This window comes from Chiloscyllium punctatum, chromosome 38, assembly GCF_047496795.1.
Source record: "Chiloscyllium punctatum isolate Juve2018m chromosome 38, sChiPun1.3, whole genome shotgun sequence".
In the NCBI taxonomy this organism is placed as follows: Eukaryota; Metazoa; Chordata; class Chondrichthyes; order Orectolobiformes; family Hemiscylliidae; genus Chiloscyllium; species Chiloscyllium punctatum.
Window position 1 is genome coordinate 7,214,339 of NC_092776.1, and position 144,179 is coordinate 7,358,517.

The following is a 144,179-nucleotide window of genomic DNA, read 5'->3' on the forward strand; positions in this document are numbered from 1 at the left end:
AGCACCACTCTAATCTGGACTCTGAACTCCAGCATCTGCAGCATCTATAGACAGGATAGATCAAGTGAATCCTTAGAAGAGTATAAAGGTTTGCAGCAGAGAGCAGCGGGAGCTGGGCGGAAGTGAAGGCAGAGCGCAAAGCTGGTCGGGAAGGTAAGTGATTGTTATTTGAGTTGGTGTGTTTTAGACCCCAGGTCCTACAAAGTAGGGACTCCTCTAACCTAAATTAAAAAGTCCACAGACTTGCCCCAAAAAGAGGGTCCAAGGAAGTTCCTGTGGACTGAAGAGTAAGGCTTTAGCTCAGGAGTCTTTGACAAGGAGGGGATAAACTGTATGTTTATGAAGGGAAAGTTAGAACAAGGGAATTCAAGAAAGACAACTGTATCAATGAGGCAGAAAACTCAAAAAAGGGATCATGCTGTAAGGTTGAGCGAAATAGGAGTTGATGGGAAGGGTGAGGGCAGTAACAAATTAAAAATACTATACATGAATGCACGAAGCATTAGAAATAAGATGGATGAGCTTGATGCTCTTTTGGAAATTGGCAGGTACAATATTGTGGGGATAACAGACGTGGCTTCAAGTGGACAGGGCCTGGGAAATGAATATTCAAGGCTACACGTGCTGTCGTAAGGACAGACTGACGGGCAGAGAGGATGGGTGACCATGTTGGTAAGGGATGATATTCAGTCCCTTGCACGGGGGGGGGGGGGAAAGCCTGGAATCAGGGGGTGTAGAGTTAGTATGGATAGAGCTGAGAAATTCTAAGGGTAAAAAGACCCTCTTGGGAGTTATCTACAGGCCCCCAAACCATAGTCTGGATGTTGGATGTAAGTTGAATAAGGAGCTGAAATTGGCCTGTCGCAAAGATGTTACTACAGTTGTTATGGGGGATTGCAACATGCAGGTAGACTGGGAGAATCAGGATGGTATTGGACCTCAAGAAAGAGACTTCGTGGAGGGCCTCCGAGATGGATTCTTAGAACAGCTGGTGCTGGATCCTACCAGGGAGAAGGCAATTCTGGATCTGGTATTGTGCAACGAACCAGAATTGATCAGGAACATCGAAGTGAAGGAGCCATTGGGAAGTAGTGACCATAATACAATAAGCTTCAATCTGCAATTTGAGAGGGAGAGTGTACAATCGGAAGTGACAATATTTCTGTTGAATAAAAGGGAACTATGGAGCTATGAGGGAGGAGCTGGCCAAAGTTCAATGGTGTAATACCTTAGCAGGGATGACAGTGGAGGAATAATGGTGGATATTTCCGTGTATAATGCAGAAGATACAGGATCAGTTCATTCCAAAAAGGAAGAAAGATTCTAGGAGGAGGCATGGGTGGCCGTGGCTGACGAGGGAAGTTAAGAAAAATATAAAGTTAAGTTAAGAGAAAAAGTATAACATAGCAAAGATAAGTGGGAAAACGGAGGGCTGGGAAGCTTTTAAAGAACAGAGGATTACTAAGAAGGAAATACGCAGAGAAAAAATGAGGTACGAAGGTAAACTGGCCAAAAATATAAAAGGAGGATAGTAAAAGCTTTTTAGGTATGTGAAAGGCAAAAAAAAGGTTAAGACTAAAATTGGGCCCTTGAAGACAGAAACAGGGGAATATATTACAGGGAACAAAGAAATGGCAGAAGAATTGAATTGTTACTTCAGATGTTGTTCACTGGGGAAGACACAAGCAATCTCCCTGAGGTAACAGTGGCTGAAGGACCTGAACTGAAGGGAATTTATATTTGTCAGGAATTGGTATTGGAGAGACTGTTAGGTCTGAAGGTTGATAAGACCCCGGGGCCTGATGGTCTACGTCCCAGGGTACTGAAGGTGGCTCGAGAAATCATGGATGCGTTGGTGATTATTTTCCAAGAGTTCGATTGATTTGGGATCAGTTCCTATGGATTGGAGAGTGGCTAATGTTAACCACATTTTAAAAAAAAAAGGTGGGAGAGAGAAAGCAGGAAATTATAGACCAGTTAGTCTGACCTCAGTGGTAGGAAAGATGCTGGAGTCTATTATAAAGGATGAAATTACGACACATCTGGATAGTAGTAACAGGATAGGTCAGAGTCAGCATGGATTTATGAAGGGGAAATCATGCTTGACTAATCTTCTGGAATTTTTTGAGAATGTACCTCTGAAGATGGACAAGGGAGATCCAGTAGATGTAGTGTACCTGGACTATCAGAAAGCTTTTGATAAAGTCCCACATAGGAGGTTAATGAGCAAAATTAGGGTGCATGGTATTGGGGCAAAGTACTAACTTGGATTGAAAATTGGTTGGCTGATAGGAAACAAAGTAGTGATAAATGGCTCCATTTCGGAATGGCAGGCAGTGACCAGTGGGGTACCGCAGGGATCAGTACTGGGACTGCTGCTTTTTACAATATAATGTTAATGATATAGAAGATGGTATTAGTAACAACATTAGCAAATTTGCTGATGATACTAAGCTGGTTGGCAAGGTGAAATGTGAGGAGGATGTTAAGAGATTACAGGGTGACCTGGACAGGTTAGGGGAGTGGTCAGATGCAGTTTAATGTGGATAAATGTATGGTTATCCACTTTGGTGGCAAGAACAGGAAGGCAGATTACTACCTAAATGGAATCAATTTAGGTAAAAGGGGCAGTACAGAGAGATCTGGGTGTTCTTGTACACCAGTCAATGAAGATAAGCATGTAGGTACAGCAGGTAGTGAAGGCAGCTAATAGCATGCTGGCCTTCATAACAAGAGGGATTGAGTATAGAAGCAAAGAGGTTCTTCTGTAGCTGTACAGGGCCCCGGTGAGACCACACCTGGAGTACTGTGTGCAGTTCTGGTCTCCAAATTTGAGGAAAGACATTCTGACTATTGAGGGAGTGCAGCGTAGGTTCACGAGGTCAATTCCTGGAATGGCGGTACTACCTTACGCTGAAAGACTGGAGTGACTGGGCTTGTATACCCTTGAGTTTTGAAGGCTGAGAGGGGATCTGATTGAGACATTAAGATTACTAAAGGATTAGACACTCTGGAGGCAGGAAACAGGTTTCCGCTGATGGGTGAGTGCCAAACCAGAGGACACAGCTTAAAACTACATTTAGGAGAGAGATTAGGATAAACTTCTTCACCCAGAGAATGGTGACTGTGGAATGCTCTGTGCCAGAGGGCAGTGGAGGCCCAGTCTCTGGATTCATTTAAGAAAAGAGTTGGATAGAGCTCTCAAGGATAGTGGAATCAAGGGTTATGGAGAGACGGCAGGAACAGGATACTGATTAAGGATGATCAGCCATGATCATATTGAATGGTGGTGCAGGCTCGAAGGGCAGAATGGCCTACTCCTGCACCTATTGTCTATACTTAAGAGGGAACTCAGGAGGGCAAAATTGGGGATATGAGATAGCTTTGGCAAATAGAGTTAACGAGAATCCAAAGGTATTTTACAAATACATTAAGAACAAAAGGGCAATTAGGGAAATAATAGGGCCCCTCAAAAGATCAGCAAAGTATTCTTTGTGTGGAGCCACAGGAGTTGGGGTGAGATACTAAATGAGTATTTTGCATTAGTGTTTACTGTGGGGAAGGACATGGAAGATAGAGTGTAAGGAAATAGATGGTGACATCTTGAAACATGCCCAGATTACAGAGGAGGATGTGCTGGAGGTCTTGAGATGCATAAACATGGATAAATCCCCAGACCTGATCAGGTGTACCCTAGAACTCTGTGGGAAGCGATTGCTGGGCCCCTTGCTGAGATATTGGTGTCATCCATAGTCATGGGAGAGGTGTCAGAAGACTGGAAGTTGGCTAACGTGGTGCCACTATTTATCAAAGGTGGTAAGGACAAGCCAGGAAACTACAGACCGGTGAGCCGGACATCGGTGGTGGGCAAGTTGTGGGAGGGATCCTATCCTGTAGGATAGGATGTACATATATTTGGAAAGGCAAGGATTGATTAGGGATAGTCAACATGGCTTTGTGCACGGGAGATCATGTCTCACAAACCTGATTGAGTTTTTTTGAAGAAGTAACAAAGAGGTTTCATGAGGGCAGAGCAGTAGATGTAATCTATATGGACTTCATCAAGGTGTTCAACATGGATCCCCATGGGAGACTGGTTAGCGAGGTTAGATCTCACGGAATACAGGGAGACCTCGCCATTTGGATACAGAACTGGCTCGAACGTAGAAGACAGAGGGTGGTGGAGGGTTGTTTTTCAGACTGGAGGCCTGTGACCAGTGGAGTGCCACAAGGATTGGTGCTGGGTCCACTACTTTTCATCATGTATATAAATGATTTGGATGTGAGCATGAGATAGTTAGCAAGTTTGCAGATGATACCAAATGATAGCGGGTGTAGTGGACAGCAAAGAAGATTACCTCAGATTACAATGGGATCTCGTTCAGATGGGCCAATGGGCTGAGGAGTGGCAGATGGAGTTTAATTTAGATAAATGTGAGGTGCTGCATTTTGGGAAAACAAATCTTAGCAGGACTCATACACTTAATGGTAAGGTCCGAGGGAGTGTTGCTGAACAAAGAGACCTTGGAGTGCAGGTTCAGAGCTCCTTGAAAGTAGTCATAGATAGATAGGATAGTGAAGAAGGTGTTTGGTATTCTTTCTTTTATTGGTCAGATTATTGAGTAGCGAAGTTAGGATTTCCTGTTGTTGCTGCACAGGACATGGTTAAGCACTTTTGGAATATTGCGTGCAATTCTGGTCTCCTTCTGAAAGGGTTCAGAAAACATTTACAAGGATGTTGCCAGGGTTGGAGGATTTGAGCTATAGGGAGAGGCTGAGCAGGCTGGGGCTGTTTTCGTGGACTGTTGGAGGCTGAGGGGTGACCTTATAGAGGTTTATAAAATCATGAAGGGCAATGGATAGGATAAATAAACAAAGTCTTTTCCCTGGGTGGGGGACTTCAGAACTAGACGGCATAGGGTGAGAGGGGAAAGATATAATAGAGACCCTTTGTGGGTGGCACAGTGGTTAGTACTGCTGCCTCACAGCGCTAGAGACCCGGGTTCAATTCCCACCTCAGGTGACTGACAGTGTGGAGTTTGCACATTCTCCCCGTGTCTGCGTGGGTTTCCTCCCACAGTCCAAAAGTGTGCAAGTTAAGTGAATTGGGCACGCTAAATTGCCCGTAGTGTTAGATGCAGGGGTAAATGTAGGGGAATGGGTATGGGTGGGTGCGCTTTGGTGGGTCGGTGTGGACTTGTTGGGCCGACGGGGCTGTTTCCACACTAAGTAATCTAATCTAATCAGACCCAAGGGGCAACTTTTTCATGCAGAGGGTGTATGTATATGGAATGAGCTGCCACAGGAAGTGGTGGAAGCCAGTACAATTGTAACATTTAAAAGGCATCTGGATGGGTATATAAATAGAAAGGGTTTGGAGGGATATGGAGCGGGTGCTGGCAGGTGGGATTAGATTAGGTTGGGATAATGGTCAGCATGGATGAGTTGGACCAAAGGGTCTGTTTCCATGCTGTACATCTGTATCTCTAACTAAAAGGTTTACACCCCTTATCCTCAAACTACAACCCCTAGTTCTAGCTCCCCCACCATTGGGATCCTTCCTACATCTAACCAGCCTTGTCCGGTGAGAATTTTATAGGTTTCTATGAGATTTCCCCCTCATTCCTCTAAACTCAGTTCTAACTGGCTTAAGCTAAGGAGTTTAACACCTAGCATGGCCAGTGATTGAGTGATTAAAATTAGGAATTCACAAAAGGTAAAGAAATGCGGATTAAAAAAAAATCATTTACTGGATGTGGACATTTCTGGCTAGGCCAACATTTATAGAATCCAAGGAGCAGGAGAATTGACGTTTCGGGCATAAGCCCTTCTTCTGGAATGAGAAAGTTGTGCCAAGCAGGCTAAGATAAAAGGTAGGAAGGAGGGACTTGGGGGAGGGGCGTTGGAAATGCGATAGGTAGGAGGTGGTTAAGGTGAGGGTGATAAGCCAGAGAGGTCGGGAAGAAGATTGCAGGTCAAGAAGGTGGTGCTGAGTCAGAGAGTTGGGACGAAGATAAGGTGGGGGAGGGGAAATGAGGAAGCTGGAGAAATCTGCATTCATCCCTTGTGGTTGGAGGGTTCGTAGGCGGAAGAGGAAGCCCTCTTCCTCCAGGCGTCGTGTTGCCATGGTCTGGCAATGGAGGAGGCCCAGGATCTGCATGTCCTTGGCAGAGTGGGAGGGGGAATTAGTGTTCCACCACAGGGCGGTTGGGTTGGTTGGTGCGGATGTCCCAAAGGTGTTCTCCAAAAAAAAAAATTCCACAAGTAGGTGGCCTGTCTCCCCAATGTAGAGGAGGCCACATCAGGTGCAGCAGATGCAGTAATATGATGTGTGTGGAGGTGCAGGTGAATTTGTGACGGATATGGAAGGATCCTTTGGCGCCTTGGAGGGAGGTAGGGGGGGTGAGGGCGCAAGTTTTGCATTTCTTGCAAAATATATTTCCCTCCCCTATCAGTATTCCGGAAAGACCACTCCCTCCGCGACTCCCTTGTCAGATCCACACCCCTCACCAACCCAACCTCCACTCCTGGCACCTTCCCCTGCAACCGCAAGAAATGCCAAACTTGCACCCACACCTCCCCCCCCTCACTTCCCTCCAAGGCGCCAAAGGATCCTTCGATATCCATCACAAATTCACCTGCACCTCCACACACATCATTTACTGCATCCGCTGCACCCGATGTGGCCTCCTCTACATTGGGGAGACAGGCTGCCTACTTGTGGAATGTTTCAGAGAACACCTCTGGGACACCTGCACCAACCAACCCAACTGCCCTGTGGTGGAACACTAACTCCCCCTCCCACTCCGCCAAGGATATGCAGGTCCTTGGCCTCCTCCATTGCCAGACCATGGCAACACGACGCCTGGAGTAAGAGGGCCTCCAACCACAAGGGATGAATGCAGATTTCTCCAGCTTCCTCATTTCCTCTCCCCCACCTTATCTCAGTCCCAACCCTCGGATTCAGCACCGCCTTCTTGACCTGCAATCTTCTTCCCGACCTCTCCGCCCCCACCCCCTCTCCGGCCTATCACCCTCACCTTAACCTCCTTCCACCTATCGCATTCCCAATGCCCCTCCCCCAAGTCCCTCCTCCCTACCTTTTATCTTAGCCTGCTTGGTACACCTTCCTCACTCCTGAAGGGCTTATGCCCGAAAGGTCGATTCTCCTGCTCCTTGGATGCTGTGCTTTTCCAGCAAAACATTTTTCAGCTCTGATCTCCAGCATCTGCAGTCCTCACTTTCTCCAACATTTATAGAATCCCTAATTGCCTTTGTGAAGGTGGTGGCAAGAGGTCTTCTTGACCCACTGCAGTCTACGTGATATTTGAACACAAAATGCTGTTAGGAAGCTCTTAGATTTTCATTCAGTGACAATGATAGAGTGGCAACTTGGATCCAAATCAGAACATGTGGTTTGAAGGAGAACATGCAGGTGGTAGTGTTCCCAGGAAGCTTTGTCCTTTACGTAGTAATGATCATGGGATTGGAAGATACTTTCAAAGGGCCATGGCGAATTTCTGTAGTGCATACTGTAGGTGACGCACACTGCTGCAACTGTGGGAGAGAACAAATGTTAAAAGGTATTAGATGGGATGCCAAATAAAAGAGTCACTTTGTCAAGCTCGAGTTTTGTTTGCGATGTATTGATTGAGGCAAGGACTCCTTACTTATATGTGGTCGATGCTGGACAAGCTTTGATGAATCAGAAGGCGATTTACTTGCTGCAAAAAGTCTCAGCCTCTGAACTGTTCTTGTAGCCAAAATATTTACTTGGCTGGTTCTGGTCAAAGGTAACTCCCAAAACATTGAGAGTAGGAGATTCAGAAATTGCAATGCCATTGAATGTCAAAAAGAACAATGGTTAGATTCTCTCTTGTTGCCAAGCACTAATGTAGTATGCATGTTACTTGATATATTGCAGTTCAAGTCAGAATGTTTTGCTGTATTTGGGCGTGGACTGCTACAGTATCTGAGGAGAGACAAGTGGGACTGAATGTTGTGCAATCATTGACAAAAATCCCATTTCTGTCCTTCAGATGGAGTGATGTTCGTTGATGAAGCAGCTGAAGATGGTTGGACCTTGGTCACTACCCTTAGGAATACTTGCAACGATTCCTATTAGCTGAGAGGTTGACAACTTCAATCTTTTCCCTTTGTGCTAGGGATGACCCCAACCAGTGCACACTTTTCCTCCTGATTCCTATCCAATTTTGCAGCATTGGGTCAAATATTGCTTTGAAGTCTCAGGTAGTCAATCTCATTTCCCCTTCTTTTGTCAACATTTGGCCCAAGGTTGTAATGAGGTCAGGAGCTGAGTGGCCTGGCAGTACATGAACAGAGTGTCAGTAAACAAGTTATTATTGAATAAGTGCTGCTTGATAAAACTGTTGATCACTGTTTCCATCACTTTGCTAACAGTAGAGAGTTGACTTATGGGAATTAACAAAGTTGTCCTGCTTTTAGGAGGACAATTAGGAGAAAGTGAGGACTGCAGATGCTGGAGATCAGAGCTAAAAAAATGTGTTGCTGGAAAAGCGCAGCAGGTCAGGCAGCATCCAAGGAGCAGGAGAATCGACGTTTCGGGCAAAGCCCTTCTTCAGGAATGAGGAGGGTGTGCCAAGCAGGCTAAGATAAAAGGTAGGAGGGGGGACTTGGGAGAGGGGCGTTGGGAATGCAATAGGTGGGAGGAGGTTAAGGTGAGGGCGATAGGCCGGAGAGGGATGGGGGCGGGGAGGTTGGGAAGAAGATTGCAGGTCAAGAAGGCGGTGCTGAGTCCAAGGGTTGGGATTGAGATAAGGTGGGCGGAGAGGAAATGAGAAAGCTGGAGAAATCTGCATTCATCCCTTGTGGTTGGAGGGTTCCTAGGCGGAAGAGGAGGTGCTCTTCCTCCAGGCATTGTGTTGCCATGGTCTGGCGATGGAGGAGGCCAAGGACCTGCATGTCCTTGGCAGAGTGGGAGGGGGAGTTAAAGTGTTCCACCACGGGGCGGTTGGGTTGGTTGGTGTGGGTGTCCCAGAGGTGTTCTCTGAAATGTTCCGCAAGTTGGCGGCCTGTCTCTCCAATGTAGAGGAGGCCACATCAGGTGGTGGGGTCCGTTTGGAGGTGGCAGAAATCTTCTGCAGCTACACTGGCATCACCCCCCCACTTTTCCTCCGCTACATCGATGACTGTATTGGCACTGCCTCGTGCTCCCTCGAGGAGGTTGAACAGTTCATCCACTTTACTAACACCTTCCACCCGGACCTCAAACTTTACTTGGACTGTCTCAGTCTCCTCCCTCCCCTTCCTAGACATCTCCATTTCTATCTCGGGCGACCGAATCAACACGGACATTTACTATAAACCGACCGACTCCCACAGCTACCTAGACTACACCTCCACTCACCCTGCCCCCTGTAAAAACGCCGTCCCATATTCCCAATTCCTTCGTCTCCGCCGCATCTGCTCCCAGGAGGACCAGTTCCAATACCGTACAACCCAGATGGCCTCCTTCTTCAAAGACTGCAATTTCCCCTCAGACGTGGTCAACGATGCTCTCCACCGCATCTCCTCCACTTCCCGCTCCTCCAACTGCCACCAGAACAGAACCCCACTGGTCCTCACCTACCACCCCACCAACCTCCATATACATCATATCATCCGCCGTTATTTCCGCCACCTCCAAACGGACCCCACCACCAGGGATATATTTCCCTCCCCTCCCCTATCAGCGTTCTGAAAAGACCACTTCCTCCGTGACTCCCTTGTCAGGTCCACACCCCTCACCAACCCAACCTCCACGCCCGGCACCTTCCCCTGCATCTGCAAGAAATGCAAAACTTGTGCCCACACCTCCCCCCTTACTTCCCTCCAAGGCCCCAAGGGATACTTCCATATCTGCCACAAATTCACCTGCACCTCCACACACATCATTTACTGCATCTGCTGCACCCAGTGTGGCCTCCTCTATATTGGGGAGGCAGGCCGCCTACTTGCAGAACATTTCAGAGAACACCTCTGGGACACCCGGAACAACCAACCCAACCGCCCAGTGGCTCAACACTTCAACTCCCTCTCCACCAAGGACATGTAGGTCCTTGGACTCTTCCGTCGCCAGTCCATAGCAATATGACGGCTGGAGGATGAGCGCCTCATCTTCCGCCTAGGAACCCTCCAACCACAAGGGATGAACTCAGATTTCTCCAGTTTCCTCATTTCCCCTTCCCCCCCACCCCCCCCCCAACCTTGTCTCAGTCAAATCCCTCGAACTCAGCACCGCCTTCCTAACCTGCAATCTTCTTCCTGACCTCTCCACCACCATCCCACTCCAGCCTATCACCCTCACCTTGACCTCCTTCCACCAATCGCATTTCCAATGCCCCTCTTCCCCCCCCCCCCCCACCTTGTCTCAGTCCCAACCCTCGAACTCAGCACCACCTTCCTAACCTGCAATCTTCTTCCTGACCTCTCCGCCCCCACCCTGGTCTATCAACCTCACCTTAACCTCCTTCCACCTATCGCATTTCCAACACCCCTCCCCCAAGACACTTCTCCCTACCTTTTATCTTAGCCTGCTTGGCACACACTCCTCATTCCTGAAGGGGTCATGCCCGAAACGTTGATTCTCCTGCTCCTTGGATGCTGCCTGACCTGCTGCGCTTTTCCAGCTACACATTTTCAGCCATGTTTTGTACCTTCAACAGGCTGATACATTATCTCATTTTTCCTAGGTTTTCTGCTTATCCTGGAATACCCTCATGCACCATTAATTGATTCCACGGCAAGGTGGTAATAGAGTAATGGGAGAATATGCCAGGCTGTGAGGTTACAGATTATGTTAGAACACAATGCTACTGTTGTTGATGGTCCACTTTACCTCATGGATCTCCAGTGTTGAGATGCTAGATCTGCTCAAAATCAATCCTATTCAGCATATTAACAGTGCCACATAACACAATGAAAAGTATTCTAATACAAAGGCAGCACTTTGTCTCCACAAGGATTATGTGATTATCAAGCTTACTGATACTGTCATAGACAGATGCATCTGCTGCAGTTAAATTGGTGAGATAAAGTTAGTCTTTTTCCTTCTCAAATGATTCCTTTACTGCCTGAGAATGTCCTATCTCGCAGCAATGTACTTTAGACTTCAACCAGATCTGTCTGTAGTGGTGCTGCCCAACTATTCTTGAAATACAATGAAATTGTAAAGTCTTCCATGTGGGTTTCAAATGATGTGATTAAAAAAGGGCAGAGTTGGTAGTTATCAGCAGGTTTCCTTGCCTAATGTTTGACTTGGTGCCATGACATTTCATGGTACCCTGAGTCAATGCCAAGGACTCCTAGGGAAACTCCCTGTATACCATTGCCTTCATCTCTGATGGACATACCAAAGGTTGGGGAATGTGATGTCTGGGACATTGTTTGGTATGTCAGGCTGTTACTTGATTCCTCTGTAGAGCAGCAACCCAATTTGACTTAGTTGTTACCAAAAGAGAAAATCTCAGCAGGTCTGGTAGCATCTGTAAGGAGAGCAAAGAGCTGATATTTCGAGTCTAACTGACCCTTTGTCAAAGCTCTTTTGGTTTCAGATTCCAGCATCTGCAGTAATTTGCTTTTATCCTTGACTTAGATGTTAGTGGGTGGATGAATTGTGTGGCATTTTTATTTCTGGTGCTTTGGTTAAGGCTGGGTGGTCCATCTATTTTAATGCCTTTCCATCAGACTTGTAGTGGGTTCCAACTCTTTAGGCCTTTTCAAAGAGGATTTAAGAGCTAAGATGTGAATGCATCACACATAAGCAAGATCAGGTGAGGATGACAAAGTTTCCTTCTTTAAAAAGGGCATTATTGAATCAGATTGTCAATTGTCAAACAGCCTATGCCAGCACTATTTGCAACTTTTTGGTTCCAGATTTATGAATTTGATTCAAAATTTTCAACATCTCCATTCTGGGTTCCCAGATGTTTAGAGTTGGTGTCCAGATTACTCATCCGGTGACATCCATGTTCTATGTCAATACCGCCATCTCCTCCAGATAAGCTATGGGTCTTGTGGAGGTTACAGAGATTGGAGGAGTTGTGTGTGTGTGTGTGTGGGGGGGGGGGGGGGCGGTAGGGGAAAGGAGGGGTGAGGTGGTGGTTAGGGGATGGAAAGTCTATGGAGGGATTTGAAAATATTGATATAAGTTTTTAAAAATTAAAAGGTCACTTCAACAGGAGCCTATGTTGGTGAGTGAGCATTGGGATGATAATGGGATGGGATTGTTACAAGTTAAGACATAGGCTGTAGCTTTGTAAAAACAATGACTGCAGATGCTGGAAACCAGATTCTGGATTAGTGGTGCTGGAAAAGCACAGCAGTTCAGGCAGCATCAGAGGAGCAGTAAAAAATAAAAATCGACGTTTTGGGCAAAAGCCCTTCATCAGGAATACAGACAGAGTGCCTGAAGGTGGAGAGATAAATGAGAGGAGGGTGGGGTGGGGGTGGGGAGAACATAGCATAGAGTACAATAGGTGAGTGGGGGAGGGGATGAAGGTGATAGGTCAGGGACGAGGGGAGAAGTGGATAGGTGGAAAAAGATGATAGGCAGGTAGGACAAGTAATGGGGACAGTTCTGAGCTGGAAGTTTGGAACTAGGGTGAGGCGAGGGAAGGGGAAATGAGGAAACGGTTGAAGTCCACATTGATGCCCTGGGGTTGAAGCTTTCCGAGGCAGAAGATGAGGCGTTCTTCCTCCAGGCGTCTGGTGGTGAGGGAGCGGCAGTGAAGGAGGCCCAGGACCTCCATGTCCTCAGCAGAGCGGGAGGGGGGAGTTGAAATATTGGGCCACAGGGCGGTGTGGTTGATTGGTGCGGTTGTCCAAGAGATGTACCCCAAATAACTTTGCTAGGAGGCGTCCAGTCTCCCCAATGTAGTGGAGACTGCATTGGGAGCAACAGATACAATAAATGATATTGGTGGATGTGCAGGTAAAACTTTGATGGATGTGGAAGGCTCCTTTAGGGCATTGGATGGAGTAAGGGCACAGGTTTTGCAATTCCTGCAGTGGCAGGTGAAGGTGCTAGGACGGGAGGGTGGGTTGTGGGGGGGGTGGGGCGGCGGCATGGACCTGACCAGGTAGTCATGGAGGGAACGGTCTTTGTGGAAGGTGGAAAGGGGTGGGGAGGGAAATATATCCCTGGTGGTGGGGTCAGTTTGGAGGTGGCAGAAATGTCGGCGGATGATTTGGTTTATGCGAAGGTTGGTAGGGTGGAAGGTGAGCACCAGGGACATTCTGTCCCTGTTACGGTTGGAGGGATGGGGTCTGAGGGCGGAGGTGCGGGATGTGGACAAGATGCGTTGGAGAGCATCTTTAACTACGTGGGACGGGAAATTGCGGTCTCTAAAAGGTGGAGGCCATCTGGTGTGTTCTGTGGTGGAACTGGTCCTCCTGGGAGCAGATATGGCTGAGGCAGAGGAATTGGGAATACGGGATGGCATTTTTGCAGGAGGTAGGGTGGGAAGAGGTGTAATTCAGGTAGCTGTGGGAGTCGGTGGGTTTGTAAAAAAATGTCGGTGTCAAGTCGGACCAGGAGATGGAGATTAATGGAGATGGAGTGGTCCAGGAAGGGGAGGGAGGTGTCAGAGATGGTCCAGGTAAATTTAAAAGGTCAGGGTGGAATGTGTTGGTGAAGTTGATGAATTGCTCAACCACCTCGCGGGAGCACGAGGTGGCGCCAATGCAGTCATCAATGTAGTGGAAGAAGAGATGGGGAGTGGTGCCAGTGCAACTACGGAAGAAGATCTGTTCTACGAAGCCAAAGAGACAGGCAGCTGTCCACCCTCCCTTCACATACATCCTGTGCTTCCGCCCTCAGACCCCACCACTCCAACTGAATCAAGGACAGAATACCCCTGATGCTCACCTTCCACCCTCCCAACCTTCGCATATTCCACCCTGACCTTGCTTTGGATGGTCTCAGGTTTAGTTTAGATTAGATTAGATTAGATTAGATTAGATTAGATTAGATTACTTACAGGCCCTTCGGCCCAACAAGTCCACACCGCCCCGCCGAAGCGCAACCCACCCATACCCTTACCTACACTACAGGCAATTTTAGCATGGTCAATTCACCTGACCTGCACATCTTTGGACTGAGAGGGGAAACCGGAGCACCCGGAGGAAACCCACGCAGACACGGGGAGAATGTGCAAACTCCACACAGTCAGTCGCCTGAGGCGGGAATTGAACCCAGGTCTCTGGCGCTGTGAGGCAGCAGTGCTAACCACTGTGCCACCGTGCCACCCACTAGGGAGAGAACAACATGTGAGACTAGCTGGGAATGATCAAAACTATTTTTCTAATCAACGTGTTCAGAGATTTTATTACACACCTCTGGGAGCAGGTGAGACTTGATCACAGGCCTCCCAGGCAGAAACATTACCACAAAGGACCCTCATGGATGAGTAAGTGACCCAAAATTATTAATAGCACCTGTTTTTGGAAAATAAAAAGAGCAGTGCTGATGCTCTGAAATGCTTGAACTCTAGCTGAAGTGTGGATAGCTGTAAAGTGTCTGACTGAAAGAGTGAGGCATTTTTCAGCAAGCTATATAGAAATTGTGTAGGATACCAAGGAGAAAGCATTACATTTATATTGTACCTTGCACAGTTTCAGATTATCTCAAAGCACTTTACAACAGTGACTACACTTATAAGCTGTGGCATAAAAGCTACAGCCACCAATTTGTGCACAAACACTCAAACAGCAATGCAGTATTGACCAGATCATCTGTTTCTAGTGACTGAGTTATTAAATATTGGTCAGGACACCAGGTTATAGTTTCCCTTTTCTTTGGAAGGAAGACATTAACAGAGAACAGACAGGGCCAGCCAGAGGTTTGGCATCTTTAACAGTGCAGCACTCCCCTCATTTTGGCCTGGGATATCAACCCAAATTTTTGTACTTAGGTTTGAATGGAACTTGAATCCACAATTTTCTGATTCAAAGATAAATGACTAGCTTTCAGAGTGCTGCTCCTTCAGCAGGTGGTTGTGGAGTATAAGATTGTAAGACACAGAATTTATAGCAAAAGTTTACCATGTGATGTAACTGGAGTTATACTGTATATTTAAAAAGACCTGGATTGTTTGTTAAGTCTCTCATCTGTTAGAATGACCATGTTGGTTTTACTTCTTTCATATGTAAATCACAAAACTTTTATTTGGGTTACATTCTCAAGTGAATTTTAACAATTGGTGTCTGTCAGTCCAGATAATGTATTGAAGGTGTGAGTTCCCCTGTGTGATACACAGTCTGTGCCACAATGTTTAGACGGATTCTAATCTAAAAAAATGAATTTAGAAAATCTTACATTGATTCATGCAGTTTGAGTGAAATGTAAATCTGCAAGTACAATTCACCCACAAACTTATAGATGTGTGCGCACATGTGGGACTATAACCTGGTGTTGTGTGATTTTTAACTTTGTACATCCCAGTCTAACACTGGCATCTCTAAAATCAAAGATAAAGGATCCTACCAATTAAGCCATTGTGGACAGATAGGGAGTGGAACAGCGAACTAAAATGACAAGCAACCAAAAGCTCAATCTGCTTTCGAGACTGAGCAAAAGTCACCAATGATCAATTGGTTTATTAAAATTTAGAAGAGACTGCATCATGAGCAGCGACTATACTAAATACTAATATGAATCATTGATTCATTTGGACAGAGTTTGGAACCTTGGATGTTGAGAAGGGAGGAAGAAGAAAAAAAACAGGTTTTTCTCTCATCCATTCACAAGATCTGGCTATTGTTGGCATTTATTGCCCATCTCCAACCATCCTCAGAAAAGATAGCAGTCAGTTGCTTTCTCAAACTGCTGCAATCCACATTTAGACACACCCACCATGCTGGTGAAGGAGCGAGTTTCAGGATTTTGAACTAGAGAAAGTGAAGAAACAGTAACTCTCAGAATTAACAGGATAGAAGAGTACAAGCACAGGAACACGCCCTTTAGCCCACCACATCTATGATAACTCATACCATTCTAAACTAATCCCATTTGCCTGCACATGATTTGTTCTCTCTATTCCCTGCCTGTTCATGTGTCTAAATACCTCTTAAATATCATGTCTGTTTCTCCCTCCCCTGGCAACACATTCCAGACAACTACCAACTTGAGTGTAAAATCAGCCTCACATTTCTATATTAAAAAAAACTTTCCCTTCTCGCCTTAAACCTTTGACCCCAAGTCTTTTTCTTTCTCAGTTTAAACCTATGCCCCTACCATTTGACATTTGCACACTGGGAATGTTACAAAGTACTTTACAATGCATTGACTATTGCAATACAGGCAGCCATTGGGCTCAGTAAGTTCTCTCAAAGCAATGTGGGAAGAAACAAAAAAAAGTGTTTGTCATGCCAGTTTAGGTGTAAATATTGACCAAGACACCATGACATCTTCCTTATTCATTGAAGATCTGATGGCACTATTACATACACCAAACAAGGGAAAGGTAGGACCTCGGCTTCATTTTTGAAAGACATTATCCAACAATAGAACACTTTCTGTACTGTACTAAAATGTCAGCTTTGATTGAGTGTTTAAATTCTGGAATCAGACTTGAACCCACAATTTTTTGATAAAGCCTCAGATTACCACAACAGCCTCACCAATTAATCTTGCACTTGTGGGAGAACCCCTGGTCTGTTTTTGCACTCCCATTAAATATCAACACTAAAACAGAACATTAAAATGCTTCACCCTTTTTACTGTGCATTTGGTGTATACCTACAAGTACAATTGGAGGTGAAATGAGTAACCAAAGTGTACCACCTTAGGAAATCAAAAAGCACCCTGATACATTTGTATGTTTTATTCCAATTAAACTTCTGAAATTAGAGGGAAGCCACCTTATGCCAACTAGAATATTGCACACAGATAAAACCAGTGCAGACCTGATTGTAAATATATGTGTATAACTCTTTGTTGCATAACACCCTATTCCACTCTAAACCATGGTGACCCAGGAAAAACCCTACAGAAACACAACTGGTAGAAATCAGATGATACTTTTGGGCACTCCCCCCCCCCCCCCCCCAAACACACCACTTACCAGCTGTGCTGAGAAGCTTCCCCTCAAAAGATCCCAAAACCCCATTCAAACCTCTGTGCTCCTCCTAAAATTCCAACTAAAACTCTTCCACTACTGGTCTAAAATCGATACAATTGTATAAAAACAAGTAACTGCACAGACCTGAAACAAAAAGATAATAAATTGCTGAAGAAAATATGTAGATTCAATGGAGCATCTTAAGGGAGAAAAGCAAAAGAGAGAGAGAAGTATAAGAAAAACATCTTAAGACCCAAACCATTGGGGGCATAACAGCAAACTGACAATGGGGGGTGGGCAAGACGTCAGAATTCGAGGCACAAATATCGACAAAGACTGGCGTGTAAGAAGGAAGATATAGAAAGAAAGAGAGGAGTAAAGCCATGGAGTGATTTTAAAATAAGAATTTTGAAAATCACATTACTTGACTAGAAATCAGGAATTAACTCTGGGGATGTGCCTGATGAATTCAAAAAGCCGAGTTGTGAAGACAGTGGGAACCCAAGACGGAGAATTTAAAAAACGACAATGCAGGGAAGTGATGTCGATTTATAGGAAAAAGGTGACCAAATGTTTCCGATAAGAAATGAGAGCAGCGGTGTGTCACTGACTATTTTAACAGCATAGTCCGCCTGGAATTGCACAGTAGGCTGGATGAAATTTTGCAACAAACTTCAGTGAGCTTTGGGTTCGATAGAGTTAGATTTTTTAAAAAAAGTTCACTTATTCTGACAAATCTTTTAAAAATTGCCAAGGAGAGGAAAAAACAGATGAGAACTTCATGATCCTCCCAATAAAACTTGTCAGGCGAAAACTGGCGTTTCTGAACAGGAAATGAGTCAATCCTTTTCTCTGTGTGTGCGTTTGCTAATATCCGCCTCGTCATTTTCACGAGCGATTGGAAGCAGCCGGTCCCCTCAGCCCGAAATAGAGAAATGATCAATTCTGTATATAGCAAGGAGAGATTGCCTTATTTCTCACTGACTTAAAAGTATTTTCTTTTACAGTTACGTACTCTGCAATTTGATCGCACGGCTGTTTCTGAAGGGTCAGTGAATTGCGTCCATTATTTCGTATCAGTCTTAATGTAGCTGCTACAAATGTTAAGTGGAGGGCTTTTAGTGGACGAACACTGAGCCTTATGTCCATCTCAATAACCACGACCTAGATAAAACAAGAGCTTAAACTGCCATACATAAGGACATGTCAGTTACCAATTTAATGTCGGGGGATGGGTCAAATAAATCAGCGAACAGCGGAGAATGATTTTTTTTTAAAAGGGGAAAACGAGATTGGGATTTTGAATCATAGGGGCAGTAATAGGGAATGGCGAGATGTCCATCATACTGGCTGTGATGGGTCCCTTAAATATCAGTCTTTGCGGTAGACTCGTTAAATACATTTACACTTTTAGGATTATAGCTCCATTTTATTTTGAAAAGATCTTTATTCTTTAAATGGTTAGCAACTAGTAGTGAATATTTTTAAATTAGATTTTAACATTTCCTGGGTTTCCTAGAGCCAAATTTATGACAAAATTTAAGCAGCATGTAAATTTTAAAGTTCTCATTCTCGTGGGGACCACTAAAACGTGCAAAAATAAATGCACACTAGTTGTAGGAAGGTGGAAGGAATAGTTTGATTTTTGGGAATAAATAATTTTAAAACGTAATTTATACATTTCATTAGACATCAAAATTATCTAATAACATTCAATTTAATTTATAATTGACTGACTTCAAATTTGGTTTGAGAAATGTAATTTTAAAAACAACTTTTGGCAGGCATTTCCTATTTAATTATATATGGCTCTTCCTACTATATATAAAAAAAGTGAATTATCACATGATGAACAGAACAGGGGGGAGCTAAACGCGATTTGGGCAGTACGTTGTATATTTATTCTAATGATAAGGCCAGACCATTTTTTCCATATCCTCCTCCTTTTTAAGCTCCCCCTCCCTACACCTTTGCCTGCGTATGTTTGAGGAAGCTTGTGGTACATTACTGAAGGATCAATGCCTTATTTCTGATTGTGCATGTTTTTAAAAAGAATTAGATATGTATATATAAGGAAACCTTTAACATAAATGCACACTTTTCAAAATACGAAGGTGGAGAGGGAAAAAAAGACGAAGAAAGCAAGATGGCTGCAAACTGATTTGTGTGTGTTAGATTTGGATTTAATGGTGATGAAAGCGAGCAGCAGATTGGATTTTCGCCTCTTCTAAGCCTTTTTAGATTTATCTAAAGATTTGGGGAGGAGTGTCGAATCGTTTGGAGTTGACAGAAGAGGGTGGTGTTCGGCTGCGGGAAAAAAAAGCTGAAGAGGAAGAAGGTGGGGGAAGAGAAGAAAAAAATGTGCCATAAATATAAATGATTTAAAATTCTTGGAGGAGGAGGAGGGGAGAAGGGGAAAAATAAAACAAGCACCTAGTTTAAACGAGACTCACTGAAGATGGCTGTAAATGAGCGGCTTTGAAACCCAAAGAACATTTTTTTATTGAAGTTCTGCTTCTTCGCAACCAACCCCTAAAAGCATTTTGCAATCAAAGGATGCCAAGACAACTGGAATTTCCCTTTTAAATCTCTTTTGGAAGAGAGCGAGAGAGAAAGAAGCGAGAGGCTTTTTTTGAGCTGGATGGCAGTGAGGAAGTCAGACAGTTGAGGCTGTGAAGAAGAAAGGGACAGAGAGGGGAAGGGTCGATTGGTTAAAGCTTTTTTTTTGGAGGATTTAGTCTTTCAAATGGGGCAAATCTTACCTGATATTTGTTGAAAAGGGTGGAAGAAGCTGGGAGTTTGGCCGTTGGCGGCGGCGGTCGGGGTCTCGTTTTTTTTGAATTTTTGAAAATAACGACTTTTTTCCAATCCAAGATGGCTGAAAACTGGAAGAGCTGCTTCGAGGAGGAACTTCTGTGCCCCATCTGCCTGCAGGTCTTCGTGGAGCCGGTGCAGCTGCCGTGCAAGCACAACTTCTGCCGGGCTTGCATCGGCGAGGCCTGGGGCAAGGAGTCGGTGAGCCGTTGCCCCGAGTGCAACAACGTCTACCCGCAGAAACCGGCGCTGGAGAAGAACCTCAAGCTCAGCAACATCGTGGAAAAATTCAACTCCTTCACGGCCGATGCCGCCGCCGTGGCCGCTGCCGCTTCGTCCTCCGGCGGCGGCGGCGGCAGCAGCAACAACACCAACGCCGCCGCCGCCACCAACCCAGCGGCCTCGTCCGCCGCCTACAGCCCGCTCTGCTGCCGCTATTGCCGCAACTCGCCCGCTCAGAAGGTCTGCCTCCGCTGCGACACCGGCTGCTGCCAGGCCCATGTCGGCGCGCACCTGCAGGCCGCCTCGGTCAGCGGCAGCCACTTGCTAATCGAGGCCGGGGATGCGCGGGCCTGGAGCTGCGCTCAGCACGACGCCTACCGGCTGCTCCACTGCGAGACGGACCAGGTGGCCGTGTGCCGCTACTGTTACTACATGGGCAGCCACCATGGCCACAGCATCTGCGACCTGGAGGTCAGGAGGAATGAAATTCGGGTAAGACCCCCGTCGCGATAGGACGTGTTCATCTTTATTTGCTTATGTCTTTTAATGTTAGCCCGCCCCCCTCATTTCCCCCACTTTTCCCCCACTAGACCCTCACTATCCCCCGCAACCGCCCCCAACACCCTCCCGTTACTTCAAACACCTTCCCCACAACCATCACCCCCAATTCCCCCACCTCTGATACCAATTTGCCATTTCCTATCCCAATCTCCCCCTCACACCCCACCACGCCCTTTTTCTTCCCTTACCACGACTCCTCACTACATCACCATTTCATACCCATCGCTAACTACCTTTCTCTCCTCTCCCATCCTCTCCTTCCTCACAGCACCTTGCCCTCTCACTTACCCTCCATTCCCCCACCCCCTCTTCTCCAACCTACACCCCTTCTCTGCATTCCCCACATCCTTCTCCTACCCACGCCCCTTCCTCTCCCCTCCCCACAGCCCCTCTCCTCAGCTTCCTCTCACAACCTGCATAACACCCCTTTCTCGTCAACCCCCTTCTTCCTGCACCCATTAACTCCCAACATAAACTTCATTTGTTCTGAAGAATACACATTCCTTCAAATTTCACAATTTTCCTTTTCCCAGAAAAGGGTATAGAAGCTAAGATATGTACACTTTTATGTCCAATATTTCTAATTGGATTTGATGTACAGATCACCTATTGATTCTAATTGAACATTCCCCATCATTCCATGTTTCTGTCTTAAATGCTAGTTGATTTGTATAGTTTCAGAATTTTCTTCCCTCTTGATAGCTTTAAATTATAATTTTCTCCATATTTGTATTTGCCCATCTAATTTATTTAATGATTTTCTATTTTTTTAACTCAAAAAACATAGTTTTTCAGGATATAAAGTTGATTTATACACAAGATATGCTATTTGTAAAATGAACTTCAGTACCTTTGCAGGAAAGTGAGTTTGGGGTCTTAATACTAGATTCTTGGCTTCTTTATTGGTTCTTTCCTCTGTTATAAAATTGAGGTCTAAAGCTAAGATGGGCTATAGTGTGAGGGAATAGGTGATGCATTTGGCTATAAAGCTGAAAAATATTGAGTTGTCATCAGCATATGTATTCTTCAGACTTTGCCTCAACTCTAGTTCATGGATTAGGATTTAGGGGCTACATCTCCCATAAGAACAGCTGACCTTTCCCTTGCAAATACGGTATCTTTGGTTGGACAAAGGGAATGGTAATATAAGCTTTTGTTACAGCAGAATTAAATTTGGGCATGTCTGAGGATGTCTGGCATTAATTGAGGATTCCCACATCTGGAATGAGCCAGGTTCGTGTTTTTCTGTAGGGTGGGAGCATTAGTGAAGGAGGTTGCTGGTTATCCACATGGGTACACCATTTGTGTGTTTTCTCTACAGTATCTTCATTCCTGACACTTTTTTCTTACAAAATAGGACATTAAGAACACTTTACAGTGGACATTTTTTTTCTATAGATGAATTATATATCCATTTTATTAGTGGTCAGATTGTAAGTAAAATATTAGCATGATTGTGAAAACTATCTTTCGGCAGCTGTATGTCTGACTGACCAACACCCAAATATACAGAGACTTTTTTATTTCAGGCACTGGAATGTTTTAAAGGCAGATTCAGTATGAACAAGATATGTTTCTTGTGGTATGTATATGCTTTGACAGAAAAGCCCTGGTTAGCTGAACTTTTTTGTAACTAAGGTTTTTTTTCCATATGACTTTGAATTGCTGGATTAAGTATAATTACAAACCGCTTAAGTGGGATTCTTACTTTTTATTTTAGTTTTGTCACTAAATTAACATTTTCATTATTTTTGTAAATATTCATTCTTCCTGCCTACAATAAATATTCTCAAAAGTTTGACAATTGATTCTGGAGAAGTGAGTTTCAAATCCAGAAGCTTAAAATGAGTATTGTTTTTCCTGTGGCTTCATCTGCCATGCCTGTCTGTTGTAATCTCAGCAACTGTTTGAGAGCCAGCTTTTTCTGCAAGCATTAAAGTGAAGTCAGGAATGACATTTAAGGTTTTGGGGCCTGTACTTATGTTCATCAGTGTTAATTTGTTAGACAGCTTAGTTTGGAGGTCACAAAATGTGCTACAATAGCAAATGTTTCCAATTTTCAAAATGAGCTACTTACCATTGCCTGAATTTTGGACAGATAGAGTGCAGGTGTAGAAGGGAGGAGAGGTCGTGTTAAGTTCACATGCAGAATTACTGCTGCAGATTTCATGAATTTAAGCCAGCAACACATCAAAAGCTTACTGGTGGAAATCATGAGAATAGTTTGAGAAGTGACTTTATTCTCATTCAACTTGTGCTTTGTGGGATTACATAACTAGTTAAATACTTTTAATGGGACAGGGTCCTTTGAACTTGATTGCGAGTTCCTTTTTTTAAAATTTGCAATTGGAAATGCTTTTATATTTAAACAATATAGTTACTTTGCAATAATCATGAATTTATTTTCAATCCCTTTAAAGGGCCCACCCTTGAGATCTGTAGGTGGTGAGGGTTTGGGAGGTATATGTCATCTGCTGTTTGTACTTATGCAGTGGAGGCTCTTTGCAGGCTTTTCACAATTGTGATGGATTGAATTTCCATGATTTCTCTAACTGTAAATAAGGTCAGGTGGCCATTTTGAAGACAAACTGAGTTTGTTGCTCCAAGGAGCCACAAAGAGTGCAATGATCAAATTAAGAAGCCTACATGCAAACAAGCTTAAGTTACTGAACGAAGACTTTATTCTGTAGCCAGCTTCAATAGAAGCAAATGTAAGATGGCCATAGCTACATTGTTGATCTCATGATTTCCTATGTTTCCTCAAATTGTTCTGTCAGGAACCAGTGTAACTTGTTTATTTTTAGGCCCATCAATTATGTGTGTCCCTGGACCAAACAATTTAAGGAAACTAGGCTGAATTACCTACCAGAAGAAGAAAATATTGAATGTCTAAGGCTGTTTACCAGATCTCTCAAACCATGTGGCAAAGTGAATCAAGTCCAGCTAGATCCTAAAAGTTTGTTGCCCTAAATTTCCATCGTCTTGGATAGGGAGGCCAAGAGAGAAAGTGATAGGAAATTTATTCACCAAATAGCAATTTTTTTGGTACTTTTCATAAGTGGCTTTAAGCATTCCTAGCTTTACACAAGCTGGGTTAGTCATTGCCTTAAATTCTTTTAATCACTTGTCAAATTTGATACAATTGATTAATCTTAGACCTCGTCACTGTGGCTATGATTCTCTCGGCATGGTTTGATGTGATCATTCAGCTCCTGTGCTGCAGAGTAGCAGAGCCTTTGTTGCTATAATGAATATCATTCTTGTTGAGCAAGATGGGCTGCCAGAATTCAATCTGTCTAGAGCTGCAGCTTGGCTTTGCAAGATGTGTTGTTAACCAGGTAACTGCTACCAAGGCCTGTGCAGACATGCTTCTGTAAATGGCTCTAGTTTTTATCTGTCTTTTGTCTAGAATTGACACTGGAATCCACCTGTATCTCTTGGCCAAGTGAGATTTGGTGAAGTGCATAAAATAGAAATAAGAGGCAACTTGTTCACTTGTGGAAACTTCTAACAAAGTAAATCTTTCGTTTTGGGTTTCTTTCATTCACCTCCAGTCTGACAGCCTGCGGTTCTTGCCACACCCACGTGATTAAAGGAATGCCTCACTGTGAAGGTTATTCTTTGGACTGTATCAACTTTGTTATCTCAACAAATAAAACATGGATCAGGCCTGCAGAGTCAATATTTCAGAAATAAATTCAGAGCTGTGCATCCAGTTTTTAGGGAAGAGGTCCATGTTTCATTTTATTGGTGCTGACAGCTCTAAACAACTAGCACAATCTATTCACAGTGAATAGGGGTTCATGACCAAGGCCAAGTTAATCTTCTCTTCGCAATCGTACTTTTCACTGAAGCTTACAGGATATCGAAGGGAACAGGTATTTTGACTTCTTTCCTCGTATCGCAGCTGAGGTTGCTTGGTGATTCCCAATATCCCTCTGTATAGGCCAAGATTTTAAATCAAGATTTTGTGGGACTTTGCTGGCTAAGCCAGTATTTATAACCCATCTTTAATCGAGAAGATGATGGTAGTGAGTTGCTTTCTTGAACTGCTGGAACCTTTTTTGTTTATGTACATGAACTGCAGTGAACATTCCAGGGTTTTGACCCAATTACAATGAAAGAAATATATTGGCGTTTCAGTGCCTTGGATAGGTACTTGCAGTTGGTGGTGTTTCCATGTTTCTACAGCTCATGTGTTCCTTCACTGCATTTCTGCTACAGTCCATTCTGTTAAGCTCTAATTTCTCTGTTTTGGAGAGAGAAGGGCTAGGGTAGGAGAAATGGAACTCAGAACTTGTTTTCTAAAGTATTATTTTTCTATTTTATGGTATCTCCAAGTGAGTTTCCGGGAAGGACTTGTTTAATTATCTCTGCTCTGCCGCATGTAGTTATGACTGATCTCTCCTGGATTAGACAGCATCCCACTGAAACATCAGTCCCGGGTGCCTTGGCTGCTTTGAACTGCTTTCATTTGAATAAATATAAAGGCTATCGGAAGTGGTATAGCAGCTGATGTTTAGAGTGCTTTGCTATCTGAATTCGACTGCAGTGCCAACAAAAATGCATCAAAAATGAAGGATGACTACTTGCACCCATCTGACTAATGGATTAAGGTTGCTTGGCTAGAAGATCAAGAGAAGTGTAAGCCAACCAGCAATGTTGTCCATATTTTGTTTAATTGGTTAGTGGAAAGGAGCCAGCCTGAAGCTGCTTGCAGTGCCAAAGTCAATACTTCCCAATCCAATTAGTTACCAATGGGAGGGTCTCGAAGTTTGCCATCTGTGACCACGGCAGTGATTTTCAGCTGTGCTCATGCATCTCTGTTATTCATTATGACTGTGATATATTGCTTAACCAGGTAAAAGAAAGTCAGAGCTTGTAGTGCTGTTTTCTCTTGAAGGTATAGGGTTTATCCATGATTACATGGTAAGTTGGATATTTGGGAGAGAAATTGTATCTTTTAGTCCCGCAATCCTGTTTTTATTTTTCTTTCCAGTTCCTTTTAATTTTGTCCACAGGAGGTGGGCAGCACTGGCAAGGCCAACATTCATTACCATTCCTAATTACCCTTTGGGTATGCGGTGGTAGCTGCTGATTTGAAGATACATGTACAATGCTGTTGGTTTTGGAGTTTTAGGATATTGTATCAGAGATAAAGAAAGAGCAATTTATGTTTGAAAATGAAGATAGTGTGTCATTTCCAGTTGAATGTTTTGCCATACTTGTTCTTCCAGAGGTGGTAGAGTTTGTAGGTTTGAAAGGTTGCTGCTGTGCATTTTGCTCCCATTGTCCCTTTTGTATTGCATGGATTGAATGATAAGATGGTGGATGGGGTGCTGATGAAATGGCTAGTTTTGTCCTGGATGATGTCAGACGTTGACTCTTGTCAAAGCTGCAATTGTTTAGGTAAGTGGAGCATGACCTTGCACTATTGATGTATCTTGTGGATGGCAGATCAGTTTTGGGGAGTCTGGAGGTCACTTGCTACAGAGTACCAAATCTCTGACCTGCTCAGTGGTTAGCACTGCTGCCTCACAGGACCAGGGAACAGTGTTCGATTCCACCCTCGGGTGACTATCTGTGTGGAGTTTGCATATTCTCCCTGTGTCTCAGTGGGTTTCCTCCAGGTGCTTTGGTTTCCTTCCACAGTCCAAACATGTGCAGTTATGTGGATTGGGCTATGCTAAATTGCCCCATAGTGCAGAGATGTATAGGTGGATCAGCCATGGCAAATGCAGAGTTACAGGGATAGTGTGGTGGAGGAAGTGTCTGGGTTTGGGTGGGATCCTTGTCAGAGAGTGGGTGTGGACTTGATGGGCTGAATGGCCTGCTTTCACACTTTGGGATTCTTTGTAAAGCTGCTCCAGTTAATAAATAAAGCAAAAAACTGAATGTTGGAGATGTGAAACAGCAGAAATTACTGAGAAACTCAGCAGGTCTGGCGGCATCTGAGAAGAAAGCAGAATTAATGTTTTGAGTCTGGCAACTCATCAGGTCCAGTTAGTTGCTCGTCTGTGAAGTCCCTAAGCCACTGGTAGAAGATTCAATGATAGTAATACCATTATTTGAACAGCAAGGTAGTAAGATTCTCTTAGTGGTGATCGTGGATTTGAGCTTTTCCTGTAGAACCTAGCTTGTACAGCAATTTACCATTTTCTCACTTACCTTTTCTCATTTGCATTCATTGAGAGTTTCCATCTCAAGATGGGGTAAGATGGATTGCAACAGTATTTATAAACATTTCTGGTGCACTTAAACATTGAGTACATTATTTTCTGCACTCTTAGCAATATCTCACTATTTGTCTGTTTGTGGGCTCCCAGGAATAAAAGGCTAATGTTCCCTCCTGTCTCGATGGTTTGTTTATGATTTATTCTAACTATTAATCTATATTTGTTGATGAAAGAAATAGCAAGCTAACATGTTAAAATGTTAAAACACATGGCTATGTTGAATTAAGAGTTTGTTTTATATTTATCTGGTAATATTGGAAGGAAACAAATTCATTTTATCATTCTGTTCTGTATGTTCCTCTGGGACAAATTCTAGGTGTTCCCATTCACCTTGTTTGGGACTAAAACAGACAATGTCACTGAATCTGTTTTGAAGAAGGAGAATGGCCTTGTTGCTATTTTGCTTTGCTGTGTAAATACTAGTTTCTCATTGCTTGGTTATCTCTTCTTTTTTTATCTGAGTTTACACCTAAGAGAAAACTGGTTTAAAATCAGGAATTTCCAGCTTTGATTACAAGCCTTTGTCTAGGTTGCACATTTCCCTCCCTGCATTCTTTATCATTAGGTAAAGGTTGAGGAAGGGAGAAAAGTTTGTTTTTTTAAAATAAAAACTGGATTAGTGCTAGGCCATGTTGTGGGTTTTGTGATAGTGCTGTGGGCAGCCCTCAACTTTACAGGTTATGTGCGTGCCTTGTACTTGTGCAAACACCCTACCCAGTTGATTGTTTCCATTGTGTAAATTTTACTTTCAGCATTGCTGTTGCTTGAATGATGTATTAGGAATCATTGCTTTTAATTCCTTCCCACTGCCTCCTGATTCTGAATATTTGATTAGTTTATTAACAGACAAGACATTTTAACTGATCAATTACAATGTAAAGAAAGACCTGCATTTACATAGTGCATTTGGTAATTGCTAAATATCATTTTGGGAAGCTTTTTAGCCTTTTGTTTTACTTTGAGTATTTCATTGTAGGCAACCAATTTTCACACAAGTTCCCTTAAATAACCATATGACAATGACCAAAAGAATCTGTTTTATGATGTTGATTGGGAGGCCGATATTGGCCCGGACAATGGGATAATTCTGGTCAAATTGGAGCACCATGGGATCTTTTTCTTACATTTTGAGAAGGCAGGCCGGACCTTGCTTTAATTTTTCAGTCAGAAGACCGCACCTCCAATATTGCAGTGCTCTGTTCCACACTGGAGTGCCTTTTATGCTCCAGTCTTTGGCATGACTTGGAGTGATCTTGGACACCTCACTGAGCCATGTGATGGTTGTCATTCAACTTTTGTTTTCAAAAATAATTTGAGTGAGTTGATTTTAAAGTTCTGATTTTTGTTGATGGGTTGTAGAAGGTAAAAGTGATTGGAAAGAAATTTGTATATTTTTGTGAAATCTACTCTATCCCTCATTTTCTCTGAGTTTGACAGCTTAATTTCTATTTCCCACATGATAGCAGTTTTCCTGTTTTTTGATCAATGACATTAACAAAAACTGCATCTTCCTTATGCTTGCTCTCTTTCTTTGTCATGATTTGGAGGTGTCGGTGATGGACTGGTGTGGACAAAATTAAAGATCACACAACACCAGGTTATAGTTCAACAGGTTTATTTGGAAGCACTAGCTTTCGGAGTGCTGTTCCTTCATCAGCTTGTGAACCAAAAGCACTCCAAAAGCTAGTGTTTCCAAATAAACCTGTTGGACTATAACCTGGTGTTGTGTGATTTTATTTTTTTTTAAAACTCTTTGTTTGTCATTCCTATATCGAGAATACATTGTCTCGGATGAAATGAATCATCTGTTCAAGATACTGAAGTACAAAATAAACTGTCTCCTTAAAAATGTTGACAGATTCAAATTTGTAAACTTGGAGATTAATTAAATTTTTGTACCAAAAATACTAAAGAAAATCTGAAAATCGAACCCATCCATGTTTCCCCCCCAGCAGAGGATGGTAGTTTATAGCAAAATAGTGATAGAAATAGCTAGGGGCCATACTGACCTGTATAGCTGGGAACAGTATCCAGTTATAATTCTGAACAGCAATGGCCTAATCAAATCACATACCACAAGAGTGAAAAGCTAAAGCTGCTTATCTGGACATTGGATGTCCAAAATTGAATTGTAGCCTTATAATTCTCTCCTGGCACATATAGTTTCCTCAATATTTGCAACAAGTTTAAATTAAAATGAAGTACTCTCTGATCTTTTGTGGCAGGTTTCTTCTGGCTAGTTTTATCAGTGGTGTCAAAGGTCATAGTGCCTAGTGACATGAGTGCAAGGATTCCACAAAATGTAGGGGTATTTTCCCTCTGGGATAATCCTGATCACGTGGAAGGTGATGCAGTCTAAATCACTTTTTTTGCAGCAGCAGCAGTTTACTGCTTTATTTCTCTGCACTATGTATTGAACAATAATGTTTAAGACTGGTGATTGTTGCACCACTAGTAAATGAATGGCTATTTACTTGTGATCAGGTATTGATGATTGATATCTAATAGTTTGTCACAAAAATATAATTATGGTGCGATTTTGAAGTTCTTAACGAGAGGAATAAGGTGATTAAAGATTGGGTGTTGGAACCTCACTCAACTTACCCCCTTCCAAAACTATTTCAAAAAGTAGGGCTTTGGCATCCAATATTCCTAACTTCCATGTCAATCCAGTCAAATAATTTTCTACCATTCTTGCTTGTGGGAAGTGATTGCTGGGCCCCTTGCTGAGATTCTTTATTGTATCATCAATAGTCACAGGTGAGGTGCCGAAAGACTGGAGGTTGGCTTATGTGGTGCCACTATTTAAGAAAGGTGGTAAGGACAAGCCAGGAATTATAGACCGGTGAGCCTGATGTTGGCGGTGGGCAAGCTGTTGGAGGGAATCCTGAGGGACAGGATGTACATGTATATGGAAAGGCAAGATTGATTAGTTATAGTCAACATGGCTTTGTGCGTGGGAAATCATGTCTCACAAACTTGATTGAGTATTTCGAAGTAACAAGAAGGATTGATGAGGGCAGAGCGGTAGACTTGATCTATATGGACTTCAGTAAGGCATGTGACAAGGTTTCCCCACAGGAGATTGGTTAGCAAGGTTAGAGTTCATGGAATACAGGGAGTACGAGCCATTTGGATACAGAACTGGCTCAAAGATGGGAGACAGAGGGTGGTGGTGGGGGGTTGTTTTTCAGACTGGAGCCCTGTGACCAGTGGAGTGCCACAAGGATCGGTGCTGGGTCCACTGCTTTTCCTCATTTATATAAATGATTTGGATGTGAGCATTATAGGTAGACTTAGTAAGTTTGCAGATGACACCAAAATTGGAGGTGTAGTGGACAGTGAAGAAAGTTACCTCAGATTACAACGGGATCTTGTTCAGATGGGCCAATGGGCTGAGAAGTGGCAGATGGAGATAACGTAGATAATGTGGGGTGCTGAATTTTGGGAAAGCAAATCTTAGCAGGACTTATACACTTAATGGTAAGGCCCTAGGGAGTGCTGCTGAACAAAGAGACCTTGGAGTGCAGGTTCATAGCTCCTTTGAAAGTAGAGTCACAGGTAGATAGGATAGTGAAGAAGGCATTTGGTATGCTTTCCTTTATTGGTCAGAGTATTGAGATTCGGAGTTGGGAGGTCATGTTGCGGCTGTACAAGACATTGGTTAGGCCACTTTTGGAATATTGCATGCAATTCTAGTCTCCTTATCAGAAGGATGTTGTGAAACTTAAAGGGGCTCAAACTATTTACAAATATATTGCCAGGGTTGGAGGATTTGAGCTATAGGGAGAGGTTGAATAGGCTAGGGTTTTTTCCCTGGAGTGTCGGAGGCTAAGGGGTGACTTTATAGAGGTTTATAAAATCATGAGGGGCACGGATAGGATAAATAGACCAAGTATTTTAGTTGTGCGGGGAAAAGTCTAGAACTAGAGGGCATAGGTTTAGGGTGAGAGGGGGAAAATATAAGAGACCTAAGGAGCAACTTATTCATGCAGAGAGTGGTACATGTATGGAATGAGCTGCCAGAGAAAATGGTGGAGGCTGGTACAGTTACAACATTTAAAAGGCATCTGGATGAGTATATGAATCGGAAGGGTTTGGAGGGATATGGGACTAGATTAGGTTAGGATATCTGGTCAGCATGGACGAGTTTGACCGAAGGGTCTGTTTCCATGCTGTACATCTCTCTGACTCTTAAGGACCTTGGGTACATAAGGCAAAATTAAAAACAGGAAATACTGGGAAGCCTTCAGTGAGTCTGAACAGTCTTCAATCTGAAACATTAACACTGTTTCCCTCTCCTCAGATGCAGTGTGACCTGCTAAATATTTCCATTATTTTCTTCTTTACCACAGACCAAAACATTGGTGTATAGATTTTTTCTTTCTTCGTGCATTCTCACCACTGTACAGAGGATTATATTCTAATAATTATTCCAGGAATAATTAGGCCTGTGGTCCATAATGGCTATCAAATTTAATTTTTATTTTGTAGAATAAGTTCTGAGTTGAATTTAGAAATGACCAATTTTCAATCTTTTTTTGAGAGAAACACCATTCACTGGCTTTGACTAAAGTGTGATGCTTTGATTTTTTTAAAATGCAAATTGAGTTCTGCTTTGCATCTTATTTGCACATTGAAAACTACAATGCAGATAGTCGGATAGTCTTATAAATATACCAGAATGTTCATTCAATTAAAACTGTCAAGCTCTTGAGTGGAAGGGAACAGCAAACACTGGGAATACACAACTGATTGGCTAGTATCAGTAAAGAGAAAAATCTAGCTTTTAGGCTGAAGGTATGAATTTAAAAAAAGATAGCGAGAACCAGTGAATGCAGCAATTATAATGATTAGATCAGATTAGATTCCCTACAGTGTGGAAACAGGCCCTTCAGCCCAACAAGTCCACAGTGACCCTCCTGGACAATGGAATTTATCCATTGCAATTTATTCTTTCCCTCTGTAGTGATTTGGAGTAAGGACCCGATGGACCTCATGAAGTATGATGCAGTTGCTGTTTGAAATAACTTTCAAACTTCTTAAAGAGAGGAAAACAGACTTCTAAGAAAAAATGAAAAATTTCAGATGTTTAGAGAATAGGTGAATAGTGGTGGGGAAGGACAATATGCAATATAAATATAAAGAAAGAAACCAGAAAGTAGAAATGCTGGTAATGCAGTAATGAAAGTAAAACAGAAAACACAATAGAGCTGCGGTGAACCTGCCAGCCATAAGAACAGTACAAGATTCACCCCAATGAAAGGAACATATCACAACCTCTTTAACTCTCTTTAACTGATGCTGACCAATCAGGTATAGGCAGATCTCAACCAGATCTGAATCTTCACCAAGGATTCTTGGCCCAAAAATGATGCAGTTTTCCCTTCCCTGGGCATCAAATTAACCTTCTCCACATCCTCACACTCTGTTGCTATAAAGCATGTTATGAATTCCAGTGGCTCTGACTAACCATTTATGTGATCAGCTAAGGCTAATCTTTGCAAGGAGAAAGTGAGGACTGCCGATGCTGAGTTCAGAGTTGAGTATGGTGCTGGCAAAGCACAGCAGGTCAGGCAGGCAGCATCCAAGGAGCAGGAGAATCAACGTTGAGCATAAGCTCTTCATCGGGAATTCCAGCACCTCACTCCTGATGCTTATCTTTGAAAGTCAGCTATTCCTGATAAGGTGTGTATTTAATGCTCTTAAATCAGCTAGAGTTGTTTGTTTTAGTGCAAAAACACTCCTCAAACAATCATGTTGCTGGTTTCATGAAAATAGTGATTTTTGTGTATAAAGTAAATTAGTTCATTTACTAAAAGATTTAATCAAAGTTTTTTTTAGCTTTTTCAATAAGTCAGAAATGCAGCTGCAGAGAACTTTGTGCTTTTTAACCTGCCCACCCATCTCTTAGAAAGAAGCCAGTTGTGATGTAGCATTGTGGGAATTACTGGCACTCAAATGCTGCTTGTTTTATTTTCATCTTAAATCTTTTTTAAACAAGTAAAATGATGAGCACTGTACTTTCCGAGTGTCAAATGAAGCTTTGGTCCTTATGATACAATGGTTAAATTAATCCTTGGTTCTAAAGTGCTTTGGACCTTCACTTTGCATCCTGTCTCCAACATGATTGTTTCATGCTTTCCAGTACATGAAATAAATGCTGCTGTGGTCCTTATTATTTCATCTGTAGGTTCTGTGGTTCATCTCTCGAACATTGAACAACTAGTCATAGGTTTTACTCCAGTAATTATTCGATTCTCTTTCATGGATTATTGGTAACCCTGGAAGAAGATTGTAGATTGGAGATATAATAGTTTTGAAATTGTTTCCCAGCAATGAATAGAGATTAGTTGATATTGTACATTCATAATCAAAACTGAAATATCATATGCTTGCCATTTTATAAACACTCAATGTCTCATCACAATTTGTTCCATTTGGGACAATCAAGAATATAAAAGTGCTACAAGTGTGCATGCCATGATCATCAGTTAGGATTACAGTAATCAGTTACTTCATCTATAAGTTCAAGGGCTTTTTAATTCTTCAATTTCAATCTTGCAACATGCATGTTACACACAGTATTTTGAAGTTGTACTTGGCACCATGGATTTCCTAGCTAAGATTCCTAAATAGAAAATAATGTACTAGTTGGCTCAATGTGTTCCATGACTAATGCAGTGTGTTGCAGAAGAGAGAAAATCTAATTGAGGATGAAACTAAACTAGACTATTCATGAACACTACGTCCCAACAAATATTTGGAGATTAGCAAGGACTTGTGAGTGGGTTGTCTGTTTTTATCATAAGGGTGGAAAAAGAGTTAACATATTTGGAGAATAAGGTCACTTCTTAATCTTAAAATCTGCATAGTGTGGAAAGCGGCCATTTGGCCCATCAAGTCTGCACTGACCCTCCAAAGACCATCCCAAACTGACCCAGCCCTTCACCCTAAGCCTGTAACCCTGCATTTACCATGCCTAACCCATTTAGCCTGCACCTCACTTAACACTGCGGGGCAATTTAGTATGGCCTATCCCCCTAACCTGAGCATCTTTGGTCGGAGGGGGGAAACTAGATCACTCGGCAGAAATGGGAAGAACACGCAAACTCCATTCAGACAGTTACTCAAGGCTGGAATGGAACCTGGGTCCCTGGCACTATGAGGCAGCAGTGCTGACCACTGAGCCACCGTACTGCCCTCAGTAGCTGGAGACATTGTAGCCCATTATTTTCCTTGCAGTGTTAATGTAGCCACAAAATATATGTAAGTATTGCAATCTCCTTTTATTTTAAGTAGAACTAATATTTTGTATTACTAGGTGCTGGCCTGGCTTTATCACAATCCACCTAAGGAATTGGAGTTGCAACACCTGATTAGAGGAACCGTTTTCCATCCAGCTGTGGATTTATTGCAGTTTATGTGGGTGGCACGGTGGTTCAGTGGTTAGCATTGCTGCCTCACAGCACCAGGGTCCCAGGTTCAATTCCAGCCTTGGGTGACTGTGTGGAGTTTGCATATTCTCCCCGTGTCTGTGTGGGTTTCCTCCCACAGACCAAAGATGTGCAGGGCAGGTGAATTGGCCATGTTAAATTGCCCAAGGTGTTAGGTGCATTAGTCAGAGAGGGGTGGGTTGGTGTGAACTTGATGGGCTGAAGGTCCTCTTTCCACACTGTAGGGAATCTAATCTTGAATTGTTGGAACGGTAGAATTTTTATAAACTGTTACGTTGTTATAGACTTCAAGTGTACTCGAAGTGAATACTGGAATTTACTTTCAATATGTGGTTAATTTTGTGGAATTCATGCTAACACAACTTAAAAGTACTGAAACTTGAAGCATTGTCTCTTAATTTGAAACAGGCTAATTATTTCAGGCTACAAGTTTTTCAGATGTATGGTCAAACTTAAACCCCAAAACTTGCCTCACATTGAAGTCTGTAGTGACCTGTGTTAGAGTAGCCAGCGTAAGCTTCTGTTGGAAGATCTAGTTAAGGAAAAAGCACTCTGATAGACGTCCTAGCAGTAAATTCCTTCAGTGTAGGCTGCTATTTTTTTTAAAATGGCTTTTGTTTTCCTAGACTGTATAGACTAGAATAAGTATCAACCTCATGTCTTATGCACTGTATTTCTTTCTGCTACTTTAGAACCAGCTGCTATGCTGAGCATTTTGTGATTCAGTTTTTGTTTTTGTTTGTTTGTTCTTGATGTTCCTTCAGGAGAGAACCTGACCCCTGCTCTGTGCCCTTAGAAGTGCACAGCTGAAGTTGGAAAACAGACTACTTGAGTAACTGTGGCCTCAAACTTTTTGCTTGGCACAGTGCAAAATTCAAATGAGTAGCGCTCTGAAGGGTTTGTTTAAACATTTAGTCATGTTAGGTACATGTTTGTACATTTCTATCTTTTAGGAAAGAGTAGAAGATAAGATAAGTCAAAGTTGTCACAGGATGATGCCAATCTTTAGTATTAAAAGACTCCAGAGATTGTAAGGAAGAGTGAAATCTGTGGGAGATAAGGAGCTGTGCTCTGTTCTGATATCGTGGGAAAGGACAAGAAACAGAGGAGGCCATCAATCAGGCTTGATTTCAGCATTGGAAATGTAGGGAGGAGAATGGATATGTTGGACAGTGTATTTATGTATGGTTGGAAGAAGATAGGAAAATAAGGTGTCTAGCACTGGCTTTAAAAGGAAGAGTTACAGAAAGAGGTTTTGAGAGAGAACTTGCTTTCTGGAAGTGTGTCACTAATTGAGCATCCAGTAGCATTTATGTGTAATCAGATTTTGGCCAGAACAGCACTGAAGTCATGGCTGTTTATTGTGTATTAATTTATATTTAAATTGATGCAGGTGGAGGGCTTTAATTGGATTTTCACTTGAGCACATTTAAAGACAATGGTATGATTGAGTTAGGTAGTGTAGATTTATAATGCTTCAATCTAAATAAATATAATGCTGGCTTTGGTTTCATCTTTTACCCGCTGGCTTTCTGGATTAGAAGAATGGACAGAATTTTTTAGATTTGAGAGGAGAACAGGGTACATTGGTCATGAGAAAGGAAATTGAACACTTCTTTTGAGGCAGTTTATCTGGCAGGAATTATGCATTGGCCAGAAGGAGATGGAGGCCATGGAATCTTTTTCAGTTTAAAAATGGCAAGAGGTGGATGTAATGGAAGTCAGAGGTGGTAATTTTGATTAAAACTAACTTCAAAATACAGGAGCAAACTTCAGATTTCAGATTTGGAAAAGAGCTGGATAGGTACTTGAGGAATTTATGGGGTTATGGATTTTTTTAAAAATGGAGAGTACAGGCAAAGCATTTTGAAAGAGTACGCTCTTTTAAAAGGTAATTGCAGAAACAAATGGCTACCGATGTTGTACACACAAAGCTCGCACCCAGGTACAGCAGATAATCAGGAAGGCAAATGGAATGTTGGTCTTTATTTCAAAGGAGTTGGATCGTAAGAGTAAGGAAGTCCTACTGCAACTGATCAAGGTGCTGGTGAGACCACGTGGAGTACTATGAGCAGTTCTGGTCCCTTAGTTAATGAAAGATATGGTTAACTCTTTAACTTTGTTTCTGTCTGTTACTAATTTGTATCTAAGTACCTTTGCACTTCAGATGGTGCTGTGTGTGGTGACATTGTATGCTTTTCACTGTACTTCTGTATTCCTGTACTTGAATACACGGGATAGTAAAACCTGAAGCTAAAATTCATTGGAGACAGTTCAGAGAAGGTTCAGTAAGATGATCCCTGGTTCAGAAGAATTATCTTAAGAGTAAAGTTTAAACAGGTTGGGACTCACTGGAGTTTAGAGGAATGAGAGGTGATCTCATTGAGTCATATAGGATTCTTCAGGGGCTTAACAGGATAAATATTGAGAGGATATTTCCCCTCATTGAATGACAGGGTACAGTCTCAGAATGTAAGTCTGATCATTTCTTCTCTGAAGGTTGAGAGTCTTTGGAACTCCTTGTCACGGAAAGCTGTGAGAGCAGAATCCTTGTCTATTTAAGGCGAAGACTGACTTTCAATCAGTAGGAGAATCAGAGGTTCTGAGGAAAGGGCAGGAAAGTGAATGTGAGGAATGTTCGATCAGCCATGGTCCAATTGAATGGTGAAATAGGCTCGAGGGGCTGAAGGGCCTACTCATGTTCTTTTTTTTATGGTAATGGAAAGTATACTTCAATTGCATTGTATTTAGCCAGAAGATCAGTGTGGTATAGAATCGAAAAAGCAGCAAAACAATGAATGTAGAGTTATGATGGGTGAAGGTTTTAAATGTGAAACAGAAACCAACACTATGGAGGTGGTTGGGGGGGGGGAGCAGGGTTGGAGGGGTAGGGTGTTTGGTTAATAGACAAGTACAGGTCAGAGTATGAATTATTTAAATAAAGGGCAGCACTTTGAGAAATCAGGTATATTTAATCAGAGCTTTGTTGTAGGTACTTTAACAAATACCAGATTTTGTCTAAGGACTTGGATATCTAGGGAAGTGAGACCAAATGATTGTAAATTTATTGCTTCCAAGTGCATGGTACCAGATTCTGTCAAAGGCATTGATTATCTCTCAAGATAAAACTTGATTAACAGTGGTAAGTGGTTTGTCTATATTATAGTCAGCAAGACTTCAAACTGAGCCAAAGTGTCAGGTGTGAAGGTAAAAATATTTAAAAGCTGGTAGAATGTAACCATCATTGAACTGAGCTGTAGTGCCAGATCTGACACTGACAGCTGATTTAACATGACCTGTGCCACTGAAGTAATCAAACAGTACAAAAGAATGAAATCAATAGTTGAACCCAATAATAAAATCCAGATTTTGATTGCTTCATTTTGCTGACTTCAAACCAAGCAAGGCAAAGCAAGTTCTCACAATTACTAGAGGCTGCTATGAGGTGATTTTTGTTAAAACAAAAAGGAGACAGGTACAGGATTCAGTTGCTGCAAAATAATACTATATTCAGGCAGTCAAGCCTTTTAATTGTTTTCTGTTTATCCCCTACCTGACTGCAGTCCTTCATTTTCAAGCAGACCGTTATGAGAATAATCCCAAGACAATTCTTAGTGAGCAGTCTGGGAATGTACAGATGTTTATTCTAGCAGTGGCATGATATATTGAACCCAAACAGAAATGTTTCTGTAATATCACAGAACCTCCCTTACTTTCCTCCTTTACTTTACCTCCGTTCCTTCATCTCCACCTACTTTTTATTGATTTCCACTCTCTTCCTTCTCCTTTGCTTCCTGCCTGTCCAACTCCTCCTCTTCCCTCTCTTCCATTCCCTCTGAAAGAGTGTTGCACTGTTTTGTAAGATACAACCTTAAATTGCGCCCTTGTTTACACAGGATAGTGAAGAAGGCATTTGGTATGCTTAAAGGAGAAAGTGAGGACTGCAAATGCTGGAGATCCGAGCTGAAAATGTGTTGCTGGAAAAGCGCAGCAGGTCAGGCAGCATCCAAGAAATAGGAGAATCGACGTTTCAGGCATAAGTCCTGAAGAAGGGCTTATGCCCGAAACGTCAATTCTCTTGTTCCTTGGATGCTGCCTGACCTGCTGCGCTTTTCCAGCAACACATTTTCAGATTTGGTATGCTTACCTTTGTTGTTCAGTGTGTTGAGTGCAGGAATTGGGATGTCATGTTGTGGCTGTACAGGACATTGAGGATAGGCCACTTTTGAAATACTGATTTCAGTTCTGGTTTCCCTGCTTTAGGATAGATCTTGTTAAACTTTTCTGGACCCTTTCAAGGATGTTGGAGGGTTTGAGCTGTAGGGGGAGTCATAGAAAGGTACAACATGGAAACACACCCTTTGGTCCAACTTGTCCATGTCAACCAGATATCCCAAATTAATCTAGCCCCATTTGTCAGCATTTGATCCATATCCCTCTAAACCCTTCCTATTCATTTACCCATCCAAATGCCTTTTAAATGTTGTAATTGTATCAGCCTCCACCACTTCCTCTGGCAGCTCACTCCATACACATACCACCCTCTGCGTGAAAAAGTTGCCCCTTAGGTTCCTTTTAAATCTTTCCCCTCTCATCTTAAATCTATGCCCTCTAGTTCTGTACTCCTCCAGCTCAGGGAAAATACCTTGTCTGTTTACCCTATCCAGCCCCTCATGAGTTTATAAACCTCTATAAGGTCACCCCTCAGCTTACAATTCTCGAGGGAAAACAACCCCAGCATATTCAGCCTCTCCCTATAGCTCAAATCGTCCAACCCTGGCAACATCCTTGTAAATTTTTTCTGAATTCTTTAAAGTTTTACAACATCCTCCCTATAGGAGGGAGACCAGAATTGCACACAGTATTCCAAAAGTGGCCTAATCAATATCCTATACAGCCACAACATGACCTCCAACTCTTATATTCAGTGCTCTGACCAAGAAAGGAAAGCGTACTAAACATTTTCTGAATAAGCTTGGGCTATTTTCCTTGGAATGTTGGAGGCTGAGGGGTGACCTTCTAGAAGCTCATAAAATCATGAGGAGCATGGATAAAGTGAATAGCCACTGTCTTTTCCCGAGAGTATAGGAGCCCAAAACAGGAGGGGAAAGATTAAAGAGACCTGAGGGGCAACCTTTTCACGCAGAAGATGGTGCATGTACGGAAGAAACTGACAGAGCAAATGGTGAAAGCTGGTACAGTTACAACATTTAAAAGGCATCTGGATGGCTCCATGAATGGGAAGGGTTTAGAAGGATATGGGCCAAGTGCTGGCAAATGTGACTAGATTAATTCAGAATAGCTGGTCGACATGGACGTGTTGGACTAAAGGGCCTGTTTCATTGCTGTACAACTCCTGTGACTCTATAAAATCATACCATTTAGCTTCATATTAGCTCCATTTAGCTCCTCCCCAACATTCCCTAAATATAACAGAATGGCATCAAATATATTTAGATAGTTTCTTAGAACAGAATGCTCTGAAACTAACCAGTGAGTGGGTGATACTAGACCTCGTGTTGTGCAATACGATGAGATAAATTACTGATCTCCTAATGAAGGTGCTCCTGGGTAGCAGCAACAATAATATGATGAAATTTTACTTTTGAGGAATAGGGAAGTAGACCTGAAATTATTCATAAAGTATTAAACAAGGACTGTTGTGAGGACATGAAAATAACTGGCCAAAGTGAATTGGCAAATTAGATTGAAGGATAGGTCAATCGAGATGTAGAAGGAGACATTTTAAATTATTCCAGAAAATGTAGAAGATATATTTTAATGAGTGGGAAAAAAAAGTTGCAAGGGATACTACCTGGTCAACCAGAAATGTGAGATATCAGATTTAGGAAAAGCATTTGATTGTGTAAAGACAGCTGGTAGGTCAGAGATTGGGCGGAACATAGAACATACCTACACAGTAAATGTCCTTTTCGTGCTTGATGTTGTGCTGACCTTTTATCCTACCCCAAGATCAAACTAACCTACATACCCTTCATTTTACTACATGTATAAAAAAAATCAAAGTATGATGAAAAATTTAATGATAGAAAAATTAAGGCAAAAGAGATGGCTCGCCAAAAATAATTTCTTTCTATAAATATTTTAAAACTAAAATAGTGTTAATGTGAGAATTAGTCCTATGGAAAGTAAATTTGCGGAATGAATTTCCATACAAAAAATGGCAGGTGACTTGAACAGGTATTTATTATGGAGGATACAAGTACCCTCCCAAAAAGAGCAATAAATTGGGAAATGAAAGGAAGGGAGAAAGGAACTCTGGAGAAATTGGAAACACCAGAGAAGTGGTGTTGAGAAAAATGTTGGAACAATGGGCTGCCAAGTCCCCAGATAATGGATTTCACCATAAGGTCTTAAAAAGCATACTAATGAGATTGTTGATTCATTGGTTTTAATTTACCAAAGCTGCCTAGAATTGGGGATAGTTTGGTTAAATTGGAAGGTAGCGAATTTAACTCCTTTATTCAAATGGAAAGGAGATTGGAATATCAGACACTACAGGCCAGCTAGCCCAACATCTGTCATAGGAAATATTTGGAAACTATTCTTCAAGTAATGGGGCCACATATCTAAGTTCACTGTAATCAGGCAACATCACGATTTGGTGAAAGGGAAATCCTGTTTAACCAATCTGTCGGAGTTTTTAAGGAAATAATATGGGCTATGGGTAAAGGGGACTATACTGTACTTTTATCTCCAGAAAGCATTCAATAAAGGTGAAACATCAATGATTGTTGAGGAAAATAAGGACTTATTGGGCTGGCTAGAAGATTGGCTGGCTAAAAGGAAGTAGAGACATATGTATATCTTTTTCAGATTAGCAAGAAGTAATGAGGGATGAGCCATAGGGACGAGTGCTGGGACCTCAACTGTTTCGTATTATAGAGATGACATGGATGTAGGGAATGGAAGATTTGATTGCCAAATTTGGCAATGAGTAGGAAAGTAAGTTGTGAAGATAACCTAAGGAACTTGCAAAAATATTTAGACAATTTAAGTGAATGTATGAATATCTGGCTAATGGATTATAATGTGAGAAGTTGGTAATTTTAGTATGAAGAATAAGAAAGGAGCACTGTATAAAGCAATGAGAAATTCGAAATCTGAGATGTAGAGGCTTATGGGTTCCCTAAGCAAGACTAACCGGTACATTATTGATTAGGACAGCCAGTAGAATGTTAACACTCATTAAAACTTGTAATACACTCATGTTTTACTTCAAATCATAGAGATGTATAACACAGAAACCGACTCTTTGGTCCATCTCGTCCATGCCAATCCTAAAGTAATCCAGTCCCATTTGCCAGCACTTGGCCCATATCCCTCTAAACCCTTCCTATTCATATACCTATCCAGATGCCTGTTAAATGTTGCAATTGTACCAGCCTCCACCACTTCCTCTGGCAGCTCATTCCAAACAAGCATCACTCCCTTCGTGAAAAAGTTACCCCTTAAGTCCCTTTTAAATTTTTTCCCTCTCGCCCTAAACCTATGCCCTCTAGTTCTGGGCTTCCCCACCCCAGGGAATAGACTTTGTCTATTTATCCTATCCATGCTCCTCATGATTTTATAAACCTCTATAAGGTCACCCCTCAGCCTCGGACGCCCAAGGAAAACAGCCCCAGCCTATTCAGCCTGTCTCTTTAGTTCCAACCCTAGCAACATCCCTGAAAATCAGTAAGACCACATCTGGAGTGCAATGTGTAGTATTGGTCATCTTATCTTAGGGGTGATGTAAATGCATTGGATCCCAATATGGAGCAGTCTTACCGGCCTAATAAAGTAGGTTCTGCTGAAACATGGTAGGTTCGTTCTTGTGAAACCTTTGTTATAAGAAAATCGCATAAACAAACACCGTTCAAACTAATGGGCCGAAATCGCATTATAACAAATACATACTTTAAAAGTTTGTGCTTTTAAAAACTGGTCCCCCATTCATCAGTCATGCTATAGCAAATTCACATTAACGAAACGCGTGTTATAGCAGAACGTCTTGCCCCTGTAATGGGCAGGTTGCTTCTAAGGAAAGGTGGGATAGGCTAGGCCTTTATCTGTTGGAGCTTAGAAGAGGAAGGGGCAACTTGATTGAAACAAAAGTCCTCAGTAGAGAGGATGGTTCCACTTGTGGAAGATTCAAGAACCTTTGTTTCTAAAAAAAAATCCGAGTCACCTGTTTAGAATAGAGATGAGGCAAAAATCTTTGAGGGTCATGAGACTTTGGAGCCCTGCTTTCTTTTCAGAAAGAGGGTGTAGAGCAGACGTGGATTAGCAAAGGGCTGAAAACTCATCAGAGAAGCAGAAAGGAATAAATATTTGAGGTAACAGTCAGATCAGCTAGAGTCTTATTGAATGACAGAGTAAGTTCGGGAGGATGAATGGCCTATTCCTGTTTTATGTCCTTTTGTAGATTTTTCTTTGATTTTGTAATAGTTTGTATTTTTTACTCTGTGTTGTGATTAAAGTACTCTGATTTAGCTCAAGCATTCTTATTAAAATGTGTATAAGCAGTGCATGTGGAATTTGAAATGATCTAGCTAAAAGTATGCACGATAAGCCTGAAGAATGGGATCTTTGTAAACCGGTAAGAATTTTTATAGATCTTTGTGATCTTAACCTTAGCTGTTTCAAATTGTTGACATTTAAAGGGTAATTATGTCAATCAAATTTGGCATTTGATTTGAAATTCTCCCTGGCTTTTTCTTAAATTCTTGTTATTTTACAAAATGTATAGTTCTGTTTAAATGAGGTTTGGTGGTGAGAGGCTCATCAGAAGCATAAACTCCATCAGTTGGGCCAAAAGGCCAGTTTCTACACTGTAATCTTTTTTAAAACTTCTTTAAAGTAGAGGTGAAATTCTGCTTGGAGAATCAAATGCACTGCCTTGTATTTTCACATTATATTTGAAAAACTGATCAGATTTGGTGGGATTGGAAGGTAGATGAAGAGATGCTTCACTGGTTCAGTGATTTAAAAGTCAAAGACATTTAATGTTGCTTAAAATCCATTTCTGCTTTTACCCCATAGTATTTGTGCTTTGGTTATTTTTCCGGTTCTTTTGTTTGGTGCTTGTCTTTCAGCTCTTTCTCTATTTTGCCATTTCTTTTTAATCTGTAGTTTGCTTTGGAAATTTTCCTCATTACAGTTGATGGTTATAAATTAGGCTTGAATAATTCTTAACTTAATTAACAATCCTGATGTGCATTTACTTGAAAAGAAACCAGTTTCAAAAATAACTTTTCTGTAAAGTTTTTAACTCTTCAACCAGGTGTTGAAGAATAGAAGGTGCAGATTCAAAGGGAAACCTCTCCGCTTGTAAATTAATAGGATACCCGTATTCTGTTCAATAGCAGACTAAAGTTACTGAAATAATTTTCTAAAATGCTAATTCTTTAATATTATTATAGATAAGATATTGTCTCCCATCTCAAAATCAGAGCTGACCTGATGTAATGAAGTCTTGATGTAGATATTGCTTCCTGAAATGTATCAGGATTTTTCATTGGAGTGATTGATAAAGTGAGATTTTCTGCTTGTCAAAATGCAGTTTGGAGTATGTTTGTATGTACACGATTCAGTTGCATCAACTACCTTTTTAAAGATGTTAGAACTGATCCTAAGAAAGTAATCATGTGCTCTGAAGAAATCTCATCAGGAAAGCAGTTAAAGGGAGAACAAAGTACTTAAAATGTTAAATGGAAGACCCAAATTCAACCCAGATTTGGTAAGATGCATTTAATAAGGTTCTGCACAAAAGGTTAATACACAAGGTAAGATCACATGGGGTGAAGAGTAATTTTATTAGCTTGGTTAGTGGATTAGCTAACCAGCAGAAGCAGAGAGGCGGGATAAATTGATATTTTTCTTATGGGCAAGCTGTAACTCATGGAGGCTGATGGGTGACCATATGAGAGGTTTATAAAATCATGAGAGGCATGGCTAGAATAAATAGACAATGTCTTTTCCTGGGTTGGGAGAGTCCAGAACTAGAGGGCACAGGTTTAGGGTGAGAGGGGAAAGATTTAAAAGGAAAATACTGGGCAATGTTTTCATGCAAAAGGTAGTGCATGTATGGAATGAGCTACCAGAGGAAATGGTGGAGACTGGTACAACTACAACATTTAAAAGGCATCTGGATGGGTACATGAATAGGAAGGGTTTAGAGGAAAATGGGCCAAACGCTGGCAAATGGGACTAGATTACTTTAGGATATCTCGTTGACATGGATAAGTTGGCCCAAAGAGTCTGTTTCCATGCTCTACATCACTATGACTCTGACTTGGGGCCCAAACTATTGCAATCTATATTAATGACTTTGCAGGGATGGAAAGTACTATAATCCAGTGTGCAGGTAGCACCATGATAGGTGGGAAAGTAAGTTCAAATAAAGCAATTTGCAAATGGATAACTGAAGAGAATAGGCTGAAATTTGGCAGATGGAGTTTAATGTGGGTAAGTGTGAGATTATCTGTTTTGGTCAGAAGAATAAAAAGACAACTTTTTATCGAAATGGAGAAAAAATTCAAAGTGCTTCAATGCAGAGGGATCGAGGTGTCCTCATGCATTAGTTGTAGCAAGCTGGTATGCAGGTGCAGCAGGTAATAGGAGGCAAATTGAATTTTGGCACTTATTGCAAAAGAAATGGAGTATAAAAGCAGAAAAGTGTTTGTTGCATTTATACAAGACAGTGGTGAAACTGCACTGGAGTACTGCTTACAGTTCTCGTCCTCTTGAAGGATGTTGTGCATTGGAGGCAGTTTAGAGAAGATTCATTGGGTTATTTCCAGAAATGAGAGGCTTAAGAGGAGAGTTTGAGCAGTTTAGGCTTACACTCACTAGGTTTTAGAAGGATGATAAGAGATCAAAATACTAAAAGGGATTGATGAAGCAGCTATAGAGCAGATGTTTCCTTTGTAAGGCAACCTAGAATTAGAAGTCACATTTTTAGGGCAAGGGGGGCAGATTTCAAATCAAGAGAAGGAGGAATCACTGTGCTGGTGAATTTATGGAGTCCACTCCCACATTGTTGTTGATACTGGGAGACTGCATTTTAAGGAGATGGACAGACTTATAGGTTACTGAGATTGACGTTTAGGTTTTCCACTTAATATTTTGTGTACTTTGTTTTTCCTTTAATTGCCTTCCTCATTAGACTGCTAAGCTACATTATTTTTTCTTATGTTCTACATAGCATATGATTACTTTCTTAGGATTTGTTTCATTCATTTTTTGTACTTTTTAAACATATGTTAAAATGTAGTCAGTGAATGCTAATGCTAGTGACCAGAAATGAGTTTCCAATAGTTTTTTAGTCTCCTGGAAGAACTGAGTGTAAAAACGTCATTGTACCATGCATCATGTTCCAATGAGACATACCAACACCCAGTTGAATTGCTTTCATTCTGTGCTGCTGACTGCCAAGAGAAATTTTCAGATGTGCAAGACAGCCCAAGTGGGAGATTCAGTAAAATGTAGTGAGAGATAAATGTAAAATCCAGCCTTTGTTTTATTGTGACATTCATATCCTTGCATTAATAAATTCTTGCATTCATATTGCTGACTTTTATTTACAGCCATATTTTATATTGCTATAGTGTCACTGGCTCCAGTCATGCCAGTAATCCCAACATAAGCATGTTGGATTTTGCTGCAGCCAGAAAGACCCAGTTTTATTTAAAAATAACACATGCAAAAACTGCATGTCAGTAGATTAAATGTCAAAGCAGCTTCTGGAGATGGCTTAGTTTTGTTCATGATAAAGCAAAGATCCCTGGCTGGCATACAGGAGATTATTTTGTGTGGCCCACATAACTGCCATAAAGAAGGCAAAGTGACTTTCACTTAAAGCTGAAATGACTTCATTTGCAGTGTTTTGTTTTTCCACTGCAGTGTTTTTGACAATAAAATCTTGGTGAGATCTCCCACTCCCGCCTACCAATATTTGATCTATAGCTAAGATACCAAGCACTGTGACGATAGATGACCTATTCCCAGGCCTTTGACGATGTCTTTCTTGCACCAGATGCTAGGAGGTGAGTGAGAGCATTCTGGGTGACTTGCTAGCTTTTGTCCTTCTATCATGACAGCATGGGAACTAGTGACTGAGACTCCATCTCCATGGCCAAGAGCCACCCACCAACCTTTTTGTTTTGTTGTTTTAAAGTCAGCAGTCCATTCAAAACTGGAATGACCTTAAAACTATCTGTAGCCCACCTTTCAAACATTTCCTTTCAACTGTGCAGTTGAGCATGGGGAGAATGCAAGAATGACAGTAGATCTATTTCTGATTAAATGTTCACATTTGTGCATGGTTTAGTCCTTTTTTATGTGCTCCTGTTTAGAGTTCCAAATCTACATTGCAAGAATTACTTATCACTTCTGGTTTTTGCTTTAAGCTGCTCCAATTACCCTTGAGTGGAGGGGGAGGGGTGGAGCAACCGGCCACAGATGTCTGTGACCACCATCAGTGTTGCTTTGTGATATGCCTGCAAAGCTGGAATGAGATACAGCAATACCAAGCCGAGAGCACACTCACTTTCTTTCTCTTGATATCTAAAAAGAAATACATTTTTACAGCTAACCTCCCTAACTTTGGGAATATGTGAATAACTAATAATTTTGTCAAAACTGGGCGAATAAAATTGCAAGTGTATTTTTTAATTTTACACGGTTATAGTCTGGCACCTCCAAAGCATTTTTTTATTTTAGGTATGACATATATTGGGTTAATTAGAAATCAGTCACCTCATAACGATGTTGATTAGACTTCTATCAAATCATGACGGGCACATTTTCAGTAACCATGCTACTGTGCCTTGCTTACTGTTGTAGGCCTATTAAATGAAGCCAAGTTATCGCCTTCTTGGAGTTCATCATGATCCCTACAAATGGTTCTGCCAGTTAATACAGGAAATTGAAGAATTTTTTTGTCTTGACCTGTCACACCTGCCCATCTTTATTCCTATCTGCTCTACCTTCCCCACCTACTTATCACAATTAATGCCCACCTGCATCCACCTATTGCCTTCCCAGCTACCTTCCCCCCCGCCCCCAGTTCTCTCTCACCCCCTTCCCACTCTTGATGAAAGGCTTATGTCTGAAACGTCGACTCTCCTGCTCGGATGCTGCCTGACCTGCTGTGCTTTTTCCAGCGCCATCCTTTTCAACTTCTTTTTCATTGTAGTTAGCCTCAGCCTGTATTTCTGGGTAGTTGCTTGCACAATGGTGTTGTAAAGCTCTTGTACTTCAGCCTGCAGTAATGCTGTTCCACAATATTTAAGCTCCTGACATGTGGAACGCTGAGAATTTGGTTATGTATAATTCCATTTGATTAATTGATTAGATTCTCTACAGTGTGGAAACAGGCCCTTTGGCCCAACAAGTCCACACTGACCCTCAGAAGAAAGAGTAACCCAACCAGACCCATTTCCCTCTGACTAATGACAATTTAGCATGGCCAATTCGCTTGACCTGCACATGTTTGGACTGTGGAAGGAAACCGGAGGAAACCCATGCAGACACGGAGAAAATGTGTAAACTCCACACAGTCGCCCGAGGCTGGAATCGAACCTGGAACCCTGGTACTGAGGCGGCAGTGCTAACCACTGAGCCACCATGCCGCTCTATTAACTTGGGGAATGTGATTATGATACTCAGTGTTGCATATTTAACACCCTATGCTTCTGTGGATAATATGGAAATACAGAAAGTAGAGTGGGCAACTGTTTTTTACATTTGAATGCCTTGCTTCCATGGTTACTGAAATGTGGTGGATGTTGAATAACTACACACACTTGCCATACATTTAGCTACATTATATTAAGTACAGCCATTTGCTACTAAAAGTCTCAGTACACTGTTCCCATAGACATATGCTGACTAGTCAGCATTATCTCTTTATGGCATAATGCTAAGCCTGTCTATATGCCAGTTATGGAGTTGATACTGGCAACAAAAGGTATCAACTTATAGGTAACATTTGCTGATTCTGATTCTGAACCTGTTGTTGGCCTATAAAACATTGAAGATGAAACACTGTTCATTCATGTCTCTGTTCTTTCTGTCTTATTGTTTTTAAACAATTCTCTTATGTAGGTACTACTTATTGATCCAATGCTTTTGCTTTACATTTTTAATCTATTTAATTTAAATCTGAACCCTCTGACTCCAAATTAAATCTAGTTTGAATTGAATATCTGCAATTACATCATTCTCCCCTCAGTTTAGGTAATACTGTTTTAGGTACTAATATGATAGATGGCAGATTGGTCAAATATGATCTGTGTGGTGAAGCATTTTATTTTGCAGTTTACTTGCAAAATATTGCCTTAAGACTACAAGTTGAGGCTTGTGGTTCTACTTTGCAGCTGAAGAGCCATTTAGTTTGGAAACTGGCCAGCAACCTTAATGACTTCACTGGCAAATCTGATGTTGAATATTTTTAAACGTGGAAGTACTATATTTGGTCCTGAGTTTGTGTTGAGTTACCAGATTTTTCACTAGGGTGGTGAGCATGTAGAATCCAAATTTGCTCCAGTTGTGATGCACCTGATGGAGGAACTAGTGTCTCTGTCTTGAGGAACAAATGTTCATCTTGGTATCAAGACCATCATGATGATTGATTAAACTCTAGCTGTGACCTTTACTGGAACATGGTTTGTTTTCTCAGCTTACTTTAGATGACTGTTTGCCATTAAACATTTTCAGCCTGCCTTTCTTTCATTTTTTCTGACATGAAGTCAAACCTGCACCCTGATTAGTTGTTTCCCAGTGATTTCTTGATAATGGGTTAACTGCCAAAAAAAACTAATCAATGAGCTATTACTACTAAGAATGTTTTTGCAATGTGGCAGCTTGATGCTTTGCGAACATTGGCTCATGTATAGAGAGACAAGCCAGTTCAAAAATGATGATTGTAATGGTCAGGCTGAATTTTAGGACAGAATCTGTTGAATTGTGGATGTTGGCATGATTTGAAAGGTGCATTACAATTGCTGCAGTATAATCTTTATCCATAACACCTTTTTCAAAAAGTAACTCTCCTGTATGAAATGATAGGAAAATGAAAAGGTTATATAGTTTGCAAACTCCATATAACTGATACAGTGAAACAGGCTTTGCCCGATGTTCACTTTATTGAGTAATGGAGGAAAAAAAAAACTAACTATTGGATGACAGGGACTTCTACTTCTTTTTGGCAGCAAAGTTCTTCTCAGAAGCCGGTCATTATTTATCTCTCAAACAACATAATTAAAACATTATCTGGTCATTATCACATTGTGGGACCATGTACTGTGCAAGTTTGCTACTCTTTTTCCTATGCTGCAAAATACTGTATTTGCTGTAAAGCGCCTCAGGACTTCCTCATTTCATGAAATACGGAAGAGAGATGCAAGCCTGCCATATGCCTCGATGGCCAGTCAGCAATTAACCAGAGTGATTTTTTTTTTCATTGTGTTCACCCTCCTTTTTGACCTTTTCTTTTTATCCTGCTTCTCCCCACTTACCCCCTTCACCCCCACCCAAGTCAAAAAGATGCACAACTGACCCCTTAAAGGTGTTTAGTGTTTGAATTACATTTCTATCGATCTTAATTTTTTAGAATTTTATGTCAATCCACAAATAATGAGAGTACTTCTCAATGTTTTTAAGAAAATTCTATAAAGAGTTTGGAACATCGTATCAATCATTAGTTTTGCTCAATATTTCATGCTCATAGGTTTATGCACAAGAAAAGTTATAACGTGCGCATTTGCGACAAAAGCAAAATGGAGCATTTGTTTTGAGTGCTGCGCAGTGTTTGCTGGGAGAGGTAACATAAATTAAAAGATATTTCAAAGAATGCCATAATAGCAGAAAACACAGGGTTTTATTTGGATTATTTTGCTTTGTATAATTGCAGGACTCTTGCAATGTACATTTAAATGTTGAATAATCTCTCAATTGCATATTTATACTGTCATTTCCCTTAAAAGTACACGTGCAAGCTTTAGTGAACTACTTTAATCTTGTATTTTAAATGGTTTACATTTTAAAATATTTTCATTCTTTGCATTTCTTTATTCAAATAATGTATGAGAGTGTCAAGGTGGATTGAGGGAAAAGCAAAGGTTTAACTCTTAACTCCTGTGGAGTACTGTGTCCAGTTCTGGCCTCCCGTTATGGGAAGGACATTGTTAAACTTTGTAGAAGAGATTTATCAGGATGTTGCTGGAAATGGAGAGTTTGAATTATAAGGGCAAGCTGGATAGGTTGGGACTTTTTTTCAATAGAACATCAGAGGTTGAAGATGCCCTTGTAGAGGTTTGTAAAATCATGAGGGATATAGATAAAGTGAATGGCAGATGTCTTTTTCCCCAGGGTGGGGGATTTTAAGGCTAGGAAGCATATTTATGAGGTGAGAGGAGAAAGATTTAAAAAAGACATGAGAATCAATTTCTTATTACACAGTGATTCATGTGTGGAACTTCCAGAGGAGGTGGTGGATATGTTTACAGTGACAACGTTTAAAAGATGTTTAGGTAAGTGCAGGAATAAGAAATGTTTGAAGGGATATGGGTCAAGCTCGGGCAGATGGAACTAGTTTAATGTGGGATTGTGGTCAGTATAAACTGTTGGACTGAAGGGTCTGTTTCTGTGCTGTATGACTCCGACAACATTACATTTTTATAGTAGCTATTTTTAAATACCTAGATGATAACACATATTTTCTTTTAAAGGCATAGTTTTTGTAATTTTTGCAGGACTCCCATTTACAGTTTTTCTTCTCCAATTGTACTTGGGCCACTAAAAGGCCATTTGATCTGGATCAATGTAACTTGACCTCTATCTGTGGCACTTGCTGAAGGAGGCATACGGTTTCACCCTGGATAGTTGATTGTAAGGAGAAGTGACTTAATGCTACTATTATGCCTGAAAAGTTAAACAGGTTCTATAATAATATGGAGAGTTGTAGGTGGAGTATTTTGTATTACATAATTTTCCACACACCCCCCCCCCCCCCCCCCCCCCCAAACCTCACTACACCATCTTCACTTACACCTTGTATTTACTTTGTGATTGTTTTGCCTTGTTTAATTGCAGGATCTTTGAAATGTGTGTATGAATGTTGAATAATCTCATCTTATTTGCATACTTATATTGGCAGTTCCCTTAAAGGTACACAGGCAAGCTTTCTTCTCACTTATTTTGCTGCCTTGGCAGTTTCCCCTTGACAAATCTCCTTATTAGCTCTGTAACAGCAGTCTTTCCTCTGAGTCACTTTGCTGTGTAATTGGGAAGGTGTTGGCCTAATGTTATTATCACTAAACTATTCACCTAGAGATCCAGGTAATGTTCTTGGGGCTAGTTTTGCATCCTATCATTGCAGGTGATGGAATTCCAGAAAAAAAATGATGACCATGAAACAGATTGAACTAGATGATGGGCTTTTCCAACACATGTCCTTTAGGGATGGAAACTGCTGTCTTTACCTGGTCTGGTTTAGGTGTAACTCTCAACCCACAGCAATGTGGTTAACTGCCTTCTGGGAAATTAGAGATAGGTAATTGCCACCCAATTCTTGAGTGAATAAATAAAAAAAGTGATTTTCTTTTACCTTTTTTTGTTTTTGAAAAATAATGCCCTGCATTTCAGAAATTAATTTTCGTTTTACATTTTCTATTTTAAACTGGAGTTCTTGCCATTCAATGCTCCAAGTATTTTTAAAACATATATATTCTTTTCAAATTTGATCTATTGCAATCCAGTTCAGAGGTTTGTTTTGATGGCACAGTGGTTTCAGGGTCAGGTTCTGGGGCTACTCAACAAGTTCACCTGTTCCACCTAAGGTTTGCCAACTTTTAATGGGACTCACTATATGGAAATTGTGCCAAGGCGAAAGGAGAATGACTGACTGCATATGCAGTAGACTGAAGAACCAAGTGATAAAAGCCACATGATGATTGAAGCTGCTTCACTTTCCCCTGAAGCTGGGTGTATGGACAGAGACAGGAGAAAATTTGCATGACAGGGAAGTTTTTGAATGTAAATTTTAAAACACAAAGGCTTTTTTTTCAGTAAAACCACAGTATATTGGGAAGTGCAAGCCCTCTTGTGGAAAGCCCAGCATGGAGCATCTGCAGACCCCTGACTAAAGAAGGACTGTAATGCTGAACTTTTAACTTATTTATTTTTCTACTTTGTACCTAGCTTTTGTACCTAAACTAGCCTCTGTACCTGAGATGGCACTGTGGATGCTGACTTTGTACATTTTTCACTGTAATCCTGGTTTCCTGTGTTTGAGTATACATGTTGATAAAACCTTATTCTAATTTGTATAAACCAGCTTTTTTTTGTACTCAGTAACCAGGGAAATTATACTTGAGGGTTAGTATTTAGAAAGAGGCATTTAAAATGTAAAGTTGAGCATGCACAATTCTTAGATCTTCACTTTTTCAAATTTAAATGGAAAATAAAGCGGTTTTCTTTATTTTAGAAAAGGTACCAAATGGACTCTCACCCAGTATACTGCCAGTTGATGAATTGGAAATCCAGCCATTTTTATTCACTGATTAATATACTTAGATGTATTATCTCTCTCTTATCCACAGAACTATAATAGGTGATTTTTTTTCACCAGGCCGCTTCTAGTTAGACATTACAATATTTGTGTCTGATTTGTATCCAAACTTGTTGCTTCAATAACTTAATGATTTGTAGAACTTTTCATCAGACTTAATAAACGATTCTCTTACCAGACTTTGGTTCTTCTGAAATTGGTGAATGAGGAAAGGGGGTGCTTGGGAAGTATCCATCTGTGAACATGAGCTGGAAGTCTCATTATATTGCACAGTAGCTAAATGATTTCCTTTGATCAAGCCCTGGGATTCCTAAAGAAATGCTGGTCCTTCTCTGTTTTTCTTAGTAACATTAGGAATTTCCAAAATAGTGCCATACATCTCTTAAATCATATGACAACTTTTATTTCATGTCTTTGTCATGTTTCTCATGTTTTTGTCCATTGCACTCTTTTCGGTCCACGTGTTTTTTATTTCCTCAGTCTCCTGACTAAAGCAAACCTTGTCACCCAAGGGCTTTGCTTTCTTAAGGGGTTGGTGCTTTGGGCAGTTACACACTGCTTCCCCTTTGTGACCCAGGCAACTTAGTGCCATCTCTTTGTCTTGTTATGGGAAGCCTCTCGGGCAAGCTCAGTCCTGCAATATATATCTGCATAAACACAGTTTTTTTCAAAATAGAATTTGCTTGACATTGATCAGAAACACAAATTCAGCCAGCCGACAGTCCCTTAATCTAGAGCACAGCTAACAAAAGCATTCAGGCTGAGTTCAGAATTTTCTGCTTGGTTCTCCATTTTTTAAATGGCTCAGCTCAGCTACACTTATTTGGTTTTGCACTTTTATAGAATGTGAGGGTCGATAATAGTTTTACAATATGTACTGTTTTAAGGTAAAAGTACCTTGCTATCTGCCACTTTGATTCTAGCACTAGCTTAAAATCCTAAAACATGTATCTGCATGTCCATGAATCCAACTGGTGTGCCAGTGATATTTAACTAGAGGTTTAATTCCTAAGTAGACAAGCAGGATGCTGGAAGAACACAGCAAGCCAGGCAGCATTAGGAGGTTTAGAAGTTATGTTTCAGATTTAACCCTTCTTCAGGACTGTAGGTGGGTGTAGGGGAAGCTGCAGATAAAGGGGGTATCAAGGACAGGGTGGTGAAGTGGGGACAGATGAAGACCGGTAGAGGATACAACCTGGTTGGTCAATGGGAGGAATGAATCTAGTTGATGGGAAGGAGTAGTGGAAGGGAGGGGCTGGGAGGGGTGTCAGTGGATGGAAGGGAAGGTTATTTGAAATTAGAGAACTCATTGTTGAATCCTACGGGCTGTAGGCTGCCTAGGTGGAAGATGAGGTGTTATTCCTCCAATTTGCAGTTTGGTTCGTTGTAGCAATGGAGGAGGCCAAGCATGGTCATGCTGGAAAGGGAGTGGGAAGTGGAACTAAAATGATTGGACTGGGAGGTCCGGTTGGCCACTCCAGGCCCGGCTGAGATGCTCGGTGAACTGTTTCCATTTGGTCTCCCTGATGTAGAGAAGACGACATCAGGAGCATCTGATGCAGTAAACTACGTTGGAAGAGAGGCAAGTGAACGTTTCTGTCTCACCTGGAAGGACTGTTTGGTGCCCTTGTGGTGCAGTGGCAGACTCTCTACCTTTGAACCATAAGACCTGGGTTCAGGTCTCAGCATCTCCAGAGGTGTCTAATAACATCTCTGAGCAGGTTGATTTAAGAGAGAGAATTCCTAAAACAGCCAACAGGAAAGGTGTGTGTTTTTGTTTTTAAACAACATTTATAGGTCAGGATGTAAGCTGCATCTGCTCTTGCTCCAAAAAGCAACAAGCTTGCTTACACCACCACCACATTTTCAGGTTACAAAATTGCAATTTCAGCTGTTGTTATTGGAATAAAATCACCAATTTTCAGGAATGTGTTCAAGGTTCTAAATGCTCATGGTGTTGACCTCATTAGAACTCTGCTGCTGGGACCTTGTAACACAATGGTTCTTGCATCTCTGTGATATACACTTCCTGCTTTTGAGTGTTTTCCAACACCACATCAGTTGGCCTTTTTTAATTTTTCCACTTGTCTTCTGTATTGGATAATGTTATACAATCAGCAAAATCCACTACTTCTAATAACTTCACAAAAAATCGAATCACAAAAGCTCGTGGAACATTTTGCATTTTAAATACTGTGTAGAATAAAATTTTTTGTTTACAAGTATATTGTAGAATTCAGTGGGCACGGTGGCTCAGTGGCGAGTATTGTTGCCTCACAGCACCAGGGATCCAGATTTGATTCCTGCCTCGGCGACTGTGTGTGGAGTTTGCACATTCTCCCAGTGTCTGCGTGGGTTTCCTGCAGGTGCTCCGGTTTCCTCCCACAGTCCAAAGATGTGCTGGTCAGGTGAATTGGCCATGCTAAATTTCCCATAGCATTAGGTGCATTAGTCAGGGGTAAATATAGGGTAGAGGAATGGGCCTGGGTGGGTAGAGGAATGGGCCTCTTCTGAGGGTCGGTGTGGACTTGTTGGGTTGAAGGGTCTGTTTCTGTACTGTAGGGAATCTAATCTAAAAAAATTGTATAAAGCGAGTATTATTTTCGAAACTGATGCGGTCACTACAATTTTAAACTTGGTTCTTCTTCCCTTGCACACTGAAAGTTGCCTGTGGACTTTCTTTCTTGACTGCACAAATGCTTTTTAGTGGGCTGTTGGGAGGCTTTGGTGGATTTGTAGTTGGGACTTCAAACCTTGCTCAAACCCTTGCCTGTGCCTCTTGAGAAGTTTGTCTGTATAAGAAAATGCAGTAGCTGGGTGATGCATATTTGTGGGATGTGAACAGTGCTTATGCTTGCTCTTGATAGTACTGGATGAGCCACACTTTGGACTGTGTAGCAGAGTTTCTTCCTATGAAAGACAATAATGGGCTGGATGGGTTTTTTCCAACAGCCTGGTAGTTTTGTGGTAGCAATGACTGATATTAGCACATTTTTGAAATTCCATTTTTATATAAATGAATTTAAATTCCACAGACTATCGTGATGTGATTTGAACTCCATTCTCTGGATTTTTGGTCCAGACCTCTGGATTGATAGACCAGGACCGTAGCTAACCACTACACTATTGTACCTCAAAATGGTGCTTTCACAAAGCAATGACATCATGTAAATTACATAAATGTGAAATCTTCTAGAGAGTAAAAAGTTAGCTTAGTCTTCAAAGAGTGAACATATCCTTGGTGTTCCTGTTTCTGAAATGAGCTTTGCTGGCTACATGAATGCAGGAAGCTAAAGAAAACATTTCTAAATTTTGTTATTACAATCCTGACTCAGACATTGCATGTGTTCCTAGGTTACCTTCCAAGTTTGCTCCGTTTGAGCACCAAATGCATCCCCAATTCAGATTGTTAATGGGTGCTGGATAAGATAAGAAGCAAAGTTGGAGTGTTCAATGTACTTTAAAACACTGAAACTTGCCCTGTGAGAGGGTTACCACTTGAATAATCTTGCACTAGGCAGCCTGAAATCTATCTTAAAAGCATGTAGATTGGATTTTTGAGATGGTTTTAAAATAGATTCTGGCACCTACTTCATTGGCCTACAGAATGTATACCTTTAAAGTTTTTCTTAGCTATAAAGATTCGGTTTTTTTTGCCAATCTGACCACTGGAAATATGAAACTGTACTGCTTTGCATTAGGATGTGATTTATTTGACGTTTGGAATCAAGTATAAAGGCCCATCACCTTTTATTATGAGTTTTACATTTGATGGAGATAGGAATTTTACTATTGTGATCAAAGTTGGGTTATCCCTGTTGCTTGAGGTCAGATATCTAGTTCAGTGATGTTTAACTTTTGAATTGTAAATGCACCAAGCCTAGGTTTACTGGAGAGAAGAAAGGGAACATATGGGTCCTTAGTTAATGGAGTCATTGTGGCATAGAATGAGGTCATTTAGTCCATCAAGTCCTTTAGCAGCTTTTTGGGAACAATCCAGTTAGTCCCATTTGCTAGAGCTGTGCTACAGCTCTCAGTTGGAATTTGAGTTGTGTTGAATAGTCACTTCACAAAGTTGATGAGGAATGTGGGTGGCACAGTGGTTAGCACTGCTGCCTCACAGCGCCAGAGCTCCGGGTTCAAGCAACTGACTGTGTGGAGTTTGCACATTAGAACATAGAACATAGAAAAATACAGCGCAATACAGACCCTTTGGCCCTCAATGTTGCGCCGATCCAAGCCCACCTAACCTACACTAACCCACTATCCTCCATCTGCCTATCCAATGCCCGTTTAAATGCCCATAAAGAGGGAGAGTCCACCACTGCTACTGGCAGGGCATTCCATGAACTCACGACTCGCTGAGTAAAGAATCTACCCCTAACATCTGTCCTATACCTACCACCCCTTAACTTAAAGCTATGCCCCCTCGTAATAGCTGACTCCATATGTGGAAAAAGGTTCTCATGGTCAACCCTATCTAAACCCCTAATCATCTTGTACACCTCTATCAAGTCACCCCTAAACCTTCTTTTCTCCAATGAAAACAACCCAAGTGCCTCAGCCTTTCCTCATACGATCTTCCTACCATACCAGGCAACATCCTGGTAAACCTCTTCTGCACCCATTCCACTGTCTCCACATCCTTCCTATAGTATGGCGACCAAAACTGCACACAATACTCTAGATGCGGCCGCACCAGAGTCTTATACAACTGCAACATGACCTCAGGACTCCGGAACTCAATTCGTCTACCAATAAAAGCCAGTACGCCATATGCCTTCTTCACCGCACTATTTACCTGGGTGGCAACTTTCAGAGATCTGTGTATATGGACACCAAGATCCCTCTGCTCATCCACACTACCAAGTATCCGACCCTTAGCCCAGTACCCCATCTTTTTGTTACTCTTACCAAAGTGAATCACCTCACACTTAGCCACATTGAACACCATTTGCCACCTTTCTGCCCAGCTCTGCAGCTTATCTATATCCCGCTGTAACCTGCCACATCCTTCCTCACTGTCAACAACTCCACAGACTTTCATGCTCCCTGTGTCTGCGTGGGTTTCCCCCGGGTGCTCCGATTTCCTCCCACTGTCCAAAAAAAATGTGCAAGTTAGGTGAATTGGCCATGCTAAATTGCCCGTAATGTTAGGTGAAGGGGTAAATGTAGGGGAATGGGTCTGGGTGGGTTGCGCTTCGGTGGGTCGGTGTGGACTTGTTGGGCTGAAGGGCCTGTTTCAACACTGTAAGTAATCTAAAAAAAATGTGGGATTTTGAGAAGTGCAAGAATTTCCAAAAGCTGAATTTACTTCTGCTAGTGATATTTCACAATTACGTTGCTGCAGGGCTGTCTGTAGTAGCATACTGAGAATCTGAGAAATCTGTCCTGTTTTTAAATTAGTGCTGGGATGTTGGGAAGCAAGCAGTCCAATAATGAATAGAAGTCTAGATATTGAATCATAATGGCACATAGTGTTTTAAACATGGTGCATTTTTAATATACTGCTTCATGAACTGGTCCTTATTGAATAGTATATGCAAGTCTTTGTGAAGTTGTTAAAGGTAAGCTGAAAATCTAAAAATTGCTTTTTGGCTGCACAACAGTAGTGTGGACAAAATAAAATCACTGCTTCCTTCTTTAAAAAAAGGTAGATTCATTAAATCTTGTCATTTTTCTGCTGTTGGATTTTATGCATTATTTAATTAACCATATTATCCAGAAGTTTAAATTAATGTACAATAAATTATTGTTTTATATTTGACATCTAAATTGTAATTTCACTGAAAACATTTAAGTCCAGATATATTTGTTTTCTTCTTGAATATTTCAGGTTTTCATCCATTCTTGGTGAAGCCATTTGGCATTCCTCAAACTTAAAAGGATTAGTTTTCCAGTGCATTGCTTGCAGTAGGATGCCATGCTATTTTATAATGGCAGTTATGGGGAGAAGAATTGGAAGTAACTATGATACAGGCAGGAAGTGAGCTTACATGCAACATTATAAAATGAATCTTTCATCTGGCTTAGGCTTCCTTTGAATGTCACACTACTATAATCATCTGTTGGTCTTGACCTTTATTTTTTGTATGTGGGAATCACTGGCCACTTATTGCCTGTCCCTATGCAACTTGAAAAGGTGGTAATTATAACTAAGTGGTTTACCACGTCATTTCTGAGGGTGGTTTTGCCAAGTTTTTATGAGACTGGTGTTGCACATGCATTAGGTAAGGAAAATGGTATCTTAGATGTGTTTGGTGTTTTATACATAAAGTTGGCAAATCATCTAGTTTCTGGAAGAAGAATACATGGAATATATGCTGTGGGATTTGCCCACCAGTTCAGCTTTTATTTTGGTGAAAGCTTGCATGTATACTTGCCTCTCAATTTATAGTCTTCTTAAATATTTTTATGGGTCACTTTGAGCAATATCCATTTGATAATATTTCTTGTAGATCATTCTTATCAAAACCACATTTGCGACTGTTTTGCAATCTGGTGAACCTTTTTTGAGAAGAGCAAAACTGTGAAAACCTGTGAAACTTTTTTTTTGCATTTCCATCTCAACACCTTTTTAAAGTTTTTTGTGTTAAATTGAGTTAGGTTTATGCAAATACAAAAATTTACACACCGTACATTCCATGACCATACAATTTTGTGGCTATGTTTTAATGTTGCTTTATCCTTTTTGTGTGTACCTGTCCTCTTCATGCTGGAGGAAGACTGCCTTTTGTACAAAAATGGCAAATTAATTTTTTGGGAGCTTGTAGATTTAAGGTTTGTTCTTTGAAACTGCTTATTTATGAGGAATTCAATTCTAAAAGCCCTATCATTCAGATTTTTACCCATTTAAACAATGCAACTTTGTTTCATTTTGCTTATCTCCCAATTGTTGAAGGTTCATTCCCAATTAATAGTACTAAAAATAGAAGTGGAAACTTTATACATATGTGGCTTCCTTCAAGCTCAGGTGAACTTTGTCTCATTTCCCTCAGAGTGGAATAGATAATTATTTTCTTTTTTGACATGAAGCACTCAAATTTCTCATTTCTAATCTTCAATTTAGTCAATTCAGTACATCCTTCGCATTGACAGACTGCAAATCCACTTGAGTAGCCAACACTGCTAGAGTATTCTATAATCTTGCTTTTGAAAATTTAAAAAAACAGAAGGAAAGTAAGTTTTTCCAATTGTTTCCCTATTCGTATGCTGAATTGCATCAGGTTTGTCAATTAATAAAGAAAAGTCATCTTGCATTTATGTGCTGCTTTTCATATATTCAGAACAACTCAAAGTGCTTCAGCATCAATAATTTGTGTTAAAATGCTATATAAACAAGAAGTTCAAAGGCTCTTCATAGAGTTATAAAACAAAATTTAGCACCAAGTTACATCAAGCAATATTTTGGTAGATGGACAGTGTGGTATTAAGAGGAGATATTAAGGAAGAAAAATCTAAAGGAGCAATTTAGGTGTTGGATTTGGAATGTATGGCCCAGGCAACTCAATGCACAGCTATAGTGGAGCCATTAAGATTAGATGCTCGAGTTCGGAGTCAGAAGGCTGCAGATATCTCTGAGGGTTGTGCAGCTTGAGGAGATTTGAGACAGCAAATAAGTTACTCTTTGAAGTCTAGCCACTGTTGATTGCTACATAACAAATTTCTATTGAAAGTGAGAGCATTTTCAGTTCTCCTGTTATACATTAACTGAGGGCATATGTTAGCCAAGATGCTAGCAAACACTGCCTGTTTTTTTGTTGATGGCATCCCCTGTATATCTCTCGTCTTTGCCCCTTGCAGAAGTAGCTGTTGGTCACAGGGAAAGCTCTGCCATGCATCCCCAGTGGAAAAATACACAAAAATAATCTGTGAAATTGGAAGGAACATCATTGATTTTTGGCTTATATAAGTATTGTTGCCAGAGTTAAATTAGCATAAGCACTGTTGCACATTTCCTTAACGAAGAGTTCCTGTAGCTCACTATTGCTTGGGTTGCTGTGCAAGCAGCTTTAGTGGATTAGACTAGATATTGTAAAAGTGATTTATATTTGCAGTTCTTTGTGACTTGGAACAGGCTGTTTTGTGTGAAATGGGCGGAGGCTTCAGTTTTGCGTGCTTACGTAATAATATCAAAAGTATTGTGAGATTCCAGTGCCTCAGCTACCAAACCTTAAGAACTGGCAAAAAAGCCTCCTTTCTGCATCTTTTTCAAAACATTTCTTTGAGAGGTCATTTTAGCTGATCTGTTGGTATTATTTCCTACTTTTCTCCTGATGACCTAACAGATGGGAATTAATGTTGTCTTTTAGTCATCAAATCCTTTTCAGTAGAGCTAATTTTATGTTATCCAATTTTTTTTGTTCAGCATAACATAAATTTCATTGAAAAGGAGATAATTTGACATATTGCTGAAGTCTTTATTTTGTGGTTTTCTAGTTTATAATGGCTATATTCGGTTTTAACATGATCAAGGGAAGAAGATCAAGTAATTGATTTTAAGAGCCCCTTTAAAGATTTAATCCAAAAGGGTAAGTAATGGCAGGAGAGCTCAAAGTCTTGTTTGCTTCTCCTGTCTGGGGCCAGGATGTTTGCAAGGAAGTGTCTCCAGCTGCAGTTCTTGGAACCTCCTGAGTTTTGGAGCTAGAGCAATGACTAGGATCACTGTGGAGCATCTGCGAAGCTGAGTGTATCATGGATAGTACGTACCAAAGCAGTGGTCATGCTGCAGGCTAAGGTTTCATAGGCAGAAAGGCAATGGGTGACCATCAGGCAGAGTAGGAGGACTAGGAAGGCAGTGTAGGAAGCCCCTGTGGCTATTCTGCTAACAGATATGCCAATTTGAATACTGTTAAGGGGGGAATGACCTCTCCAGAAACCAATAACCGCTAGGTTCGTTGCACCACAGTTGGCTGTGCTGCGTGACAGAAGAAGAGGACTGTCTGTGTGGAGTTTGCACGTTCTCCCCGTGTCTGCGTGGGTTTCCTCCGGGTGCTCCGGTTTCCTCCCACAGTCCAAAGATGTGCAGGTCAGGTGTATTGGTCATGCTAAATTGCCCGTAGTGTTAGGTAAAGGGGTAAATGTAGGGGAATGGGTGGGTTGTGCTTCGGCGGGTCGGTGTGGACTTGTTGGGCCGAAGGGCCTGTTTCCACACTGTAATGTAATGTAATCTAATCTAAACATGTGGGAATGAAGTAGTTATAGGGGATTCTGTGGAAAGGGGAGATAGTTTCTGTGGCTGCAAATGAGAATGGTATGTTGTCTCTCTGCTGCTAGAATCAAGGATGTTTCAGAGCAACTACAGGACATTCTGGAGGGGGAGATGAACAGTTAATGGCTGTTGTACACATTGGTACCAATGACACAGGTTTTTGAAAACAAAGGTCCTAAAAGCTGAGTTGGGAGTTAGGAAGTAAAAAGTAGAGTCTCAAAGGTAATGATCTCAGGGTTACTCCAACTCCACACTTTATCAACTCTTGACTTGCCAGCATCTGCAGTCCTCACTATCTCCAACCTCCCCAAATGTTTACATCCAGTGCAATTTTGTGTCCCCCATAATTTGCAGAATCCAAAATATTTTGATAACCTCAAGTTCCCCTTTAATCATATATTAAGTTTTGCACCTCCCCAAACGTCCTCCCCACAGATTTGGCACTCATCACCCCCCCTCCAAATGTTTGACCTTCCTCCCATCTTCCTTGCTCTTTCCCCAAACAGGTTTCCGTGCTAATATATGTGCCCATTCCCAATTTATACCCACCCCACGTTGTGTGCTGCTACTCTCTCCATTGCATACCCTCTCATTCTAATCACACACCATCCCCTGCAAATTACACACCTCCAGTTTGCACCCAATTTTTAAATGACCCAAACCCTTCTGTTAGATTCCAGTCTTTAACTTACTCCAGAGTATCTGTTGTTCCACATTAAAAACCACCTCAATAAGATTCCAATCCGTAACCCGCTCCTGTGTACCTGTGATTCTGTACAGAAACCACGCTGAGCTCTTCAATTAGATTCCAGCCTTTAACTCACTGTTGGGTATCTGTTATTCCATATAACAACTATCCTGAACCTCTTGATTGGTTTCTAGCTCTATAACTCACTCATGTTTCTGTTGTTTATTAATCACCCTGAATCCCTCAATTAGATTTCAGTCTGTTTGTCACTCCTGTGTATCTGGTATTCTATGACTCTACAACCGGTGCCACATGTTGGTCAGAGTAGAAATAGAAGGATCTATCTATTGAATATGTATCTGGAAAGGAAAGGGTTTCAGATTTACAGAATACAAGGACTGGTTCTCAGGGTGGTGGGTCCAGTTCAAACTGGAAGTGAGACATCTGGGCAGGGCCAGGACTGATGTCCTAGGGCAAGAATTTGCTCGTGCGGTTGGGGTGGGTTTAAAGTAGAATGCCAGCGGATGAGAACTTGAGCAGGGTGACTAGGGAATGAGAAACAAGGACAGTAATAAAAAGAACGGTAAAGTACAAAAAATGTAGACAGAGGAATCAAGGGCAAGAGGCAAGTACGACCACAGTACAAGGAAAAAGTTAGGATGATTTAAAATGGTAAGAAAGCAAGTCTAAAGCCTTTGTACCTCAGTGCATGAAGCGTTTGGAATAAGGTAGGTGAACTGAGGGTGCAACTTGAGATAAATGGTTATGGTCTTGTATTCAGTGCAGAGACATGGTTGCAGGGAAATCAGAACTGCAAACTTAACATAGAGAGATAATTGACTTTTCACAAAGACAGAAGGGAAGGTAAAGGTGGGGGAGAGCACTGTTAATAAGAGATAAAATAGGGACAGTTGAGAAATGATCTCTGCTCAGATGATAGAGTCCATTTGGTTGGAAGTAAATTCCAGCAAGGGTAAAAAGACACTGGTAGGAGTAGGGTGTCCACCTCCAGACAGTTGCCACACTATAAGAAAGGGTATAAATCAACAAGTAATAGGAGCTTGAAAAAAAAAATTGCTGGTTAATTTGACCCAATCGGCTTGAAGATTAATCAAGTTGGAAAGGGTAGCTAAAACAATGAATTAATAGAGTGCATTAGGGACAGTTTTCTAGAGCAGTATGTCATGGAGTCCACCAGGGAAAGCTATCCTGGATCTGGTAATGGGTAATGAGGTAGGTTTAATAAATTACTTCAGAGTAAAACATCCCCTAGGAAGTAATGACCTTAACATGATAGAGTTTAATATTCAGTCTGTGTGAGAAACTTGTGTCAGAAACAACTGTGTTTAACTTAAAGGGAATTGCAATGAAATAAGGATAGAATTAGCTAAAGAGGACTAGGCAGATAGATTGCAAGAAAGACAGCAAGCAGTCCGTGATGAATGTTTGAAGAAGGTAATTCATTACTCTCAGCAAAAATATGTCTCCATAAGGAGGGAAGATTGAGAGGAATAAATCAACTATTGTGCACTAAGGAAGTTTTAAAGAGAGTGATAGAAGTTGAAAGCAAAACCATGCATGGATTCTAAAGTCTGTGATAGCCCCAACTACTAGGATAAGTTCAGAATCGACAAAGGAAGACGAGAAAGATAATAAAGAGAGGAAAAAAAAACAAACTGCAAGGGCAAACTACCAAAAAACAAAAAAGTGGCCCACAGAGTTTCTTTAAATAAATAAAAGGAAGAGAGGCCCCTTTAAAAAATGAAACTGGGGAAATAATTATGGAAAACAAGATAGCAGAGGAGGTAAACAGAAATCTTTTGCATCAATCTCTTGACAATGGAAGTTAGAGTGACCATCCCATTAATACGAAAGTACATGAAGGGGGAATTAAGGACCACCATCACTAGAGAAGTAACATTAAGCCAACTAATGGAACCAAAGGCAGCAAAGTACCTTGGCCCTGATGGCTTGCATCCTAGAATCCCAAAAGAAATAGCTGCAGTGCAAATGGATGCATTGTTCATTATTTTCCAAACATTCTTGAATTCTGAAGTAGAACTGGAGAATTGGAAAGGGAGGGAGGAAAGCAAACAGCAGGTTACTATAGACCAATTAGTCCAAACACTTTTGGTGGAAAAATGTTCGAATCTATCATTAAGGAAGTCCTAGCAAGTTTGGAAAATCTAAATCTAATCAAGCAGAGTCAGCATAGCTTCATGAAAGGGAAATTGACTAATTTAGAGTTTTTCGAGGGTCTTAACCAAAGTGGATAGAGGGGAATCAGTCAATGTGTTGTATTTAGACTTCAAGAAGATGTTCATCAAGGTAATATATAAAAGGCCAAGTAATAAGCTAAGAATCCATGGTGTTAGAAGTAGTACATTGGCATGGATAGAGAATTAGCTCATTGGCAGGAAACGGTGAGTAGGGATAAGTTCTTTTTCAGGCTGGCAATTCATGACTAGTGGGGTTCCACAGGGATTAGAGCTGGGACTGTAACTGTTTACAATATATATTAATCACTTGGAGGAAGGAAGTGACTGTATTGCAGCCAAATTTTCAGGCGACTTTAAATAGGTGGCATGGCAGATTGTGAGAGGGATGTAAACAGTTTACAGAGTTTATTAATAGGTTCAATAAGTGGGCAAGAAGTTGGCAAATAGAGTATAATGTGGGGAAAATGTGAACTTGTTCCTTTTCTAAAGGGCATTTATTGAATCAGATGGATTTTTAAGACAGTGTATGATAGATTTGTGGTTTAGATTTCAACACTAGATTTTTTAAAAACTGAATCTAAATTCTATCAGTTGTCACGATGGAATTTTTAACCCCTTGTCCCCAGAACATTAATATGGGGTTCTGGACATCATCTTCCCCCTTGTTTTAAATTTTGGTTTCTGCTTCATTAGACTTGTAAAGTAAAATATTCCATATTTTATAACCCTCTGGGTCGCAGAAAATTATTCTTCAGATATCCTTCTATATTAATCAGAATCTGTGACCCCTTGATGTTGGCAACCAATAGAAATGGCTTTAACTAATTATTTTTAAATTACTCATATTTTAAGATCTCTCTTGCATCCTCCTTTTAATCTACATGCCATCTTAAAGCTCCATTGTTTGAGCCTTTTTCTGTAGTTAGGGCCTGTTGTTCCTCTCATCAAATGATTATCAATTTTCCAGAAATATATCCTCGTGAATACTTCAATTTTCAGGAAGGAAGTGGAGAAAGCCTCAAAATAGAGTGTTTGGTTGCAGACTGATCCATTGAGTTCAATTTGACAATCTGAAGTGAACAATTAAAAAGAGCTTTCAGATTAGGCAGTAACTAGAGATTCTGCAAGACCAATACTTCCACAAAACACTTGGCTGCAATTATACCAAAACAAAACTGGGGGAAATGGACAGGAGGTACATTTGTCTGAGCAGACTGGAATCTGTGATGGAATTTAACTTAATTGTAAAAGGTGATGCAACTACAAGCATCCCTACCTCTGTGGGTTTCAAAATTGCTGTAGAATGCCAGCTTAAAAACATTCACTGCCAGTTAGTAAATATAGCCATTGTCTTAAAATAAATGATTGGCAAGGAGCTTTATACAGCTATTGTTAAACACCAACCTCTACCACCAACTGAAGACCTTTGCAATCTGTAATTCACCACGGAGTTGCAAACTTCAAAGATCACATTGTCGTAGCAATTCCAGAAAATTTCTGTAAAAATTAATGCCTTACAAATGTACAATGCAACTAAATGCTGACGTTTGCTTAAGGGTCAGCAATTTTTTGGTAATGATTCACGGATTCTCGTTATGAGCATTCACTTCTATTGAAAGTCTCAGGGTATCTGGAGAATGTTTTAAGATCTGAACAAAAGAGCGATTGGTTTATTCTGATGTAAATACAATCACTAATCTCTGTGCTTTGAGAAAATGTGCAAAAGAGAAAAGAACATTGCCATCTTACATACGTGTCTAAAAACATATATGATTCAGCCTAAATGCCCTGTTAAAGAGCACTCTTTTGGACAAAGTACAGCTGCAGAAGGCAAGTGGGCAGAACATTTCAGTGGGGAGTGGGTGAACAAAAGAATGACTGATTTGTCATTTTTGGTCCAAAATTACATAGCAGTGAACAATAGCTATACATTTTTAATTAAAGTAATCAAATTGATGTCTGATTTCAGTTTGATATTTGGCATGCTGTTATGAAATTTCATTGCTGAAACAGTTTCCATAATTGCAAACATGGATTTTCAAAAACTTCGATCATATGAACATGTGCTTAAATAGCTGTATCAAATCTGTTTCGAGCATAAGGACCTCAGCTGGTATGTCTTGCATCTGTATGCACAGCACAGTCTCCATTTTGGTCCTGAGTTGTGCATTAATTATGTATGTTCTAGTTAATGATTCTTTTGGTCGAAATTTGAGGATTTGTGCAAAATTCTACTAAATGGCAGTAATTTTATATACCAAAGGTTAGCAGGAAAGAGTGTTCTGCTGATAATAGTTGCAAGCATTCAAGCAAATAGAATCTGCATCAGAAATGGATTAGAGACACTTGGATTAAACAGCTGTTGTGCTTACAATATACATGCTGACAGTAGATAACATGTTTAGAACATGAAGTAAAAGGTGCTGTCCAAGTTGTTGCATTGCAGTCAATATTAAGACTTCTGCAGGGCCATTGTAAGCTAATTACTCATCGTGCTGTGGGTGCTGTTATTGTGGGCGGGCTGATTCTGCTGTGTTATAGCATGCAGTCTATCATGCTTTTATGCAGTAAGACTAACAAAATTGCTTTGTTTTGGGGAAATTCCAAAATTTGCCATGATTTGACGCACAAATTTGACTTGTTAATTCATCAAATCTTTATATTCTGGGCAGTAGAAAAGTGCATGTGAAATTTTGCATAAAAATATACAAATAGTGGAGATGCAGAATGTTCTGTAAATGTGTGTAGTACAGGAGATGGTGTCAAACGAGAGATGGTTCTGAAACTCATCCTTGCATAATGATGAGCAAGCCAGATACTGAAAACTCAGAATCCCATTTTTAGCAACATTCTGCGGATGGCAAGAGTATTGAAATCGTGTATTCCTCTTTGAGTACTGAATCTATTTAAGAACAGTAAAATGAAAATCAGCCTCTTTCTCTCTTCCATTTGGATAGGAGTCTCTGTGCAAGACTGTTACAAATTTTGGCACCCACAACAGTGCATTTGGAGATGTCATACTGCTGCAGTAGAATATGTTTGAGGTGACCAGAATGATTTATTAGGATACGTCAATTCTGTGAAGGCAGTTTATCTTTCATTAATCCAAATTTAGTTTCTGGCTTAGAAGTAACAGATATTAGCATAAATATGTGAAAATGAACCCTTTCCATATTTCCACTAATGATTATAAACATCCAGTGTAACATTTGGAAAACAAAACTGTGGGGAGAAAGATACTATAACTGAAACAAAATATGACTACAAATGTTAGGACAACATGCCAATTTAAGGTCAAAATGCAGGTTTTAACACATTTAGCAGCAGTAGCCAGATATATAGAAAGTTAGACATTTTAAAAGCACTAACTGCAAGGTACAACTCTTTACCATTGTTTACCTTTTTTAAATATAGTAACTCACTGTAGATTATTTAACTGAAACCAGTTCCCTACAGAAACCATGGTGGGTTGTGCACTCCTTTTTCCAAAACCTCACATTTCAACACTGCCTGGATTGTACTTGGTGATGCAAAAACAGCCACAAAATATTATGATCGGATTGCACAATGCCATTTAAAGAGGAACCTTGTTTCTTTTTGGACAAGGGTATTTCTGTGCTTTACTCCCATAGGTTCTATGTCAAGTGTAAGCTTATCTAGATATGATGATGTCCATTAGGGTTTTTTTTTAATACTTGTCAAGAGAGCTGCCATTAACTATTAACTTCTTTATGCAGTTTTTTTCATGTCAGGTAGCTGCACAGTAAAGCTTTTTTTTCGGATGAAGCATGTGTTCAGCAAGGCAATTTATTGCCTGGGCTGAGAATAGAGCAATTTTCCTATGTAACACCTACTCCCACCCTGGAGCAGAATAGATTGCAGAGCAAAGCTTCATGTGTTCTGTTCTAGTAGTTGGTCGATTCTCATGTTGTATTCTGGGACTTTTCTGCATCCCTTTTTTGTTTCTTTCTCATGTACGTTCCCATGCCATTATTGCTTTTGAATTATTTGAATGCTTGGGCACCATTAAACCAATGTTCCTCCAGAACTTAGGTAGACTTGAACAAATCTTATTGCAACTAACAGAAGGGACATATAAACTTCTGATCTCAATGCCCAGAAATTGTTTTTCTTTTGAGTCTGAGAAATGCTCTTCATCTGTTTCTTCCTCCTTCAATTAGTTGTTTTGTTAGCATTAGTAAAAACACACTTTCCTGGTCTAGTTTTTCAGTTGACAGCATTGTCAGTAGGAAATCCACAATTCTCTTGCTATTCTGTGTTCTGTAAATAAGTTGCGGAGAGTGACAGTTCTTGTAGTGCGCTGCATTTGCAGCGAAATTCGGAAACATCTGTTATATTGGTGATTTAAAGGCTATTGGAAAGGATACTTGTAAGTTGGCAAAATAGGTGCCATGGTTGGGTGTAGCAGTATCTCAGGCATGCACTCTGCTCTGCCCCAAAGAATACCCAGCCACATCTCCAAATATAGAGTCGCGCTCTCTCTCTCAGGTCTCTTGGATAAACCATGGGTGGATTTCTTCTGGTCATCCTAGTTTTATAGGGTTAAGTGTAGGTACATGTATTGCTTTGTGGAACTAGTAAATCTGTATGTCGGTGTGATTCCTTCTATTATTAATGAGGTTGACCGCTCCATTGTTTTTGAGTGAATGTGTGCATTTTCACCTGTGCCTGGGAGGAAGATGGGTCAGCATGCTGTCATTCAGCCGGAACCCAGCTTTCTGGCAAATTGATAAATATTTGAAAACTGCTTATCCTCTAAGATGCATTACTTCTATGAATTGAATTACAAGTATTAAACAGAAATAGTATGAAGAGAGTCTTCTAAATTTTGATGTTCAGTGGTTTAATTTTGACCATGAAGAGAGAGAGGTTTGCATTCTAGCTTTCTGTAGCTTATGCAAAAATATTTTAAAGAAGTTTAAAATGTTTGTTAAACTCTCTGCTAGTTGGAACTTTTTTTTTGAAATGTAGTATCCTGACAAGTCTTAAAAAGATTATATACATAGTTAGCCTTTTTTACATCTCCATGTTGATTCGAATCTCCATTTCACATATCACTTATGGATTTTTTTTTAGATTAACTTCTCAAGCTTTCAACTTGACCAAGAATCCGAATAAAGAATAGAGAGGCCCAATGCCTGTCTCAAGTTTTTTTTTTGTTTTACCAATAGTTTTCTGAATCCTATATTGGTTAGTGAGGGTCAGGCACCTAGCAATGAGGTCTAGATTTCCTAGAAGACCTTTACATTAGGAAGATACTATGCCACAGATTACCAAATGCGTTCAACTGTCTCAAACCCTCCTTTCAACAGCCTGGGGTTATTTTTTGATTTTTAGAAAAATTTATATCTGAGAAAATCTTTTGCTTCTCATTATCCAAATTATTATTAAGTAAAAGCAGTTCCAATTATCTCTATCATTGGAGAGTTGCAGGAGGTAAACTTTCATCAGACATGAGCTAAACTCATAAATGTTCTTTAATGTCTTTTTATCTCTTGCCCCCTCCTGCCAAAAAAAAGTTTGAGTTGTAAATGCACTTTGTGCTGGAGTCTAATTTAGTTCAGAGTTAAACGCTCTGAATTCATCCTGGAATAATCCATAAACTGGAATCTTTGAGCTGTTTAATAAAATGAGAGCCTGATTTATTCCTGATCTGAATTAAGTACGTGACTAATACTGTTTTACATTGCAGTGTTGTTTCCTGAGCCAGCATTTCAATACAAACATCAGTGTGTGTGAGAGTCCCGAAGCACAGAGCACCATCTTGTGAAGCGGTTGAGCTTTTTGTCTTCAGAGGTGAAACGGAAGCCAGCAGTTTAAGTAATTGGTTTGGTGCTGGTTGCTGCAGCTGCCATTTTATTGTAGCCTTTGCAGACTGAGCTCTTAGCTAGTCAATGCATGTAGTTTTCACACTACTGGTCTACTTAACCTTCACAAAATATTTATAGATTGTCTACATCTGGAAATATTACACACTTGATTACACATTTGATTCCATCCTTAGCGATCAAATTGTTTGATCAAATTCAGGAACTGCTTTCATAATAAAAATGGAATATCAGCTGCCATTTAGTATTGGCATCTGGGTTAGAATCTAGTATTTCATCTTTAGTTCCCAACATTAAAATAATTTTTTGCTTAAAATATCAACCTCTCCATCTGTACATCCATTCTTCTCATTTGGAGATGCTGCAGAAGATCCACATTGCATAATGACTGTTTGCTTCATAAATGGACTAAACAAAATTAAATCCATTGAGATGGATTAAGTATTGGTTAATGGAAAGAAAGCAGTGGGAATAAATGGTTAATTCTCAAGTTGGCAGACTGTGTCTAGTGGGGCACCACAACAATCAGAGCTTGGGGCCCAGCTATTTCACAATATATACCAATGGCTTGGTTGTGGTGACCAAATGATATAGTTACAGTATTAGAAATAAAAAGGTGCTAAACACTTGATTTCTCACTGAACTCATGGAAGACCCTAAGGATCCTTGGTCCGGTAAAGTGTGCCCAGTTTACTTCAGGTTGCTGCTATTGTAGTAGCACCATAAGCGGTCTTGGTGACTAACAGGATACCACTATCAAGCAAAAAAGATGTTATGACTATCATACAAAGGAGTAATATAGCATAGGAATGTTAATGTTGGTGTGATAACAGCACATCCCTTTGGCTGTTTGCAATAAGCAAGGTAGTGACCAGCAAAGGACTCAGCTTTGTACTCTTACATCTCCACCTCAATGAATTCCGGGCTCGACATGATGCTGAGCTCCTCTTCCGTCGCCTTCGCCTTCATGCTCACTTCTTTGGGCAAGAGTCCTTCCCCCGCTCCACATCCCTCCAACATTCTAATTGGACACCCCCGCCAGGACAATTTCCTGCCCTCTTATCTTTTCCGGATGCCTCCCCCCAGCTTCCAACCTCAGTCTCCCAATCCCGGACAGCCTGTTTCTACCTATTCCCCAAAATCCACAAGAAGGACTGTCCCGGCAGGCCCATTGTGTCAGCATGCTCCTGCCCCACTGAACTTATTTCTTCCTACCTTGACTCCATCCTTACTCCTCTGGTTCACTTCCTCCCCACCTACATCCGGGATTCCTCTGATGCCCTGCGACACACTGACAGCTTTCAGTTTGCAGGCCCTAACCACCTTCTATTCACCATGGATGTGCAATCTCTTCACACCTCCATCCCACACCAAGAAGGCTTGAAAGCTCTTCACTTCTTTCTCGAAATGAGGCCCAAACAATCTCCATCAGCCACCACTCTCCTCCGTCTGGCTGAACTTGTTCTCTCTCTCAACAACTTCTCCTTCAACTCATCCCATTTTCTCCAAAACAAAGGTGTAGCAATGGGTATCAGCATGGGTCTAGCTATGCCTGCCTTTTCATGGGGTATGTGGAACATTTCTTGTTCCAGGCCTACCCTGGTCCCTTCCCACAACTGCTTTATCGGTACATCGATGACTATTTCGGTGCGGTTCCATGCTCTCGTCCTGACCTGGAAAAATTCATAAACTTCACTTCCAGTTTCCATCCCTCCATCACCTTCACCTGGTCCATCTCCGACACTTGCCTTCCTTTCCTTGACCTTTCTGTCTCCATTCCCAGCAATAGTCTATACACTAATATCCATCACAAGCCCACTGACTCCCACAGCTGTCCTCACTCTACGTCCTGTACGGACTTTATCCCTTTCTCACAGCTCCTTCGACTCCTCCGTATTTGTTCCGATGAGGTCACTTTCTTCTCCAACTGTGGCTTCCCACCTGCAGTTGTTGACAGGGCTCTCGACAGCGTGTGGTTCATCTCCCGCGCCACAACCCTCACTCCCTCCCTCCCCTCCCCTCCCAGAACAAGGATAGGGTCCCTCTTGTTCTCCCCTTTCACCCTACCAGCCTTCACATGCAAAGAATAATCCTCCGCCATTTTCACCAACTCCAACACATCGCCACCACTAAACACATCTTCCCTTCCCTCCCCCTGTCTGCATTCTGCAGAGATCGTTCCCTCCGGGACAACCTAGTCCACTTCTCCATCACACCTAACACCCCTCCCATCACGCACGGCACCTTCCCATCACACCTAACACCTTCCCATGCAATCGCAGAAGGTGCAACACCTGCCCCTTTACCTCTTCCATGCTCACCATCCAAGGCCCTAGACACTCATTTCAGATTAAGCAGCATTTCACTTGTACCTTTTTCAATTTGGTCTGTGGCATTCATTGCTCCCAATGTGGTCTCCTCTATATCGGAGAGACAAAACACCGACTGGGTTATCGCTTTGCTGAGCATCTTCGGTCTGTATGCAGTCATGTCCCAGACCTTCCCGTGGCTTGCCACTTCAACACACAATCCTGCTCCCATGCCCACATGTCTGTCCTTGGCCTGCTGCAATGTTCCAGTGAAGCTCAATGCAAACTGGAGGGACAGCATCTCATCTTCCAACTAGGCACGTTACAGCCTGCCGGTCTCAAAATTGAATTCAGCAACTTCAGATGATTATCCCATCTCGACCCCTGTGTTTTCATTCTGCTCTGTAATTTTATTTCACTTATTTTATTTACCTTTTTAATTTTTTTTCACTGTTCTGTACCTCATATTTCTTGATTGTCTCTCTTTTTCTCTCGCTCCCCACTCTCTTATCACCTTTTACCTCTCCTCTTCCCCCTTTGCCACCATTCTCCCTTGTTTTCCATTTTGTCTCTGCTTCACCCCTCCCCTCCCATCCCCCACATATTTTGTCACGTAGCACTGACTTCAGCCTTGGTCATTCACAGCTCCTAATCTCCCTATAATCTCTCCATGCACTGTCACTATCACTTCTTTATTGCTACCTTTGCTTCTGGAGCCATGACTCACCTTCTCTCAGCCTAGTATAAATACCTCCCTATTTCTCCCTTTTTTTAGCTTTGACAAAGGGTCAGTTAGACTCGAAACGTCAGCTCTTTTCTCTCCTTACAGATGCTGCCCGACCTGCTGATATTTTCCAGCATTTTCTCTTTTGGTTTCAGATTCCAGCATCCACAGTAATTTGCTTTTATAAGGTAGTGACCATTCCCAATCAAGTTGTTGTTTGTAAAATTCTCAATACAGTATCTAACGTTTTAGTTATGGTTCTGCTTTTGGATAACGTTTTGTTGGATAATCCTGAAATTGTAAAGAATTGTGCTGGCAACCAATTTACAATCAATTCAGGCTCACGGTGGAGTTTGTAGGAAATGAAGTATTGAAGTGTAGTCCGTTTGTTTTGATGGAGGAAACAAACAGAACAAACCTGCGTAGATGGTGCCTTTCACATCTTGACCAAATGCCCCAAAACATTCAAATGTCGATTGTTTTGCAGTAATAAGATAAACGACACCACAGCTGCTTCAGTGGCATTGGTCAAAACTAACAAAAGCCTGCAATACAAAAAAGTGACAAAAACAAAGTGCTGGAGAAACTCAGCAGATCAGGGAGCATCTGCAGTGACAAAAACAAGTTAACGCATTGACTCCACACTGGACTCAAAACATCAACTCTTTTTTTTCCACCTCATAACTGCCATCAGACTTGCTGCGTTTCTCCAACACTTTGTTTCAGATCTCAAGCATTCACAGTTCTTGGTTTTGTTTTAATAAAATATGTACCAACCCCAAATATTGGAATATTGTATCATGAATGGCACTAAGCAATGTCTGTTTTTGAAAGTAGCTTAATGGATATGGCAGTTACTCAGAAAAAAATGTATTTGAAATGACCAGGTAAAGTCACTGGGGAAACAAGTGAGTTCAGTCAGTAGCACATAAAGCAGTCAGATTGTACTCAATGGCTTCTGTCTTCCTAATTTTCCTAAGCTTCTCTCACACATCGTAGTCTCAAGGTTCAAAACTCCAGGAACCAGTGAGAAAGCACTAGAGAAAACAGATTCATTATTCCACTCACTGAGATGGAATATTTTACATCCCTCTAAATAGATATGCACCTGACAGCTTAAGAATTCATCTAAAAGCAGCAGCATCAACAATTTAGCATTCTCTTAATACCATATTGAAGGCAGATATAGATTTTAATAATTCCTTGTTTTCCAAGCTGAGTATGGCAAAGTATAATTGATTACCTGAATGAGAGAGAGGTTTCAATGATGTGGAAGTCCTCCAAACAATGAACGCTCTTACAGCACAAATGCTGACTACAGTATGGGACATAGGTCAAATACATGTTCTCACTTTCATAGCCCAAGTAGATGACAGCCAAATATTTCACAAGTAAACAGAGTTTCTGAATAATTCAACAGAGCGCGATGATCAAAAGAAATAGTTACCGAGATACACTTCAATTTCTACATGCCTCCGGCAATGTTTAAAGAACCAAGATATTTCACTTCTCTTTTTCCACAGAATGCACAGATTCTGGAGTGGCATTGTTTTTCAATTCCAAAGTTTTGCTTGTACTTAGTGGCCCACTTTCACGAATAATTAAATATCAAGTTTTAAAGCAAGGCAGTGGACTCCTCTTGGAGTTTAGAAGAATGAGAGGTGCTCGTGGAAGCATACAAAGTTCTTACATAACTGGACAGTTGCAAGAATGAGATTTCCCAGAACAACAGTTCCAGAACCAAGGAGGACAGTCTCATAATAAGAGGTATGCCTATTAGGGCTGAGATAAGGATAGATATCTTCACTCTTCGCAATTCTCTACCCAGAGTAATGTAGAAGTTCAGTCATTAAATGTATTGAAGACAAAACTTGATAGATTTCTAGATATTAAGGATACCAAGAACTATAGGGATGATGTGGGGAAATTACATTGCATTACTCTCCACCTGACGCCTGGAGGAAAAACGCCTCATCTTCCGCTCTGAACACTTCAAACCGCAGGGCATCAATATGAACTTCACCAGTTTCCTCATTTTCCCCTCTCCCCACCTTACCCCAATTCCAACGTTCCAGCTCTGCATCATCCTAATGACCTGTCCCACTTGCCAATCTTCCTTCCCACCTATCCGCTCCACCCTCTCTCTGACCTGTCTCTTTCATCCCCACCCCCATTCACCTATTGTACCCTTTGCTACCTTCTCCCCAGCCCCACCTTTCGCCTCTCCTGCCCCACCCCCACCCCCAAATTTATCTGTCTGCCCTGGAGGCTCCCTGCCTCCACTCCTGATGAAGGGCTTTTGCCCAAAATGTCAATTTTCCTGCTCCTCGGATGCTGCCTGACCTGCTGTGCTTTTCCAGCACCACTCTAAACAGAAACTCAACTGGACTCTCCATAAAAATACCGTAGCTACAAGAGCAGGTCAGAGGCTAGATAATAGTCAGGCAGGTAACTCCCCTCCTGACTCTCCAAAGCCTGTCCACCATTTACAAGGCACTAGTCAAAAGTGTGATGGAATACCATGGCATTTGCCTGGATGACTGTAGCTTCAATGACACTTCGAGAAGTGTGACACCATCCAGGACAAAGCAGCCCATTTGATTTGCACCATTTCCACAAGTATCCACTCCCTTAACCACCAATGCCCAATAGCAACAGTATATACTATCTACAGGATGCACTGCAGAAATTCAACTGTCCTTATAAGCACCGAACAAACCCTTGACCACTCCCATCTCGAAGGATAAGGGCAGCAGATACATGGGAAACCACGACCTCCAAGCTACTCACCATTCTGCCTTGGAGATATATCTCAGTTTCTTCAGTATCATTGGGTCAGAATCCTGGAATTCCCTCCCTAACAGCATTGTGGGTCAACCTGCAGCAGTTCATGGCCACCGTTCGCTATCACCTTTCTGAGGGAAAGTAGAGCGTGGAGAATAAATGCTGGCCAGTCAGCAACATCCTCATACCACAAGCAAAGGATGGTTAGAATCTGTCTTGTTGAAAGTTTTCATTGTCTGGCATATTTATATGACATGCATGTGTGGCTATCCATCTTGAAGATGCTCTCTGAGAGTATTAAATATTGGCAAGATGGAAAGTACTTTAACTTCAATTGGCAGCTTGTGAGAACTGAACTGACCACCATTGATGTTTTTGTTCTACAGTTTTTGGGTAACTGCAGCGTGCCTTGCCACTCTGAACTGTATTTGTAAGCCATTCTCTGAGTCTCTTCAATTTTGCTTACATGAAATTTAGCCTGTCCTCGAATGTTCACAGAAAAATGCGCATATCAGGCAAATATGCCACCCCCCCCCCCCCCCCAAAAGAAAACCTTGGTATACTTTTGAACACTTTCCGTACCTTGAAGCCGCCTCGCTCTCAAAAGGATCGCAAAGAAATCCAACACCAGATCAGCTGTGTCAGTTCAACCTTGTACAAAATATATCAGTACATGTTTGGTAAAAGTCTTTGTGTATGTAGAGCGGTTGTTGTCACCAAACCTGGACTATTTTCAGTGACCCAAAAAAGCATTAGAGAAATTCATCAACACTGCCTTCACCACATCCTCTGTATTCAGTAGGAGGACTGTTGAATACTGGTGTTCTTCCTGAAGCTGAGCAAAATGCCTACAAAATCAACTTGAGTGAACTGCAAGTTATGTCAAGATGGCTAAAAACTGCCTCCCCTACAAGGTCCTGTTTTCTCAACTTCCAAATGGCCATTGTTCCAGGAGGACACAAAAAATCCAAAGGCATTCTATCTTTCCTCAGTGTGTCAACCTTGGCATTTAATGGTGCTTAGGAGCTTGCTACCACTTGTTCAAAATGGCGACAACTTGTTCATCAAGCTGTATCGTGCTTTGAGTCACAATATCTTAATGATGATGTAGAGCAGTGGCAGACAGAGGAAGGAAACAAAACAGATTCTGTACTCTGAAGACTACTACTTTGTGGGAAATCCTGCCACATTTGCCCAAAGAAATGTGGTTGAAAATCAGCCTATTCAGTCACTTAGAAACTCCAAACTGAAATATACACCCCCAAGCTCTTTATTTAAGGTACAAACTTGATCATGCACTCATCAGCAGGCATCCCCATTTTTGACCTTTTTCATCAATGACTTGTTTTCCAACATAAAGTAGATTCTATGCTTAGGTCTAGGCCTGAGGAAATCCTGCAGTCTCTTTGTGGAAGAGGTACTTAGCCTTTACATGATCACAATCATCATCCTTTTGAATGAAGTATAGCTCCAACCATTAAGTGTTCTTGGTATAAACTTAAATGGAAACTAAAATAACCTCCTTAATGCCAAATATGCCTCAAAGCTTGTGATTTTCTCTGTGCCAAATGCTACTTTTCTCTGAGCTTTTCACCTCCCACAGGCTAAATCAGTCAGTACATGAATATTATTCCAATTACCAGTGATGGCCTAATGGTATTATTGCTAGATTATTAATCCAGCGACTCGGGTAATATCTGAGGAACCCTGGTTCAAATTCTGCAGATGGTGGAATTTGAATTCAATAATAATTTGGAGTTAAGAATCTAATGTTGATCATGAATTGTTGGGGAAGCCCATATGAATCACTTTTTTTTAGGGAAGGTTCAGCCTAAATGTGACTCCAGATCCACAGTAATGTGGTTGACTGTTACATTGACAAATGGGCAACAAATTCTGGGTAATCCAAGATGCAGGACGGGAACAATTTCTGGCTGTAAGGGCTGCTCCTTTTTTTTTTAGGTATTTTAGGTGTTGAGGTGATTTCCTCGAATTCCAGGAGCAGCAATTACTGTTTTATATGCTGTTGCATTGTTTTGGAACTTTGGAAAATAAAAGTCAAAACAACAGCAGTTTAAAAGGGAGAAGAACAGACAAAGGAAGGACGTGGTGAGGACAGTGCAGGAGAGAGAGAAAGAGAGAACCTACACAGTTACTGCCTTTGCTATTTGAATTTCGTGTATCACTGGACATCGGAGTGCATCTGGGAAAATTAACAAACAGTAAAATTCACAACTAATCTTGGAGGAACTGTTGGGCGAAGTTCACAGCACAGAATCAGATAAGTTAAGTTAATTGTTGTTTTCAGTCTGTCCAAGAGAAAGACTGCAATAGTGAGTATAGTGGATTCTTTCTTGATTATATGTTTTTTGGAGATAAGTCTCTTGATTAAACTAGTCCACATTGATGCCCTGGGGTTGAAGTGTTCCGAGGCGGAAGATGAGGCGTTCTTCCTCAAGGCGTCTGGTGGTGAGGGAGTGGCAGTGAAGGAGGCCCAGGACCTCCATGTCCTTGGCAGAGTGAGAGTATAGTTGAAATGTTGAGTCACAGGGTGGTGTGGTTGATTGGTGCGGGTGTCCCTGAGATGTTCCCTAAAGCGCTCTTCTAGGAGGCGTCCAGTCTCCCCAATGTAGAGGAGACCGCATCAGGAGCAACGGATACAATAAATGATATTGGTGGATGTGCAGGTAAAACTTTGGATGTGGAAGGCTCCTTTAGGGCGTTGGTTGGAGGTGAGGGAGGAGGTGTGGTCGCAGGTTTTGCAATTCCTGCGGTGGCAGGGGAAGGTGCCAGGATGGGAGGGTGGGTTGTTGGGCGTGGACCTGACCAGGTAGTCACGGAGGGAACGGTCTTTGCGGAAGACGGAAAGGGGTGGGGAGGGAAATCTATCCCTGGTGGTGGGGTCTTTTTGGAGGTGGTGGAAATGTCGGCAGATGATTTGGTTTATGCAAAGGTTGGTAGGGTGGAAGGTGAGCGTTCTCCTTGTTACGATTGGAGGAGTGGGGTCTGAGGCCGGATGTGCGGGATATGGATGAGATGCGTTGGAGGGCATCTTTAACCACGTGGGAAGGAAAATTGCGGTCTCTAAAGAAGGATGCCATCTGGTATGTTCTGTGGTGGAACTGGTCCTCCTGGGAGCAGATCCGGTGGAGGCGGAGGAATTGGGAATACGGGATGGCATTTTTGCAAGAGATAGGGTGGGAAGAGGTGTAATCCAGGTAGCTGTGGGAGTCGGTGGGTTTGTAAAAAATGTCAGTGTCAAGTCGGTTGTCATTAATGGAGATGGAGAGGTCCAGGAGGGGGAAGGCGGTGTCAGAGATGGTCCAGGTAAATTTAAGGTCAGGGTGGAATGTGTTGGTGAAGTTGATGAATTGCTCAACCTCCTCGCGGGAGCATGAGGTGGCACCAATGCAGTCATCAATGGAGCGGAGGAAGAGGTGGGGAGTGGTGCCGGTGTAACTACGGAAGATGGACTGTGCTAAGTAGCCAACGAAGAGACAGGCATAGCTGGGGCCCATACGTGTGCCCATGGCTACCCATTTGGTCTGGAGGAAGTGGGAGGATTTGAAGGAGAAATTAAGGGTGAGGACCAGTTCAGTCAAACGAGAGTGTTGGTGCAAGGGTACTGTTGGGACTCACGACGTCCTCAACAGTACCAGTGCCTCCAAGCCCTTCATTTTTTCCTCTCCCGACGTCCCCAACAGTACCCTTCCACCGACATTCTCATTCGTTTGGCCGAACAGGTCCTCACCCATAACAATTTCTCCTGCCACTCCCTCACCACCAGACGCCTGGAGGAAGAACGCCTCATCTTCCACCTCAGAACACTTAAGCCCCAGGGCATCGATGTGGACTTCAACAGTTTCCTCACTTCCCCTTCTCCCGTCTCACCCTAGTTCCAAACCTCCAGCTCAGCACTGTCCCCAAGACTTGTCCTACCTGCCTATCTTCTTTTCCACCTATCCACTCCACCCTCCTCCCTGACCTATCACCTTCATCCTCTCCCCCACTCACCTATTGTACTCTATGCTACTTTCTCCCCACCCCCACCCTCCTCTAGCTTGTCTCTCCACCTTACAAGCTTTATGCCTTTATTCCTGATGAAGGGCTTTTGCCCAAAACGTCGATTTTACTGCTCCTCGGATGCTGCCTGAACTGCTGTGCTCTTCTAGCACCACTAATCCAGAATAAGAGAGGTAGGGAGCTAGTGCAGGAGTCTTTTGTGGATATTCCCATTTCAAACAGGTATGCTGTTTTGGAAAATGTAGGGGGTGATGGATTCTCAGGGGAACGTAGCATGAACAGCCAAGTTTATGGTATTGAGACTGGCTCTAATGCAACGACGGGTACATCGGCTTCCAAGAGATCAATTGTGTTAGGGGATTCTGTAGTCAGAGGTACAGACAGACATTTCTGTGGTCAGCAGAGAAAAAGCAGAATGGTGTGTTGTTTCCCTGGTGCCAGGATCAAGGATGTCTCAGAAAGGGTGCAGAATGTTCTCATGGGGGAGCGGGGCCAGCAGGAGGTCATTGTCCACATTGGAACCAACGACATTGGAAGGGAAAAGGTTGAGATTCTGAAGGGAGATTAGAGAGTTAGGCAGAAATTTAAAAAGAAGATCCTCAAGGGTAGTAATTTCTGGATTACTCCCAGTGCTACGAGCTAGTGAGGGCAGGAATAGGCGGATAGAGCAGATGAATGCATGGCTGAAGAGCTGGTGTATAGGAGAAGGATTCACATTTTTGGATCATTGGAATCTCTTTTGGGGTAGAAGTGACCTGTACAAGAAGGACGGATTGCACCTAAATTGGAAGGGGACTAATATACTGGCAGGGAAATTTGCTAGAACTGCTTGGGAGGATTTAAACGGGCAAGGTGGAGGGGAAGGGGGGGGATGGGACCCAGAGAGATAGTAAGGAAAGAGATTGATCTGAGACGGGTACAGCTGAGAACAGAAGTGAGTCAAACAAGCAGGGACAAGGTAGGACTAATAAATTAAACTGCATTTATTTCAATGCAGGGGGCCTAACAGGGAGGGCAGATGAAGTCAGAGCGTGGTTAGGAACATGGGACTGGGATATTATAGCAATTACGGAAACATGGCTCAGGGATGGGCAGGACTGGCAGCTTAATGTTCCAACATACAAATGCTACAGGATGGATAGAAAGGGAGGCAAGAGAGAAGAGGGAGTGGCAAATTTGATAAGGGATAGCATAGCTGTGCTGAGGGAGGATATTCCCAGAAATACATCAGGGAAGTTATTTGGGTAGAACTGAGAAATAAGAAAGGGACGATCACCTTATTAAGATTGTATGAAAGACCTCCCCCCAATAGTCAGAGGGAAATTGAGAAACAAACTTGAAAGGAAATCTCAGCTATCTGTAAGAATAATAGGGTAGTTATGGTAGGGGATTGTAACTTTCCAAACATCGACTGGAACTGCCATAGTGTTAAAGGTTTAGATGGAGAGGAATTTGTTAAGTGTGTACAAGACAATTTTCTGATTCAGTATGTGGATGTACCTACTCTTGGGAAATGAGGCAGGGCAAGTGACTGAGGTGTCAGTGGGGGAGCACTTTGGGGCCAGCGACCATAATTCTATTCGTTTTAAAATAGTGATGGGAAAGGATAGACCAGATCTAAAAGTTGGAGTTCTAAATTGGAGAAAGGCCAATTTTGACGGTATTGGGCAAGACCCTTTGAAAGCTGATTGGAGTCAAATGCTCGCAGGTAACGGGACGGCTGGAAAATGGGAAGCCTTCAGAAATGAGATAACAAGAATCCAGAGAAAGTATATTCCTGTCAGGATGAAAGGGAAGGCTGGTAGGTATATGGAATGCTGGATGACTAAAGAAATTGAGGGTTTAGTTAAGAGAAAGAAGGAAGCATATGTCAGGTATAGACAGGATAGATCAAGTGAATCTTTAAAAGAGTATAAAGGAAGTAGGAGTATAGTGAAGAGGGAAATCAGGAGGGCAAACGGGGACATGAGATAGCTTTGGCAAATAGAATTAAGGAGAATCCAAAGGGTTTTTACAAATATATTAAGGATAAAAGGATAACTAGGGAGAGAATAGGGCCCCTCAAAGATCAGCAAGGCGGCCATTGTGTGGAGCCACAGAAAATGGGGGAGATGCTAAATAAATATTTTGCATCAATATTTACTGTGGAAAAGGATCTGGAAGATATAGACTGTAGGGAAATAGATGGTGACATCTTGCAAAATGTCCAGATTACAGAGGAGGAAGTGCTGGATGTCTTGAAACACATAAAAGTGGATTAATCCCCAGGACCTGCTCAGGTGTACCCGAGAACTCTGTGGGAAGCTAGGGAAGTGATTGCTGGGCCTCTTGCTGAGATATTTGTATCATCGATAGTCACAGGTGAGGTGCCGGAAAACTGGAGGCTGGCAAACGTGGTGCCACTGTTTAAGAAGGGCGGTAAAGACAAGCCAGGGAACTATAGACCGGTGAGCCTGACCTTGCTGGTTGGCAAGTTGTTGAAGGGAATCCTGAGGGACAGGATGTACATGTATTTGGAAAGGCAAGGACTGATTCGGGATAGTCGACATGGCTTTGTGCATGGGAAATCATGTCTCACAAACTTGATTGAGTTTTTTGAAGAAGTAACAAAGAAGATTGATGAGGGCAGAGCAGTAGATGTGATCTATATGGACTTCAGTAAGGCGTTCGACAAGGTTCCCCATGGGAGACTGATTAGCAAGGTTAGATCTCATGGAATACAGGGAGAACTAGTCTTTTGGATACAGAACTGGCTCAAAGGTACAAGACAGAGGGTGGTGGTGGAGAGTTGTTTTTCAGACTGGAGCCCTGTGACCGGTGCAGTGCCAAAAGGATCGGTGCTGGGTCCTCTACTTTTTGTCATTTACAAATAATGATTTGGATGCGAGCATAAGAGGTACAGTTAGTAAGTTTGCAGATGACACAAATTGGAGGTGTAGTGGACAGCAATGAGGGTTCCCTCCGATTACAACAGGATTTTGACCAGATGGGCCAATGGGCTGTGAAGTGGCAGATGGAGTTTAATTCAGATAAATGCGAGGTGCTGCATTTTGGGAAAGCAAATCTTCGCAGGACTTATACACTTAATGGTAGAGTCCTAGGAAGTGTTGCTGAACAAAGAGACCTTGGAATGCAGGTTCATAGCTTCTTGAAAGTGGAGTCGCAGGTAGATAGGATAGTGAAGAAGATGTTTGGTATGCTTTCCTTTATTGGTCAGAGTATTGAGTACAGCAGTTGGGAGGTCATGTTGCGACTGTACAGGACATTGGTTAGGCCACTGTTGGAATATTGCATGCAATTCTGGTCTTCTTCCTATCGAAAAGATGTTGTGAAACTTGAAAGGGTTCAGAAAAGATTTACAAGGATGTTGTCAGGGTTGGAGGATTTGAGCTCTCTCTCTCTCTCTCTCAGAGGCTGAACAGGTTGGGGCTGTTTTCCCTGGAGCGTCGGAGGCTGAGGGGTGACCTTTAGAGGTTTACAAAATTATGAGGGGCATGGGGAGTCCAGAACTTGAAGGCATAGGTTTAGGGTGAGAGGGGAAAGATATAAAAGAGGCCTAAGGGGCAACTTTTGCATGCAGAGGGTGGTATGTGTATGGAATGAGCTGCCAGAGGATGTGGCGGAGGCTGGTACAATTGCAACATTTAAGAGGCATTTGGATTGGTATATATTTAGGGAGGGTTTGGAGGGATATGGGCCGGGTGCTGGCAGGTGGGACTAGATTGGGTTGGGATATCTGGCCGGCATGGACGGTTAGACCGAAGGGTCTGTTTCCATGCTGTACATCTCTATGACTCTAAATGCTGGCACGTTTTTCATCAATATACAAAGATCATTGCCTACGCTTCAATTCTAGTTTCCAGTGCTCTTTTCCTTTTTTTTATTGCTTTTATCAATGCAACTGTTGTTACTATTGCTCCTGAAATCCAAATTCTCTCATGTTCTTTTCTGTTTACCACTTCTTCTGTTCTCCCCCAGCCTCGTCTCATTTGGTGTGGAGTTGGAACCTCCTGTTTAAAACTGTAAACATTTATAACTCATTGCTTTCTTCTGTTCCTTGCTCTGATAATCTTCAGATTTGAACATTTCCTTCATGATAAAAAGACTTTTTGTTTCTTAATTAATTATGCTTTACTTTATGCTTTGTGATGTTTTGAACCATTAAGAACGTTGTAGGTTTTCTGCAGAACATTATTTGCTACATTTTTGGATGTATCTGTATAATTGAGTAGTGGAGGTGATGAGTTAATCCAAGGTATAATTATAATGATCATCTAAATCTTAATATTGGGATCTTTTCTAGTATGTGATAACTTAAAAAGTCTGCAATATAGATAATGTACTGATCCTGACCTAATGAGCCATTAATTGTGCCCAATACATGATGAATCATTCTGTGTACACTATTATGAAATTTCATTGGCTGTGCTGACTTTGTGTAACACTGTTTTATCTCTTGGATATGGATTTGAAATCAGCACGACTACCACTCAACGTTTCTATAGATTAAGGCGAAGAGAGTCTAGTTTGTGTATGTGTATTCATAGCATAAAACTGCCTGTATTGGCCTTAGTGTTACAAATGTAGCTAGAGGAATGCACTGATAATTGAGTCAAACACTTCACTGTTTGCACCATTCATATTAATGTGTAGATTCAAATACCAAAATGGTCAATTTTTTTTTATTAGAACTACTATCCAGAATTAAGCATGCATTCACCAGGATCTTTAATTAATTCAAAATAAAATGTTTGTTGGAACACATCTTATTCCTAAAAGCAAATTCAAACAGCTGGTTAATATTTAAGATATAATCAGAAAATAAAACTGTATCCAGTTAATCCCAAACAGACACACTTGCACAACAGACAAGGATGGCGAAATGATTCTTTTCTTTAAAAAAACGGGAATACAAGCCTAATGACAGAGAATCTGGAAGCAAAAGTTAGTATGTGGTGACTCCTCATCCACTGGGTTTCCTGTTGACAAAATCAAATTGCTGACAACTGTTGAGTGATGGAAGATGTTCAGTTCTCATTGCAATCATCTGAATTAGAGTATTTGGAAATTGGTCACAGCCCAACTTTCCAGATTTTGAAAGAAAGATTTTTTAAAAAGACATAAGTGGCATTTTTTTTTCTTACACAGTGGTTTGTGTGTGGAATGAATTTTCAGAAGAAGTGGTGGAGGCGGGTATAGTTATAATGTTTAAAAGATACTTGGATAAATACATGAGTAAGAAATGTTTGGAGGAATTTGGGCCAGGTTTAGGCAGGTGGAACTAGTTTAGGTTGGAATTATGGTCAGCATAGACTAGTTGTACCAAAGGATCTGTTTCTGTGCTGTATGATTTTGCAAGGTAGTTAGAAATACTGACATTTGGAAACTTTTTATCGATTTCCTAGGAGCTTCTCAGAAGCTAATTTCAGGAGAGAGACTTTCAGAATCTGGGATATCTTCATTGCTGGCTCTTGGGTTTGCAAGAACAGAAAACAAAGACAAGAAATGGCTGTTAACCAACAATTAGCACGCTCTTCTTTTCCCAAAAATCAGGTCTTCCAGTAGTTTACAGCCATAAATCTCTTATTCATTTGAAAGTCCTTGACTGTCCTGTTGTAGCATGCATTAAGCTGTTGACTTCATTCCTTGCTTTAAAAAAGTCAGGGTTCTGGTAAAGTTAACATTTAGGTTCAGTTGGCTGTTAAGAAGGCAAATGCAATGTTAGCATTCATTTTCAATAGATCTAGAATACAAGAGCAGGGGTGTATTGCTGAGGTTGTGTAAATGCTCTGATCAGACCACATTTGGAATATTGTAAGCTGTTTTGGATCCCATATCTAGGGAAGGGATTTGCTGGCCTTGGAGGGATTCCAAAGGAGGTTTGCCAAAATGATCCCAGGGATTCTGGGTCTGTACTCTAGAGTTTAGAAGAATGGGGTGGTAGGCAATCTTATTGAACCTTATGCAGTACTGAGAGGCCTGGATAGAGTGAATGTGGAGAAGATACTTCCACTAGTAGGAGAGACTATGACCCGAGGACACTGTCTTAGTGAAGAGGTTGGTCCTTGTAACTGAGATGAGGCATTTCTTCACCTAGAGTGTGGTAAATCTGTGGAATTCATTACCAACGAGGACTGTGGATGCCAAGTCATTGAGTGTATTTAAGTCACAGATAGGTTTTTGATTAGTAAGGGAATCAAGAGTTATGGGGAGAAGGCAGGAGAATGGAGTTGAAACATATTAGTCATGATTGAATGGCAGAGCAGACTTGATGGGCCGAAAGGCCTGATTCTGCTGTTATATCTTGTGTCCTCATCACTATAATTTGGTATCTTTTACATTCGTTTGTATTCTGTGGTCTAACAGAAAGCACCCTTCCCTTATTTGGAGGATTCAAATGTACCCACGCTTATAGTTCAAAGTATGTCGGCTTCATCTACATTCTTTATGCATGCAAGATATTTTGTGAATAAGTCGAGGTAGTTGTTTTTTAATGTGAAATTCAATTTTTAGTTCTGCCTTTTCAAGTGCCTAGCAAAACCAGGACTTAAAAATGTGCATACAGGCAAAAAAGAAAATCTGGACCAAATTATAATTCCCTACAGTTGCAAATATAAATTGACGTGTGCTATCTGTTGTTCAATTGCCTTGTAATTACACTTCTGTATTAGAAAAAAAAAGGACCTTTTGGTCTCTCAACTTAAAGCCCCAGCACACATTATGTGAAGTCATTGTATGGTGTTTATAAAAGGAGTGCACTCGTACAACCGCGTTACTTAGAAAGTATGCAACATGGGCCAGAGTCGATATTGTTTATTTCGGCCTTGGTTTCTGGGGATCTGTAAAGAGTTCTGTGGCCAGGTCTATTATTGACATACCCTTCATGGTCAGTGGATAAGTTACAGTGCAAACTAAACCATTATCAACAGATCTCAGCTTAAGTAGTAATGTGGAGATTGACCATTTCTTGGTGCGATTGGGTTTGCTGCTCACTTCCAGCAATGCTGCAAAAATTAAATTTGGATATATTAGCATTCAATATTGATGCTAATCGCAAAATCTAGAAAACATTGACCTCATTTGTTCTATGCCATTCATGAACGTAATCAGAAAATATATTTCTCATAATGGCACATATTTTTCGAGTTAGAGCATGTTGCAAGGTTCTGATAAATGCTGCATCTCACTAAAGTCAATACAACAGAGTTTGTTTTCAGCATTTGCAGAAGTTTTACGCTCTAGTTTATTTTATATTGGGACTTTCCCAGAAAATGTTTTTCTGGCTGAGTACATGCTCCAAATTGAAGCTTGAGTTGTTTGTACAAAGGGCTTGTCACACATCCACAGGCCTTATCACCTACTAAAGGTTTTCCAGTGCCATTACTTCTCCTGTGCTGGGTTCCCTCACCCATGACTCTGACGCCATTCTTTGGTGTACTGCATTCCAGACACATTTTGTTGACCTGCCTTTTCGTTGAGGAAAGCCGGCCTGAATTTGGAGCCCTGAGAAGAGATTGTCCTTTGGTACATCCAAAAACAGTAAAGAATTCTTACCAAATTAAAGGCTCATCAGTTTTCAGAGAGATGTATTCTGTTTAATTTGCTTAGACTCAAGAAGAATCTGCCCATGCCCTAAATCTTGTATTTTTCCCCAAAGCCTCTTAACTTTTTTTCCTGTAATCTGTTTATCACATTCAGTTACCTGTGATCAGACAACTAGAAATTGAAGATTCCATTGATGTTCAGTTTACTTGTTGTATCCTCTACTTACCTCTGGATTTTGTTTACAGCATTACGCTAAGGGTGGGATTTGTCCTCACCATCAACCTCACTCTGTTGTAAAGAGAAACCTTTATTGTAGTGATCATTGCAAATCTACCATAAGTCTGGCACTACAGTGCTTCAGTTTGCTTTAAATAGTTTTTCTTTTTCTGCGTTTTCTGTATTGAATAGTGATTTGTATTTCATATCTGTGAAGGTTCAACTAAGGTCAGGATAAAATCTACGCCTAGTGAGATTTGCTGGCTAACATGGATGTAAACGTGTAGGCCCAGAGCTATGTATTTGAAAATGTCCATTATTGGCGAATTTAATCACTATTAAGGCATCTGGATGGTCAAGAAATAATTCTGGTCATGTGCAGAACCTGTGGTGAATTTTGAGGTACTGCTGTTTGTAGATTCATAATCTAAAAATAATGTTCTGTTATGGAAGTACAGCTGGTGCATTCGCCTGCCTTGGGAAGTTGAAAGGCCATTTCCTGTGAAGAAATATATCTTACTTCCTCCATCAGATTGTCTCTGTGTTCATTGTCCTGGTCTTTTTGGCTGTTTTCTGATTTTTTTTTTTTTACAAATTCACAAGCATATGAACAAACTTTAGAGGAAAAAGGTAAACTTGGACTGAGGACTGCAAAGTAATTTGAGGACAGTGAGAGAGAAATAGAGAAAATAAATAAAACCAAGATTGAATTGTTTGTCCATTGAATGTTTTTTTTCTAAATTCCCCAATGCTGTGTACCATTCATGACTAAGTTAGTTATTGTAGTTGCCAGCTTCAGCCACTCTTGAACTTGATATGTTGTGCCACCAATTTGTGTTTTTTGTTTTCTCATACCAGAGATCAGGCGGTCTGCTGGTGAGGATTTGGAAACTTCAATCTGAAACTAATATTGAGAAATCCAGTGAAAGGTCAAATCCTTTCATGTTAGGCACCTTCTCCAAAGAGAGAATCTAACTATTGTCACTTGTCATTCAATGACATGATCGTTACTGAATCCCCCACTAAAAATATCCTGAGGGTTACCATTAATCAGAAACTCGACTGGATTCACCATATAAATACAGTAGCTACAAGATCTGTTCAGAGGCCAAGAATGCTGCCGTGAGTAACTTACCTCCTGACTCCTCAAAGCCTGAACACTATCTACAAGGCACAGTAGGAGGAATGTGTTGGAATACTCCCCACTTTATTGGATGAGTGTAAATCTAACAATTAAGAAACTTGATACCATTTGGGACATATGGTGTGTGTACCATATACAAAAAACACTAAAAAAAAATTCAGTAAGGTTCCTTAGACAGCACTTTCCAAATGGGCAACTGCTAATATCTAAAATAACAAGGACAGCAGATAAGTGGGAACACACCATCTGCAAGTTCCCTCCAAGCCACTCACCATCCTGACTTGGAAATATATCATTGTTCCTTCAATATCACAGTCAAATTCTTGGCACTCCCTTCCTTACACTATTGTGGGTTTACTTATACCATATGGATTGCAGTTCAAGGAGGGCAACCCGTCACCATCTTCTCAAGGGCAGGTAGGCATAGGCAGCAAATGCTGGCCCAATCAGTGATGCCCATATCCAATAAATAAAATTTAAAAATGACAAGCCAATTTTAGTTAGATTAGGGGTATGGAAATCAAATAGTGACTTGGAAATATCAGGTTGCTGATGTCAGGTTGAAAAGGTGATAAATATTTCTCTAGTTATGATGTACACTTAACATTTGCACAATTACTCCTACTGGTCCATTCAAACCTGTAGGTCATTTTCGTATTGGATAATGTGCAATTGGCTCCCAATGTGAAAACTAGCAGTGATCCTTGTCTACTTGCTAGGCTATTGAAGCTAGTGGAGAAAACTGATTTTTGTTTAAAACAGGATCTTCCACGTGGCCAGAATTAGTAAATGCACAAGTTTCTTTGAGGTTGCAGCTGTAGTATGAGATTGCTACGACTCATGTTGTAGTGCTGTTGTGGTTCTTGTGCAATATGGAGTGGCTAGTAAAATTCTTGATGTGGCGTTAAACAAATTTGCTGTTAGAAGCAATTTCTTTTTCTGTTATGATGTGTTTTCTTTGAATTTGGTGAGCATTTTTAACAGTAATTCTTTTTCTTTTAAAGCAAATCTTGATGAAACAACAAGAGAGACTGTCAGAAAGAGAACAGGATATTGAAGAACAAATCTACAAACTGAAAACTGATAAAAGTGTAATTGAGGTGAGTAGAATCAATGTTTCAACCTGAGTCGTGTGACTCAATTCCTTTGTGGTCGCATCAATATTAAATGGAGACAGTTTAATGTAGTTTGTTGAAACCTTGACATTTACTCTTGGACTTAATTTGGAGGATTGTTGTCATCAAGCTGATGAATGGTGCCATTAAGGAAGCAGGTCGTTGTTTGCCATTATCAGTTAGGTATAATGTTGGAATTCTCCTGTTTTAAATTCACCTCTACACCTCAAGATTCTATTTCCTGTCAAATTCTGTACACACTTTGTATCCTAATGTAACCAGTGGTACCACAAGGATCTTTTGGTCCTCAGTTAGTCACATGATTATTAACAGCTTGGATAATAGAATGGTAAATTGTAATCCATTGTATGGGCACTGTAGATCAAGCATAAAATTACAAAGGGATTTTGATAGACTCAGTGAATAGGCAAAAGTGTGGCAGTTGGAGTACAAGTAAGTATGACATTATCCATTTTGGACCGAGAAAGAATAGATCAGGTTACTTTCCAGATAGTTAAATACAATGGATGCCCAAAGGAACTGGGTGGGAGTTCAGGAGCATTGACCTTTAAAATATCTCAAATGGATTCAGAAGATAAGAAATACAAGGATGCAGAAATTATGCTGTAGTTTTACAAAACCTTGGTTAGACTCCACTTGGAATACCATGAACAGATCTGTGAACCACACCATAGGAAGATATATTGGCCTTTGAGATAGGTTAGCTAGGATGTTACCTGGACTTCAAGAATTAAATTATGAGGAGAGATTACAAAAATTATGCATATTTTCTTTAGCGTTGAGATGGTTAAGGGGTAATCTGGCAAAAATTTTCAAGATATTAACAGGAAAAGACTAGAAGTAAATTATTTTCACTGGATGGGGATTCTACCTGTTGTGGTTCTGTTTGCCGAGCTGGGAATTTGTGTTGCATTCGTTTCGTCCCCTGTCTAGGTGACATCCTCGGTGCTTGGGAGCCTCCTGTGAAGCGCTTCTGTGATCTTTCCTCCGGCATTTGTAGTGGTTTGAATCTGTCGCTTCCAGTTGTCAGTTCCAGCTGACCACTTCAAACCACTACAAATGCCGGAGGAAAGATCACAGAAGCGCTTCACAGGAGGCTCTCAAGCACTGAGGATGTCACCTAGACAGGGGACGAAACGTCTCAACACAAATTCCCAGCTCGGCGAACAGAACCACAACAACGGTCACCCAAGCTACAAATCTTCTCACAAACTTTGGGGATTCTACCACTAGGGGGCGTATGCAAGAAGCCGTACAAAAATTCAGCGAGGCTCCTTAGTGCTTCCAAATACACAACCACTAACATCTCGAAGAATAAAGGCAGCAAATACATGGGAGCACCATCACCAGCAAGTTCCCTTCAAGCTGCTCACCATCCTGACTTGGAAATATATCGCTGTTCCTTCAGTGTCGCTGAATTTGTGGTCCAGACCATTCAGGAAAGATGTTAGGAGCATTTCTGCACACAAAGGGTGGTAGAGGTTTGGAACTCTTCCGCAAACAGCAATGGATGCATGATCAGTTGTTAATTTTAAATCTGAGATAGATAAATGTTTATTAAGGGATATGAACCAAAGGCAGGTGAATGCAGTTAGGCCACAGATCAGCCATGATCTCACTGAATGACAGAACAGGCTTGAGGGGCTGAATAGCCTACTCCTGTTCCTGTGTTCCTAATTTACTGATTTTTGGGAGGGGGTGTCAAACTGGGTGCTACCTTTCCCTCAACTACTATTTAAATCAGATTATTGATTCATGCTCAATTTCGATACTTAACATCAGTACTGTTAGAGTAGATGGAGGAGTGCTTTAATCTTGGGTATATCCATTTGGATAAGACATAAAACCAAGCTGTGAGCATAAAAGGTCACAATAGTACAAAAATTTGAGAGGATACTCTGGTACTTAAAACAAACTTCCCCTAACTCAACATCACTAAAACTGATTGACCAGTGTTTGTTTTGGTACATTGCTTGAAATAAGTAAATAAGAGGAAACAGGCGGATAGTGGACATCAAGAGCAAAGTAGGCAGAAAGTTTGATATGGGGATGGGTGGGAAATGAGGGAAGGCGCAACTACGTTCAGACCTGCATGATGAGGGAGGAATATAGGATACCGGAGAGGGTGTGTGCTTTCTCATAGTAATTCAGCTTTTAGTAGGTACTTAAGTTCTGTACGTTCCACTGTTTGTGACTGTTGATGTTCAGTCATGTCCTCCTGCTGGAAGTATGTCTGTTATCTAATGTGGAAGAGATGTTACAATTGATAGATATTCAGTCTATTTAATTCCTTCAGCAAAGAATAGCAAACTGAAGTGAATATCTGTAATTGTTAGCTATGACCACCTTGTAGCAAATCATACATGTACAAATTATTACAGTGTTCTGTTGGTAACCCCAATTGTATTATTGTAAAACTAAATTTTCAGTTTGTTATCTGGGGAGTGTGGATAGGAGAGAGGGGGGGTAGAAATTGTATAATTATGGATGAGGAAGGTCATATAGTCAATTTGACCTTCTTACAGGTTGTGAAATCTTTAGCCTATATAACCTTCCCTTGCAATTCATTCTCTGACTGAGAATTAGCCCTGAAGTTGTTAGTTGTCCTGCCTCCAGTGCTTGAAATACTTCGAATCTCTCTCTCTTGTGCAGTCTGAATGCAATGTGATAAGGTGTAGGTTTGCTGTAGGTTTGATATCCAGACATTTCATTACCTGGCTAGGTAACATAATCAGTGGCAACCTCCAAGTGAAGTGAAGCGAGGCTGTTGTCTCCTGCTTTCTATTTATATGTTTGTCCTGGGTGGTGTACCTGGGGTTTGTGGTGATGTCATTTCCTGTTTGTTTTCTGAGGGGTTGCCTGTGAGGGTGGTGTTGATGATGTTAACGGTCTCAAAAATTAATCAAAAAATACAGTCCTCAGATTCTGCAAGAACAAACCACGACAAGCAGAAAAAACACAGCCAGAAACACTAACCATCTGACCATATATCAAAGAAGTTTCAGAAATGACAGCCAGACTACTGAGACCCCTCGGAATCCTAGTAGCACACAAACCCACCAACATTCTCAAACAAAAACTAACAAACTTAAAAGACCCAGTACAACCCATGGACAAAACCAACGTCATCAACAAAATTCCATGCAAGGACTGCCACAAACACTATGTAGGACAAACAGGAAGAAAGTTAGCCACCAGGATACACGAACACCAGCTAGCCACAAAAAGACACGACCCTCTCTCCCTCGTAGCCCTACACACAGATGAAAAAACCCACCATTTCGACTGGGACAGGCTAAGCAAAGACATGTCAGAGAATTCCTGGAGGCCTGGCACTCCAACCACAATGCCATAAACAAACATAGATCTAGATACCATCTATCAACCCCTCAGAAAACGAACAGGAAATAACATCACCACAAACCCCAGGAACCCCATCCAGGAGAAAGATATAAATAGAAAGCAGGAGACAACAGCTTCGCTTCTCTTGGAGGTCACCACTGATGATGTTACCTGGCCAGGTAATGAAACGCCTGGACATCAAACTTATAGCTCAGTGAGCAAACCTACACCCTAAACCTCAACCTGAGCTATAAACCTTCACAAACCTTGCACAATGTGATAGGTTTTCAGTATTGCTTCTGATTTACAATACAATATTTAACTATACAGTTTTAGTATAATTTTTTAATATATTGTATTTAACAGAATCTTCAAAGACTCTTGGTCGTGTTTGGAATTATCCCTAGTTTCCTTTCTTAAAAAAAGCTATTACAATGCCTTTGGGAGTGTATGGGGCATCTTTTATTTCCTGTGCATTCTTGATGCCCTCATAAATGGTATCTGTCAGATTTCTCAAAGTTTAAAAAAGAATGTTCCAATGTTTCTTTAATTGCTTATATTCTTTTGTTTTTACCCAAGGGAAGTTTTCCCATTGTAAATATTATGAATTGACTCGACTAAAGTTCAGTGGCCTTCAAGTATTGATAAATGCACTTACATTAGGACTTCAAAACCTGACATTAGGAAGGGAAAACATCTGATATTGGCTGCTGTTTGAACATTTATAAGAAGTGCTTCGTACAAAATAATTCCTAACAATCCAACAATGCTATGTCCAAGGTGGCTGCAGTCATGGTTACACATCAAGCAAAGGCAAAAACATACAGCTGGGGCCAAATGTAAGTTTGGTCAATGAGAAATGTGTAGTGCACACATTGCTGAGACCAAGAATATTGGAAAGGTTTGTGTTCGCTCTTTCCGATGAAAGAAGGAAACTATTTGACATGTTGTGGGTCTTCAATTTTTTTCAATTCTGTCTGCATTTAGTGAATTGGGACATCCAGTAGATAGACAGAAGGCTAAGGTATGGTATTTCCATATTAAAAAGAAAAGGTTCTGCACTGCCCTCCTACTGGCAATGACATGAGAGTGTGTGCGAACAGCAAGACTTACACAATTTCTAGGATAGCTATATCCATAGATAAGACTAAATGGCATTTGTTTCAGACAGTGAGGCCTGCTGAGAGAGAAGTTGGGCTAGATTTACTTCAGACTTTTATGATTTTTCTTTCTAATCATTTTCCTAGAATAGTCGCTAAATTCTCTCCTCCACTTCTCCTGCTTTCACCCCCTTTCCCCTCCACTCTCCCTGTCTCCAATAGCTAGTTGCTGTTCTCCAGCTGGTGTGCATTGGATAATTTTCTGCCACTGCCTTTTTAGGAAAAAGTCCAGCAATTAAAAGAGGAAGTACGCCTGCAGTATGAGAAAATGCGTCAGATCTTGGAAGAGGATCTGGGGAAGACTTTGGAACTCATTGATAAAACACGAACAAAATTCTGTGACGAAAATGCATCACAAGTACATCAGCTAAATGAGCGACTAGAGGAGGCTAAAAAATTACTCAACTCTGTCCAAAAAATGTGGGACAGAACAGAGGATATTTCCTTTATGAAGGTAAGTTTTAAATGTTAATATTCAGTGATGTTGTCAATTAAACTCTAGATCAGCTATTAAAATGAAGTGCAGTTAGAGAGTGGTAGATTATTGGACTAGGGCATACAGGCATAAATTAATATCCATGTTGAAATCCTGCAATCTTTTATTTTAATAGCACTTTGATTTAAATAACTTTATAATTAAATAACAAAAATGTTTTGGCAAGTTTTGAAGCAAGAAACTTTTCCCTGCAACATAGGCTAAAGAGTTGTGGGACAAACCAAGCTGAGGAGCTGTAAAAGCACTTCCTGTGGGATATGTTCGTTATTCTGTGACTCATTTACATTGATGTTTTCCAATATAAATATGGACATAGAAGTTCATAATGGTAAGAGCTAGCGGGATGGTTTTAAATATTACATTGCACATCTTTCCACTTGACAATGTTTGAAGGTGTTTATCTAGGCAAGACCATATCAATCTGTGGCTGAAACAAACATTGAGAAGTATGCCACAGTGGATGTGCATATGTCTTCCCCTCCCTTTGCTTTATTTCTGCCAGGCTACTGGGCTGATATCAATGAGTTGACTATATGAACACATTCCTTAGTGTCTTTGGGTATACCAAATTTATAAGATGATGCCAGTGTCCTGCTACTTTTCAAAGCTGTCACCTTTGAATAGAATTGGTGTCTTTATTGAAACTATTTTAGCAAACACATTTTCTGCTTTAAAAGGAGAATTGCGGGTTACTGAAAAATATAATAGCAAAGATATGTGTGTACCCTATAATATATTATATAAGCTGTTTGACTGAGAGCTCTGGAGAGCAGATGTGTGAAATGAAAAGGAAGGTTTAAACAAGTATGTTTACTCATAAATTCATTCTATGCTAATAGGTTCCTTTTTTCAAAATGCTGTTCAGCCAAACAAAACATTGATTTGTAACTCTGTATCTTTAACTGAAAGAGTACCTAAAATAAGCATTGGTCATCCAGAAAGAAAGTCTGGAAAATTAATGGTAAATGAAGAAACAGTCAATGTGTGTGCACTGTAAAGACAAATAACTTGCAAAGATAATGGTACATCAAGAGGTAAAAAGGAAGAAGTAGGGAAAATTTAATGAAAGTATTATTAAATCTAAATGCTCATAAATCCCCTGGTCCTGATAGACTTTATTCTAGAGTCTTGAAAGAAGTGGTTGTTAAAACAGCAGATGCATTAATTTTAATTTTCTAAAATGATTTTGCTTCTGGAAAGGTCCCATCAGATTGGAAAATAGTGAACATGCAATTTGAGAAAGGAGGAACTAGACAGCCGAACATCTGTCAGAAGGAAAATCTATTAGAATCTCTTAACATGGATGCTATAGCAGGGGCGTTAGAAAATCTTAATGCAGTTGGGCAAAGTCAGTGTGGTTTTGCGATGGGGAAATAGTGTTTACCTAAATTATTACAGTTCTTTGAGGAGGGGATGTTTCTATCAGAAGGGTGTTGTGAAACTTGGAGAGGTTCAGAAAGAATTTATAAGGATGTTGCCAGGATTGAAGGAGTTGAGCTATAGGGAGCGGTTGAATAGGTTGGGGCTGTTTTCCCTGGAGCATCAAAGGAGGCTGAGGGATGATCTTTTATCAGAAGTTTATAATATCATGAGGCGTGGTTAGGATAAATAGACAAGGTCTTTTCCCTGGAGTGGGGGAATCCAGAACTAGAGGGTATAGGTTTAGGGTGAGAGGGGAAAGATATAAAAGAGACCTAATGGGCAACTTTTTCCATACAAAGGGTGGTGCATGAATGAAATGAGCTGCCAGAGGAAGTGGTGGAGGCTGGTACAATTGCAACATTTAAAAGGCATTTGGATAGGTACAAGAATAGGAAGGGTTTGGAGGGATATGGGCTGGGTGCTGGCAGTTGGGACTAGATTAGGTTGGGATATCTGGTCGGCATGGATGAGTTGGACCAAAGGGTCTGTTTCCATGCTGTACATCTCTATGACTTTAAAACCTTTCAGCCAGAAGTGCACAGTAGATGTTTTGTCTCTGCCTGTTTCAGAATTCCCAGCATCACTGATGCCTGTCTTCTGCCAATTTAATTTTTTCCACATCATATCAAGCAACTCCTGAAAGCATTGGATACTCCAAAGGCAATACTGCACTGGATACTCCTGACCAGACTTGAGCTTCAAAACTTGCTGCACTCCTCACCAAGCTATTTCCAGGCAGCTTCATCTCTCCAATAATGTAGATCCTCTTTATGCAAAGCAAGACAAATCTGGCCCATTAAGTGCCTTCACATCAGTCTGGTCTCGATCATCAACACTGCTATCAAGCAGCACTTTCTTTGCATTCACCTGCTCAATGACGCTCTTTTTGGGTTCTGCTGGGGCCACTTGGCTCTTGTCTTCATTTAAAGCCTTGATGCAAATATGGACAAATCAATGAATTTCACAGGGAAGGTGAGAAAAACTGCCCTTGGCTTCAAGGCTGCATTTGACCAAGTATAGCATTAATGAGCTCCACATCATCTCTCCAGAAGTTCCTCAGGGTAGTATCCTTAGCCCAACCATCTTCAGCTGCTTCATCAATGGCCCTGTGTCCATCATGTAGTCAAGGAGCGAGAATGTTCAATCATCATCAAACAATTAGCAGTGTTCAGCATCTTTTGTGGCACCTCCGTGTCCAAATCTACCAAGAAGTCTACAATATCTGTCTTGGGGTGACTAGTGGAAAGTAATACTTGTGCTGGCAATGACTATCTCCAACAAATGAGGGTCTAACCATTGCCCTTTGATATTCAATGGCATTACCAATACTGAATCCTTTGCAGTCAACATTTTAGGTGTTGCCGTTGACCTGAAATTGAACTGGGCTAGCCATATAAAAACTGTTAACTGTGAGCCAGTCAGAGGCTAAGAATCTTGTGGTAAATAATCCACCTCCTGTCTCCCCAACCTGCTTCCTGACTGCTCCCGTAGCCTGTCTGCCACCTACAAGGCACAATTCAAGAGTGTGATGGACGAGTGCAGCTCCAACAAAACACAAGCTTGTTACTATCCAGGTTGTCATTACATTCTCAACGATTCACTCCCTCCACCACTGGTACTTAGTAGCCAGCAATGTGCATTATTTACAAATTACACTGCAGAAGTTCAATGAGATTCCTTAGACAGCACCTTTTGAAATGCACAAGCACCACCATCTACATGGACAAAGGCAACAGATACGTGGGAAAGCTACTTGCTGCCAGTTCCCCTCCAGGCCATTTACCATCCTGACATGGAAATATTTCACCCTTCTTTCACTGTCACTCAAAATCCTGGCACTTCCTCTCTAACAGCACTTTGAGTGTACCTACACTGAATGAACTTCAGTAGTTCAAGAAGGCAGCTCACCACCATTTTCTCAAGAGCAATAAGTGATTGGCATCAAATGCTGGCCACATGGTAAAAGGAGACCTGTAGATGTAGTTTAATTGATCTCAAAAGGCATTTGACCAGGTGTTGCTACAGTTTTTATTTGCATAGTAATAGGTTATGGTGTCATAGCAACATATAGTCATTAAGTGAGTGGGCACAAAAATTGCAAATGGAATAGAATGTAGGAAAATGTTAACTTATCCCCTTGGCAAGAAGAATAGTAAAACAGCATAGGTATACTTGTTAGAGTGAAGAGAGCTTGTAGAATGCTGCATTACAGACGGATCTTTGATTCCTGATGCATGGATCACAAAAAGTTAGGATGTAGATAGAGCAAGGGATCAGGAAGGGAAATCAATTATTGTTGTGTATTGCAAGTGGAATGGAACTCATCTCCATTTTTCCAGTTGTGCACTTTTTATCCAAGGTCAGTTGTCATGTGAATTGTTATTGTTTGATGGGATTTCGTTCCAATGGAAGGGTCGTTCTTGTCTGCATCAGTGGTGTTGAGGTGGAGGTGGTTGAGAGCTTCAAGGTCCTGGGAGTGATGATCACCAACCATCTGTTCTGGTCTACCCAAGTTGGCGCAACAGTCAAGAAAGTACAACATAAAGACACTTACCAATTTTTACAGATGCACCATAGAAAGCATCCTATTTAGATGCATGGCAATATGGTCTGGCAACTGCTCTTCCCAAGAAACTATAGCGAGTTGTGACTTCATCTATACTTCCCACTGCCTCAGGAAATAAATAACATCATCAAAGACCCCTCTCACCTTGATTATACTCTCTTCCAACCACTTTTATCGGGCAGAACATAAAGTTTAAATATGCATATGATTAGATTCAAGAGCAGCTGCTTCCCCACTGTTATCAGACTTTTGTACGGATCTCTCAAATGTTAATGTTGATTGCTTTCATTCTCCCCATCTGTACTCTTGTATTCTGCACTGTGTTCTGTGATCCTGATACACTTTGCGTGTTATGATCTGTCTATATAGCTCGCAAAACAACACTTTTCACTATCTCGGTACATGTGATAACAAAGCAAGCTCTAAAACTCAAGATAAAAATTATGCATTTTTCAATTTGTGACTTTCAAATGGTTATGCTTTGACTGCTTCTGAAACACTTAATTTAGATGTTTCTGTTCCCACTTTCACACATGCAGTAGCAATTGCTGAGGTCTCTTCCCTGGTCACAATAATCCATTATCATAATTATCTGAGGATACTTGCAACATCTTAAAGCAGGAGTTGAACCTGCAAAATGGATAATCTATTTGAAAGGAGTGAAAAGAAATCAACTCAATGACTTCAGACCCCTCTATCACAATTAGTTCTGGATAATGAATTAGTTGACCGAAAAAAACCCAATATGTGCTCTGTTCTGAAAATTGCAGGTAATGCATTACTCAGTTGTGATTACTGTCATGTGATTCATGTGAAAATTGCCCATGTTGAAATGTTGGCCAAGGGCATGAGAGCCTCGATTTGAGCTTCATTTGCAAAGTTTTCTCCTCATCTGTCCAAGTTTTTGCATTATTTAATGGCATCTTGTATACATTACCAGAAAGCTGTTAGTAAACTATCAAGACTGAGCATGTAAAATTATTTGAGAAGAATCTATTGATCACAGAACTTTCAGTTATATTCATTCAGTTTTAACTGTGGTGTGTTAATATTTTAAAGATTTTATCAGTAAATGTTCAAATTCTCACCTTGCTTCTCTCATTTTAAACATAATTGTTTAATGTGAAAAATGACTAAAAAGACTACTTAATGTGTCGTTTAATTATAACTTTACATTTTATGTTTTTCCCCAGAATACCAAATCTGTAAAGATTTTACTGGAAAGGTAAGCATCAATATTTTGCTAGATTTTCTGGTCATCTACGTGTGGGATAAAATGTTGAAAGCAGTCCTAATGTGTCTTTTTGTGGGATGCTATACATGCTGGAACTAGTTGAACTGTGAATCCACTTGGATTATTACTGATAGCAGCAGTAAATCTATGAATTGATTTGGATTACAAGTTGTATTGCAGTATAGACTTGCCCTACAAATCAGACCATCTGTCTTAGCACCAAATTTAGATTATATAAATAAAGCCATTACAGATTCTGTAGTTTTTGCACGGTCTGTTCAGACTTCATATGTTGACCCTGTAAAATACTGTCATCCTCTTCCATTGTGTTACACCCAGGAAGTGACCAAGACCAAGTCTTCAGGTGAGATTGGAGGCAGGGAATAATTGGAGTTGACTATCATAGAAAATGGTGGGTGCTGGGGCACAATAAATTTGAGGAGTAGACAGACAGATTTTTAATTGGTAATGGGTTGAAGGTGATGGAGAGCGGGCAAGAAATTGGAGTTGAGGCTGGGATGAAATTAGCCATGATCGTATCAAATGACGGAGCAGGCTCGAGGGGTTGAATTGCCTCCTTCTCCTCGTTTTTACATTGTTAAGTCAGTATTTTAAAATATTGTTGTTGGTTTTATATTACTTTAAAAATCTGTCAAATCGCAAATCTTCGAATATTTTGGGAGGTAGAGATGTTTAGTTGCTCAGCAAAGCTCCTGTAAACTATCCATGATGAACTGGGAGCCTTGTAAAATAGTTGTGCTACATTGCTAGTGGGAGGGTGCAATTACACTGTGGATTATCACAAGTGTGAAGGCAATAAATGCAAAAGTGTGACACTGACTGGAGGTAGTAAGATTCTACACTATCTATTGTTTAGTAGAAAGTGTGCATTTGCACAGAATTTTTAGTGGTATGCATAAGTTCTGATTTTGACCAACCTCCCATTCATTGCTTCATATCCATCATAAAGGAATTGAAACTATAAAAGACCAGATAAAAGGCTGTGACAACTATCTAGTGACAATGAATTTTCCCAAACTATATGGGGAACTAAACATTCAGTCTTCCATTCTTGTGATAAAACAAGCTAATTCCATTTAACAACAAAGTACTCAGCAGTCAGCCAGCACCTGTAACAAAAGAAAATGAGTTGGTATTTCAGGTTGATGACTCCTCACCGGAGCCTTAAATTTTATTTATGTAAAAGAAAATCTTGCAAGTGCCAGCCTCATTTAAAAATGCTCATTTATGTGAAGTGTTGATTCTGCTATGAACATTCCAGGAGAATTGGGCTGATTTTAAAGTACTGTAATTTTGTTTCCTGTAGTTTTTGCATTGTGTTGTAGCTACTGCCTTGATTATCTCTAATCTGTTTCTTTACATGGCAATCCTACAGTTTATGTCCATGGTACTAGATCATTGATTATAACTGCAGCAAATGAGTGATTGCATGTGTGTGGAGACCACCCAATAACTATTTGTTGTCTCTGATCATCTTGGAGCTGTGAGTTTTAGCTGGTTGATTCCATTTTGCCCCATTTGCACCATTTGAGTTTAAAATTAGATTATCCTAAATAATATTTTGTGCTAGTTATATCTGATTTGACAAGCTGAACATATTTCCTGTACAATATTGTAAATATTCTTCATTCTCAATCACAATAGCTAATTCTGAGATTTGAGAGAGAGGAAAGTATATAGTACCAGATCAGAGAATTCTGACTTTTAGAATTAATTACTTGTGTAGTATTCACTGTAGTCGAGAATGCAAATGCCGCAATCTTAAACCTAATTGGTGAAAATATTACTAGAGTTAAACTAACAATTTACTTGCAAGGAATATTTTTGTCTTTTTACATTGTAGTACAATGCTGGTTATGACATTATCATTGCAATTGTGTATAATGCACGTATTGCCTATAAGCTGTCCGATGCGTAGGAGATTGCCATAAAATTATGTCATAAAACTGGATATGCATATTACAAACTGGAAAATGTTTTATTTCTTTTTATTAAGGACTCAAGCTTGTACTGGAAATGGATTGCCACCTCCCAAGTTTGGTCACCTCCAGCCAAAACCTTTCTTGAGTGAGATTGGGAAAAAGGAAAAACACATCAGAAAGTTGCTTGAAGGTAAAGCATCCATTTTGTTTTAAAAAGTACACTCAGACACAAAAGCTAGCGTCTTCTTCAGTTGAAGTGGAGTTAGAGGGTGCAGTATAATGAAATCTAAAATAACTAGTCTTGTAGCTATATATTAATCTTAGTTTTAGAATATCTAGAATTTGTACTAATTTTTGTACTGAGTGGAAACTGGGGGAGTTTTGGAGCAGCAGAGTTGGATGGAGGGTAGGAATTTCTCTGCAGGCACAGGCTGGAGGATTGGGAGCTGCATAAATGCTGTAAGGACAGAATGGTACATTTACAGTGGGTTTGTTTATTACTGGAATTTATTATGGGAAAGGATGACAGGAATTGTGTGTATATGTCTCCAGATTTTTCTGTCTCTCTCTCTCTCTCTCTCTCTCTCTCTCTCTCTCTCTCTCTCTCTTTCTCTCCTCCTTGTATACATCTACCCAAAAATGTGTGTCACCATATAATCAGTGTATGTCTCCATTTGTTCTTGAAGCAGGACTATACCATACCATTCATCTCTCAGCTCAGTTATGATTCAGAGGTTATTCAGTGAGATGATTACAGAACTGTATCCTGACTCCATATCTGTTAATCTCCCAGCATAGAGCTATTAATCAAGCTAGCATTTAGGGAAGGATCCTGGGTGCAATGGACAAATCAGGCAGGGAGTTCCACACATCTCACCGTCCTGTTTGTGTGAAGAAGTGTTTCCTACCACTTTTCTCCTGAGTTGGGCAGCTCTGATTTTAAGAATATATTCTGTTCTTTTACACTTTATTTCACAAGTGGGAAGAAGACTTCCCAGCCCATTCCAAATCCTGAAACTTCAAACAACTTGCCCATTCACCTTGTAAGATTTAAAATCTCCCCAAAACCTAACTCTTGCATTTCTGATAATATTGCATTTCTCTCAAGACTCAAATAATAATTCACATGTTGTCAAGTCCGATCTGGAGCAAAGCTCCCTCCCCTCTTTATGTTCTGCCTCTCTTTTTGATTATCTTTTGAGCCTGTCCTCTATTTTTAAGTGGTTGTGTAAGTGGACCCTTTAAACTGTTCCTAGCTTTCCATTGTCTTAAAAATAATACAACCCTTTTCTTTTTGATCCAGAAAGAATGACTTTGACCGTAACCTTTACTGAAATCTATCTGCTGCTATTTTGCTCACTTATTTAAATTATTGATATCTCTTATACTTTGATATTCCCAGCTACACTTCTCACCAACATCGATCTTTTTTTGTGTCCTTGGTAATTCTGGAAATATTTTCTATTGCGTTACTTAAGTGACGGATAAAGATAGTGAATATTTGAAGCTGCACATATCCTTGTGGGGACAGTCGTGTTTTCCTTCCAAATTGAGTTTACGCCTGCTCATTCCCTTCTTTCACCTCTTCATCCCCACACCTCCCCCCCCCCCCCCCCCACCCCCAACACTTCTCATCTTTCCCATCTTCCTCCATCCCCATTTCGCTCTCTCCATTTATATATATTTGTGTGTTATATAGATTTTTAAAATACAGGTCAATAATCTGTCTGCATGTCGTGAGCTTTAATTTTAACTAACAACCTCTTCTGTGGAACCTGATCAGAATACTTCTAAAAGTCCATTTGAACCATATCTGTAGGCATTTTTTGTCTGCTCCTTTCAGTTATTTCCCCTCAAAATTGAAATAATTTTGTTTAAAATGAGGCTCCCTTTATCATTCCATCTGGACACTCTAATGGTGTCTCAATTTTTTTCTAAATGCTTTATTATGGATTCCAATAACTTCGCCAAATCGAATGTTAGATTAGCAGGTTTATAATTTCCTGCTTTCTTTATGAACATTCCCAAAGAACAGAGAGATTTTTGCAATTTTGTCGCCTAAAGGAAAGGGACTCTTGTGGTGCAGAAGATCTGGCTTCAAATTCCACCTGCCCTGAGGTGCATTACAACGTGGCCATTCTAAAGGGAACGTTGGATGAATTAGTGTTTAGCTTTGTAAAACTGTGCTAAAACTTCTGCAATTTCCTCACGCACTTCCATAGTTTTAGTCAGGTTCTGAATATTTATCCGACATTGGTGTCATTTTCTTTTCCAATATTGGCTTTGTGACTTTGTTCGTTTCAGAGGTTGCCGATCTTTGATTTGCTTAGTTTATCGGGCGTATTAGACATATTTGTAGACAAAGGCTCTTATATTATTTGGTTGTAGCCTTTTCCCCTGAATCAACCTTTTGACCTATTATTACATGTATGGGTCTTGAATCTGGACCCCTTGGACAGAGATAGGGACACTTACACTGTGCCACAAGAGACCCTATATTGTTAATCAACATGCTTTGTTATAACACATTTGAGGTGGGCCTTGAATCTGGGTCTTTCGGCTCCAGAGCTGCACCATCTCTTTAAAGATGCCCTGAATGGTATACGCTACTACTAAACTACATTCTCTTTTGAACACTCACTGTTCATATGTAGTTTCCATAGACCATAGAACAATACAGCACAGAACAGGCCCTTCAGCCCTCGATGTTGCCCATCCCCCTACAATATTCCATCATCCATATTCTTATCCAAGGACTAATTAAATGCCCCTAATGTGGCTGAGTTAACTACATGAGCAGGCAGAGCATTCCATTCCCTTGCCACTCTGAGTAAAGAACCTGCCTCTGACACTTGTCTTAAATCTATCACCCCTCAATTTGCAGCTATGCTCCCTCATACAAACCGACATCCTAGGAAAAAGACTCTCACTGTCCCGCCTATGTAATCCTCTGGTCATCTTGTATGTCACAATTAAATCCCCTGATAGCCGCCTTCACTCCAATGAGAGCAGACCCAAGTCCCTCAGCCTTTCCTCCAGACCAGGCAACATCCTGACAAATCTCCTCTGCACCTTATCCGATGCTTCCACATCCTTCCTGTAATGGGGTGACCAGAACTGTACACAATATTCCAAGTGAGGCTGCACTACCATTTTGTACAGTTGCAGCATGACATCACGGCTCCGGAACTCAATCCCTCTACCAATAAAACCTAAAATAATGTATTGCCTTCTTAACAGCACTAACAACCTGGGTGGTAACTTTCAGGGATCTATGTACATGGACACCAAGATCTCTCTGCACATCCACACTTACCAAGAACCTTTCCATTGACCCAGTATTCTGCTTTCCTGTTATTCTTCCCAAAGTGAATCACCTCACATTTATCTGCATTGAACTCCCATTTGCCACCTCTCGGCCCAATTCTGCAGTTTATCCCAGGCAACCTGCAACATTCTTCCACACTGTCCACTACTCCACTAACTTTAGATTAGATTAGATTACTTAGTGTGGAAACAGGCCCTTCGGCCCAACAAGTTCACACTGACCCACCAAAGCGCAACCCACCCAGACCCATTCCCCTTCACCTAACACTATGGGCAATTTAGCATGGCCTAACCTGCACATTTTTGGACTGTGGGAGGAAACCCACGCAGACACTGGGGAAGAATGTGCAAACTCCACACAGGCAGTCTCCTGAGGCAGGAATTGAACCCGGGTCTCTGGCGCAGTGAGGCAGCAGTGCTGACCACTGTGCCACCGTGCCACCCACAAATGCCATCTGCAAGCTCACTAACCCATCCACCTATGCCTGCGTCCAAGTCATTTATAAGACTGGCAAACAGCAGTGGTCCCAAAACAGATCCTTGTGGCACACCACTAGTAACCGGACTCCAGGCTGAATCTTTTCCATCAACCACCACTCGTTGCCTTCTTACAGAGAGCCACTTTCTAATCCAAACTGCTAAATCACCCTCAATCCCATGCCTCCGCATCTTCTCCAAATGCCTACCATGTGGAGCCTTATCAAAAGCTTTACTGAAGTCCATGTACACCAAGTCAACTGCCCTATGCTCATGTTCATGATCATGCTCGTGCTTATGCTCATGCACATGCTTGGGTCACCTTCTCAAAAAACTCAACGAGGTTTGTGAAACACGACCTGCCCTTGACGAAACCATGTTGACTATCTCCAATCAAATTCTTGCTTGCTAGATGATTACAAATCCTATCTCTTATAATCCTTTCCAAAACTTTTCCTAGAACAGACATAAGGCTGACTTGGGTCATCTCTGCTGCCCTTTCCTCCAAGAAGGGTTTTGACTCAGTTTACTATCGTCTGGAATGTTAGTAACTTCTCCTCACATTGATTTTGGCCATGTTATGGCCACTGTTCAATTATTAACCAACAGTAAGGGAGCATTTATCCAAGTTTGGCTCATTGAAAGAAGAAAGCAAGCGAAATTGAGTTTAGTATAGGGCCTCAAAAAAAAGTGTCTTAAGTACACTCATGAAATTCATTAGTTTTCTGATTTGAGTTTCTCAGCTCTTGCTAATTGTGAATATTGTTACTGAAGAGAAGATATAATAATATAATCCTATATTTAAATACTAACGATCTGCCACAAATTAGCATTGTCACTACCCAATTATATTGAACCAGCGTTGACCAAATGCACTAGTTAAAGAGAACCTTCATGAAAGGACGGTTCCTTTTCTACGGTCCCTCTTCTATAGTCTTTGAAAGGAAGGTGAAGTATAAAAGGGACAATCACCAGGGTATTTTTCAATCCCATTCAAGTGCAAAAGCAGCAACTTTGTGATCATTGTTAAAGGTAGCTATTCTGCGCTGGTATGTATATTAATATCCTTTGGGCTTGTATTTTTTTATTAGCCTTTTTAATGTTTTCACTTGTATCCCATTGTTATCAATATGATGTAGTTAACGTAATAATGGGCTAACAACCTACTGGGGTGAGAGTTCAGGTCTCCCTATGACACATTGTATCATTTGATTTTCATGTTAATTTCTGATATCATACCAGGAAACCTGAGCATAAAAGTTATTAGACTGTAAAATTTAAAATCCAGCTGATTCACTAATGTTTTTCAACTTCCTTGTCTGACCCACATGCTGACCTGGCCCTAATTACACATATTAGGGCAAGTAGGGATAAGTATTCAATGATAAGTTGTTCATATTGTGACAGGGAACAAACAAACACAAAAAAAAGCTGTAAAATGTGTCATAAAGGGTGTTAGTTTGTCATGTGGTTTTCTTCCCGTGAAATCAATGTGGTTTTATGGTGAGTGCTGCATGTAAAGATTTTATTAACAGTGGAATGCTCATCTGACTGAAATGCAAGGTTAGTTTTTGGTAGACTCATACTTTAGTAACTGCCTGTGCCTTGATTGCGATCCTAGAGACTTCCTCATTCAGTTTCTGTACTTGCTGAACTTGTTTAAAGCGTCATTCCTCTGACACCATCTCCACATGCTGAATGGTGATCCTACGGTTTGCATGTGCTCATTGCACACACCTGCCCCATTTAAAATTGAAATCAAATCCAAATGTAGTTCAGTCAGGCAAGTGCTCATTGTAAGCCCAGCTGGTCACTGGTATCTTGCTTCATTTTCAGCCAGAGCTTAAATATTAATTGAAGTGCTGGCAAGTGAAGAAACTGGAAAGTTCCAGTGAGAAGTAACATTCAGATGTTCAATAGGTTTCAGTAAATGTAGAGTTTGATAGAATAAGGTCCCAACATGCCTATAAAATCCAAACTCTTGTCCTGCAAAATTTCTGTGATTGTAAATTTATGTGAGCAAGAGCTTGTATAATTTGGACAAAAAACTGAGACTCGCTTTGAAAGGGTTTTGAAGGGAAAGTGCAGATTTAAACAAACAGTGTTACAATGTTGTAAAACCAGCCACTGAATAACGAGCAACATTACTTGTACGCATGTTTTTGCGGTCATTGTAGTAACCATTCTTTTCTCTGTACTGTACTTCAACAGGGACAATAAGCACTCCTGTTCCGTTTCTGCAGAGCGTTCCTGCTTACACCTGCAACGTTTCCAATGCTGCTGGAGAAAAACGCAAGCACTCCACTGCTTTCCCTATGCCCACAACATCTGCTGTGGATAATGGTTTCCTGGAAGTAACGGCTGGGAATGTTTCCAGCCAGTTCATGGGCCAAAGCGGGTCTGTCGTGGAGGGCCAGTCAGCACAGTCCCTTGTGCCCTGCAGCTCTTCCCCACACATTGTGGGACTGACGAGCGGTCCACAGCCCGTCCACACAGGTCCAGTCTTCAATACAACTCACTATCCCAATGGCACACCACCTCAGCAGTCTGTACTTTCCCAGTCAGTTGGTTATGGTGGGCGCAAAATCCTCGTCTGCTCGGTGGATAACTGTTACTGTTCTGGTGTGCCTTCTGTTTCGAACCACAATGGACACCAGCCGTACAGCAGATCAGGCACTTTCCCATGGTCTGTGACATCGCAGGAATACGCACATGCTCTTCCACCTGCTCCCTCGGTACCTCAGTCCCTCATATCGTATGGAATGGGGTCGGCATCTCACAACAATACTGCAGGCAAGATAACTGCAGGCTATATGGCCAATCCTTCACTGAACACTACACCGCAAACTAATCTTCTAAATTCTGTCTACCATACATTTTGAACAGTGTGTGCATTTTCTCATGTTTTATTTTTAATTTTTCTTCTTTCTGTAAATGTTAATTTCAAATCATTTGCTTAAAAAGAAGTTAGAAAATACATTCCGCACATGATGTAACCTTTTTGTGCAATTGAATTCCAGTGCTGGTTTAGTAATCCATTCACAGATGGAGTCATGTCTGTATTAAATGACTTCCTTTGGTTGTTTCTGCCATGAGTGCCACAACCATAACAGAATTTTTATATGAAAACTCTTAGCACTTTTTGCAGAGGCATTTAATATTAGTTAATCATAATAGTGCTCTGGTATAATAATAACAGCAATAAACAGAGGTACCATTTGACAGTGAAGCACAAATTACGCTGATGTGCGTTGACACTATTTGTCTGACCTGTTAAATAGGCAGACCTGAGAGGGGAAATGATACCCTAACACTGGAAGTTGTCACAAGGTAATGCAACGCTGAATGGAAGATTGTCTCTGGCAAGTTGTCAGGCAGGACATTCAATCATTGATTGTCATTGTTACCCAATGGTCCTTTACAATAAACCCTTTGAGTATGGACTCCCTTGTGGAACAAGAAATCCAAGAAGAAAATCAATTTGTTTTTGTTTTAAACATTCAAGGTGGGACTCTGGCTTCCTGGAGATGGAAACTGCACCCTAATTGAGCATGGCAGATTTGGCCTGTCACTTTAATCATGTAATTTTTTAAAAAAATAAATCACAGTGGGACTACTATGATGCAAAGTGGAAAAACTGGTCAGGCTGGGTTCCTGGCTAGCTAGAAGAAAGACAGATTATTTTAGGTTTGGCAAATGCTGTCCTGTAAACTATATATTGATAAATAATTGGGAATATGCTTAATGCATAAGATGAACGTTTCTTAATCAGTATTCTGTAGAAAAACTGGAGTATTTGGGAATTCTGTTTTTATTTCAGATAATGGTGGGGGGGGGGGGCATCATGTTACAATAATGCTCAAAGGGTTGAAGATCTGTTTGTCGAACAAACATCTTTTCAGGCCTATTGTGATAAATGGGCTATTACAGTGGAACCTCATTATTACTAACCCGTGGTGGTTTTGTCAGTGGGGGGGGGGGGGTGGGGTGGGGGCTTCACCTTGCCAAGGTTGGAGCTCTTCAGTTCTGACTTAATTCCTTCACCACCAACTGCTGGAAAAAATGCTTCACCAATTTATTTTCTTTTGTTTTCAGTTCTGCATCCGAGCAATGAGTGTGGCACTAGGATGTTCTCTGAATGGTAAAAACAATTACCACAGTGCAGTTTGTTAACACTGGGCAAAAGAACGAAAGATAATTCATTACAAATGGTGCCGATGGATCTGCTGGTCTGCATGTTATAACAAAGTTTGTTTCATCAAGGAATTGAATTCCTTGGACTTTTATTTTAAATTAAAACTGAAATGGAGCTTCAGTTGGGGACCTGGGGAAAGATTGATGTAACAGAAGGTTGTTGTAACAAGGTTTGGCTGTATTTTAACTGTGTGGTGACGGTCCATAGGCATTTGACCACAGGAGCTCTGTTTTGCTTTGTCCCTGCAGAAAAGGGTGAATGTCAGTGTTTGGAAAAACTATTGTAATCAGTAAAATCAAGAACTGTTGGTATTTTGTCTTTCTCAAATACTTATAGTTACCAGGTTATGCAGGGTTTATCTTAACCTCCTATTTCATGTCACTTTATCAATATCTTCTTTTAAGACATTGAATAAACATGTATACATGCAGTATTGAGGATTGTCTTTTTTTGTATAAAAGGACTAATTTAATTTATGGTTCTTAAGTCACATGATAAGATCGAACTGTGATTTAGACGCACACAGCATGGCAACAGACAATTGGGCCCATATTCCTCTAAACCCTTCCTATCATGTATCTATCCAGATGTTTTTTTTAAATATTGTAATCGTTCCTGCCTCCATCACTTCCTCTGGCAGCTCGTTGCATAGATGCACCATTCTCTGCGAAAAAGTTACCCCGAGGATCTTTTTTTAAATATGACCTTTCTCAACTTAAACCTATGCTGTCTAGTTTTGGACTCTCCCACTCTAGGAAAAGGACCTTGGCTATTCACCCTATCAATGTCCCAATCCAGCCTACTCAGCTCTCCAATCTCACACTGTAGAAAATTGCTATACCCGTTCAGTAAAAGATTTGCATTATCCAAACAGAATCGCAATTCGTCAATTGTGTTATAGCCAATGCACATTATACCTGAACGACCTGTAAATCAAACCCTCCAGTCCCAGAAACATCCTTTTGTAATTCTTTTCTGCACCCTCTCAAGTTTAACAACACCCTTCCAAAGGTGGGTGCTAGAATTGTACACAGTATTCTAAAAAGTGATCTTTCCAATATCCTGTGTAACCGCAACATAACGTCTCAATTCCTATGCAGATATTTCTGGTATAACATGTTTTGACAATGCAAATTGGCTATTACATGATTGATAACTAGTGGGAGCTGTAGGGATAGAACAAACTTTCTACTGCACAGGTAATAGTGATCTTCTACAGTGTAATTTTCTATAGCACGAGGTTGCACAGGAATGCAACCATTGCATTGTACCAGAAATGCCTGTACTCACTCCTGACCAATGAAGGCAAGTATACTAATCTCCTTCCTCACCACCTTGTCTATCTGCAACTCCACTTTCAAAGAACTGTGCCCCTGCCTCCCTAGTTCTCTTTGTTTGGCAACTTTCCTCAGGACCCTACCATTAACTTGATTTGCATTTCTAAAATGCAACACCTAGTATTTATCTAAATTAAACTCTTATCTGATGAAGGGCCCGTTATACTGTGAGGTAACCTTCTTCACTGTCCACTACACCACCTATTTTGACGTCCTTTACAAACTTACTAACCATGCCTCCTATATATAAATGACAAAAAGCAGGGAACCCAACACTGATTCTGTGGCACAACACTAGTCACAGGCTTCCAGTCTGAAAACAGTCTATGCCACCACCCTCTGCCTCCTATCTTTAAGCCAATTTTGTATCCAATTGGTTAGCTCCCAATGGATCCCGTGTGATCTAACTTACTAACCAGTCTATGATATGGAACGTTATTGAATGCTTTAAAGTCCATTGGACAATGTCTACTGCTCTGTCGTCTTTAATCGTCTTTGTCGCCTCTTCAATAAAGCTCAATGAGACACTATTTCCTATGCTCAAAGCCATATTGACTATCTCTGATCAGTCCTTATCTTACCAAATGTACGTTAATCCTGTCCCTCAGAATCCCTCCAACAACATCCACCATTGATGTCAGGCTCATTAGTGTATGATTTTCTGGCTTTTCCTTACAGCATTTCTTAAATAATGGCACCATATTAGCCCCAACCCTCCAGTCTTCCAGCATTTCACCTTTTGATGTCAATGATGCAAATATCTCAGCAATGGGTCCAGCAATCTCTTCCTTAGCTTCTCACAAAGTTCTGGGAAACATACGATCAAGTCCTGAGGATTTATCTGTGTTTGTATTTTGAGACCTCCAGCACCAACTCTTCTGTAACATGAACTCTTTTCAAGACATCATTGTTTATTTCCCCACGTTTCCTAGCTTCCATGACTTCTCCACACTAAATACTGACATGTAATATTTGTTTAGTATTTCACCCATCTCCTGAGGTTCCACACAATGAGTCCCTATAAAATGAACATGACTGTCTATTCTCTTCCTAGTTACTGTTTAATGTACTTATTAAGAGAATCTTTGGATTCTCCTCTAACGCTATTTGCCAAAGCTTTTTGATGACCTGATTTCACTGTTAAATTTGCTCCTCCTGCCCTTGACCTTAAGGATTGACTCAATCCAGCTGTCCATACCTGACACTTTTTTTTTAAGCTTTGACCAGAGCTTCAATTTCTGTAGGCATCCAGCATTCCCCTACACCTACCAGCCTTGTCCTTCACACTAACAGGAACATTCTGTCTTTGAACCCTGTTAGCAGCAAGCTGCGTTTACATGATTAAGTCACTCTGGTACAACGATTGAAGGAAGAGGAGAGTAAAATCAGAAGTCTGTTTCTGCCTGCTGTCCATTAATGTCTGCACAACTGTGACCACGAGTTCAAACAAGGATCAGATTCGACAGGAAGCTTCACTTAGTCAAATAGCTGGACAAAGGTCCACATCCTAGGTTGGTACCTGACTAAATGAAGAATTGAGTAGGATTCTTTTATGCTATCAAGCCTGGCATAAGTCATTTTTACAGGAGAGGGGGAAAAGTGTGAAGCAAGTGATGGACAAAAGAGGATTGGTGAAATCTGCTGTACAGTCGTTGCACAACAGAAACAGAAATTTGAATCAAAGATGACAATGTGAAATTCAATCCCAAGATTTTTGTAATTTCTGCATTTAGAAACTTTGATCCAGTTTTTCAAGATTTTGACGACAGCACGATTAGCCACTAACTAGCATATGCTCATAATGTGATTTTCACAAATGTAATTCCTGTTAGTGCAGACAATGTTTGTTTTTTTTCCTACATATTTGAGGCTTAAGATATGTGGGTATTTCTGAAAGTTTTACCTATAAATATAATCCTTGCTACACCTGGTATGGAAGTGCTTGATGCTTTCTTCAATCACCTAGATGATCTTGAAATCAGTCATCTGGAGTGCAAATGTTATTTTTAATAGTAGTCACCTGTTTGTAATGTTCATAATGATTGTCTAATTTTGGCCTACACTGGTCGAGTCGGATTTCCATGTAAACAGGTAGCATAGCACAGAGCAAAATATAGAAGCTCTTTCTCACAAATGAATTATTGACCAGGTTTGATTACTTACCATAAAATTGCATTTTCTTAGAAAAAATGCTCAGAAATTATGTTGTAGAGTGTGAACATGCAACATTGATTTCTGGGACTCTGTGGGAAGTGTCGTGAATAACTTTTAGGGCTACTGAATTATATTCCCAATGGAGATAAGTTTGATTTTCTTATTTTGGTTTCCTCCATTTTTGTCCCTCTGAGTTTAAAAAACTCTATGGCCATGAGGGCTAGAGAAACTGTCCATATAATTTTATAACCTCTGTCCAAAATATTATGCAAAGTACAATTTATTCGGTAAATGCTTAATTATTTAGAAAACCTGACTAAAAGCTGGACAGCATCATGCAAGGAAAGAAAGGTGAGGTTTGTTTCTTAAATGAGAATCCATGTTACATCTGTGAGCTGTCATGCGACCAGGTAGTATTTTTTTTTAAAGTCATCTATGCCTGGGATGAGAGCATTGCTGCCAAAGCTCATATTTGTTGTCAGTCTCCAATGCCTTACTGAATCGCTCGTGAGACCCATTCGGAGGACAAGTGAGAGTCAGTCTGTCTGGGGTCTAAGGTTGCTTTTAGACTAGACCAGGTAAGCCCAATAGAATTCTTTCATGCAGGTGTATTAGTGAACCGGATGGGTTGTTCATGACAGTCAGGTAGCTACACATTCATCATTAACTGATATTAGTATTTTTAAATTCAAGGTTTATTTATTAACTGAATTTAAATTTCCCATTGGCCACAGTAGGATTTGAACCAATATCACTGGGCTAGATCTGTCCTCTAATAATTACAATGTTACCATTCCTGTTGTATCTGTGCTTTTTCTTTAAACATTTTCAGCAGCTTGTTATTTTGTTAGTATTTTTAAAACACACTGGTATCAATCATTTCTTAAGGAATCAAAGATTATACTTGCAATATTAAATAGTTTTCATTTGGATAGGGATAGTGAACTTGTGATTAGTGATGTCATGAAGTCGTATTTCAGCTTCTCCTAGTCTATACTGTGCAGTTATGTTGAATAGCTAATCTTCCCTCCAATGTCCAGTCCACAAAATGTTTAACCATACATCACACTAGCACTGCCAATGTGACCAATGAAGTGTAGGGTTGATCTATGTACTGTGAAAGGTCAAGAAAGCATGCCTATAACGGTTATGAAGGAGTCTGATTTGTCCCTGTATCCATCACCCCCAGACAAGGGAGAAAATTAAATTGCAGATCTCATTCCTGATACTGATTAAGAGATTTTTGTTTGAAGTAGATACATAATCCATAGAGTATAGGAGTTATTGTGGCACCTCATGGTGGTGATGTTACTGATTTTGCTATTCTGATTCCTTCCAGTGATTTTTTTTAAAAACTAGTACCTCTGCATTAGTCAACATATTTAAAACACAAAATTAGAAGGGAGAGCGAAGGGGGTTTCATTAAACCGGGTTCCTACATCTGGAAGCCATGTAAATGAAGGAACATGGGACTCATCCAAGTGGACTCTCTGGTTTGGGGAATTTCCAATCTCTTCCCTTCACCAGAATTGTAAATGGTTTGCTTGAGCTCATTTATGTCAACATCAAATGGTCTTGTAAATTATTCCATGTGTATTATTTATGAGAGAGGAAACTAAAGGCTAGTCTTATAGTTGGATTTGGATGAGTCAGCACTTAGACAGTACTGTTCACTGAAGAGGTTTTTGATGTGTTTGTGATATCACTTGAGGGTGCAGAAAAATTTGCAGTTGATTCTGAAAATGCAGGTCTTTGATCCAGACATCTAAAAGATTGCAAAGCCAAATTTTCAGAATCTGAAGAAAATCGTTCGGGGAAAATCATTTTACCTCTAGTTGCCTAATGTGCTTTATACATTCTGAACAACTCTGAATGTAGCTAATTGTAGAAAAACGGACACGATCCAGAATTTTAGTTCATGCTCATTAAATGGGCATAGACTTTAAAAGTAAATCTTGATCCACCCTCGGCAGCTTACAAAGTTATCCAGCCTGAACAATAAGCGGTCACTGGACTCCGATTTAATCCTTGAATATCCCAAGTACATAAAGGCAGCTTTTAAAAGATGGCATCCATTCAGTGCAGAAAAAAATAAGTGAGAAACGCTGACTAAATCCATTGAACTGTGTGACTTTTTTATTATTTAAAGCAGAATAGTTTCTAAAATTGTTAAAACAGTGCTTAGTAGATTGAAGAACTTTCTTACAGTATCCTTTTGATGCACTTATAAGTTTAGTTCTGATTTATATCATCAAACTTTTTTATTAAAAAGATCGAAAGGTTGGTGTGGTAGTATTTTCATAGCTTTAATTTAATGTTCTTGTTCAGGAAATCATCATGTGTCTTTGGAATCTTATTGGCATTCCCTTTTTTGGTTGGAACAATGTGCTCTCTTCCTGCACCATTCCCATTCTTGAAACTAGAATCACCGTTTCCCATTTAATGAGACTAATAATATGAAATTTAAACCAAATCATGGAATGTTTAAGTGTCTTCTTTCAGAATCTTACGCCCACCCCCAAAATAACGCTGGGGCTGGCACACATGCACACACACGCAATGTGTGCTCACCCAACCTTTCCTTCCACTGTACATTATAGTGCTTTAAAAGGAATGACAGCAATTCCTAGCGTTTGTTTGAGTCCATTCATGATGTGGTTGGATGTAATGGCTTTTGCAGGAATGTGAGCAACATCTTACACTGTTACTATGCCTCCAAACACATGGCTTCTTTCAGAACATACCACGAGAGACATTCAATGGCATCAACTCAAATGTTTTGATTCAGTAAGTGTATTATTAGTTATTTGTTACTGTGAGATTTGAGTACTGCTGAAAAACACATTTTGTTGAAGCTTTTCATTTTGCACTCACCAGGATGTTTGTAAGAATACCAATATAAGCAGAAAACCTTTTTTACTATACAAAACCAGTGCTGACTCATTGACAAGTGGACTCCTATTGGTCGGAGGTGTTGTCATGCAGAATATACAAGTTAGATGATGACTGCCAAGTTTTGTATTTTTATGACAACTTGAGTTGCAAATCTGTGAGGTATTCTTTGACAATTCAACAAAAATTCTTTCCTTTTCTCTAAAGGCACTTATTGAACCCTTGGACATGAAATCATGACAATTGTTGACAGATTCTGATAAATAGTATACAAATAACAGAAATAACTCAAGGGAAAATGATGCAGGTACAAGCTTGTTAAGTCCTATAATTAAATGGACAATATTTGTCTTTTCCCAGTTTTAAATTGTCTTAGACATTTGGTTTTATTTATAACTGCAAGAACTGGTTCTTGTGATACAATGGGTAGCATACCTACCTCTGAGCTATAAGCTTCAGGCTGGAGTCCCACCTCCGATTTTGATGGCCATGTGTTGATAAGATTGTTAAACAGATTGAGTATCAACATCGTAAATCCTTCAATTAAATGCTAATGGTAGGCAATGGCGTGGGAGTGATTTTTGTTCAGTCACACAAGAGAAAGAAAGTTGGAGCTATCACCATCACTGCTCATATCGTGAGAAGTATATAAAAATGCATGTTGCTACAGTAATGACATGCCACATTATAGCTGTGTGTTGGTTGTCTCTTAATGCACTAGCCATCACCATTGAATAGTGCTCCAATTATCTAATTGGGACTAGGCAGCTGAAGTGCAACCTGGAAAGGACGGGATTGAAAACTGTGGATTTGGTCGATGCATTAATATATTTCGAACATTTCACCTGCAGTGCCATAGTTTGAGGTGCATTGTTCATCAAATCAGCTGTCTCATTTATATCATAAACAGCAATGAGGTCATCCCTCCTAAACATTAAAGGAGGAACATTGGCTCTGCAAACTTGTGATAATTTAAGGCTGGAGAATGTGTCTGTTCCCATTTTTAGACCTAGTATCCAGTAATGCCAAATTCCTTAATAAAATTCCTTCACTCTGGCCCAAACAATGTGCCTCAGTCCTAAGCTCCCGAAAAGCTCTCCTGCCCGTACTTGTGGATTTTTAAAAAATTAAAAATCAGTGACCAGATAGGGATATTTTTGATACTACTTATCCATCTTATTCACCCTGAAAGGATAATGGGACATTTTTAACTGCTGCAGTCTATGTTTCATAGATATTGTTGTGATGTAATTAGGGTATCCCTATCAAGGATCTTAACAAAGCAACAATGCAGGAATACTAATAGATGCCCAAGTGAACCTGCTACAAGATCGGATTGAAAATTTGGAGAGAATGGTGTTCCCATGCACCTCCTGTCTTTTCATTCTTCTGGATGACATTAGATTAGATTAGATTACTTACAGTGTGGAAACAGGCCCTTCGGCCCAACAAGTCCACACCGCCCCACCGAAGTGTAACCCACCCATACCCCTACATCTACATTTACCCCTTACCTAACACTATGGGCAATTTAGCATGGCCAATTCACCTGGCCTGCACATCTTTTGGACTGTGGGAGGAAACCGGAGCACCCGGAGGAAACCCACGCAGACACGGGGAGAACGTGCAAACTCCACACAGTCAGTCGCCTGAGGCGGGAATTGAACCCGGGTCTCAGGCGCTGTGAAGCAGCAGTGCTAACCACTGTGCCACCGTGCCGGCCTTTGATTCATCATCCATGAAGCCTCTGCTTTGCCCTGGTTTTCACTTTCTTGAACATTGTTGGCAAGTAGAGAATATTCCATCAACTTCCTGACTTGGACCTTGGAGGTGGGAAACAAATGCTTTGAGGCATATGGTGATGAGTCTCCCATTGTAGAATACATGGAATGGTGCAGCACAGGAACAGAATCTTCAGTTGACCATATTGCTGATGCCATTCTGAACTAATCCCATCTGTGTGCATATGGGCTGTAACCCTCTATCTCCTGCCTGTTCATATCTGTCTAAATGCTTCTTAAACATTGCTGTCGTATCTGCTTCTGTCACCTCCCCTGGCAGCATGTTCCAGGCACCTATCACCCTTTGTGTTTTTACAAAAAGGCTTGCTTCGCATTAAGATCGATAGGGTCATAGAGATATACAGCATGGAAACAGATCCTTTGGTTCAACTTGTCCATGCTGACCAGATATTCTAAGCTAATCTAAGTCATTTGCCAGCATTGGGTCCATATCCCTCCAAACACCTCCTATTCACGTACCCATCCAGATACCTTTTTAGATGCTGTAATTGTACCAGCCTCCATCACTTCCTCTGGGAGTTCATTTCACACACTCATCGCCCTCTGTGTGAAAAATTGCCCTTAGGTCCCTTTAAAACCTTTCCCCTCTCACCTTAAATCTATGTGCTCTAGTTTTGGACTCCCCCAACCTGGGGAAAAGACCTTGTCTTTTTATCCTTTTCAAGTCCCTCTTATTTTGTAAACCTCTATAAGGTCACCCCTCAGCCTCCAACACTCCTGGGGAAAATAGCCCCAGCCTATTCAGCTTCTCCCTATAGCTCAAAACCTCCAACCCCTGGCAATGTACTTGTCAATCTTTTCTGAACCCTTTCACGTTTCACAAATTTTTTCCTATAGAAGGGAGATCAGAATTGCAAGCAGTTTTCCAAAAGTGCTCTAAACAATGTCCTCTACAGTTGCAACTCCCATACCTCCCAAATACTATACTCAATGCACTGACCAATAAAGGCAAGCTTACCAAATGTTCCTTTAAACTTTCCACCTCTCACCTTCAATCTATGCCCTCTAGTTGTTGACATTTTCATCCTGGGAAGAAGATTCTCTATCCTCCCTATTCATGTCCAAATTATAATTTTATGTACTTCTCTCAGGTCATCCCTCAGTCTCTGATGTTTTAGCAAAACAAACCAAATTTGTCCAACCTCACCCTATAGCTAATACACTCCAATTCAGGCAACACCCTGATAAACTTCTTTTGTACCCGCTCCAAATCCTCCACATTGGTTCCTATAGTGCAGCAATCCGAACTGCGCACAATACTCCAAATGTAGCTGAACTGAAGTCCTATACAGCTGCAACATGACTTGCCAACTTTTATACTCAGTGCCCTGACTGAAGGCAAGCGTGCCGTATGCCTTCTTTACCACTTTATCCACTTGTGTTGCCACTTTCAGGGAGCTATAGACTTGCATCCCCCTCTGTTTATCAATGCTCCAAAGGGTCTTGCCATTTACTGTATACTTTTGCATTTGATCTACTACAAATCCACCACCTCACATTTGTCCAGATTAAACTCTATCTGCCATTTCACCACCCAACTTTCCAACTGATTGATATCCTGCTGTATCTTTTGACAACCTTCCTCACTATCCACAACTCCAGAAATTTTCATACTACCTGCAAACTTACTAATCAGACCACCGAGGTTCTCCTCCAAATACTTTATATATATTACAAACAATAGAGGTCCCTGAGGACATTCTCCAATAATTTCCCTACTATTGACGTAAGGCTCGCCAGTCTATAATTTCCTGGATTATCTCTGTTGCCCTTCTTAGACATAGGAACAACATTTAACAATTATCCCAGTTTAGCACTTCCACCTGAAGACTAGTCTTATCCTTATCCATGAGGTAAAAACAATGACTGCAGATGCTGAAAATCAAATACTGGATTAGTGGTGCTGGAAGAGCACAGCAGTTCAGGCAGCATCCAACGAGCAGCGAAATCAACGTTTTGGGCAAAAGCCTTTCCTGATGAAGGGCTTTTGCCCGAAACGTTGATTTCGCTGCTCGTTGGATGCTGCCTGAACTGCTGTGCTCTTCCAGCACCACTAATCCAGTATTATCCTTATCCATACTGATCTTAAAAATGTAATGAAATTATGATCACTTTTTCCAAATAGCTCTGGTCATCTTCTGTTTGTCATTTATAAATGAAATGGATGAGAATATGGAAGGCATGGTTAGTTGGTTTACGGATGACACCAAAATTGGTGGCATAGTAGACAGAGAAGAAGGTTTTCTAAGATTGCATAGGAATCTTGATGAAATGGGTCAATGGGGTGAGAACTGACAGATGGAGTTCAATCTGGACAAATGTGAGGCATTGTATTTTGGTACAACAAACAAGGGAAGGGCTTTTACAATTAATGGTAGGGCCTTGGGTAGTGTGTAGAACAGAGGGACCCAAGGGTTCAGGTACATAATTCTTTGAAGTTTGTGTCACAGATAAACAGGGTGGTTAAAAAGGGGTTTGACACATTTCTCTTCATTGCGTAGTCCTTTGAGTTTCAGAGTTGGATGTCATGTTGAGGTTGTACAGGACGTTGGTGAGACCCTTTCTGGAGTACTGTGTCCAGTTCTGGTCACCCAGTTACAGGAAGGATATTATTAAGCTGGACAGGGTTCAGGAGAGATTTTTCAGGATGTTGCCAGATATGGAATGTTTGAGTTATAAATAAAGGCTAGGACTTAGATGACCTTATTAAAATAATGAGGGCTATTGATAGAGTTAATGGTAGTTGCCATTTCCCTAGGATGGAGGATTTCAAGAGTAGGAGGCACATTTTTAAGGGGAGAGGAGAAAGGTTTTAAAAAGACATGAGGGGCAAATGTTCTAACACACAGGGAATGTGTGTGTGGAATGAACCTCTAGAGGAAGTGATGAATGCAAGCACAATTACAACATTTAAAAAGACATCTGAATAAGTACATGAAAAGGAAAGATTTGGAGTGACATGGGCCAGGAGCAGGCATGGATTAGAAACTAGTCTAATTTGGGATTGTGGTCGGCATGGACTGGTTGGACCAAAGGGTCTGTTTCAGTGCTGCATGACTCTGCTCCCCCACTGAAACTTTATCTTTAAGTTGTTATTATGGCCAAAGCATTTATTCCTTCGGGTGAGCGCTAAATTCCAGGGTCAGGGATAGGGAACTTGTCAATTGTAGTGTTGTTAAATACTAAAATGGGGTGTTTGAGCGATCTATCAAGGTGATCATTACCATACACTTATATGACATGAGTGTTACTTAAGCCCCTTAAGGTTGCTAAATGTGGGAGTAGACTGCTTCATTATCTGAGGAATTGCAGAGGGAGCTAAAGATTGCAGTTAACAGGGAATAGCCCCACTTTTGACTCTGTGGTGTGAAAACTAATATAACTTTATAAGATGTAGGCGCAGAAATAAGCCATTTGACCATTTGACCAGTCAAATCTATTCATGATTTTGTGACATTATGGCTGCTCTGATAGTCCTGAATTCCACTTCCCTGCCTTTACTCCATAACACTTCATTCCCTTATTCAGTAAAAATCTGTCTGTCTCAGCCTTGAATATACTTTATGATCCAGCCTCTGCAGTAAAAGAATTCCACAGACTCTCTACCCTCAGAAAAACTTTTTAGTCATCTGTGTCTTATTTACTATATGGCTAGTCTAGATCAGTTCCTGGTCAATGGTAACCCTGAAGGATGTTGCTAGTGTGGGATTCAATGATGGTGATGCCTTAAATGGATGACTCCTTATTCTGAGACAATTCCATCAGTTCTTTACCCATTGACAAAGGGAAAGCGACTGTTCCACATCTACCCTGACAAGCCCTCTCTCAGAATCTTACATTTCAATAAAGTAGCCTCTCACTCTTCTAATCTCCAAAAAGTACAGGCATATTCTACTGAATCATTCCTCACAAGAAATCATTCCATACCCAGATTCAATCAAGTGAACCTACTTTGGGCTTGCCCCAATGCCATTACATCTTTCTTGAAATAAGGGGAACAAAATGCTTCAGCATATCCCTGGTGAGTATTGAAACAGTCCATTTCAAAATGAAGCAAGATGTGGAAGTTTTCCAGGTTTGGATTGATGAGGGAGTGGCAAGTAACATTGATGCTGGACAAATGCCAGGCAATGACCATTTCCAACAAAAAATAATCTAACTATTGCCCGTTGACACTCACTGGCATCATCATTATTGAATTCCTTCACTATCAACATCCTTGGGGGTTACCAACTTAACTGAGCTAGCCATATGGCTATAAGAGCAGATTAAAGGCTAGGAATCTTGCGGCATATTATTTCCTGACCCTTCAAAGCCTGTTTGCCTGGATGGATGCAGCTCCAACAAGGTTCTAGGAGCTTGATGCCATCCAGGACAAAGCAATCTATATGATTGGTGGCACATTCACAAATAACCATAACTGATCCTCTGTAGTTGGAATGTGTACCATCTGCAAGATGCACTACAGAACTTCACCAAGGCTCCTAAGACAGCAGCGTCCAAACCCATGACTACTTCCATCTAGGATGTTCAAGATACTTGAAATACCACTGCCTGACGTGAAAATATATTACTGTTGGAAGCATTGGGGGTCTACCTATACCAAATGGACTGTGGCAGTTCAAAAAGACACCTTCCCACCATCTACTCAAGAACAATAAATACGGGTCCAATTAGAGATGCCAATATCCCATGAATAAATAAAACAAAGATGTGGTTTAACCAGTGCCTTGTATGGTTTTAGCAAGAATTCTCTATACTTAATTCCTTTCGAAATAAGGACCAATATTGTTTTCCCTAATGCCTGCTCAATTTGGATGTTAGTTTTTGTGATTTATGCATAAGGACTCCACAACCTTGTGTGCTGCTGCTTTCTGCAGTCATTTTCCATTTAAATAATATTCCATCCCTCTATTCTTCCTGTAAAAGTGTATCACCTCACTTCAATTATAGCACCAAATGTAATTCCTGTGGCATTCCATGAGTTACAGATTGCCATTCTGAAAATGTGCCTTCACAACTCTGTCATCTTTCAGTGAGCCAATCTTCTATCCATGCTAAATCACTATCCCTAACACTACCCTACTATGGGCTCTTATTAAGTAGTCTCATGTATGGTACCTTAATTAATGCCTTTTAGAAATCCAAATATATTACATCTGTCGGTTCTTTATCAATCCTGCTTGTTACCACCTCAAAGAATTCTAATAAACTTACTGGACATAATGTATGCTTCATGCATCCATACTGACTCTGTCAATATTATGTACTTTTAATGCACTGGTTTTTCATCCTTTATAGTAGAAACTGTAACATTTAAGGATTCTTGGAAGATTACTAACAGTGCATTCACTATCTCAGCAACTTTAGTATCCACGGATCCTTTTGGATTTTAGTCCCATTCATTTTCTCTGTAGTTCTTCTCTAGTGATAATTGTGTTTGTTCCTTCTCTCTCCCACTTATCCCTTGATTATTCAGTGATTTTGGAATGCTGTCGGTGTCTCCCATCTATGATGTGAAATATTTTGTCAACTCATCTGACATTTCATGGCTCCCCATTATTATTTCCTCAGTTTCATTTTGAAAGTGGCTTATGTCAATTTATCCCTTCCTAAAATTTTTCTTTCTCAGAAGCATGAACTGCCTCGCAGACTCCTCTTCCATTTTTGCCAAATCAGGATTTCATCCAAAAAAAACTGTACTTCTACCTAACCCATATAGATCTGACACAGAGAAGAGGGTGCTTAGTGCTAAGAACACACTCTTTGTTGGCACCCTTTATCACCTGTTGGGAGGTGGCCCCTCAGATGAGACCGATCAGCTTTGTAAGGTCTGGGAGAGAGAGCTGTGAGTCGAGATCTCTTCTCAGACATGGGAGGATGTTCGGGAAAACGCAAGAAAGATTTTGATTTGTAACAGGACCCATGCTCTACAGCTAAAGATTCTCCACAGGGTGCATCTGGCCCCAGATTGCCTTTCAAAATTCAAAGTGGGGAGTGTCCTCAACATGTCCCAAATGCAAAATGAGTATGGGTACTCTCACTTATTGCCTTTGGCCCAGCCACGGACTCCAGACGTACTGGAGCACTGTGGTGTGGGTGAAATAGAGAGGATCTTGGGAACAGAATTGGACCTGGACGCGGTCTCTCTTCTCCTAGGTCTGCCCAGTGTACTTTCTTTTAGATGTGCATAGGAAAAAACGTTTCAATATCCTTACTTTCTGCACAAGGAAAATCATTTTGCTATGTTGGGTGTCTGAAACCGCTCCCCCCGGGTTTGTCAGGTTGCCGTTTGTTAGTCATGGAGCATATTCCTCTGGATTTTCTTACAAGTATGGTCCACCGAAAAACTGAGAAGTTTATATAAGACATGTCAGCCCTTTTTGGATTCCCTGGACACAGACTCATCAACCACACTAATATATAGCCATGACGGTCATGTTTAATGAATCTAACATCCTGAGAGTTAGAATTACAAACAGATAGATATAGGCAAGTTAACACTTTTGATCAAGTTATTGTTTTGTCACACTGAGCCATATTATTTACTTATGTGTACATGAGTGTAGTTTTTTTTCGTATTGTTTTGATTTGTATTGTCTTTGGTTTAATGTAATTCTAAAATTTCCTTTCTCAATATAAATATCTTCAAAAAAATTCTTCTTTCTGGATGTAGATTTGATCACTGAGCTGGAAGGTTTGTTTTCAGACATTTCATCATCATATTGGTAACATCATCAGTGAACCTCTGGATGAAGCACTGGTGGCATGGCCCACTTTCTGTTTATGTGTTCAGGTTTCCTTGGGTTGGTGATGTCATTTCCTGTGGTAACATCATTTCCGGTGGTGATGCATTTCCTGTTCTTTTTCTCAGGGGGTGGTAAATGGGATTCAAGTCAATATGTTTGTTGATAGAGTTCCAGTTGGAATGCCATGCTTCTAGGAATTCTCATGCGTGTCTCTGTTTGGCTTGTCCTAGGATGGATGTGTTGTCCCAGTCGAAGTGGTATCCTTCCTCATCTATATGTAAGGATACTAATGAGGGTGGGTCACATCTTTTTGTGGCTACATGATATTCATGTATCCTGGTGGCTAGTTTTCTGCCTGTCTGTCCAATGTAGTGTTTGTTACAGTTCTTGCAAGGTATTTTTTAAATGACATTAGTTTTGCTTGTTGTCTGTATAGGGTCTTTCAAGTTTATTAACTGCTGCTTTAATGTGTTGGTAGGTTTGTTGGTTACCATGATGCCAAGATTGAATCAAACCCACCAATGTACTAAAACAGCAGCTAATAAACTTGAAAAACCCAATGCAGACAACAAGCAAAACTAATGTCATTTACAAAATACCTTGCAAGAACTGCAAAAAATACTACATTGGACAAACAGTCAGAAAACTAGCCACCAGGATACATGAACATCAACTAGCACCACCCCCCCCCCCACCCCCCAAAAAAACCCCTCGCTCAATAGTATCCTTACATACAGATGAGGAAGGGCACCACTTCGACTGGGACAACACATCCATCCTAGGACAAGCCAAACAGAGACACGCATGAGAATTCCTAGAAGCATGGCATTCCAACTGGAACTCTATCAACAAACATATTGACTTGAATCCCATTTACCACCCCCTGAGCAAAAGAACAGGAAATGGCATCACCACAGGAAATGACATCACCAACCCAAGGAAACCTAAACACGCACATAGAAAGTGAGCCATGCTGTCAGTGCTTCATCCAGAGGCTCACTGATGATGTTACCTAGTATGGTGATGAAACTTCTGAAAACGAATTTTCCAGCTCAGCGAGCAAACCTACATTCTTCAATCTGAGCTACAAATCTTCTCAAAATTCTTCTTTCCCACTAGGATATATGTTTGTTCTAAGTCATGTGCGACTTTCTTCATTGTCTATTTTTGTTCCTCATCTGGCTTTTTTGTCAAACCCCTTTCCCTGGCCACTCAAGCCACCTTTGCTCTTGTTCCTTTGTAATTGCTGTTGTTTAAGTTTTGCACAGTCATTTCCAACCCAGGTTTCTCACACTCAAACTGAGTGCTAAATTCTACCATGCTATTGTCACTGTTTACCGGGGAGCTTTTACTCTAAGGTCATCCTACCCAGACACATTCTTGTAACCAGGTCCCTGTGCTGAGAACATTGGTCTCTGACAACAATAACCATTGTCTTTTGTGCTGGGTTTAACTCCAACAATTCTCCCTGATTCTGGTAGGGTTCCTTCATGCTGCATTCGGACAAATACTGCCTTAATGTCAAGATGCCATTTTCACCTCACCACTGGTCTTCAGCTCCAGTGCCTTTACTGAGCAAAGGCTCAGTAGCTTCATGGTCTTCAAACTGAGCATCATGAGCAGTTCGTTGTATTTGACTGTGACTCAATCACTTTGATTATTGGGAGCAGGCTGATTTACCAGGTTGGATTTATCCTGCTTTTCCCAGACAGGATGGCTTTTGGTAACTTGCCACATTATCAAGTTAGATACCAGTACTGCAGCTGTACTGAACTAATTCGATAGTGAGAGTATGGGAGTCAAGATTTTCATCTTGAAAAATATGTAAAAGACTTATCCAACAAAGTGACACAAAGCAGTCCAAGTGCTCAGCACTCAAAATGATTTTGCATGCAGGATCCACCTCAGAAGAGAAATGTTTCCTTGAACCATAAGATTATTCTAACAAAAAGTGAATGGTAAAAGGAGTGAACCTTCAGTTAAATTAATCCAAAAGCAATTTGATACACAAGCCATAATTTGCCAGTTTTACTGGTTTTGTTCCTTTCAGCTGAATGGTTGGAATACCAATGATAATTTCTGCCTCATGGTTATGAGGTAAAATGTTGGCAAGGTACTGTTTGTGTTTAATGTATCCTGGGCTCTGAGATTACGGTCAGTAATCTGTGCACTAGGGTTTGCTGTGATGGTAGCAGCCTGTTTTATTTCCCCAAGTGTTTTGACAGCTTTTCAGCCAATTGTGTTGTTTTCTGGCAACTCCTTCCAAGTATATAATGTTTCCATTTGTCTCACCTCCTCCACTAGGCAAAAGTTCATTGGTTAGGATTGTAGTTGGTGCCTGAGAGATTTTTGTTGTTATGCATATCAGAAAGGGACAGCATATTGACCAAACCCCTATTAATTACTTTCAGCTGTGTAATTCCATCCAATTTTAGTTAAAAGCAGTTTGTTTGAATTGAAACAACAAAAAAAAGGGTAGATTTTAAAGCTTGGCTCATAACCACATCAAATAAAGAATTCTGGGAATTTCTATTAATATTCAGTGAAGGCAAATGTTCAAATAGTCCCCATTGCTATACGTTAGTTTGAGCACAGAGAAGTGACTTTACTACACGGCCAATATCACCACATTTGTAATAGAAAGAGAGGCCATAACACAAGTCAGATTGCCACGTCCAAAAGCATAGAATGAGTTTCTTTTTCATAAACACAGTCTCTGAGCGACAGAGGGATTTGTTTACTGAATAAATCTGGAATGTGTCCATCATTTCTTTCTCGTTTGAAATCCTTTCAAAAGCAAAATCCTTTATAGTGTCTCTCAAGCTGTAAGGAAAGTTATTCATGTTTGTTTTAATAGCGACAACTTTTAAAAGTACTGTTGAAAACCTATTAATGCCTTAGTGAATTTTTCTGGATTGCGCATTGTTTTATGTGGGCAGTGTTGGTTTTCCAACAGCTGTTTTCAAATAGAGAAGGACACGGTACCAGTATTTCAATATTAATTTCAGATGGTGATAGGCTTGAGGTTCCACTTTTGTAATTAATTAACTCTGTAAGTAGTGTGACAAAACTCCCCATCTTCCTACTTCCCTCCCGCCAGCAACGGAGTGAACAGAGAAGCACCCAAACGTGCTGGATTTCTTTACAGATGTAGCTGCTTGTGCAGGTTCTGTCCCAGGAAAGACTAGGTTTCCTTGAGCTGATGTAAGTGGCATTGCCACTCAATTCTAGCAAATGGACAATGCTCAAAGTCAGGACTCCATAGAGTAGAGCCAAACCTTAGCACAGTGGATGCTGGAAATCTGCACTGCAAAAAGCAAATGCTCTATAGATATGACAGCATCTGATGAGGGAGAAACTGAGTTTAACAATTTAGCTTGATGAGATGTTAGAACTGGAAAATATTAGGTGTAACAGGTTTTCAGTCAGTGTAGACACAGGGTGGTGGAGTAAGAAAGATAGATTATAACGTGTCTCTCTTTCACAGCTTTGTCATCCCATGAGAGAAGTGAAGCACACTGAATTAAGGTATTGCAAGTGCCAAGATAGGAGAAAGCACACCGGGGCATGGAATAGGATAGAGGGGTACACATCACCAGAAAGAAAATTGGGAACAAGTTTGGAAGCTAACACTAGATTATGTGGAGCATGTGTCAAATGCTGGACTTTATGTACATAAGATGCTGTGTTCTAGAGCATATGCTGAACTGTGACTCTGGTGTCTCTGTTAGAATACACGTATCTATGTTAATATCCTACATCTCTGCACTAGACCCTTCTGCATGCTATTGTTAATACAACTTAATATGTAGTTAACAATGTGTAATTACTAAAGTAAAACAAACAACTGAAAATGCTGACAATTTGAAACAAAAGCAGACATTGTTGGAAAAATTCAGCAGATCTGGCAGTATCTGTGGAGAGAAAGCAGAGTTAACATTTCAAGTCCAGTGACCAATTCTGAAGAACTTTAACTCTGTTTTCTCTCCACAGATGCTGCCAGATCTGCCGAGTTTCTCCAGCAATTTCTGTTTTTCCTTAAATGTGCTTGTAGTTCATTTGAGAAGGTTTGGGTTTGTGATTTGAAAAGCTTTAGATATGTCCATGAAATGATCTGCTTCCATTTCACACAGATGAGGTCCTTCCACTGTCTCAAGGTGCAGCCACCATGTCAGAGAAATGTTGGACCACAGCTTAACAGTCTGCTTATTCCTCCAGGAGCCTTCCAACACACAGCTTTACTTGACGATTACCAGAATGCCTAAATGACGTAGATTGAATTTAATTTCTAACCATTAATTCCTCATATTGTGCAATTAAATCTGTCCAGTAAGCTGCTTGGTAATTTTTAAGTAGTTCATTGGCTCTGAAATGTCAGTCCTTTCCTATAAACAAAAGTTGGAGCACCCTCACTAACTGTGATTCTGATGCAACTCTCAGTCTTCCAAGCACATTTGTGACATTTATTTCAGAAACAGAAACAGAAATTGTTGGAAAAGCTCAGCGGGTCTGGCAGCATCTGGGAAAAGAAATCAGAGTCTGGTGACCCTTCTGAAATTCTGAGGAAGGTCACTGGACCCGACACATTAACTGTGATTTCTCTGCACAAATGCTGCCAGACCTGCTGAGCTTTTCCAGCAATTTCCGTTCTTGTTTCTTATTTACAGCAATCGCAGTTCTTTCTGTTTCTAATGTGACATTTAATTGTTTTGATTTCATGTTTTTTGTTTCTAAATCACTAGTAATTCAACCAATGGACAGACTTTATAACTTGTAATTGTGTGCATTGCCACACCAATCTTGTATACACACATACTTAATGAGCCAAGAGCTAGCTACGATTGTAGTCACGATATGCTTTAGCCTAGGGCTGCTGTGCTCCAGTGGTAATATCCCTAACTCTAGGCCAGAAGGTTTGGGTTCACGTACCACTTGGTCCCCGCTGTCCTAACATGTCTGAATAGGTTGATTAAAAGTATCTCTACTTCAGGCTGTCTAACCCTTGCAACACAAAGGCTAAAAAGTCTGGTCATTGAGGAACTGGTTTGTATCAACCCAACATGTTGATGTCAAAGGACAGCTTTGAAAATGTGCTGCCTAAATCCCCCCAAGGCAACAAGAAAGGGAAGATGTTCAAGAAAGAAGGAAGAATCTGCTTATACCTGTATAAAGTGATGAACCAGCTTCTCCCTGATGCCTCCAATGCTCCAACACCATGCGCATCACATCTTGCTCTCAAAGTCTCTTCGCCCGTTTCCCCAGGAACGCATCAGTTCCTGAGTCGAAGAGTGTGGTGCTAAAAAAGCACAGTCGGTCAGGCAGCATCTGAGGAGAAGGAGAGTCAACGTTTCATATATCAGCTTATGTTTGAAATGTCGACTCTCCTGCTCCTCAGATCTGCCTGACCGACTGTGCTTTTCCAGTACCACACACATCAACTCTGATCTCCAGCATCTGCAGTCCTCATTTTCTCCTCTGTCAGTTCCTGAGCTATCCCTGCTACCATGTGCTTGTAGCTGCTTAGACTGCTTAGCAAGCATGAAACACAGTGACCCAGCGCAGCAGTTCCAAGTGAAGTTCCCCAATGTACTGAAAAAGCACAAACAATGACTATAAAACATTGACCAGTAATTGCCTCAATTTTCTGAAGGGTTAGAGTCATAGAGATGTATAGAATGGAAACAGTCGCTTTCGTCCAACTCGTCCATGCCGACCAGATACCCTAAATTAATCCAGTCTCATTTGCCAGCACTTGGCCCATATCACTCTAAACTCTCCCTATTCATGTACCCATCATTATCCTTTTAAGTGCTGTAATTGTACCAGCCTCCACCACTGCCTCTACAGCTCATGCTACACACACACACCTCCCTCTGCATAACAATTGTCTCTTAGGTCCTTCTTAAATCTTTCGCCTCTCACCCTAAACCTAAGCCTTCTCATTCTGAACTCCCCCAACCCAGGGAAAAGACCTTGTCTATTCACCCTATCCATGCCCCTCATGATTTTATAAACCTCTTTAAGGTCACCCCTAAGCTTATTAAGATGGTGAATGTGGGCAAATTACTTTCCCAAGGGTTGAAAGAATCACTTATCTTGATGTTCCTTTTCACCTTTCAGGTCAAAGGTTTTTAGTATGTTAAATGTTTAGATCTAGATTTCAAAACAGAGGTAGATGGACAGCCAACAATCTGTGAAAGTAATTAATTTAAACAGATCAGAGAGTCATTTGTACAGTACCAAGCGTATCAATTCCAAAAAAGCAGGTCATAGAATCATAGAGTCATAGAGATGTACAGCACGGAAACAGACCCTTTGGTCCAACCCGTCCATGCCGACCTGATTGCAATTGGGACCCAGGAGACTCCTGTTGTGTTAATAAGTAAAATATTTATATTGTTGGATTTGTGACAGGCACAGTAAACACATTGAGACAATTAGTTTTACCTTCCAAAGTCAAAACTAAAGTATTTCAAGTCAGTTCAGGGGAACCAGTCACCTCAGAGAAAGTGATTTCTAGTCTGTGGATCTTCAAGCCAAGAGACATAGGATAGAAATATTCCAAGTTATTAGAACTGAGGAAGCTGAGGCCATCAGAACTTAGTGTGGACATAAAATCAAGAAATCTGTATGGGGTCCCAGCAGATCTCCATAGACTTTCCCCATTGAGATTTGAAAGCTTTTACAGCCATGCTGAATAATTTAAACTTCCTTTGGGTCCCCATCCTATTAGTTAATAGTATGGATTTATAGGCCTCTACCAAGTGAGAAATCTGGATTAACATCAACAATGTTCTTTTACCAGTGTGTGTTCTACATGAGTCCATGTTCATAATACAGACATAAGAGCAACAATTTCCACATAATCTCCACACAGCCTCTTCAGCATCTTATTTGCCCCTGGGGTTTCTGTAATTTAGTTCAGAATGTCTCAACCTGAGTTTTTTCTAAATTGTCTGTTACAGCTGCTGAAAGCAGGAAATGTGCTTATAAAATCATGGAAAGTTGGAGCACAGAAGGAGGCCATTCAATCTTTGGTATAGCTGTTCAATTAATCCTGTGCACAGTTCCTTTCTCTGAAGCACTGTAATCCTTTCCTCGTGTAACCATTTATCAATTCCCCACTGTTGTAATGTCAGGTCCCTGTGCTGCCAATGCATGTGGTAGATTCTCTATCACCCATCCTCTTTATTAGGATCACTCAAGCTACCCATACTATAGAGAGAAGAATCTTCACACTGTATTCATCAGAAAATGGCTCATCCCGATTAAATAGTGAACGTTTATTACATTTTACTTAGTAACTAGTTGCATATCATCTAAGATACACAGTTGTCTCATGTCAGACATCAGGCTCAAATTTAAGAATAAATACACATTTCTACTTTAGCTATGCACTGTTTAATATTAAGCAATCACTAAAACACTGACTATACAACCTTCATGACTATGTACCACACTGATTAGCTCTTCCCAGGAATAATCCTTGTTATCCTGGTGGGTGGAGTTTATTTTGCAATGTCCATTAACCATTTCATGTACTAATTGTCTTTTACAACATGCACCAATAATTGAAGTGGGATTTATGAAAGAAGTCGCATCTCAGAAACCTACCCCATTCATATGACGTTTTGAACTTGCGCTTTACAATTCTTGTATTTTCACCAAAGGCAAATTTGACCATAGGATCAAGAAATGGGAACAGGAATAAGCCATTTAGTTCCTTGAGCCTGTTCTGCCATTCAATAAGATTGTCACTGATTCCACCTCCTCACATCCACTTTCCATAAGACCATAAGACCATAAGACATAGGAGTGGAAGTAAGGCCATTCGGCCCATCGAGTCCACTCCGCCATTCAACTCCACTTACCCGCATTCTCCCCGTAGCCCTTAATTCCCCGAGACAACAAGAATCTATCAATCTCTGCCTTGAAGACATTTAGCGTCCCGGCCTCCACTGCACTCTGTGGCAATGAATTCCACAGACCCACCACTCTCTGGCTGAAGAAATGTCTCCGCATTTCTGTTCTGAATTTACCCCCTCTAATTCTAAGGCTGTGTCCACGGGTCCTAGTCTCCTCACCTAACGGAAACAATTTCCTAGCGTCCACCCTTTCCAAGCCATGTATTATCTTGTACGTCTCTATTAAGTCTCCCCTTAATCTTCTAAACTCCAATGAATACAATCCCAGGATCCTCAGCCATTCCTCATATGTTAGACCAACCATTCCAGGGATCATCCGTGTGAATCTCCGTTGGACACGTTCCAGTGCCAGTATGTTCTTCCTGAGGTGTGGGGACCAAAACTGGACACAGTACTCCAAATGGGGCCTAACCAGAGCTTTATAAAGTCTCAGTAGCACAACGGTCCTTTTATATTCCAACCCTCTTGAGATAAGTGACAACATTGCATTCGCTTTCTTAATCACAGACTCAACCTGCATGTTGACCTTTAGAGAATCCTCGACTAGCACTCCCAGATCCCTTTGTACTTTGGCTTTACAAATTTTCTCACCGTTTAGAAAGTAGTCTGTGCTTTTATTCTTTTTGCCAAAGTGCAAGACCTCGCATTTGTTCACGTTGAATTCCATCAGCCATTTCCTGGACCACTCTCCCAAACTGTCTAGATCCTTCTGCAGCCTCCCCACTTCCTCAGTACTACCTGCCTGTCCACCTAACTTCGTATCATCTGCAAACTTTGCTAGAATGCCCCCAGTCCCTTCATCCAGATCATTAATATATAATGTGAACAGCTGTGGCTCCAACACTGAACCCTGTGGGACACCGCTCGTCACCGGCTGCCATTCTGAAAAAGAACCTTTTATCCCAACTCTCTGCCTTCTGTCAGACAGCCAATCCTCAATCCATCCCAGTAACCCACCTCGAACACCATGGGCCCTCACTTTGATCAGCAGCCTCCCTTGTGGCACCTTATCAAAGGCCTTTTGGAAGTCTAGATAGACCACATCCACTGGGTTTCCCTGGTCTAACCTACTTGTCACCTCTTCAAATAATACTAACAGGTTTGTCAGGCATGACCTCCCCTTACTAAATCCATGTTGACTTGTTCTAATCAGACTCTGCTCTTCTAAGAATTTAGAAACCTCATCCTTAATGATGGATTCTAGGATTTTACCAACAACCGAGGTTAGGCTAATTGGCCTATAATTTTCCATCTTTTGTCTTGATCCTTTCTTGAACAATGGGGTTACAACAGCGATCTTCCAATCATCCGGGACTTTCCCTGACTCCAGTGACTCTTGAAAGATCTCAACCAATGCCTCTGCTATTTCCTCAGCCACCTCTCTCAGAACTCTAGGATGTATCCCATCGGGGCCAGGAGATTTATCAATTTTAAGACTTTTTAGCTTTTCTAGCACTATCTCTTTTGTAATGACAACCATACTCAACTCAGCCCCCTGACTCCCTTTAATTGTTGGGATATTACTTATGTCTTCCACTGTGAAAACTGACGCAAAGTACTTGTTAAGTTCTCCTGCTATTTCCTTATCTCCCATCACTAGGCTTCCAGCATCAGTTTGAAGTGGCCCAATGTCTACTTTTGTCTGTCGTTTGTTTCTTATGTATTGAAAGAAACTTTTACTATCATTTCTAATATTACTGGCTAGCCTACTTTCATATTTGATCCTCTCCTTTCTTATTACTGTCTTTGTTATCCTCTGTTTATTTTTGTAGCCTTCCGAATCTTCTGATTTCCCACTGCTCTTGGCCACTTTATAGGATCTCTCTTTTTCTTTAATAAATTTCCTGACTTCCTTTGTCAGCCATGGCTGTCTAATCCCTCCCTGGATAATCTTTCTTTTCTTGGGGATGAACCTCTGTACAGTGTCCCCAATTATACCCACAAACTCCTGCCATTTTTGCTCTACTGTCTTCCCCGCAAGCCTCTGCTTCCAGTCTATTTTTGTCAGTTCCTCTCTCATGCCCTCATAATTACCTTTATTTAACTGTAACACCATTACATCCGATTTTGCCTTCTCTCTTTCAAACTCCAGACTGAACTCTACCATATTATGATCGCTGCTTCCTAAGGGTTCCCTTACTTTAAGATCTTTTATAAAGTCTGGTTCATTGCAAAGCACTCGGTCCAGAATAGCCTGCTCCCTTGTGGGCTCCATGACAAGCTGTTCCAAAAAGCCATCCTGTAAGTATTCCATGAATTCCCTTTCTTTGGATCCACTGGCAAAATTATTTACCCAGTCCACCTGCATATTGAAGTCTCCCATGATCACTGTGACCTTGTCTTTCTGACATGCCTTCTCTATTTCCCGGTACATGTTGCGTCCCTGGTCCTGACCACTGTTAGGAGGTCTGTACACAATTCCAATTATGGTTTTTTTGGCTTTGTGGTTCCTCAATTCCACCCACACAGACTCCACATCATCTGATGCTATGTCATTCAGTGCCATAGATTTAATATTGTTCTTAACTAACAAGGCAACCCCACCCCCTCTGCCGGCCTCCCTGTCTTTTCGATAAGTCGAAAATCCTTGGATGTTTAACTGCCAGTCCTAACCCCCCTGTAACCACGTCTCTGTGATGCCTACCACATCATAATCATTCACTATGATCTGTGCCATTAGTTCATCTGCTTTGTTATGAATGCTACGAGCATTCAGGTAAAGTGCCTTAATGCTAACTTTCTTATCATTAGAGATATTGGAAGTCATATGATGTCCTAAGTTATCCTTGCTTTTTTCTGCATTCCCAGTCTGCCTCAACTTTAAATCCGCCTGGAAACATGCTATCCTGCTGCTTATCTTTCCATTTAACGCCATACTCCCTGTCGCTTTCACTTTCCCTTCCCCCCAACTCAGAAGTTTAAAGTCCTACTGACCACCCTATTTATCCTCTTCGCTAGAACATTGGTACCTGATCGGTTCAGGTGGAGACCGTCCCAACGGTACAGATTCCCCCCCCCGTTCCAAAACTGATGCCAATGCCCCATGAAGTGGAATCCCTCTTTCCCACACCAATCCCTTAGCCACATGTTTACTTACCTAATTTTCTTATCCCTATGCCAATTGGCACGTGGCTCGGGCAGTAATCTGGAGATTATGACCCTTGAGGACCTGTACTTCAATTTCCTGCCTAGTGCTTCGTAATCCCCAAACAGGTCCTCCACCCTAGTCTTGCCTATGTTGTTAGTCCCAACATGGACCACAACAACTGCATCCTCCCCCTCCCGCTCCAATATCCTTTCAAGCCGGTCGGAGATGTCCCGCACCCTGGCACCGGGCAGGCAACACACCATGCGAGACTCCCGATCCGGCTTGCAAAGGATACTATCTGTCCCCCTAATTATAGAATCCCCTATAACCACTACTTGTCTATTACTCTCCCCCCTCTTGAATGGCCTTCTGCACCATGGTGCCTTGGTCAGTTGGCTCATCCTGTCCAGAGCCCTTTTCCTCATCCGAACAGGGAGCAAGAATCTCATACCTGTTGGACAAGGTCAAGGGCTGAGGCTCCTGCACTCCTGAACTCAGGTTCCCCCTACCTGCCTCACTTATAGTCACACTCTGATGTCCCTGATCACTAACTGAATGTGAACTACTTAATCTCCCAGGTGTGACTGCCTCCTGAAACAAAGCGTCCAGGTAACTCTCCCCCTCCCGGATGTGCCGCAGTGTTTGAAGCTCAGATTCCAGATCATCAACTCTGATCCGGAGTTCTTCCAGCAACCAACACTTGCTGCAGATGTGGTCACTGCCATTCACAATGGGATCAGCCAGCTCTCACATCATACAGATTTCCTGACCTTTCCCCGTAGCCCTTGGCTCCCCCACTCATCAAGAATCTATTTCAGCCTTAAATATACACAAGGACTCTGCCCCACAGCTCTCTCTCTGTGGCATGGAGTTCCAAAGACTCTCGACTCTGAGAGAAGAAATTCCTCCTCATCTCAGTCTTAAATTGGTGTCCCTTTATTCTGAGACTGTGCCACCTGGTCCTAGACCCTCCCATGAGGGGAAATGTCTTCTCAGTATTTACCCTGTCAAGCCCCTATATGTTTCAAAGAGATCACCTCTCACTCTTTGAAAGTCCAGTGTGTAGAGTCCAAACCAGTTTAAGCTTTGCTTTTAACACAAACCCTCCATACCAAGGATCATCCTAGTGAACCTTCTCTGAAATGCGTGCTATGAAATAATACCTTTCTTTAAATAAGGGACCAAGATGTGCTCACAGTGATCTCACCAGCACCTTGTACTGTTGCATTAAGACTTTCCTACTCTGATACTCCAATTCCTTTGAAATAAGGACCACCATTAGCCTTCCTGATTACTTGTCGCACCTGTGTGCTAGCTTTCTGAGTTTTGTGTACAAGTCCCTTTGCATTGCAGCTTTCTGCAGTTTCTCCCAAGTAAATAATACTGTTTATTTTATTTTCCCTTCCAAAGTGAACATTATACTCGTATGTTAATTTTCTGTTCACTTATGTAACTGATCATTATCTCTCAAACTGTATGTATCCACTTTGACACGTCCTCTCCATGTATTTTGGTATCTGCAAATTTGGCTGCAGTACATTCACTTCCTTCCTCCAGGTCATTTAATATATATTGTAAGCAGTTGCAGTCCCAGCTCTAATCCCTGTGGAGCCCCACTGGTCACGAGTTACCAACTTGAAAAAGAACTTCTCACAGTCTCATTCACTGTTTCCTGTCCGTGAGCCAATTCTCTATCCATGCCAATGTACTACGTCCAACACCATGGGTTCTTATTAACCTTTCACAAGGCATGGTGTTGAATGCCTTCTGGAAGTCTAAGTACAATACATCTACTGTTTCCCCTTTATCCAGTCTGGTTGAGACTTTCTCAAAAGACTCTAATATTAGTCAGACAATTTCATGAAGTCATGCTGACTGTTTGATTGAATTGTGATTATGACTTCCTTAGTGTGAAGGAGCCGGTGTTGGACTGGAAGGGGGAACAAAGGTCACACAACACTGGGTTATAGTCCAACAGGTTATTTGAAATCAGAGTAGTGCTCCAAAAGCTTGTGATTTCAACCACACCCATTGGACTATAACCTGGTGTTGTGTGACTTCTGACCATGATAATTGATTCCAATACTTATCTAACAAATTTGACTTTGGAGTTACTGCTGTAAACTTCATTATGGTGTAATTTTTATCTCTTAGGAAAATTCTTAGCAAAACTGGAACAACTGAAAAAAGCCGAGGTAGGATTTTTTGAGAAGGATGAAGGGCTGCACGATAATGGAGATAGGGTCTCTTTAATATTCCATCGTTATAGGATCAGTGCAGCTCTGTTTTCAGAGTCCCTTTTTTAAAAGCTATGCCTGATGTTTCAGTCTCTCTGGCCAGGCACCTGTCTCTCAGCTGTTCTTGCTGCTGAACTACACTTTAATTGCCTTCTCTCTACCACTTCTATCAAAGCACAGGATCACAGCTCTGTACTTGCTTGTAGCTCTTTGTCAATTAATGCCTTCTTTCTCTGTTACTCGTGCATTCTCTGCCCCTCATTTTACCGTCTCTCCAAACCCATTCCCACTCCACCCTCCAATACCAGCCTCCTTCAGTCACTCACTCTCTGTCCCCTTTTCAATCCGTCCCCTCCCCCACCCCGTTTCATTTGTGTTCTCTTCAGTCCACTGCATTCTTGAAGTCATTAGATATTCTTTCTCTCCCCTCACAAACTGATCGTAGTTTCTCTAGTTCCGCTATTTGCAATGCAGCTGCTTCCATTTGGTGCTATTAATTCTGAAGCTGCTTTTCCACATCCTTTGGAAATCCTCGGTTCTCTAGCCCAGTTTGAAAACTGCGTGCTGGGGAAAATCAGAATGCTTTAGATACAGAGAGGCTTGGTGACTGTTGTTTGTCGACACAGATGACAGCTATTTCACGCACAGTAAGTTTCCCCGCAGCACAATGGGATGAAAACATGTTCAGCCTGTGCTTTTGCAGCTGCTGGGACAACTCTGTGCTATCCTTCTAAATAACGCCAGGAGATTTTCAACATCCACTCCATCAACTAGCCTCAGCCTTGGGTTAATGTTTCACCAAATGCATCTCTAGCAACACAGCATAGCCACCTGACTCAGAAGGATGTTGTGAAACTTGAAAGGGTTCAGAAACGATTTACAAGGATGGTGCCAGGGTTGGAGGGTTTGAGTTATAGAGAGAAGCTGAAAAGGCTGGGGCTGTTTTCCCTGGAGCATCAGAGGGGTGACCTTATAGAGGTTTATAAAATCATGAGGGGCATGGATAGGATAAATAGACAAAGTCTTTTCCCTGGGGTGGGGGAGTCCAGAACTAGAGGGCATAGGTTTAGGGTGAGAGGGGAAAGATATAAAAGTGACCTACGGGGTAACAGTTTCACGCAGAAAGTGGTGTGTGTATGGAATGAGCTGCCAGAGGAAGTGGTGGAGGCTGGTACAATTCCAACATTTAAAAGGCACCTGGATGGGTTTATGAATAGGAAGGGTTTGGAGGGATATGGGCCGGATGCTGGCAGGTGGGACTAGATTGGGTTGGGGTCGGCATGGTTGGGTTGGACAGAAGAGTCTGTTTCTGTGCTGTACATTTCTATGACTCTATGAGTGACTTTGGGTTAGCCTCAGATCACCAACGTCTGTGCTCAGCTCAACTTCATTGCTGAGTGGGCTTGTACTCTCCATATCCTACAGCCCCACTCCCCCTCGAATCATCTTATTTGGACTGTTAATCTGCTTTACAGAATCTCCAAAGGATGAAAGGATAGCATTTAAGTAGCACCTTTCATAAGCCACCCACCATAGCACAGTGCTTAATCACCAATGAAAGACTTTCACAGTGTAGTCACTGATATAACATAGAAAAAGCGTCAGCCAATTTGAGTATTGTACGTTTCCCAAAAAAACAAATGTGCTAATAACCTTCAAGCAGGTGATGTTGATTATTGGTCAGATGCCAGGGAGTTTTGAAGAAGGGTCACAGGACCTGAAATGTTAGCTCTGATTTCTCTCCACAAATGCTGCCACATCTGCTGATCTTTTCCAGCAATTTCAGTTTTTGTGTCACTGAGACCTTTCCTGTTCCTCAAAATATTGCCGTAACATCGGAGAAGGACGTTCGCCTGAGAGGACAGACAGGTCCTCAGTTTGCATGTTTCATCCAAAAGATGGCACCTTTGACAGTGCGGCTTTCTCTCGGTACCTCCTTGGATTCTAGCACGGGCCCCTCGACTGGATTTATCCCCGGACTTGGGAGCAACTGACTCTACTTTCAGAGAACTCTGCATTTCCTATTCCTACATTCCAGCCCCTCTCTGAGCTCTCTCGAGTCTGGGTGGTGGACCACAAAGGATTTCCCACCTCCCCCACACCTCCCTCTTTCCCTTTCTGCAATGTTCCCTCTGACACAGGCTGGTTAACCTACTAACTGTGCGGAATTAAATAGCAATCTGCCAGCACAATATTTTTTCAATCCTTAACTTGTGAATTCATTCAACTTTAAATTCTAACTAATCTGTGCATTTTTTTTGCTGATGAAGGTGTTTGAAGCATTCAGCTTGATTGGTCGGGGCTGTTTTCACATTGATAGAATATAATATATGGAGGGAGGAATTCTTGGAAGATGGCAATGAACCTTTTTAAACTTGATCTAAACACATCTGATAATGACATATGATTGATACACAGGGCAACTTGTTCCTGAACTCCATAATAGCTGTGCAGGATTAATTTTCTGCCTTTATTTAATTCTTATTGCAGCACTGTGTGTGAGAGGAGGTTAAGAAAGAAAAAGCCTAAAGCTGATTTTGCCTTGATCATAGTTAAACCTGAGGTGATGACAGTGTAGGCACTTGTCAAAGCGCATGCATATTTAATATTGTGGCAGAGCTATCAACAAACTGATCAGAGTGTAAAATTGCAAAGAGTTTCAAACAGAGACATGTCAGTAAGTGAGGTGTGTGTGTGTTTTTGAGGTTTGTACAGCTGGCTGACTGTGGCCAGCATTTTATAATTCTGCACCGTTGAATTCTTCCACCTCCTGTGAAGCACAGGTCGTTGCCTGCAAGAATAATTTGCCTGGGAGCCTTTCACATCTCAGAATTTCCCAAAGTCTTTTGAGAAAGTGAGAGCTGAGTGGATGGTAAGCAGGTAGTGATTTAAGAGGGGGGAGTGCCATTGAACAGAGGGTGAGGCTTTGGCAAGAAAGAACTTGTATTTACTCCGTGTCTCAAAGCATTTATAGATGTTGTGAAACTTGAAAGGGTTCAGAAAAGATTTACAAGGATGTTGCCAGGGTGGAGGATCTGAGCTATAGGGAGAGGCTGAACAGGCTGGGGCTGTTTTCCCTGGAGCGTCAGAGGCTGAGGAGTGACCTTATAGAGGTTTATAAAATTATGAGGGGCATGGATAGAATAAATAGACAAAATCTTTTCCTTGGGGTCGGGAAGTTCAGAACTAGAGGGCATAGGTTTAAGGTGAGAGGGGAAAGATATAAAAGAGACCTAAGGCGCAACTTTTGCATGCAGAGGGTGGTATGTGTATGGAATGAGCTGCCAGAGGATGTGGTGGAGGCAATTGCAACATTTAAGAGGCATTTGGATGGGTATATGAATAGGAAGGGTTTGGAGGGATATGGACCGGGTGCTGGCAGGTGGGACTAGATTAGGTTGGGATATCTGGTCGGCATGGAAGGGTTGGACCGAAGGATCTGTTTCCATGCTGTACATCTCTATGACTCTATGAGGGGCATGAATAGGGTGAATAGACAAGGTCTTTTCCCTGGGGTGGGGAAGTCTAGATCTAGAGGTTTAGAGTGAGAGGGAAAAGATATAAAAGGGACCTAAGGGGCAATGTTTTCACACAGAGGGTGGTGCATGTATGGAATGAGCTGCCAGAGGAAGTGGTGGAGGCTGGTACAATTACAGCATTTAAAAGGCATCTGGTTGGTTACATGAATAGGGAGGCTTTAGAGGGATATGAGCCTAGTACTGGAAAATGGGATTAGATTAGGTTCGGATATGTGTTCGGCATGGATGAATTGGACCAAATGGTCTGTTTCCGTGCTGTACATCTCTATGACTCTATGACTCCAATAATAGGAAAAGACTTGCATCTAAACAGCATTTTCCTAATGAAGTATAGCCACTGTTGTAAACGATATAACATGGCAGCCAATTTGCACACGACAATTTGCCATAAACAGCAATGTAACATTGGCCCAATTAATCTGATGGTGTGGTGTTGAATAGATTATGACATCTTGGAAATTGTCCATATTAAAGAGGAGGAGGAGGTGGATAAATCCCCAGGATCTGATCAGGTGTACCCTAGAACTCTGTGGGAAGCTCGGGAAGTGATTACTGGGCCCCTTGAGATATTTGGATCATTGGTAGTCACAGGTGAGGTGCCAGAAGACTGGAGGTTGGCTAACATGGTGCCACTGTTTAAGAAAGATGGTAAGGACAAGCCAGAGAACTATAGACCAGTGAGCCTGATGTCGGTGGTGGAGGGAATCCTGAGGGATAGGATTTACATGCATTTAGAAAGGCAAGGATTAATTAGGGATAGTCAACATGGCTTTGTGCGTGGGAAATCATGTCTCACTAACTTGATTGAGTTTTTTGAAGAAATAACAAAGAGGATTAATGAGGGCAGAACGGGAGACGTGATCTAAATGGATTTCAGTAAGGCTTTTGACAAGGTTCCTCATGGAATACAGGGAGAAATAGCCATTTGGATACAGAACTAACTTGAAGGTAGAAGACAAAGGGTGGTGGTGGAGGGTTGTTTTCAGACTGGAGGCCTGTGACCAGTGGAGTGCCACAAGGATCGGTACTGGGTCCATTACATTTTGTCATTTATATAAATGATTTGGGTATGAACATAGGAGGTATAGTTAGTAAGTTTGCAGATGACATCAAAATTGGAGGTGTAGTGGACAGCGAAGAAGGTTACCTCAGATTACAATGGGATCTTGATCAGATGGGCCAATGGACTGAGGAGTGGCGGATGGAGTTTAATGTGAGGTGCATCATTTTGGAAAAGCAAATCAGGGCAGGACTTATACATTTAATGGGCTGATAGATGAATATTGTCCAATTCACCAAGAATAAAATCCCTTTACTCTTCCTTAAAATGGTCTCGGGGTTCTTTTTACATCCACCTTATGGGTTTACATCTCACCTAATACATAGCGTCTCTGACATTGTCGTACTCCCTCAGCGCTACGCTGGAGCAGACGGCAAAATGTTAGTGCTCAAGCCTGGGAGTGGGGACTGAACTCTCAACCTTGTGACTTAGTTTGTT

The 144,179-nt window shown here is 41.0% G+C and overlaps 1 protein-coding gene across 3 annotated transcripts; it reads left to right on the forward strand.

Moving 5' to 3' along the window:
- Positions 1-17,967: 17,967 nt before the first annotated feature.
- Positions 17,968-111,388, forward strand: LOC140463310 (E3 ubiquitin-protein ligase TRIM8-like). 3 transcript variants are annotated; one of them, XM_072557092.1, is made up of 7 exons: positions 17,968-18,129; positions 19,956-20,609; positions 90,665-90,760; positions 95,519-95,752; positions 100,976-101,007; positions 103,034-103,149; positions 108,975-111,388. In XM_072557092.1, exons 2-7 carry the CDS (start codon positions 19,956-19,958, stop codon positions 109,643-109,645), a joined length of 1,803 nt encoding a protein of 600 aa, XP_072413193.1. In that variant the 5' UTR covers positions 17,968-18,129; the 3' UTR covers positions 109,646-111,388. The 3 variants fall into 3 exon arrangements, with proteins under 3 accessions (XP_072413193.1, XP_072413194.1, XP_072413192.1); XM_072557093.1 differs by lacking the exon at positions 17,968-18,129 and adding an exon at positions 19,038-19,419; XM_072557091.1 differs by lacking the exon at positions 17,968-18,129 and having other exon boundaries at positions 19,038-20,609.
- The last annotated feature ends 32,791 nt before the right edge of the window (positions 111,389-144,179 follow it).

Excerpts from the sequence above, each read along its gene's own strand:
- LOC140463310 (XM_072557092.1), top strand. The coding sequence starts at position 19,956 with ATGGCTGAAAACTGGAAGAGCTGCTTCGAGGAGGAACTTCTGTGCCCC. Across the intron at positions 95,753-100,975 it reads AGGATATTTCCTTTATGAAG|AATACCAAATCTGTAAAGAT; the intron begins GTAAGTTTTAAA and ends GTTTTTCCCCAG. Across the intron at positions 101,008-103,033 it reads GTAAAGATTTTACTGGAAAG|GACTCAAGCTTGTACTGGAA; the intron begins GTAAGCATCAAT and ends CTTTTTATTAAG.